The sequence below is a fragment of the Muntiacus reevesi genome, chromosome 1, assembly GCF_963930625.1.
Source record: "Muntiacus reevesi chromosome 1, mMunRee1.1, whole genome shotgun sequence".
NCBI classification, from domain to species: domain Eukaryota; kingdom Metazoa; phylum Chordata; class Mammalia; order Artiodactyla; family Cervidae; genus Muntiacus; species Muntiacus reevesi.
Genome location: NC_089249.1, coordinates 239,687,239 through 239,791,743, shown reverse-complemented (window position 1 = coordinate 239,791,743; position 104,505 = coordinate 239,687,239). Strand labels below are relative to the sequence as shown.

At 40.4% G+C, this 104,505-nt stretch overlaps 1 protein-coding gene and 2 long non-coding RNA genes across 3 annotated transcripts; 2 read left to right on the top strand and 1 right to left on the bottom strand.

Annotated features, from left to right (window-relative positions):
- The first annotated feature begins 10,548 nt into the window (after positions 1 to 10,548).
- LOC136156291 (uncharacterized) lies at positions 10,549 to 26,222 on the top strand. Its single transcript, XR_010660926.1, has 6 exons — positions 10,549 to 10,777; positions 12,270 to 12,335; positions 17,490 to 17,617; positions 18,848 to 19,121; positions 24,551 to 24,903; positions 26,122 to 26,222. It is a non-coding gene; the product is annotated as an uncharacterized lncRNA (long non-coding RNA).
- A 1,453-nt stretch (positions 26,223 to 27,675) lies between these two features.
- LOC136156292 (uncharacterized) lies at positions 27,676 to 44,051 on the top strand. The gene is made up of 4 exons (XR_010660927.1): positions 27,676 to 27,736; positions 33,684 to 33,945; positions 34,653 to 34,745; positions 41,249 to 44,051. It is a non-coding gene; the product is annotated as an uncharacterized lncRNA (long non-coding RNA).
- Positions 44,052 to 73,136: 29,085 nt separating this feature from the next.
- Positions 73,137 to 93,441, bottom strand: SMIM3 (small integral membrane protein 3). The gene is made up of 2 exons (XM_065918934.1): positions 93,189 to 93,441; positions 73,137 to 74,448 (listed from the first exon to the last, which is right to left on the bottom strand). The coding sequence occupies exon 2, from the start codon at positions 74,435 to 74,437 to the stop codon at positions 74,255 to 74,257; it is 183 nt and encodes a 60-aa protein (XP_065775006.1). The 5' UTR covers positions 74,438 to 74,448; positions 93,189 to 93,441; the 3' UTR covers positions 73,137 to 74,254.
- Positions 93,442 to 104,505: the final 11,064 nt, after the last annotated feature.

Here is a 104,505-nt window from a genome sequence, read left to right as displayed (position 1 = left end):
GAGCCTAATAAAATGAAGCACTTAGAAATTCGATGTTCTGCACCTAACTTAGAAAGATAAAAATGCTTATTTCCTTGTGATAAATCTAAATTCCCTTCTAACCTTCTGTGATACATTAGCTCCATGCTCTGAGGCACACTCTGTGGTGTCTGAGACCCTCATAAACACCTTGGGGGGGGTGTGTGTTTGTGAATTGTGTGGTGGGGTCGGGAGTGTCATGATTAATGATGAGTGAAATGTTCCCGTTCTTTCCCGCTAGCTGGGTTATTTTTTCCTTTTGCACTCATTGCCCAACCTTTCCCTACACTTGTCATTTTTCTGTAGATGCTGTGTGACAGCCCCATGAATCATCCCTCCATTGTATGGCTGTATGATCTGTTTGCCCTGCAGTGAATCATTAAGTCAAGCACTGTAGAATGGGGCTTCCTTCCATAAGATCTCCACTCAGCAGGGAGAATTCATTGAGTTCAAAGGTTTTTTCTGAGACCAGTAAATTCCATAGACTCAGTCCTTAATTTGTTCCTTGGTCTTACCATACCCATGTAATGATCCACCTCTGCATAACTACCAGATATCAGACACCTTCAAGCTCATCCAGTTCTGTGTACATAGGATGGGCTTAGTTTCTCTAGCATTCAAAAAACATTGTTTTCTGGAAAACAATCGCATTGTCAAACACTTTCAGAGTGGGGCTGTCTTCTGCAGAATGAATGAAGTTGACTCAGGACATGCATTGATGCTTATGTCTATCAGTCTGAATTCAGCTCATTTCCACTGGCTGGAGAGTGAGCTGAGTGCTACCTGAAAATATGGGGTGAGGTGGCGGGGGAGAGTGTTTCTTTTCCAAGCCTGCTAAAACTATGTTCTTCAATTCTCAGGTTTTCTGAGACCATAACTCTCTACTTTCCTCTGGTCTCCCACTCACTAAAAACAGCTAGGGGTTCTGTGTTTCTTGCTGCTCCAGAGCCTGTTGCATGGAGAGAGGAAAGGGTAACTCGTGGTCCATTGTACATTTTAAGATCAACTATAAGAAGTGAAGAGCAATGCTTATTCTCCCAGCCTGTGTGTGTATGTGCTTAATTGCTCAGTCATGTCTCTTTGTGATCCCCATGGACTGTAACCTGTCAGGCTCCTCTGTCCATGGAATTCTCCAGGCAAAAATACTGGAGTGGGTAGCCATTCCCTTCTCCAGGGCATCTTCCTGACCCAGAGATTGAACCCAGGTCTCCCACATTGAGGGCAGATTCTTTAACCTCTGAGCCACCAGGGAAGCTGTAACCTACATCAGGAATATAAAGAGTCCTGGGGGTACAGGTGGAAGATTTTTCCACCCAGGTATTTGTGGTCATGGAGAATTCCTCCTTACCATTCTCAATTTAGGACTCCCAAACTCCAGTTCCATTTTGGGAGCATGTGAAGTTTGTTGCTTATTATTCCTGGAGGTTCAGTAGGAAATGTTGGCCCTTTTTGATGCCTGTATAGCCCCACCCATTCCAACCATGGTAGTATACAGTTCAAAATAATGATGGAACAGGGGGAGAGCCAAGTCCAGCTCTTGGGCATGGAATTAATGGGTTTTCTCATTTTTCAAAGCTTCTGAATTTTTTTCTATAAAGGTAGTATTATAAAAAGTATTAAGCAGGGTATCTTCAGAGATAAATGGAGCAACTTGAGATGGTAGTGGGTACCATGCCACCATCACTGGCCCTCCCTAACTCTCATCAGCTTCAAGAAGTTAAGCCAGCTCTCAGTCAGAGAGAAAAACTGACTGCTTGCTTTTCTCTAAGCTCCAGTTCTTGGGATACTCTAAACTTCTCACAAATGCAGCAGAGACAAAGGACACCGTTCTTCATTTAGAATAAATATATTTGAGACTATGGAAAACTGAGCACAATGTCTTCAGTAGTGAGAGAACCAGCTAATTTCCTCTGTATAGAAACATTTGAGAGAAATTTTGCTGGCAACAAAAAGGGAATAGAGAAGGACTTTATGATTGACCAGAAGAAATATCACCCCCCCCTCCACCCCCAGAGACAGGTCCTGGGGCAGGTATGAGAATGGTCTGTTGGACCTGGCATCCTTGGTCCAGGCTCCCTGACAAAGTTCAAACACAGTAGCTCATTCTGGAAGCTCACAATTTTCATGAGTTTTATGATTCTGTGACCTGCCTATTGTTTAGAGCATTTAGCAATGTAAGAGTCTACTTGAAGGGGTCAGGCTGTGTTCCTCATCCTTTTCTTTTCCACAGTGATGTAGAGATCTTTGTAATCACAGGAAAATGTCTTTAAACTCAATCTGGGCCTTGAGTTACTCAGGCAGACTTTCTTTCCTTGATTAATTCTGTACCTAATCTCAGTTTTTCTTTAGGATCTAGCCAGTGGCTGACTTTTCTTCTGAGTTTCAATATCCCCTTTGCCCATAGATGCAGTTCTGATTTCTAGTGAATCTGAGCTCTGCACAGAAGTTGAGAGTGTCTTGGTTTTGTGCCATGAATTTGTCTTCTATTCAGTGGATAAAACCACTGGAACACATGTCTATTCCTGTTTTCTAAGTACTCTTTTGTCAGCCTTATGGTAGGTAGTAGGATGGCATGTTACTAGAAGTCCCTGCTACAAGACTGTCCTGTGTAGCGGCTGTCCTGTTTAAGGTCTCCAATTCTGCATCCCCTTTTTGCTTCTCTCTAGCTAAGGGTTTCCTATGGTACTTAGGATCTTCTCTCTCTTAAGTTGGTGATAGATTCTTGTCCTGTTTGCTCCCCTCCCCAGCCTAAGCCAATGAGCAAAACCTTAGGGGGATGACTATGTGGCCATCTGGCCCTCTTCACCCACAGGTAAACATGCAGGAGATGAAATTTTTCTTCTCCTTGATCTGCTTAAGGGGTTTCCTCCAAGGGGCTTGCATCTTCAGCTATATAGTCAGCCTTTGAAATATAGATGGCTGAAGAGGGAAAGGTCTCTTCAGAAGTATGGGGTCAGGTGAGGAGTTAGGGTAGAGAGACAAAAGGGGTCTAGTTGTGAAATAGGGTCCAGAATCTGAATGTTTTGAAGGGTAGGAAGGAAAAGGGAAGAGGTGATGTGAAAGAAGATCCATTTATATTGTTGGATTCAGCGTGAAATGGAACTCTGATGGAAGCTGGGCACCCAGTGTTGATGGTGAAAACAAGGAAACCAAGAAGGTAGTTCAGTCCAGTGGGAAGTTGGAGGCCAGAGAGAGTGATGATTCATGAGTCCCAGAGGAGACAGTCAGAACAGCACTTCTCCCAGATCCTTCTGCAACAGAGTATCTCCTTCTGCAGTTGCTCTCTTACACTCCTCAGGGCAGGATCTTGCTCTGATGGCTCTAAAAAGCCACATCAAAAGAGCTTGTGCAGGTGCCTGTAAGAGACAAGAGGTAAAAATAGCATCCAGGAGCAGAACGGGGACAGGCTAGCGAAACAGACCTGACAAATGGCATGTTTCTCCACATTTCCTGGTACCCTTATCTCAACCCAAGGTTTCCTTTCACTTTCCATTCTCCGTATGTCCCCTTTTTGTGCCATCCCAACTCCTATGGGGTCCTGGAATTTCCAGAAACAAGACAGGAAGAAGGATATATGGAAAAATAAGAGATTACTCTTTTCTAAAGAGAAAATTGGTGCCTTTAAGGGAAGCTCTCAAGTTAGGAAAATAGCCTATTGGTTGAAAGAAGAAGCAAGGGATCTTTTAGGAAGCTTTGTAGAATGTTCAACTGAGAAAAGACTATTTCAAAATTTGCCAAGAGCCCCAGGAATTAAGACATAATGTGAAAAGGTCAATGAGAAAATCATTAGGCAGACATAGGTGCCGTGCTGTGTCATTTACAAAGTGCTTCCATGCACATTGATCCCAACTGACAGTCACAACATTCCTGTGAGGGTGGCAAGCCAGATGCTCTCTCAAGGAATGAGGCTGAATATCATGAAAGTTAACAACTTGTACAAAGTCAGGTTCCCAAAATGTTGCCTCCAAAACAACCTATACTGCTTCTGCCATCTCACACCACCACCCCATGGGCACAACCCACTGCCCAGCTCCACTGAAATTCCTGTGGAGAAGAGAGAAGGCATTAGAAGTGTGCCAGTTTCTGATTTACTGTCAATGTGCTCTCCTCAGGGGGCTATCCTTTTTGAGGGCTGGCTTTAGGAACTGATGTCCCAACAGTTGTGGACCTGAGATCTCATGAAAGGAGCTAAAAGCATATCTCTTGGGGAGGCCTGGGTTGAGTAGCAAAACCTTAGCTTTTTAAGTTCCCACTTTCTCCTCTTGCCACTGAGTTGATGTGAAAGACAAGAGAAAAAATGAAAAAGGGGATCCATTTCTTATACTTCCAATTCTAAGCAAGCAGCAGACATTCATTAATGAGTACAGTGACATTCTATATTGATAAAATTGAATTCTGTACTATTTCCATGTTGGAAGGAGGAGAAAGAGATCTTATAGGAAGCTTTGTAGAATGTTCAGCTGAGAAAAGACTATTTCAAAATTTGCCCTGAGAGCCCTAGGAATTAAGACTTAATGTCAAAAGGTTAGTGAGAAAATCATAAGGCAGACATAGGTACATATTTGCATATTTGCATACATAAGGCAGACACAGGTGTGTATTTTCAACTGATTCTTCTATGTCAAACTCAAAGAATTACTTACTGCCTTTGGTCCTCAGTTGATATTTCAAATAGTAGTCTACTGTAAAGGGACACCAAAACTCACATTTTCTGGAATGTGTGTGCTCCATTCTGTAGGATTCTGCTTCATGAGTAGAATCTGTATTAGAGGCTTTTAGAGGCTCAACATTGCTCTCTTGAGTCAGCCCAAAAACAAGGGAGAGGCTTGGCCAGGTAACACTTATAATAGGAAGGCAGCTGCTGAATAAGCATTGAAGGCCTGTTCTCTTCAGGTGCTCTGAACTCTCTTTAGGAACCAATCCATGGCCCATGAATCACAGTTACCACATCTAAGTAGGTGGTCTGTGAACTTTGGATAGAAACCCTAGTCTCCACTATATCTCTTGTCCATCCAACCAGTCTTGTTAGTCAGATGATATATATTAATCTCTCCTGAGAATTCCCATTCCTGTTATCTCTCCATTCCAATAATTGATTTAGAATAGTGGGAATAGGAAAAGGAAAAATAAGAGTCAAGTCAGTCTCTATTGTGAACTGAGCCTAGAGTTCCCTTACCTGACAAATGTCTTTTTTTTTTTCCAAACATTGCTAATTATGTACACCACTGGATGCAGTATCAAGGCAGAAAGGAGACCCCAACTTTGTGCAAAAATAAAGGATGGAACCAGCACCAGGACTCAATAAATTCTGCAACCAGCCAAAGTTTCCTATCACCTAAAATGCACTTCTACCCAAGGAAGCTGAACACAGAAAATACCCACTCTGGTCTGGACTTCCAGACCTGCTTCACAGAGCTATGGAACAATCACAAAGAGTTCTGGAGTGTGAGAGAAGGGAAAATGAGGAAGGTGAACCCCATCCTCATCTTCCACTGCCCAGCCTAGCAGGTCTCATCATGAGCCCCTATATCATCCTGGTTTTTCCATTTACTGCTAACGAGGTTTCAGCATATTATATATGTTATATTGATTTATATAAATTTCATGTAAATAAATATATAATTGGTTGCTTTGGCCAGGAACACTTTTATGCCTTTCATATGTTCTTACTCATGTAATTCTCAATTATAATTCTATGATTTAAATACTATTATTGTCCCCTTGTTAAACAAAAGGAAACTAGGGAGCATATAATGTATGTTATTTGCCAAGGCTACACTGATAGCAAATAGCAGAGCCAGCATCCAAGCTCGGGACTTTGGCTCCGTCACATTCTTTACCAGCAGACTGTGTCGTGTAAAATATTGTGGCCGTATGGATCAACAGTCCAAATCAATACAATCGGATGACTACTTATCTCCATTTAGCACTTTGCATAGGAATTTCAAATGTACTCCTGATACCTTTCACTTGTGGCTCAGAGCAGTGTGCAAAGGCATGAGACTCTGAGAGGAGAGATTTGCCTAGGGTCACAAATGTTAAAGCACAGAGACAGATTTGAACCCACAACAAATTAGGGTGCATTGTTTTCTTCTGCATTTCTCAGAAGACCCAGAGGAAACTGAGGCCAGGAGAGGTTAAATGTGTAGCAGTGGCCTATCTCCAGCTGGTCCAGCTTGTTACTCTACATGTGGTTGTTGCTACACTTGTACAAAATCCTAGTTAGTCCTTTTCTCTGTATGGAATATTTGGTTGAAACCTGACCCTTCAGACTCCTTGGGGGGAGTCAGGATTCTTGACAGCACTCATGCAGGTGATAGTTGTTGTTTTCTTAGACCAGACAGGTGCTATGAGAAAATGAGAAGAGAATTAGGGAGATGAATAAGGCAGAGGGTGAGCAGGGCAGAGGCTGTCTGTGAATCAGGGGATCTGGTAGCAGTGACTTGTGAACACATTACCTGTCCTTAGAGCCCACAGTAACCTTTGGAGAAGAGTTAAGGGCTTAAGTGTTTCCATTGGCACAGCTGGGTTCAAGTCATAGCTCTGCAAGTCACTGGGTGTGTACCCTGAATAGATCATTCAACCTTTCGGGATCCAGCTTTCTTTATTTGTAAAATAGTGTTGATAGTGTGACTACTCCCAAAATGACAGTTTTATTAAATAAGGTCAACTGTTATTTACCTTATAAATGACATAAAAGTTACCATCAATACATTTAATTTCTCTTCCCTTATATCCTATCTTTCTTGATACTCCCCCCTTGATACTGATCTAGGGTAAGTATTAATGAGATATTACTTCTTTGCAAAAGAGAAATGAAAAATAGTGTTTTTTCCCTAAGACCAGTTTATTTGTGTATGACTCAAAAAAAAAAAAACTGTACTTATTTAATATATACAATTGGATGAGTTTGGAGATAATAGAAATGCTTTCTCTGAATGGCTTCTTAGTGTTGGGTTGTTTTGTCAATCTTGCATGACTGGCAATAAGAACTAATTTAGGAGTATTCAACAAGAGAAAAGAACATTGGATATATAGGCAGAATGACTGTGAAAGAGAATAAAAACATGTTATGTACTGATGAGCAAGTTTAGGAATGACAGAAAATTGTCGGTGGAAATAATGCAAACCAGAAGACAGTGGAGTAACTTCTTTACATTACTAAAAGAAAGAAAACTTTCCGTATGGAATTCTTGGCCCATTAGAAATATATTTTAAAAACAAAGGTTAAATGAAAATGTCTTCAAAACCACAAAAGCTGAAATAATTTATCACCAACAGACATGCACTGCAAGAGAGTTTAAAGAAAGCCCTGAAAGCAAAATAGAAAATGACAAATGTGAAGCAGTAGGGTAAAAGATAGTATTTGGAGGGTAGCCACAAGAATGGGAAACTGAAGGTGAATTGAGACAAAGATCATTGAAACTGAGCAGAAAGATAAGATTCAGATTCACTTTCAACAACACTGATATTAGTAATGCTAGTATTATTAATAGCAAATACTGCTGAATGCTGGCTCTGATGCCAGGCACTATGCAAAGAGATTAACATTATTTAAGTTCTTATAATGTCTATAAAAGTAATATCTGCGTTATTTCCATCAACAAGTTTTCTGTCATTCCTAAACTAGCCCAGTAGACCCATTTCACCCAAAGTAAGCTAATGTTAGAAAGAAGGATAGTGTTAACACTTCATATCTATCAAACAGACTTGTCATCAAATCCCAGTTCTTTATTTTCTATCTTTATGACTTTGGGTAAATTATGTCATGTCTCTGAATTTCAGTGTCTTCATTTGTAAAATCACCTGCAGTGTGGGAGACCTGGGTTCACTGCCTGGATTGGGAAGATCCCCTGGAGAAGGGAAAGACTACCCACTCCAGTATTCTGGCCTGGAGAATTCCATGGACTGCATAGTCCATGGGGTCTCAGAGTCAGGCACGACTGAGCTACTTTCACTATCACTATTTGTAAAATGTGGATAATATTAATTTTATAGACATTATGAAGACTTAAATAATAGATGTTAATCTCTTTGCATAGTGCCTGGCATCAGAGCCAGCATTCAGTAGTATTTGCTATTATTAATAATACTAGCATTACTAATATCAGTGTTGTTGAAAGTGAATCTGAATCCTTATCTTTCTGCTCAGTTTCAATGATCTTTGTCTCAATTCACCTTCAGCTTCCCACTCTTGTGGCTACCCTCCAAATACTATCTTTTACCCTACTGCTCCACATTTGTTATTTTATATTCTGACATTACATTTCTTGAGTACATCTTCCTAACTTTCCACATGTCACAGTAACCTACTTTTATCATACTTGCTCTTCAATTTGATTTCTAAGACATTATTTCTACCTTATCTAGCAGATGGCCTACTTTGTTTCTTCAAGAAAAAAATAGAGGTGTTCAGGAATGGAATTCATTCATGTTGCATCTTCTAACACACAAAATTGTCTGCAAACCAATCATTTTATTTTTCTCTCCAGTCTCAGAATTATCCAAGGGTAATCATTGCATCTCTTCCCAAGCTTTTTTAAAAAGTGGTCTAGAACTCCTTTCTACAGCTTTACTTTCTATTGACTAGTCATTTCAATACATCATATCACCATACCCTGTTTCATGGCAATTACATATCTCTCTTTTTGTGTCACATGTAAGAGTCTTATTTTCCAAATCTGATAGATACTAACCTTAAATTAATGCAACACTGAGAAAAGTCTTTCAGTGTGATTGTATATTCATTCCATTATCACTCTTTTCCATCCCATCACTCTTTGGTTTTCCTTTTTCCTCTCTGGTCATTTCCTCTCAGCTCCCCTATAATATTCTTCCTTCCTTCATCTGTCCCAGAAGGTTTATTTAGCATTTGCTAGGCTCTAACTTTCAGTCCTTTTCTGTCAAGGGGCAGCCTCAGGCCAAGATCAGAGAGTGGGCCAATGTGTTCACGCTTTCTGTCTCTCCCCAACTTCCCACATCCCTCCTGGTCTTGGAAAGTAGTAGCTCTCCTCTGTTCCTAGCCAGAGGATGCTTCTCCTCCAGGGATGTCTCTCTTGGATCAGCTGTGTCAGTCAGCTTCAACTAAGTTATGTTGCAGATAAACACCTCCCCCAAAATCTTAGTGACTTGCAACAAAGAGTTTATTTCTTATTCCGTTTACATACCTAGAGTGCATCAGCTCCGGGATTCAGGTTGATGGGTTATCTGGGATATTGCTAGACTTAGCGGGAAGGAAAAAAAAGAGAAAGTGGTAAATGATGATGATTCTTAAAGACCTTCTTCAAAGGAGCACATAATTCACATCCATTAGCTGAAATAAGTCATATGTTCAGGTCTTAAATGTATGGTACAAAAGTCTAATTATCCCTCAGTGAGGGACGTCATGTGGCAGACAGACTTGAAGACAGTCCCTATTTATACCAACACCTATATGGTCATCCTTTGTGCAATTCCCTTGAGTGTGGTCACAGGATCTGTGACTTGCCTCTAACATAGACTATGGCAAAAGTGACAGGGTGTCACTTATGTTATTATGTAACAAAGATGAAAATCTCATACTAGTAGATGTTCTTCCTTGTTAATTTTGATGAAGTACTCTGCTCATGTTGAGAGCTGCACTGAGGGGAGAGTGCCACGTGACAGGGAAACTGAGGGTCTACCTGATGGCCAACAAGGAAGAAAACGTGAAAAAATGAGTTCTGCCAATAACTTGAGTAAGCCTGGAAGTACATCCTTGTCTAGGTGAACATTCAATGAACTCTAGCCTTGACTGACAACTTCATTACAATATATGAGAAACACTGAAGCAAAGGACCCAGTTAAATTGTTCCTGGACTTCTGAGCTACGAAATCTATGAGATAGCAAACCTGTATATTTTTTTTCAAATCATGAGTTTGGGGTAATTTTTAATGTAATAGTAGTCATAATATAGCAGTGTTCAAAGGTTCTGATAAGATAGAAAATATTTTTGAAAAATAATTAAATTTGCCTGGTCTACTTATATGGCCACAAGTATTACCTCCTTTAACTTAGCATGCAAAATATCCTCACTCCCTCCCAAGAGGAGGCAACCAAAATTTGTCATTTTGACCTAAAGCTGAAGGGTCAGGATTTCATCATTGTTTCTATGTAAGTTTCAGATATACCTTCTCTTAATTCAGAGACCTGTGAACTAAAAATTACAACTTACCTGCCTCCAAAATCCAGCGTTCAGTGAAAGAACAGAGACAGAACAACCACAGTGAACATTCCCCATTTTGAAAGAGAAAGACTGGTTGGCTGTGGTTGTCTCTTACACTGATAGCCACTAATGAACAACTCCTAGAGTGTGCCTCTTTTAGTCCCCTCCTTTTAAATTTAAACTGGTCTTGTGACTTGTTTAAATAGCAGAAAACTACAGAAGTACATTTGGACTAACTACTGTCCTAAGCCTTAAAAAGTCCTGACAGCTTCCAACTGTATACTGCCAGGGTCCAGGGTCCAGCCACCATAAGGAAGATGTATGATTATCCTGAAACTACAATACTTTTAAGGAAACCTACGTGAGCCACCTGGAGAGGCCACATGGAGGAGACGCAAAATGCATCAAATGACAGCCTCACCCGAGATTCCAGCCAATAGCATAGACCAACTGCCACCATCAGGGACATTCCAAATCAGTTGAACCCCCAGTGAGCCATCTTGGATATTCCAGACCAGTTGAGCCTTACGATGACTGCAGTCACAGTTCACACCATACAGAGAAAAACTATTCAGGTGAGCCCAACTAACCCACAGAGTCAGGAGCAGCAATAAATGGTGGTTGCTGATTGCAGCCAGTGAGCAAGGCAGGTACAATGTCCCTGAGTACCTGGCCTACTGGTTGTTTCTGTATGTGTACAGGGGCCCTAAGATGGGAGGCCCCAAAGCAGCAGCAGAAGTGGCGGTGGGCACAGCCCCAAGAGAGTAAAAGGGGCACAGCTTTCAAATGGGACAGCACAGGGACCTGGGTGGTAGGCGGTTTGCTTCCAGACCTCATCTCTAAGAGTTTACAATGATTAACTCTTGATGCTGAGCACTGGGACAGGTACTGCAGATGCCCAGCCTGTAAACTTTGTCAGTAAATTGTTATAAAATAACATCATATACATGGACATTGCAATAAAACATATCAGAAAGTTATTAGTATTATTCTGATTTTGGAAATTGCTGAGTCATTACAAAGCAAGTGCCCATAGGCTTAAAGATAGAAATTAAATTAAAAATCACACAATTTAACAGAAAAAAGCACTATCTTTATATGAAACTTGGCATAAACCAATTATTCAGAAGGCACCTTGAAAATTAATTTTTCCTTGTAGTTCATTAAATTGCTATTGCATAACCTTTCAATTCAGACAAGAAACTCACTTGTATAAAGAGTTAAATCTTTCCAGAAAAAGTGTTATGTCAGACTTAACAACTTTACATGAACTATAGTTTATCCTTCAAAATAATTTATCAGAAATATGTTCCAGGGTTGTCACCACCAAAAAAATACTCATCACAGCTCCAGTAACAGTTCTAGTAGCAGAAAGATCCTTTTCAAAGTTAGATATTAGGTACAATCTTAGGTTTACTAAAACTACCTTATGTTGCTTTCAGTTATATCCATATGAAAGTAAAGTTGGTAAAGCTATGAATTGTGATGACCTAGTAAATTTGCAGGAAGGTAAGCCAAAAAATCAATGATCAATCAAGAAGTCACAAGAGTTTAGTATTTTATTCATTATTTTATTTAAATTATAATGCCTAAATAGTAGTTTTTACAACTTAAAAATTTACAACTTAATTTTACAACTTAAAAATATCACTATTACCTCTATTATATTTTCTAAGTAATAAACATTTTAAAGGTAAAATCTTTATATTTTAGTATTTTCAGTAATCTTTTCTTTGAGTTTTGAACAGGGTACCCATGTTACCATTTTGCAATGGAACCTAAGATTATGTAATATATGACACACACCTATTTACTCAATTATTTTTATTTTGTAATAAAATTTTTCATTTATAAAGCATATATATTTTGTTTTAGTATTCTTTCAGTAGATTTATATGTTGATGCATTTTATAAAGTTGCGTACCTTTAAGAAAATCCTAAAATTTGATAATTATGCCTAGAGCAGACTGCAGTTGTATATCAGCTCTTCTTGAAGAAACATAAACAGTAACTTGTACTATTTGAAGGAAAATAACAAGAATTCCTACTACCCTTTGTTTTTTTTAGTTTAATTGGAGGATCCTTTTTTACAATATTGTGTTGATGTCTGCCATACAACAGTGTGTATCAGCGGTAAGTATACATGCGCATCCTCCCTCTTGAACCTCCCGTCCAGCTCCCACCCCGTCCCAGGCCTCTGGGTTACCACCGAGCACCAGGGGGAGCTCCCTGTGTTACACAGCAATTTTCTACTATCTGTTTTACATACGGTAATGTATATGTTTCAGCGCTACTCTCTCAATTCGTCCTACCCTCTCTTTCCCCTGCTGTGTCCACAAGTCTGTTCTCTTAAGTGAGGTGAAAGTTGCTCAGTCATGTCCGACTCTTTATGACCCCATGGACTATCCAGTCCGTGGGATTCTCCAGGCCAGAATACTGGAGGCTTTCCCTTCTCCAGGGGATCTTCTCAACCCAGGGTTCGAACCCAGGTCTCCCGAATTGCAGGCGGATTCTTTACCTGCTGGGCCCAAAGGGAAACCCAGGAATACTGGGGTGGGTAGCCTATCCTTTCTCCAGCAGATCTTCCCCACCCAGGAATCAAGCCAGTGTCTCCTTCATTGCAGGTGGATTCTTTACCAACTGAGCTATCAGGGAAGCCCTCTGTTCTCTTTATCTACATCTCTATTCCTGTCTTGCAAATAGTTTCATCAGTACCATTTTTCTAGATTCCATATATATGTGTTAATAATATACAGTAGCTCTTTTTCTCTGACTTCCTTCACTCTGTATAACAGGTTCTAGGTGCATCCACGTCACTAGAACTGACCCGAATGTGTTCCTTTTATGGCTGAGTAATATTCCATTGTATACATGTACCACATCATCTTTATCTTCATCTATCGATGGACATCTGCATTGCTTCCATGTTCTGGCTATTTTAAATAGTGCTGCACTGTTTATAATAGCCAGGACATGGAAGCAACCTAGATGCCCATCAGCAGAAGAATGGATAAGGAAGCTGTGGTACATATACACCATGGAATATTACTCAGCCATTAAAAAGAATTCAGTTGAATCAGTTCTAATGAGATGGATGAAACTGGAGCCCATTATACAGAGTGAAGTAAGCCAGAAAGATAAAGACCAATACAGTATACTAACACATATATATGGAATTTAGAAAGATGGTAACAATAACCCTATATGCAAAACAGAAAAAGAGACACAGATGTACAGAACAGACTTTTGGACTCTGTGGGAGAAGTTGAGGGTGGGATGTTTCGAGAGAACAGCATCAAAACAAGTATACTATCAAGGGTGAAACAGACCACCAGCCCAGGTTGGATGCATGAGACAAGTGCTCGGGCCTGGTGCACTGGGAAGACCCAGAGGGATCGGGTAGAGAGGGAGGTGGGAGGGGGGATCGGGATGGGGAATACATGTAAATCCATGGCTGATTCATGTCAAAGTATGACAAAAACCACTACAATATTGTAAATTAATTAGCCTCCAACTAATAAAAATAAATGGAAAAATAAATAAATAAATAAAATTTAAAAGAAAAAAGAAAAAAAATAGTGCTGCAATGATCACTGGGTACATGTGTTTTTTTAAATTATTGTTTTCTCAGGGTATATGCCCAGTAGTGGGATTGCTGGATCATATGGTAGTTTTATTCTTGGTTTTGCAAGGAATCGCCATACTATTCTCCATAGTGGCTGTATTAATTTACATTCCGCCAACTCTGCAAGAGGGTTCCCTTTCTACATTTCCTCTCCAGTAGTTATTGTTGGGAGAAGGCAATGGCAACCCACTCCAGTACTCTTGCCTGGGAAATCCCATGGACAGAGGAGACTGTGGGATTGCGAAGAGTCAGACATGACTGAGCGACTTCACTTTGACTTTTCACTTTCATGCACTGGAGAAGGAAGTGGCAACCCACTCCACTATTCTTGCCTGGAGAATCCCACGGATGGGAGCCTGGTGGGCTGCTGTCTATGGGGTCCCACAGAGTCAGACCCGACTGATGTGACTTAGCAGCAGCAGCAGTTATTGTAACCTTGGTTTTGATCCTAGTACTCTAAGTCACTCTCTGATTGCTGTTCTTGGAGATGTCCCCCAAATTTAGAACAGTTCTGTCAATTCTGCTGAATTACTTGAATAAGAATTTCTTCATTCTGTGCTGGGGAAAAGGATTTAGGTAGCTGCGGCTATTAAGTGTATTGAATGTGAAAGTGTTACTCAGTGGTGTCTGACTCTTTGCGACTCCATGGACTGTAGCCCACTTGGCTCCTCTGTCCATGGAATTCTCCAGGCAAGAATACTGGGGTGGGTTGCCATGTCCTTCTTCAAGGGATCTTCCTGACCCAGGGGTTGAACCCAGGATTCCCACATTACAGGCAGATTCTTTACCATTTGAGCTTCTTGGGAAGCCCAGTAAGTATATTAAATGTTACTTAATATTACATATTCTGTAGGGGCAGAGAAGATGACCTAGGATTGCCTATAGCTGAAAAGGTGGTTGTTAGAGAAAAGGTTGGCCTGGGAGTTTAGAGATAATATTGTAAGAGTTAGTGAACATTAGTTGAGATTGTCAGAAATGAGATGGATTCTATGATAAATAGCAACTATGTAAAGACTAAATCACCCAGTAATTTTGATAGGTTAATTTATAACTTCTTATAACTTCTTTGCGTTCATGGTGTCTTCCCCCATTATTAGCCAGAAATCTGTGAATCAGACCTGCTGATGCTGGCCTCTGAATATAGTGGCTATTGTGATACTGGCAGCCATATCCCAGGGAGTGAGATCATGAGAGGATTCGTTTGACATTTCATTCAGTTGACAGAGTCTGTAGAAAAAAGTCTAGAATAAGTTCTTAAGTTGTCATGGCCATTATTAAGATACTGGACTGAATGCTTTGAGAAACAAACATCAAAGCTCTCAAAAATTATAATAAGCATGTGACTTGAGGTTAAAGACTGGCAAGAAAAATTAAATAACAGTGTAAGTGACCTACTTGACAACTCTTTCTTCTACATCTTAATTAATTTTTTAATATGTTTTGCTTTATTTTATTTTGAAAGTATTTATATGGGATAAACATTTTAAATGCATTTCTCTAAAATACTTATTAACTCACTGTAATTATATGTATTATATATAGATATATATGATTCATCCCAGTTGAATGATTTACTTTGTCCCAAATGTTCTTTCTTGTGCTGAATCCCCTTAGATTTTAAATTCAAAATCTGAATAGTGTTGCATGACATTTGACACATAAGTTCGATCTCTATGGAAAACTAAGCCAAGTATCATGGGCTCCATGATAAAATATCTAGTTCATAAGCAAGAACCAAATTAATCATAATATGGAGTAATTTTTGTTTTCTAGTTGTTGTGAAATTGAGATTATCATTTATGCAAATAGTTCTCAAAGTTTAGTGTTCATTATGGATACTAGGTTCACTCCAGTTCAGTTCAGTTGCTCAGTCGTGTCCTACTCTTTGTGACCCCATGAATCACAGCACTCCAATCCAACTGAATTTTTGGAGCTATATAAATATGAATTCAAAATCCACAAATGTTTTCTAAGCTCTAGCTAATGGAAAGAAAGCTTGAAATATGGTAAGATGGAGATGTTTTCTGGAAATAGCAAGTGATAAGTCTTTCTAGTTATGCTGAAGCCAACAAGTACCAAGATTTTGAACTCTGTTGTTCCCAGATTCATTTAGAACACCAAACAGACAGTATGTATTGCACATATACTCTGTAGATTTTGTTAAGTATCGAGTAAATAGGATTTCCTGAAACAAGCATGAGAGAAACAAAAGTTTCATAACTGCTTGATGTTTTTTGGCCCAATCTAACTGGAATGATGAAACTGCTATTCATTGAGTCTGGGATAATTGTTGGAGAAACAGGTTTTGGAGGGAAAATATAATGGTTTCATATATAATGTTCATCTTTTTATCTATGGGCTTCCCTGGTGGCTCAGAGAATACAGAATCTGCCTGCAGTACAGGAGACCCAGGTTCAGTCCTTGGGTTGGGAAGATCCCCTGGAGAAGGCAATGGCAACCCACTCCAGTATTATTGCCTGAAGAATTCCATGGACAGTGGAGGCTAGCAGACTACAGTCCATGGGGTTGCAAAGAGTCTGACACAACGAAGTGACTAACACTTGCACTTTCACACTTTTTTAATTGATACGTAAGAGCTTCTTAATGGTAAGTGAATATAGCTTTCACTTGATACAAGTTGTAATTTTTATTGTTTTATGGGTTATTTTTAACATAGGTAATTATAAATATTGTTAAATTTTAAATTTTTGATCATTATTGTATCTTTTATATTGATTGTATCTTTTATATCATGCTTTTATATTCCTTTCACAGATTTAAAAAATTTTTTCTCTTCATTTCCTTGAATATATTTTAATCTTACTTATATAAAACTTTTGTATATGTTTGAGCTTTTTGTGTTCTTTTGAGAAGATAGTATATATAGTCCAAGTCTGAAAATTTGGATATCAAGGGCCATTGGCACATCTGTGCATCTCTGCATGCTTCCTCTAATTTGTCCCCATTGTTCATAATTTTCTGCCTCATTGTGAAGAAGGAATTCATAGGGCCTGGACTCCATCTCAGGCCTGTCCATGCTGATCGTGCGCCTCTGAACTCTGTGCTTAGCGCCTGTGGGAATGACAATGGAAGGATAAGACCCCCCTCTGGGCAGGGGAATCTTGAAGAAGAGAAAACAGACACTAATCACCCCTGCCTCTGGACAGTATCTATGGAAATGTAATCACAGGCTTATCGGTTATTAACTGGTTGGAATGTAACCGAGGGCTTTTGATTATTGACTGTTTGAACACATAACACGTGAATGATGGGGTTATTGTAGTTGTATTTACCCTACCTTTGTTTATGTAAGTCTCAAGGGAATTGAGGTTGTGGGTTTGGACACGTACACATGGGGTAGGTGGTGGGTTTGGACATGTACACATGGGGTATAAAAGATTTTCACAAATGCTGGACGGTGTCCTTGACTAAGAGGTGACTCTGCCTTGGGCCCGCCGGTGTAATAAACTGCACTCCACTATCTGCATTGTCCTTCTGAGTGAGTCTGTTTCCCGGAAAGCGTGGCTACAACAATTGAAGTCTGTTGTAATGCATATATTGAAACATGCTTGAATTTCATCAGATGCAAACTGATTGTATCATTTCTATTTCCAATTTGCTCTAAATTAGATCATTCCATCTTTCACGTTTTCTGCCTCTAGCGTTTTTTCCTAACTGCTTTCCATGCCTTTTTGGTCCTCAATATGGATCAGAAACAGAGAGCTGGGAAATGTACAAAAAGAAGTTTGAAACTGTGAAGAATTATGAGTCCAGAGGATAGTTCATAAAGGTGAGTATCAAAACATTCTCATTGGAGCCCAACATCCTTTCATGCTTGCTCAGTAGCATGTTATTGTCTTTGACCAGGTGACCTAAAAGAAGCCAAGTTCCACAATGTGGAACTTGTACAATATGGTGTCTGTGGAGTGCCTCTGGGAGTGATCTGACATATACTGACTCATTCCTCTGCTACTCTCAGTACACAGTTCATTTTATGCAGATCCCTGCAAAATGAAAAGAATTAACAGCAGCTCTGTAACCCTCAATGTAAATTTCCAAGTACAAAGATAACCAAAGAAGTTCTCATCTGAGAATGTTTTGTATCCAAATTTTTGCATTGCTTATTGTGAAGAAGTTTGAAATTTACTGATTATAGAGCAAAACTTAAGAGAACAGAAGTCAGTCTTGTAGGTTCCTTCTCTGCGTGACTGATGGAACGCGTAAAAATAAGAAGCTCTAGACTTAAATGGCTCCCTAGAACTGACTAGTACAGCACATGTCCGTCACGCACAGTGAACACTCATCTCTAACTCTGAAACCAGAATACATCCTAGAACAAAAGTCTGTTTTTTGGAGGTGTATATGGTAGTTTGGACCCTTCCAGAGATAGATGTTATGCTTGCTGTTTGCTTGTATCCATAATTAATGATTAGTAAAATTTTCCATTAAGGTGCATAATTTCTCTGCTTTGACAATTTGACTTCTGTTGTAGTATAATATATAATGACTTTTGATTAGAACTGTATCATTCAACCAACTTTTAGGGTGCTTCTGAAGTTACTATAAATTCTTACTCAGCTTCTCATTATTATCTTCTTTCATATTTTCGTTCTCTCAATTCTTAAAAATTACTTGTTCTTGCCTTTTTCTTCTATATTTGATTACTTAGAATAATCATTTATTTTAAAGAAAATTTTTCACTGTTGCTCCCCTAATGACTCAGACAGTAAAGAATTCACCTGCAATGGGGAAGACCTGAGTTTGATCCCTGGATTGGGAAGATCCCCTGGAGGAGGGCATGGCAACCCACTCTAGCATTCTTGCCTGGGGAATCCCCATGAACAGAGGAGCCTGGCGGGCTACAGACCATGGGGTCACAAAAAGTCAGGCTTGACTGAGTGACTAAGCACTCTATAGGAGATGGGCTGTCCTTCCATTTAGTCCCTCAGAATACTGAAAATAGAATCAAATCACTTTCTGATTTCTTAATTGAGCTGCTTGTTCCTTTCTCATTTCACAGAAACAGGAAGTTCCTCACATGTTCTCATCAAGAACAGTGTTGCCAGAGTTGTCCATCTGGTTTGTAAAGATGCAGGATGGTCCCAGAACCTGAAGCAAGCTGGACCTCCAAAGACATAATTTAAAGCCACACTCTGAAAATAACAGAGCAAATGGGAAAGGCCTGTTCTCCGCTGAGTTTTCAGTCCTGGTAACTGAACTAAAAAAGACTGTGGCCTCTTCCAACCTCAACACCAGACTTAACCAGAAAAATGAAATAAATATTTCTTATTCAGGTTAGTTTGTCTAGAATTATACCTCATTGCCTGGAAAAATGTTCTAAGACTGAGTGCACACTGCTGAGTTTCTAATGGGAAGAGAAATGATATTGAGTTCCTGTACTGTATTTCTTAGACAACTTTCCCTAATCTATATTATTTCCTTCTTTCTGCTAGCTTTGGGTTTAGGTTGTTTTTCCAGATATTTAAGAGATAAAGTTAGGTTGTTGACTTAAAATCTTTCCTCTTGTTAAATGTAAGCATTTACAGCTATAAACGTTTCTGTGCCATTCACTCGTGTTGCCTTAACCCTGTGAGTTTGGCATGGGGGGATCACACTGCAACAGGCTTCTATGATCACCACACTCATAGGCCCCCTGGGGGGAGATTGGCAGTTCCTGGTGACATACTAGAAGTGCCCTCTATGACAAGGCCAGGCTTGGAGCCCTTTCTATAGCCATTTTAAACATTTTTTAGTATACTTCACAAATGCCTGCCATGGACGTGCTGGCTCCACTTCCTCCTGGGTACATGAAGGCTGCTCTAGCCAGACCTGAGATTAACTGTCCTATGTCTGCATCCTCAGTTGCTCTCGTGTTTATAGCACCTGTAGTGAGTGCGTGGTAAGTGTTGTCACTGCTAATGCTACCCCTGTTGTTGTTAGGCCCCATCAATTTCTGGATTGCAAGAAAGAATGTGCTTGCTTCTCTGGAGTAAAGGATAAATTCAGTAGGCCTGGGTTGTCTTAAAATCTGCATGTCCCAAAGAAAGGTTTGACCCTTGCCAGGCTCCCAGGAGTTAACCTCTAAGTTTTTGGAATATACTGACTGATAAAAGCTCATTTTTTACATAGGGCTTTGGTACACTTGACATCAGTTTGACATCTTAGTCCAGAGACGAAGTAATAAGGTCAGCCATGTCACTCCTTTTCTAAGTGACTGATCCCAAATAAAAACTCTGGACACCTGGCTCAGATGAACTTTGTGGATTGGTAATACTTTGTGCGTGTTGTCTGTCATTGTTGCTAGAATTAAATGTCTGTATCAGTTCACGGGGAGAGGACAAAATCTGCATTGATGGTTCTTCTAGATTCTTCCTTTTCCTTGGCTAATTTTTTTTCACTGCATTGTGTGGCATATGGGATCTTAGTTCCCGAAACAGTGATCAAAGCTATCTCCCCTGAGCTGGGAGTTGTTGTTATTGTCCAGTCTCTTAAGTCATGTTCAACTCTTTATGACCCCATGGACTGCAGCATGCCAGGTTTCCTGGTCCTTCACCATCTCCGAGAGTTTGCTCCAATTCATAAATTGGAAGCATAGAGTCTTAACCAGTGGACTGCTGGGTAAGTCCCCCTTATCTAATTTTTTTTTTCAATTATTTTTATTAGTTGGAGGCTAATTATTTCACAACATTGCAGTGGGTTTTGTCATACATTGACATGAATCAGCCATGGAGTTACAGTATTCCCCATCCCGATCTCCCCTCCCACCTCCCTCTCCACCCGATTCCTCTGGGGCCCTTATCTAATTTTAATCTGTATCTTTTTTCTCTTTTTAAAATTGAGATATAATTCATTGATAGTATTAGTTTCAGGTGTACAGCGTAGTGATTCAAAGTTTTTATAGCTTATATTTCATTTAAAGTTATTATAAACTATTGGGTATATTCCTGAAAGGTTGTTGCTGCAAGCCTGTGTTACGCCAGGATTCGTATCCTATCCCCTGAGGAGAGGATTTCGATCCAGGGTCAGAGACGAGGCCTAACTACTTGGAACTTTTTGTGTGGCAAAGTTTTATTAAACTATAACAGAGATAGGGAAAGCTTCTGACATAGACAGAAAGGGGACAGAAAGAATGCCCCTTTGCTAGTTTTTAGCAAGGTGTTTTATGTCTGTTAGAAAGCTATTAATCAGATAAGAAAGACACCTCAAGGCTGAGGGAGTTTTACCAGGCCCCTTTCCCACAGTATGCATTTTTGAGATAGGATGGCACGAGGTTTGTCATCCCCCGGCCATACAATTGACATGAATGCTGGTTTGTTGAGCCATTATCAGCCTAAGGTTTGAGAAAAGAAAAAAAGTTAGTCTTAGGCAGAACCATTTTGAAGAAAGGCAGATTCCAAAGCAAATACATAGTTTCATTACACAGCTTAAGAAAAAATTTCCATGAAAAAAAAAAAAAAAGCATTGGTTAGCTCAAGGAAGAACCAGGTGTCACAGAATTAAAAGCCTCTTTTAATTTTGTGTAGAGAAGTAAAAAAAAAAAAAAGAAAGCGTCTGCCACTTGCAGTTTTTATCCTGCCACTTGGGGACCTCTGGCCTTCCCACCTGTAACCCTCTTATTCCCTATGCTCTAGCATATATTCTTGTCACTTGTTATTTTGTACATAGTTTGTACCTCTGTATCTCCTATCTTTTTCCCTTTTGGTAACTACTACTTTTTTTTTCTATATCTGTGTATCTGTTTCTGTTTCGTTATAGTCATCTTTTTATTTTTTAGATTCCATATATAAATGATAAGATACAGTATTTGTCTTTCTCTGACTTATTTCACTAAGCGTAATACCTACCAGGTCCATTTCATTCTTTTTTTTTCCTCTTTTTGAGGTCAGATGGCATGTGAAATCTTAGTTCCCTGACCAGGGAGTAAACCTGTGCCCCCTGCATTAGAAGCACAAAGTCTTAACCACTGGACTGCCAGACAAATCCCCCCAAATTGCATTTTTATGCCTGAATAATATTCCATTTGTGTGTGGGGGTGTGTGTGTATACACACCACATCTTCTTTATCAGTTGAGGGACTGATCATCTGTTGTTGACTATGGTAATTCATACTGCTATGAACATTAGGATGCATGTATCTTTTTGAATTAGTGTTGTTTTCTTCAGATACGTACCATGGAATGGAATTGCTGGATCTTTATTGCAGTTCTGTTTTTAGTTTTTTGAGGGGCCTCCATCTTGTTTTTCACAATGGCTATACCAATTTACATTTCTACGAACAGTGTCCAAAGGTTTCTTTTTCTCCACATTCTCACCAACATTTATTATTTGTGGTATCTTTGATAATAACCATTCTGACAGATGTGAGGGGATACTTATTATTTGATCTGCATTTCTTTTACTAGTAATGTTGAGCATCTTTTCACATGTCTATTGGCCATCTGAAAGTCTCCTTTGGAAGAATGCCTATCAACTCCTCTGCCTATTTAAAAATAGAATTGTATGCTTTTTGTTGTGAGACAGTATGAGTTCTTTATATATTTTGGATATTAACCCCTTATAAGATATATGATTTGCAAATATTTTCTCCCATTTGGTAGACTGTCTTTTCATTCTGTCAGTGGTTTTCTTTGCTATGCGGATCCCATTGTTTATTTTTGCTTTTGTTTTCTTTACCTTAGGAGACAGATTTTTTAAAAACATTGCTACAATTTATGTCAAAGAGTGTTCTATGTTTTATTCTTGGAGTTTTATGGTTTTCAGTCTTACTACATTTAGTTCTTTAATCCATTTTGAGTTTATTTTTCTGTATGGTATGAGAAAATGTTCTAATTTCATCCTTTTACATGTAACTGTCTAAATTCCCCAGACTGCTTATTGAAGAGTGTGTCTTTTCCCCTTTTCTATTCTTGCCTCTTTTGTCATAGGTTAATTGACTGAAAATGTGTGGGTTTATTTCTAGCTCTCTACTCTATTCCATTGATCTTTGTGTCTGGTTTTGTGCCAATACCATACTGTTTTTGTAACAGAACAGGGAGAGCACAGCCCTTAGCAGGTAGCATTGCTATGCCTAATTACTCTGCACTCTGTTACTAGGCAACTAGGTCTCGCCCAGCCTTTGGTCGATGCCCCACACCCACAAGCAACCAACTGTCAACGAGCGACCGTTAGCTGTCCTGCTCAGCTGTTGGCCAGCACTGCAGTGGGCCCTGCCCACTGGTAACTGTCAATGATTCAGTCAAGGGGTGGTAGTATGGCGGTCATCAGGTGGAGAGTGAGGTAAGAGGCAGATTCAGGCCTTCTCCTGGAGGCCCTCCAGCTTACCTAGCCTTGGGCCAGGGAGTGAACTAGAGGCCCCGGGGAACACACTAGAGGCGACACGCTGCAGGTCTCCAGGACCTTTCCCTGAGGCCTGCCACTGGCTTTGGCCCAGGCCTTGAGGCAGCAGTGAGCCTCTCCCCTGTCCCTGACTCTGCAGCCTAATAGCAGTGGCTGTCTGCATGGGCTACAGCCTGTGAGCCCTGGTCTCCCTCTTTGGGCAGCCTGAGAAGACGAAGGGCCATTTGGGTTGGGTGCCTGGTTCCCTCAGGGATGACAGCTGGGCAGGATGTGGGAACCTGGCCCTGAACGAGCTGCCAACTGAGATCTGTCTCCTCTGAGCCAGGACTGGGACCTTGGAGGGTAAAAGTCACATCTTGGGACTTCGCCCTTTCTGTTCAGGAGAGAGAATAACAGTCATCTGGTAGAAATTTACAGGAACATCATTACCTACTACGACCAGACCTCAAGAACAAAGACTCTGACATGGAGAAGTCTGCAACAACCAACCACACCCGTCCCTCAGCTTTTGCTTTTAAAGGGACTTGCTGAAAGCTTTCAGTAACTTTGGGGTTCTTAGGGCATGAGCCACCCATTTCCTTGTATGAATCTGTAATAAACCCTTTTCTGTTCCAAACTCTAATCTTCAGTATTGATGGGCCTCACTGTGTGTCAGGCACATGGGCTTGCGAATTTGGTTAACATTTTGATTACTGTAGCTTTGTAGTGTAGTCTGAAGTCAGAAAGCAATTTCCTATCAGACACAAGCTCAGGCTCCTTCACAAAATTTACCTTAAAAATTTTCTTCAGAATTCAAACAATTTTAAGAACATTATCTCTAAAATATTCTTAATATTACTTATATTAATATATAGTATATGATAGTATAGTATATATTTAAGGTATATATATTATAGAATATATTTTATGTTATACTATATTGACATTGTAATATGTATTAAATTATCTAATACATTACTTTGATAAATATTCACCTTCCTTCTTTTAATGTGCAAAATATCCTCCCTAAGGTAGGTGATCAGAATTCCTATCATTTGGCTTAGTCTCAAAGTTCAGCATCACATGATAATTTCTGCATGAGTTTCAGATCTGGCTCTCTTAATCCAGAGACTAAACTCACACATAATGTCCAATGAAGAAAGAGGGACAGGATAACCACTGTGAACATTTCAGTTTGAAAATAGAAAGATTGGGAAACTGTGGCAATCTCTACATCAGTGACCAGGAATGAATGACTCTTGCCAGTCTCCTCATTTGGTCCCCTCCTCTTGAATCTGATCTGGCCCCATGGTTTGCTTTAATAGAATGTGACATAAGTGCTATTTATTATGTTACTCCTGTCCTGAGACTTAGAAGGACATGACTACTTCTAATTTTGTATTCTTAGGGTCCAGTCACCACAGAAAAAGTCTGATTATCCTGAGACTACCAGACTTTTACGAAAGCCCAAGTGAACTGAACCACTTGAAGATTTCATATAAAGGAGGATCAAAGTGCTCTGATTGACAGCCCCACAAAAAATCCCAGCCTTTAGGCAGCACTAACTGCCACCATCTGGGACATTCCAAATCAGTTGAGCCTCCACTGAGCTATCTTGGACATTCCAGACCAGTTGAGCCTCCAGATGACTGCAGCCACAGCTCATACCGCATAAGGAAGGAACTACCTGGCTGAACTCAGCTCATCCAGACTCTTGAGCCATGATGATATTTGTTGCTGTTTGAAGCCACTAATTTGAAGGTGATCTGTTACCTAGAAACAGATAATTGAAACAGAAGCTTGCAGAGATCCCTGCTCAGAGCAATTCTTCTCTGTGTAGATCCTGTGAAAGTTTCTAAACTGTGGGTGGGGATGTGTCTTATTTAAACCTGAGGTGCCTTAATCTCTGATAGCCACAAGGGAAAGACCTTTTCTGACTGATAGCCGCAAGGAGGGACCTTTTCTGAATACCTCTTTTCTAACAAGTATAGCTTCTGAAAACACAGGACACATTCTCTCACGCTAACTGTAGCATCACAAGGCTTAAAGAAAATCACCCTTTAAAGCTTTACAACCAAACATAGCATCCTTTGATAATATTCTCTTACTTTCTGTAAGCTTATATTATTACCTATCTGTATTCTTCTCCCTCTCCACATAAGATTGCTAAATCCTCTGTACAGCAGTCAGCAAACTGAATTCATAAGTCTAAGTAGAAAGCATGTTACTCTTTCTAACTCCCAGCAGGTGTCTCTAGATCTCAGCGCTCTACCACCTATGTATTCTTGTGCTCATGGCAGCCTTGACTGACCCAAACATCTCTCTGCACCTCAGTATCCTGCATGGCAGCTTCCATGAACACTTGCCCAGATTTTCTTCTCAGCTCAGGCAAGCCTATACCTGCACAGTTTCTTTTTAGCCTTTGAGAGATGTGGCATGCTGGATCCTAGAAAGACTCTTGGGTCTTAGTTCAAGACCTCTGGGAAGCAGATTGGAGATGAATATTTGAGTGCACCTTTATTAGGAAGAAAGTGGGGAAAGTGCAAGGTGAACTGTGAGGCAGTGATGAGAGAGACTTTGATCCCACAAGGAGCAATGGAGCTGGAATGGCCTTGCAGAGTGATTTCAGACTGAAGCAAGTGACTGGCACTTTGTGTGAGCTGTATTCCTTCAGCTCCTGACTACCAGTGGGCAGTTACACAACAGTTGTAATGAGATGTGTGTGGGAAACAGAAGATAAGTGATCTCCCATGTGCAGTGTCATAAAGAGTAGCCTGAACACTAGCTAGGATGATTTTGTCACAAACTCTATGGTTTAAACCTTCAGCTATTTTATGGCTTAAACATTTTCTCATTTGGCAATGAATCTTTTGGGCAACACTGAGGCAGAAAACCTGAAAAGTTTACAGTTAATAAAATAGTAGATGATTAAATTGTGTTTCTTTTAAAGAGAGTTGATCGTGTGTGTGTTCCTTACAGGAAGTATTTTCCACATCCCTTAAGAGCAGTGGTGATATTACTGACCCCATGAAAATTAGAAGACATGATTAGCTGAAGAAGCTTCAGTGTTTTTTTAAAAAGTAAGTTTCCTAAGAAGACTTAAGCCAAAGATGATAAATTTACATATAAGACAGCAGAAGGGGGCTTAAATGTCAGTTTGTGACACATATCCTTTTATTTAGTCACTGTTTTTCTAAAACAGTTTTGTTCATTTTTCCTTCAAGCTTTCTTGTGCACCATTCTAATGTTACTGTGTTGTTTCACTGGAAGAATTTTGCCAAGAGTTTGAATGAGGCCAGTTTTTATCAATGCCTTTAGCTGCATCAACCAGGAAATCAGTTAATTCTAATAACAATTTGTTTCTTTTATTCAGTTCACACAGTAAAAAAAAATATTTTGGAATCTCATTTTGTTGAATATGAGACAAGTTACATAATTGAAAGTATAAATTTAGCTCAAAAGTTTAACATTGACTGTGAAATTGCAGTTGATTCTAGAGCAGTGCAAAGGTTAGGGGTGCTGACCAACCTGCCCCTTGCTGTAGAAAATCCATGTATAATTTTTGATCCCTCAGAACTTAATTTGAAGTAGTCTACTGTTATGTAAATCTATACAATATATAACACATTGTATAATATATATTACATTCATGACATACCTAATTTTTTCAATATTTCTAGTCTGTGCAGTTCATATACAAGTTTCTTCAAATTGTTGCAGACCTCCGAAAATATTTTCCAATATTTTTATTGAAAAAAAATCTGTGTGTAAGTGGACCAGCACAGTTGAACCTGTGTTGTTCAAGGATCAACAATATTTTTGTTTTGTTGTATTTTTGGCTGTGCTACATGCCTTGTGGGATCCCAGTTCCCCAACTAGGGACTGAACTCAGGTCCTTACAGCAAGATCACAGTGTCCTAACCACTGGACTGTCAGGAAATTCCCCAACTGTATGTTTTATGATGGTAATAAAATAAAAATACTGGAGTCATAGTTAAAACTGTATTTTTACTAAATTAAGAAACACATGAGAAAATTTCAGTTATAATGCACACAAAATTCATTTTTCATTCTAACAAGCTGCTATACTCCACCAAAACAAGACTCCAATAGTACAAAGAAAGGTTTTAATGTTTTTACATTCATAGAGGAGTTAAATTGTGTATGGTATAGCTGATGTTGAATATATTTTAAAAAATTATTATTTCTTCATGGTTGTACACATTTTCAGTTGGTTCCTAAAGATGTTTGAACTTGAACTAATTTGGAAGTGAAAGTGTTTTGCAACATTTTTGCTGGATATAGAATTTTAGATAGAAATTTTTCCATTTTAACCCTATAAAATTGTCTCTCTGCAGACCTTCATTATTTGTGACAGTAAGTTTGCAGTGATTCTTACCTTTGTCCTTCTATGTGTGATTTATTTTTTTCCTTTGGATGCTTTAGAATTTTTTATCTCATGTATAGAATTTTATTATAGTTTTCAACTTGTTTTAAATATTTTCAACAATTATTTTTTCTTTTTCCTCTTCTAAGACTCCAGTTCCATGTCCTGCTTGATATATGTCACACGTCCTGAGATACTCATCATTTGGTAAATTTGTTTTAAAATCTTTTATTTTGTGTGATGCCTGCTATTACACCTATAATTTCACTGTTTTTTTGGTTTTTTTCCTCCTTAGAGTTACAGGTGCTTTTAGTTCCATTTAGTGACATAATTTCAGATATTATATTTTTCATATCTAGAAATTCCATTTCATTCTTCTTTGTATTGTCCATTTATCTCATTATGTTTATTTTTTAAATACTTGAACATACATGTAAATCCCTTGTCCACTCATTCTGTTTTTGCTTTTTCTTCTTTGTCTCCTGTGGTTACCAGTCACATATGCCTATTTCTTCCCATTTCTACGTATTTTAATTGTATGCTGGATGTGTGATTTTTACATTATTGAGTGACAGGTTTTGCTTTATTCCTTTAAAGAGTTTTGGACACAATTCCCTAAGAATGGCAGGGTTTCTATTGATCCCCACTTTTTGTGCAGGTGCCTGGAAATCACCAGGTAGAAAACTGGGGCGATTTTAGGGCTTGGTTTGCTTGTTTCCCTTCCTCACCAATCACAAGCCTGTATTACCTGTTGTCCATTATCTAAAATAGCTGTTTCAGAAATTTTATTCAGTTCACTCACTTAGGATGGGAGAACTTTTTGTGAGGCTGTTACCTTTTCATGGATGGAAGTAAAAGTATGTAAGATGACCTTCCTTTTCAAAATGTGTGTAATTTTGGATCCCTACTTTGTTATGCTTATTGGTAGGAAACTGATTTTCTCCATTTTCAGAAAGCATCATCCTTCAGAGAACAGGAAACACTTTGAAACTCTGGTGTCTACAATGAGTGGAGAGAGATTTTCTGATGGTAATCAGTACTGGGAGGTGAAGGTCCTAAGAAAGTCCACTAGACCTCTGTTTGGACTTGGGTCACGGGGAAGGAAGGGATGTATGTAGTTAGTTGACCACGGTTTCTTGTTCACTGAGCATCAAGAACAATCTGTTTGAAATTCTTTCTCAGCATTCCCTCCTTTCCTTCAGACAGTTGTGTCAGAATGGAGACAATCTGGTCTATAATGTGACAGAGTGAACCCATACTTACAGTTTTAACTTAGACCTTCCTCCCAGTCTCTTCCATATTTCTCCCTTAAGATCCTAGACAGTGGAATGGATCTTCTCTCACTGATCACTCTGCAGTTGCAACTGATTTCAGTTGCAATTTCTGCTGCAATTTTCAGTTTCATTTTCTGGACAACCAGTATGTCATGACCCAGGCTATGAGGCTTCCATGTGCTGATTCCTGGATCTTGTGGTCTCTTAGTGCTGCTTATACTTGGATAAAAATTCATTGAAACAAAACAAGACTGCATTTTCTACCATTCACCCTCAGAGGGGAATGATAACAGTGTAATTTTTCACAGTTATTTCAAAAGCCTATGGTATTTGGCACAGAAAAGATATTCAGTAAAGTTATATTCTGGAACAGTTTATGTAATCACAGATACAGATCCCTATCGTTCCTGGTAAGCCAAAGCTCACATAGTCATGACTTTAATCATCTATTTTGAAAATATTTAAAGTAATATAGAAGTATGGATTCCACAACTTTATTAAAATCAGCATCCCTCTTCGATTATTTGTATCACAAAACTTCTTGGAGACACCAATTTTTCACTCTTACACCAAGTTTTCATTGTTAAAGCAATTTTTTTTCTCTTATCCATGCTACCCTGCCATCTCATTCTCCCCGTCCATCTCTTTCCCCCTGTGCATCTCTGTCTAACTTCAGTCTGCCTACATGTTACATCCCAGCATGTTACATCCAACAACAACAACTTTGTGTCTGCCTGGTGCTTTACTTTGGCTCTGGGGGGCTGAGGAGGTCTTCTCAAGAGTATGCCCTGTCAGGCTTCTGTTCTTATATTCTCAGAGAATGTCGTTGGGGGCAGGGGAATTAGTAGAAAATGAACAATGTGGATATAGGTAGGTAACCTCTATGAGTAATTTGTAAAGTAGTTTGTAAATTAGGAACTTCAGTTTTGATTTCCAGTGGATGATGCTTCAAACTGCTAAAATAAAATCATTTTCTGTAGAAATCCAAACACTTTTCCCACTGAAGCACAGTCAACTATTAATATAAAATATTTTAATGAGGTTTCATCCTATAAGACAAAAATTTAGACCAGGTCCCAACTAATGAAGTATCTTGACCTTTCATTACATACTCTGTAAAGTATTATTATTACTTTATTGCCTTACTTGTTTCAAATACAGCATTATTTAAACAATATTGAAATTTGAGGAAACAGGGAAGGATAGCCACTCTTGAACACATTTTTTTGTTGTTTTTGCTTGTTTTTTTGGGGGGTTTGTTTGTTTTAAGTAATTTCTCAATTCCTTTCAGTCTACTTGTAATAGACTTCCTGTTACATTATTGTGTTAGTGACCTGCTGAATGAGATGACCAAAGTGGGAATGCAAACATACGTTTCATTAAACCTACAAAATGAAGTCACAAGTTTGTGCAATAATTCTTCAAAAAATATTTCCCTAAGGATTTCAAGGTAGATTGAAAACTTTTGTTCTGACACTTCGTGCTCTCTGTCAACTCAACGCCTAGTTACCTTTGTGATGCACGTTTCCCTCCCCAGTAGTGGTATGCCTTGACCTCCAATCATCTACACAAAACTGCTTCTGGGCAGTTGCTTGTTTTATATTCCTCCAGCTGAAATAGTTCACCTCTCTCACTTTGTTTCTAAAAAAAGAAATAATGTTTGCTTTATTCTTATTTTCATTCCCCTTTTTTCTACAAAGAATGTTCTTTGTTTGTATTTAAACGTATTTTTCACATTATGTATGAGTCATTGTTTGAGCCTCCATATCCACTTGAAGACCTGGTTTTAGTACTGAGTAGGAGGTGCAATGCTGGCTAAAATGTGCCCTTAGTGTGTGGACAAGCAACTCACGGGCTGAGAGGACCCAGACGGTCCCCACCACACTGTCTGCACTTACCTCTTCTCTGGTGTCTCTCAGAGACAACAAGCCAACAGCAGTGGAGTTGCTCCATTCCATCTCCAAAACTCTGAACATTTTTGAAATATTATTTAAATACTATCTATATTCAAGAAAACCCAGGCCCAGCAGAGGAGAAAGATATTGAGTCCGTTCACCTTTTTTCTATCTATACAAAATAAGGGATTACCACACATTTTGGGAGGTGTACGTGTGTGTGTGTGTGTGTGTGTGTGTGTGTGTGTGTGTGTGTGTGTGTGAGATGGAAGTTCTACCACTTATGGTGAAAATGACCCAATATTCTGAAGTAGCATCTAGGAATAGGCAGGGTAAGATCCACTCTGATAGTGGTATGGTTGGCCCTACCCAGCTCGTGATGGAAGCCACTTTGTCTCAATAACCCCAGAATCAGTTATTTTAATTTTAATGATGATGAAATCTTAGAATTCAAGGGACTTTTGTTTGTTGGTTTGGCTGGTTGGTTTGGCTTGGTTGCTTTTCCTATACAGGTTATCTAATTAGTTATAACTGTAGGCTAAGAGCTAGGATCAGAATCCCTATTCTTTGCCAAGAAGACACTAAACAAATCTGTTACCTTCCCTCTGTTTTATCAACTATAAATGAGGATGATGGTACTCACCTTTCTCATAGGCTTAGCAGAGAAATCTGTAAAAAGCAAAAAAATGGCTGGCAAAAGGGACTAAGATAAAAGTTTCAAACTGGCAGTCTGTTAGCCTACCTAGGGCTATATACATGCATATATTTTCCAGTGGGATCACACACCACGAACAGAGCAATCTCTTATTTCTGTACTCTCATTGTAAATGTATTTGCTACAATGACTTTCAGATATTGAAGACTGTGAAGGAGTGAGCCCTGCTGGAGAAAAGTGCTTACAGACAGAGGGAACTGAATTTTCAAAGTCCTTGAGTTGAGTTCATGTCTCACTTCCAAAGGGAAAACCTTGTAGTAATTCCACAGACTTCCAGTGAAAACATTTAAATTGTACTGTAACAGTCCAGGCAAGAGGACAGACAGTGTGCTGCAGTTATATTTCAGCTGTGCTTGAAGGAATAGCAACAGTGACTTGGCATTATTTGAAGGAAACATAACAGGAATAAGCCGTAACTAACCGACCTGCTTTCACTGCCAGTGCTCCAGACACACCAACCTCCTTATTGTTCATGACAATACATGCTCTATTCTTAAGACTTGGAACATGTTTGTCATATAGTAGATGTCTTAGTCCATTCAGGTTGCTTTAACAAAAATACCATAGACTGCTTAAAATCAAATTTATCCTCACAGTTCTAGAGGCTGGGAAGTCCAGGATCAAAACACTGGCCAATTCAGTGTCTCATGAGAGTCCTTTTCTTGAATCGTAGATGGTGGTCTTCTCACTGGGTCCTTATAGTGCAGAAAAGGTGAGGGAGCTCTCTGGGGTATTGTTTACAAGGGCACTCATTTCATTCATGAGGACTCCACTCTTATGACCTAGTCTCCTCACAACAGCCCCACCTCTAAATACTATCATTTTGGGTGCTAGTTTTCAACATAGGCATTTTGAAGGGATACAAACTTTTCATCTATAGTTGTGTGCGTCCAATAATAATTGGCTGAATGATTTGAATAAATAAAATCTCTCACATATGAGAGTGAGAACATGGAGATTTTGGTAGCTGAAGCTAAGTGTGCCTTAACATAAATTTTGTCAGAGCAGAGAACTTGACCTGGGAGTCCATACAGCTAAGAAGGCTGTACTTGGGAGAAAGGATGACCTGAGAGCTCAGCAGTAGTAATCTGAGAGTCTGAACATCTGTTGAGATTGAGATAATAGAGATGAAATCAATAAGAATTCAGCTGTGAAAGGACTGAATCACCCACTGATCATGGCAGGTTAATTGACCTATGTAATGACTTAAATTTATGTTCATGATACCGTCCCTCTTTGTCAACCAGAAAGCTCCATGAATCAGACCTGCTGTTGCTGACCTGAGAAGAGGCTGTTGTGACATTGACGGCCATATCATTAGGGAGTGGGGTTATAAGAGCATTACTTTGGCAACTGATTCATAGTACAAAGTCTATGGAGGAAAGTACAGATAAATTTTTAAGTTGCATTTGTCCCAAGAGTAAGACAAGTTTTTTTGGATCTTGAAAGTAGAATTCCAGAATATATGGTTTTTTCTTAAGCCAAGTATCATGACTCCATCAATAAAAATATCTTTTTTCCATAGATAAGAGCTAAATGAATCAAAATACAGAGTAATTTCTGCCTTTAATTTCTTATAAAAATTTTGGTTATCATCTAGAAATATGGTTCTCAAACTTAATTGCTTATTGTAATTATACTACGCGTCACTCCAGTCTGGCTGAATGTTTGGCGTTATGTAGGTATGGACTTGGAATCCACGAATGTTTTCTAAGCTTGAACTAATGCAAAAGGAGCTTGAAAATTTTTAATTTGGAGCAGTTTTCTGGAAGTAGCAAATGATATTCTTGAATCCAAAAATTTTCAAGAGTTCTGATTCCTGGTTTCTTGGGCTCAGGATTCTCTTAGACAATTTTGGTTGTTTTTGTATTTCTTTGCAAAGCTCCTTTTTCCCAGGGAATTTCTCAGTGAATCTGCTCTGACAGTTCAACATCTGTGGCAGTGTAATGACTTAATCAGAACTGTCCTCAACAAGCCTCTGAGATTACTATAAATCCTAACACTCAACTTTTTATTATTACCTTCTTTCCTTGACTACTTATTTGTTAATACCTCATTCCTTCAAGATTTCTTATTCTTTTTCAGCTACCTTTGATCTCTTAGGGTAGTCATTCATTCTGAGAAAATCATTTACAGAATCTTCTTCTTACCTAAGTTACACAAGAGATGGACAATCATTCTTTTTGGTTAGATGTCTAAAACCTAGGATCAAAACGATTTTTGGATGTTGCTTACTTAGTTGAGCTCCTTGTCCCTTTCACATTTTATAGGACTAGGAAATTCCCCACACTTCCCTCGTCAAGAACAGTAATGCCAGAGTAGTCCATCTGGTGTGTCCGGCTGCAGGCTGGTACCTAGAACCTGAGGCAAGCTGGAGAGATCCCTAAGAATTTAAAGCCACACTCTGAAGATACCAATGCAGAAGAAAACAGCATGTTCTCCAATGAGTCTTTAGTTCTGATTAACTGTGACCTTTTTGGTCCTCAACCCCAGACACAACCAGAAGAAGGAAATGACTATTTCTATTGGCAGGTTAGTTTCTATGTTATTACATCTCATTGCCTTAAGTGGTGTTTTATCAGCTGTGTTTCTTGTGTAATGTTGAATTTCTAATAGTACAGAAAATGATTGAGTCCCTGCACTATACTTTTTAGGCAACCTACTAATACCAAATTGAATTATTCTATTCAAAGGCGTACTTGGACTAGGGTTGTTAGCATATCTTTGCTACTAAGTGTGAGGTGTGATATTAAATTCAAAATATTTTTTCTTGAGGTTGGGTTTCTTAGCAGAGTCTGATTTTAAATAATGAATATAGTAATTATTAACAGCAAATTGTTGACTGGCAACACAGTGAAGTAGCAGCTTTCTGTTATCCTTATATAAGTTCCTCTTTTATTCATAATATTTATACAATGACACAGTAAATAATTAAATTATATTAAAATCATTAAAATGATTGTTTTGTCTGTAAGACACCAGGGAGGTGATTTAATTACTGGTTGATTTAAAAATGGTAGGGGCATGTGTGGCATGATCAGATTAGTACTAGGCCACCCCCTCTAGTGTAGACAGGGGCTACTGTAACGAAAGTGTTTTCCAAAACTAAAAGACAGAGAAATGGTAATATGCTTTAAGGTCAGCATAAACTAGATATCTGGCTCTTTTGAGAAATTGAGTATGTGCTGACAGACAGTGCTACTTATCCTAATTGATGTCTCTATTTTCCTTCTTGACAGAAATAATAATATGGATAATTTTGAGTATTATTTTAACTGTGGTCTGCATTTCCATGGTTGTTTTCTTCATTGCGGTACAAGGAAGATCTAAATGTAAGTGAGCTGGGGCAATGTGGTGACTGTCATTTGAGTTTGCCTATTGTTGGGGCCTGGTGAAGTAATGTGGTAACTTGGAAGAGTAAATGATTATAAGAGTTTTATATGTATTTAACAGAGACTGAAGGCTTGGAAAGCAGAAATATGAAGGGTCATTTCTTGGTAGCACTACTTTGGTTAGGAATCTTGGTTTTATTTTGGCTGAATTACTTATTATTCTCAATCTTCCTGTTGTGAAAAAGATGTTATTTGCCCAATACAATAGATTCCCATGTGGACTTTAAACTTCAGCCTCCCTTAGTCTGCCTTCAGTTAAGAGTAATGTAGGGGCCCTTCCCCTTAATTCTACCACCCTGAGTAGCCTGGTTCCCATGATGGAGCAGGTGAGACGCCCACCAGTGAAGTATGGGACACCTCTAGGTAACACTAGAGCAAAAGACAAACTGTCACAAGAAGTAAAGTAGAAAGAAACCCAAAGTGTAGATACAGCTCACTTTCAAATAAGGGGATAACTTAGAGATAATTTAAACTTTCTCAAATGTTCTCCTGAAGAAAACTTTCCCCAGTGTTAATTTAGGAGAATACCTAATTAAATAAAGTTAAAATTTCTTACTTTAAAAGTAATCAGAGATATGAAATACAATATGAATTATGAATCTCTGAAAGCGTTTAATTTCATGAATGAATATTTCAGAAAATACTAAGTTAAAAACATAAATGTCCATATTTTAAAAGTAAATATATAATGTGAAAAAATACTTCAGATGGAATGAATTAGTTTTCTTTTTATATCCATGGATGATACTTATTTTCCATGTATTTCTGATCCTCCCAGTTAGGCATTATAAAGAATGTATAGTACTCTGAAAAAAAGTTTAGAAAAGACAGTCTGATAGTTTTCTTCCCTAGCAATACTTTCTATGCATATCAATCAGACAAAAGGTGAGGATTGTAACAGGAGCCCCCAAATGGTAAGAATCCTAACAATTTCTTATTCCAGTAAAATTCCTGGAGCATATGAGACACTTGATTTATGTTATGTTGAATTACATGTTGAACCCAATCCCTTGTTTTCCACGTGGAGAAACTGAGGTCTAAAGACATTCACTGATGAACTTAGTCCTGTTAACAGGACTGAGATTGGGATTCTGAACACCCAGTTTCCATTCTTGCAGTCCTTTTCTCTGCCATGATATCTATCTTAAGCAAGGACAATTTTGAGTTGAAATACAATGTTGTTAATATTTGTGTTCAACGCCAGCTTCCAATTGGAACTGTTCTTCTTTCCATGATCTAAGTAAATCTATGCCCAAAATACTGCTGCATTTTCCTAATCTCAGTTCCTCCTAGATCTAATATACCTGCTATAGACCCATACATTTCGCAGTGCTCACTTTGTGCAGAGTGACAACTAGAAAATAGGTGAAGTCATCCTCAACAGTCACCCAGGAGGACATGACTTGGCATTGCCACTCATCACCCATTGAGGACTACATATATTTAATTTGTCCAGTTTGGCTAAATAGTTCATATTAAGCAAAATTTAACAGAACAGTGATGGGGTAAAGATCAGTGCAGTTTCCCTATTACACTTCTATAGGGAGAAAAAATGTTCTGCAATAAAATGACTCAAAAGTCTTTAATCTGGGATTGATCCTTTTACCCAAGGCATAGTTTCTGTTGCATCTTTCTGAAGTTTGGTTTCTGGGTAGTTTGGAGCAAACCTCTCTCTGGCATTGCCCAAATTCTTTCTCTTCAATTTTGGAGGACATGAACATTTTCCATGGTGTGGGCTTGCCTGGCCTCAAGGATGAATGTGCTTGGAGAGTACCTGTTGGATTAGAGCATTTATTCTTCCCTCCCTAAGACTCTTCTTTTATCTAACACATCTCCAAAATTGTCCAACCTTTGTTATTTTGGACTTAACACTTGGAACATTTCTTTATTCCCAATTTTTGTCTGCATTTTTCCATACAGCCTTCATATTTTATTCAAAAGCTTTGTTTTCATAGTCTAGCTCATAAAAACCATATTGAACAATTTTTAAAATATTTTCCCTCTCCCTCCCTCCCTCCCTTGCTTCCTTCCTTCCTCTCACCTTCTCTCATCCACAGCCAAGTTGGTATGAAAAAGCCCATTTTCCCTTTAACCACATATTCAATTGAATGCACATCACAGGTAGTTTATGATCTATTCATCTGTTTGCCATGAATAATATTACCATTTTGATATCTAGACTCACAATCTTATAACTTTTAAGACATAATCAAAATAAATTTCTCTATGGAACTTACTGAATTCCACTTCCAGGAATTCAGAGTATGCTTCACTTTGCTAATTGTAGTAGCAGAGAACTAGTAATTACTCGTATTTGTGTGCTGTTTTTTTCCTGTCTTTTCATTCTCTGTGTCTTCTGAATTTCCATGTTCTACTAGAAACATCTTCATCATAGTTAACCTTGTTCTGAAAATCTATAATTCCCATCTTTTTATTCTTCATCAATCTCTCTAATATGCTTATTTTTTAACTAGAGTTAAATTACAGACATTTCAGTACATTGAATTTCTACCACAATTTGGCGATCTGAAATAGTAAATTTTGGTAGAATATTTTTGTCATAGTCTTTGGCCTCTCTTTTTTTCACGTTGCATAGTTTTATTACAAATAGCAGTTTACATGTCTGACACTGGTGGAAATATAACTCAAACTTCTGGATACTTTCTGATCTGTCCATTCAAATCCTGTCTCTCAGTTGTTGAAAAATATGGATTCTTTTCCTTTCTCTTAAAATTATCTTTACTGTTTTTTGTGCTAGAAGTATATGAAAGTTAAAGTCTCCTGGGGATTAGAGTTGATATTGTCAGGTTTCCATCAGTGCAATAATAAATTCCACTTGAACGGACCATCATATAGTTGATTTATCAGAACAGTGGAGACCACTACTGTGGTCAAAACTTCATCCACATTGATTCCAGTTTGTAATACAGGTTCTTCTCTTTCTCTTTCCCTTACTGAGTTCTTTTACTGAGCTTCTCTTCCCCCTGTGTGATACTGTTTCCTGCCATCCATATCAAACCCTCTCCTTAGGTGAATCAACTCTCTTGGGGAGGTGGGTGAAAACATGGTTTGGTAGCTTTGGTGTTCTCCAGTCAGGCTCCAAGAAGCTTGGCTCTAGAGTAATAAATCATCCCAGTTTGCCTGGGACTAGCCTGGTTTCAGTAACGAAAGTCATGTATCTCAGGAAACCTTTACATGATATGAAAATTCCCAGTTTTCTATAATGGGTACAGAAGGTTGGAGGAAAACAAATAAAACCAATGCAACAGCCCCCCAAAACAGGTTTGAAAGCAATATTTTTAATACCAGATGAATATAGCATAGATTATCTACCTTTCTTAGTCACTGTCACTGTTTTTTTTTCCCCTGATTACTGATATTGGCAATCATGATTTGCAGTTCACAGTGATGAATCACCTATTGTTGCATTGGTCTGGGTGATACGACTTTTGTGCATGTAAATGCATTGTAATCATGAGCATTACCCATCCATCTTTCACTTTGTCAGTTAATTGTTGTGCATTGTGTTGAGATAGTGCTAAAGTTCTTTGAAAGAATATTGGCTGACATTTCTCAAATTTGATAGTGAAAACTCAGAACTCTAAGAAGCTCAGTGAACCAAAAGCATGAGAATCATGAAGAAAATGACACAAAATCACACTGTAATTAAATTTCTTAAATCTGATGATAAAAGGAAAATCTGAAGTCCAGAAACACAAAAAAGATGCATTATTCTTATCCTGTAATAAGAATTACAGCAGACTTGTCAGTGGAAAAAAATGCATGTCACAGGAGAGTAAGGGTAACTTCTTTTATGTATTAAAAAAATTTTTTTAAAATCTCAGTCTACAGTCTACCCACCAGAAATAAATTTCATACACAAAGGTAAAATACTTACTCATCCCTGCAAAAGGTTAAAGAATTAATTGCCAAAAGAGCTTCACTGCAAATGTCAAAGGAAAGCCTGTAATCTCAAGGAAATAGAGCATGTGGAAATCTGGATTTGTACAAGAAATTAAATTCATTGAAAATAAATCTAGAACAAATACAGGACTTTTTTCCTCTTAGAATTTAAATCTCTTCAGGAAATAATTGACTATTTAAAGCTAAAAAAATGACATTTGTAGTTTTATGATGTATATAGAAATGAGTGATAAGAATAGTACTTAGACAAGAATGAGGTAAATGGAAGTGTATTATTATATGGTCCTCAAAGTGCCATGAAGTTTAATATTGCTTGAAGGTGGTCTGTATTTAAAGATGTATACTGTAAATAGTTATCTAAGAATTCATCATAATGTAAAGCAAAATTATAAAACATAATTAAAAATAGTCTAATAGGAAAAAGAATGCAAAGAGATAAGCAAGTACAAAACAAATAGAAAGGTGTTGCACACAAGCATATCAATAGTAACATTACACATAAATGGTCCATCGTGAAGTGAAAGTGAAAGTCGCTCTGTCATATCCAACTCTTTGTGACCCCATGGACTATAAAAAGTCCATGGAATTCTCCAGGCCAGAATACTGGAGCCTTTCCCTTCTCAAGGGGATCTTCCCAACCCAGGGATTGAACCCAGGTGTCCTGCATTGCAGGCGGATTCTTTACCAGCTGAGCCACAGGGAAGCCAAAAGACCCAACTAAATGCCAGATTGTCAAATTAGATTTTAAAAAACAAGCAAGACACAACAGTATGTTGTCTATAAGAAACCCAATAAAAATACAAATGTTGCTGAAAAGTAAAGATAGAAAATAATACATAGCATGCAAACACTAATCCAGAGAAATGGAAAGTGGCTACATTAATAGCAATCAGATTTCAGAGTATAGAATATTTACAGGGATGGAGGACCATGTAGAAATGATAAAGGGCCAATTTTACAACAAGATAAGACAATTCTAATTCTTTATACACCAAATAACAAAGTTTCAAAATACATGAAGCAAAAAACCTATAGGTCTGTGAGAAGAAAGTGACACATCTACAGTATATACTCAGGAATGTCAGTATCTCAGTAATTGATAGAACAAGTAGAAAGAAAATAATTAAGGACACAGTAGATTTAAACATGACTCTCATCCAACTTCACCTAATTGACATCCCACAACACAATTGACATCCCTAATTGACATCCCTAATTGACACCTAATTGACATCCCACAACACAATAGCAGAGTACAAATATAACTTTTTCTCAAGTGCCTATAGACCATTTACAAAGTATCATTTTATATTATGTATCATAAAATTAAGAACGATTTCAGCAAAATATAAGGTACGTGCCTTATTCATATCCTTGTTAGCATGAAACTACTGTGGGAAAAAAAAAAAATCATTAGTGTGGGATCCTTAATGGAATCCTGGAAGAAAAAAGGACTTTTGTGGCAAAACTGATGAAAAACAAATGAAAGTTTTAGTTTAGTTAGTAATATTGTTACCAATGTTAATTTCCTTGTTACGATCACTGTACTGTAGTATTAAGATATTAACATTAGGGGAGGCTGGGTGAGGAGTGTATGGAAACTCTCCACTATTTTTGCAACTTTACTGTAGGTCAAAATAAGGTTTTTTAAAATGTAAGTCAGTTTTTGCCTATTAGCTTTTGTGAACTGCTGCCATAGTTAAGGTAATAAGAAAGACTTAGGTTACAAACCTAGGTTATCACTTATTACCTATGTAACTCTGAGTAAGTTGCTCAAGTCCTCTGAACCTTTGTTTTCTTAATTTGTAAAACAGATGTTGATACCTTAATTATAAAATTGTTACGAGAATTAGGTATGTAGGTTATGGGCCAAGTACAACGCCTGGCACATAGGAGGCGGCCGCAGACTGTGTTTCTTCCCACTGCACAGTTGAATTGATCTATGTGCTATGCCTCTATTCTTTTGGAGCCTATAGTTCAGACAGAAAAACATTCTGATCATCTCAGCTTTACTGTACATGATTTCCTATCCTAGGACACGTCTCAGTTTACCTTGTACTGTTTGTGATTCAGCATTAATGATTCTCATGAGCAGGCAAAGAGAGTAACAGAGAAGAAGAAGATGACTATACACTCTGCTACACAGTGAACTCCTTGAGAATAGGATTAGTGTTTCACTTCCCAGATTCACCACCCAGACCTGAGTATAGGGCCTTTCACAATTGTATTGAAGTCAGTGGAAAGTAAGAAAGGAAGAGAATCTGACCACACACCCAGTGAATGAGGCTGTGGCCGATGACTTTTTATTTTCGCTTGGCTTTCCATTGAAGGAGGATCTGTGTCCCCTACATCCTGGGCTGTTGCAGTCTTTTCCCTTCTTATTCACTCCTAGTGGTTCCATGCCAGGCAAAGGACCAGCAGAAGGATAATGTTAAGAGTTGATTTGTCTTCTTCCAGTAATAAGGTGATGGGAATGCCTTTTATCAGGAGTTGTGTCATTTTCCTTTCTTTTCCTCTAGACTTCAGCATCGATTGGGAGACCTTCTGGCTTCCATCCTGTTAAGCATTCAGCTATCAGTCTGCAAACGTGAGGTGAGGGATCCCGCCATTGGGACTTTAGCTGTTCTGATACAGGCTTGCTGGTGGCATCTTCTCCTGCAAGCACCACGCCCACGCTGCCTTCTGGGGAGAGACTGGCACCTCCTGCCGACATGCTGAATTGCCCTCTGAGGACAAGGAGATGCTCACGGGCCTTGCTACCTCATAGGTGGGTACCTGCTGGAAGCCCCTGCCCCGGCCATGCTGGCTCTGCTTCCTCCTGGATTCGTGAAGGCTGCCCCTGCCAGGGATGGTTGCTCTGCCCTGGGCGTGAAGACGTGGTGGATGCCGTGTCACAGTGCCTGCCATGGCTCCCGTTACTGCTGCCTCCCCTGCCCCCGCTGCCCTCCTTCTGTCGGGCATCGCAGGTTTCATGATGGCGAGAGTATGTGCTCCCATAGGAGTGCTAGGAGGACTCTTGGATTCCTCACTCCCCATTAAGCATAACCGGAAGAGATGACTTTAAATATCTCAGAGATGATGTGAAGTCAACCTGACGCCGACCTGACCTTGGTGTTCTTCTCCGTAGATATTCATGACCTGTGCTGAGGGCGAGAAACAAATAGAGAAGGAAATGAGTGAAAGGCCTCTCCCTCTCCCTTGAATAACTCGAGGACTTACAATTAGAAGAATTTTTGATGTCAAGTCCAATCTCAACACCCTGTCATATGGTAGTGATTCATGTTTTGCTTGAACAGTTCGAGTTAAAAAGAGCACAAGTGAATGTCCTCATACACCTTTATTTTTGTGCACTTTTTGTTCATACAGCTGCAGAATAGATTCCAAAGGCAGTTCATGTTTTCACATGAGCCTAACACTACCAACTGCTTTGTAGGAGCAAAGCACCATGGCTCCATTTTCCAGATTTTCTGCCGAATCTTAGGTAGACTCTTCTTGTCCTCTGCCTCAAAGGCAGCTAAATCCACTCTCTCCCAGCTGGGATGGCCTGAGCACTGCTAGAGCTCTTCTCTGATAGTCTCGGGAGGTTTTTCCAGTAAATGGAAAGATCTCCAGCACTTAAAGAGCAACACTGCTGCTGCTGCTGCTGCTAAGTTGCTTCAGTCGTGTCCGACTCTATGTGACCCCATAGACGGCAGCCCACCAGGCTACCCCATCCCTGGGATTCTCCAGGCAAGAACACTGAAGTGGGTTGCCATTTCCTTCTCCAATGCATGAAAGTGAAAAGTGAAAGTGAAGTCACTCAGTCCTGTCTGACTCTAACCCCATGGACTGCAGCCCACCAGGCTCCTCTGTCGTGGGATTTTCCAGGCAAGAGTACTGGAGTGGGGTGCCATTGCCTTCTCCGAAAGAGCAACACACCTGAAGGTAAAAAGACCAACTGGTGGCAACTTTCAGATGGAGATGTTGCCTGTGGATTGATTGCCTGTGGAGATCTGGGCCTGTGGATTGATATCTTAAGTTCAAACAGGGCTGTTAACCCTTGACCTAGCCTTGTTCTACTCGCTCTGTTCAAAGAGGGACCAAGTCCTGTGCATCCTACTTCACTTCTCACATCCACCCCTTTTTCTTGACAGGCGAAGCCCTAATTTGGACTAAGTACATTAAGTACATCACTGATCTCTCACTCAGTTGTGTCTTGACTGTTTTTGACCTCATGGCCTGTAGCCCACCAGGCTCCTCTTCCATAGGATGGCTCCCTGCCATCTGCTAAAAGAAGTACATGCAATCCCTCCCTCCCTCTGGCATGCAAGGCCCATTGAACATCCCCTGTCACCCTGTCTGGTGTTACTTTCCACAATCCCCCTTATATACTCAGTCGAAGGTCTCTTCCTCCACAGAGGCTCTGGGGCCATGTCATGTCTCTCCTTCCTTTGAATCCATGCCATATTTGGGAGTCCTGCCACAGAGACCCCCTAACAGCTTCAGTTCCACATTGGAGTGTATTCTTTGCATCGCTGTCTTTGTTCTGCCCTATGATTCTCAAAGCAAGGGCTCGAAATGCCTAGACTCACCTGGTCAGCTCTAAGGTCTTTGTAGGCTCGAGCCATTTGAACCATGTAATGCAGCAACACAGATTTATTGCTTAAGGCTATCTTTTGTGAAGACAGCTGAAAAGACACATTGTCTCTTGTCCCAGTTTCCTTACCAACGTCGTAAGGATCTGTTTCCCTAGCACCTACAGGCACAGTGTCTGGTGAACGCAGTGAGCCCGGACATAGTGCGCTTCTAGACCAAGGGGCCCTCTGGGCAGACATGGCCCCTCAGACAGTCTAGCTAGATCAGTGCCCTCTCCTCCGGGCTGAGGCAAGCCAGCACTGTGATGACTACGCAGCTTGGTGAAAGGAATGCAGCCTGGATTGTGTCCCTTTACCCTCAGCTCTGAGCCAGGTGAGCCAGGTGCCCTTGTGCAGCGAGCTACCTGCAGAACTGTGTGGGACAGCCTTGGTCGTCGCTCAGTCATATCTGACTCTCTGTGACCCCATGGACTGTACAGCCTGCCAGGCTCTTCTGTCCATGGGATTTTCCAGGCAAGGATACTGGAGTGCGTTGCCATTTCTTTCTCCAGGGGATCTTCCCGACCCAGGGATCGAACCCAGGTCTCCTGCATTGCAGTCAGATGCTTTACCTACTGACTCACACACCTCAGACTTGAATTCCGCCACCCTTCCCTACCCCCAGGCCTACTCAAGTTCACTTGCTCATCAATCTAGGCAGCTTAGCTTTACTTGTAGACCAGAGGTCAGCCAACCATGGGCTATATCCAACCCACTACCTGTTTTGGAAATAAAGTTTTACTGGAAAACAACTTTGTTTTACATGTTTTCTATGGCTGTTTCTGTGCCACCATGGCAGAGTTGAGTGACTGTAACAGAGACCATATGGCTTCACAAAGGCTAAAATATTATCTTGCCTTTTACAGAAAAAATTTGCCTACCATGTCCAAAACCTCTGTGTGTCTGGAACTTAGTTCACCAGAAGCACCTCCAAATCCCATGTATTTTATGTTATTACTGAGAGTCTACTTGTGGTTGGTCTCTGCTCTTCTGTCCAAACAACCTGAGCAAGGACATATGTTCCTTAGGGCTTCCGGGGCTCACCTACCTAGTATGAAATCCATCGTCACTCCTTACTAGCCTGTAGCCTTGGGAACCTCACTTTACTCAGGCATAAGCTGGAGATGGTAGAAGATGTGCAGCATATGAGTTAATACACTCAGTTCCAGCATAGATAGATCCAGTCGGATGTTAAGTAGATGGGAATGGGTGTCAGCACCTCCTTTGTAAGAAGTGCATGGAGAATTTGGCGTAGGGTACCGAATGTGTGTGGATCCTAACCACAGGCAAAGGAAGGTGGAACTTGCTGGTTCAGCTCTTCCTTGTCTGGGTCCAGTTCCATTACTGCCACATTTTGGACCCACCACCTTGGGGCTCCCTCGTGCTCTCCTGTACACATACCTCACACTAATCCCCTTTTAGCATCAAACCCCCAGAGGGCAGGACAGCCCACAGTAACTGAGGATGGAATGGGGTCGGTGATTGTGGACTGCTTAGCCTATTGTACCAGAGATGATTGAGCCCATGGATGCAGATTGGTCCCCACACAGGGTGTGGAACCATGGTGGGCAGTCTGTAGGGCCATCCTCTAGCCTGATACACCAATTCCCTGCAGCCTTTGCTGTATGCTGCAATGTGAGCAGCCGACAGCAATGCTGCAACTGTTTGGCACTCTCAGGAGCCTCCACCTCAGCCTAAGCCACTGTGGCTGGCTGCTTTTAATCCTCTCTTGTCCACTGTGAACTCTCACCATCTCACACCCATGTGTCCTTGGCCCCCAACAACCTCCCTCCCCCAAAACATAGTGCCACCCTGCAATAGACCCTGTGACCCTCCGGAGGGATATGGGAGCCTAAGTCTACTCTTCCAAGGTTCTGGAAGGAGGGAGATATTAATGGAACTCACAAGGTGTGCTGCATTCAACATTTGGATCCACCTCAAGCAGTAGGCTTATTGCCAGTCACAGGTCAGTGATAATGAAGTGAACACAGATCTGAGGGCCTCAGGAAGAATACCATGGGGCCATGGGTCAGGAGGCAAAAGTTGTGTAAGATTGCTAGAAATTACCACATAGACCGGAGGATGTGTTGAGGATGGAGTCAGCAGGCATCAAGCCACAGAAGGCATTTTAAGGCCAAAGGGTAACAGAGGAGTTTATAGCAAGGCTGTGACAAATGATATTTAGGTTTTAGGAAAATGGTTTCAGTAGCTTCTTGAAAAAATGGCTTTAAGGGGAATGTCTGTGGAATCTGACCAGTTATTAATATGAGGCTCCACAACAGTCTAGGCAAGATATAGTGACCTGATTTAGGACAGTAATTGTTGAGAGAAAAGAAGAGGTGCCAAATTCAAGAATCATAAAGGGATTAAATCAACAAGACATGGTGATGAATTAGATGGGGTGGTGAAAGCATGGATCTTGGGGCTTAGAGAAAAGTGGGGACCAAAGAAGACCTTTCTTCTCTGGTACAGGAGGAAAAGATGGTTTAGGCAGAAATGATTTGGAGAAGCCAGGAGAAGACATTTGCCTAATGCCCTCCATTTTTTCTAAACCCAAGAATTCTTTCTAATTTATTTTTAATTGGGGAATAATTTTGCAATACTGTGTTGGCTTCTTCCACACAGCAGTGTGAATCAGCCATGACCATACATATGTCCCCTCCCTGTTGAACTTCCCTCCCACCCCCGACCCCATCCCACCCCTCCAGGCTGTCAGAGTAGCACTGAGTTGAACTCCGTGTTAAATAGCAACTTCCTACTAGCTATCTCTTTTACATATGGTAATGTATATGTTTCAGTGCTTCTCTGTCAGTTTGTGCCACCCTCTCCTTCCCTCACTGTGTCCTAAGTTTGTTCTCTATGGTTGTATCTCTATTCTTGCCCTGCAGATAGGTTCATCAGTACCTTTTTCCTAGATTCCAAATATAAGCATTAATATACGACACTTGTTTTTCTCTTCTGACTCACTTCACGCTGTGGCTCTAGGTTTGTCCACCTCACTAGAACTGACCCAAATGCATTCATTTTATGACTGTATAATATTCTGTTGTGTATATGTACCACAACTTCTTTATCCAGTCATCTGTCGATGGACATCTGCATTGCTTCCATGTGCTAGCTGTTGTAAATATTGCTGCAGTAAACATTGGGGGGTACATGTTAGACCCAAGAATTCTTAACCTGAGGTCCATAAGGCCCTTGGCAGTCTATGAATGGAATTCAAGGAGTCCATAAAGTTGGCGGGGAATATTTACATTTTTCTCTTTTTGGTATGAATATAAATTATTGATTTAAAACACATAATGCTTAGTGTATTCTAGTTACTGTTCTGTATCCTTGAACGCATTCTTTAATCTTCATAACAAATATATGATGTTAGTAACTGCTGCTGTCTCTTTTTTACATTAGAGGGAAATGTGTTATTCATCTATTGCTACATAGCAAATTATTCAAAACATACCGACTTTGGACAACACACATTTATCATCTCACAGTTTTAGGGCTCAGGAATTTGGGCATGCCCTCAGTCTTTCACAGGGCTGCAGTCAAGGTGTTAGCCAGTTCCAAGGACTCATCTGAAGACTTGATTGGGAAGGGATCTGCTGCCAAGCTCACGTATGTTTTTGTTGGATCCAGTTCCTCAAGGGCTGCTGGGCTGTGGGCCTCTGTTCCTTGCTGGCTATTGGCTGGTTGGCAATCTCATTTACTTGTGGGCCTCTTCAGCGTGTCAACTTGCTCCATCAAACTAAGAAAAACAAGTTTGCCAGCAATATAAAAGCCATAATATTCTGGAACCTAGTGGAAGTATTATCTCCTCCTCATTGCTTCTGTTGGTTAGACACAAGTTACTCAAAAGGATGGGATTATGTTAAGACTGACTAGAAGAAGGCAGGGATCACTAGGGGCCACTATATTTTTATTTATTTTTATTTTAATTGGAGGCTAATTACTTTACAATATGTGATGGTTTTGCCATAAATTCACATGAATCAGCCATGGGTGTACATGTGTTCCCCATCCTGACCTTCCCTCCCACCTCTCTCCCCATTCCACCCCTCAGGGTCGTCCCAGTGCACCAGCCCTGAGCAGCCTGCCTCATACTTCGAACCTGACTGGTGATCTATTTCACATATGTTAATATACATGTTTCAATGCTATTCTCTCAAATCATCCCACCTTCACCTTCTCCCACAGAGTCCAACAGTCTGTTCTTTACATCTATGTCTCTTTTGCTGTCTCGCATACAGAGTTATCGTTACTATCTTTCTAAATTCCATATATATATATTAGTATACTGTATTGGTGTGTTTCTTTCTGACTTACTTTGCTGTGTATAATAGGCTCCAGTTTCATCCACCTCATTAGAATTGATTCAAATGTATTCTTTTTAATGGCTGAGTAATATTCCATTGTGTATATATATGTACCACAGCTTTCTTATCCGTTCATCTGCTGATGGACATCTAGGTTGTTTCCATGTCCTGGCTATTGTAAACAGTGCCACGATGAACATTGGGGTACACATGTCTCTTTCAATTCTGATTTCCTCAGTGTGTATGCCCAGCAATGGGATTGCTGGGTTGTATGGCAGTTATATTTCCAACTTTTAAAGGAATCTCCACACTGTTCTCCATAGTGGCTGTACTAGTTTGCCTCCCCTCCAACATTGTAAGAGGGTTCCTTTTTCTTCGTACCCTTTCCAGCATTTATTGTTTGTAGACCTTTTGATAGCAGCCATTCTGGGGGCCACTTTAGAACCTACCTCCTGCAGGAACAGAGACCTAGAGGGGACTGTTGCTTACCCAAGATTACACAGCTAAGGGGCAGTGTCAGGATTTCAAACTGAACAAGGCAACTCTAGAGTCTATGTTCCCGCTGAACAGTGCTCCTTCTTATGATGTAAATTGGATGTACCAGTGTATGTGTTGAATTTTCTGTGAGGTCACACCAGAAATTGTGGATAAATGTTTCCTGGGAGAAGAAGAGAGTGGATAGGATATTAACTCTTTATCAGGTAAGTAATCTGCAACTATTTCCTCCTAGTCATAGGTTGCCTTTTCATTTTGCTGATGGTTTCCTTTTCTGTGCAGAAACTTTTTAGTTTGATGTAGCTCCACTTGTTTATTTTTGCTTTTGTTGCATTTGCTTTGGCTGTCAAATCTAAAAAATCATCGCCAAGACCAGTGTCTATGTTCTCTCCTAAGAGTTTTGTGGTTTCAGGTTTTACATTTAAATCTTTCATCTATTTTGAGTTACTTTTTGTGCGTGGTGTAAGATAGTGGTCCAGCTTCATTCTTTTGTGTGGCTGTCCAGTTCTGCCAACAGTATTTACTGAAGAGACTGTCCTTTCCCCTTCTTTACCACTAGGGCTTCCCAAGTGGCTCTAGTGGTAAAGAACCTACCTGCCAATGTAGGAGATGTATGAGACGTGGGTTTGCTCTCTGGGTCAGGAAGATCCCCTGGAGAAGGGTATGGCAACCCACTCCAATATTCTTGCCTGGAGAATCCCATGGACAGAGGAGCCTGGTGGGCTATGGTCCACGGAGCCACAAAGAGTCAGACGTGACTGAAGCAACTTAACACGCACACATGTCCTTTCCCCACTGTGTATTCTTGCCTTTCTTGATGTAGATTAATTCACCTTACACGTGTGGTTTATTTTCTACCCTCTTTTCTGCTCCATTGATCTGTATCTGTTTTTATGCCAGTACTGTACTACTATGATTACTGTAGCTTTGTAATACAGGGATCATGATGGCACCAGCTTTGTTGTTCTTTCTCAAGATTTCTTTGGCTGTTATGGGTCTTTCATGGTTCCATACATGGGGAAATGAGACTCCTTGGTGAGGCAGGTAGTCAGTGAACAGCAGAGCCAGATCTGGATCTGTCACCCTCGTGCAAAGCTCTGGCTTTCCATTCAGGGCTCTGGGAGAAGCCGGACACAGACTGTGTGAAATAAGACCTGAACTTGCTGTGCCCTCACTTCCCAGACCTCCCTGGAGATCTCCTTAAAAGTTGTCTGGAATTTAGCAGCAGAGAGAGGGGCAGGGGAAATAGAGGAGTGAAGAAGGGACAGAGATGCGAGAGTGGTGCATGGAGAAAAAATGGAGCAGATGGGAAAACAGAGGAGACCCGACAGGGTGAAGTGGGAGGGTCGTGGGCAGTGTAAGAAACCATATCTCAGGTCTGAACAGCATTGCTCAAAGCCGCACACGTGACATCCAGTGGTCACACTGAACCCGCCTTCTTTAAAGCTGACTTCAATCTGAGCAACCCTAACTTCAGTCTGTCCAGCCAGGTGGGTTGTAGAGAGTTGTGTAAAGTTTCCATCAGTTTATCAGCAGTATCTTTGTCAAGCTTCTTTTTAAAAAATCACATTTGGTTAACACATGACAGTCATTGTGCCCTGTCTTCAACATTTAATATCATCCAACTCATCCATACCCACAGCCCTCCCAGTGAGGTTACCCGAGTCACGCCATAGGGACGCGTTCCAGTCTCAGCCTTAAATCAGGATAAGCCAGTGCTCTGGAGAAAACATATGAACTGCTAAGTCCTCTTCTTGTCCTGAGTTGGTCATCCTGGCACCTTGCAGGAGCGTTGTTTCCAGCTGTTAGGGTTATGAATTCTCCCACACTGGGACCGAGATGAGTCCATTCCCACTACAGAGAGAATGACATTAGCTGCCTCAACAACTGACTTGGTTGGGATTATAAGCAGAGACTCAAACACCATGGAAACTCAGAGTCACAGAACCAGCAAACTTAAGCTAGGCAACAGAGTTCATCTGATAGAATGCCTTGCCTTTACTTCAGGACGTAAGGACATTTTTTCCTGATCAAAGGTTTATTTTATCTTCATTATAATACTGCTTTAGTGAAAATGTGTGTATTGTCCAGAAAACAATAATATGCCATTATTCAATGGCTGCTGCCATTTAAGCTGAAACAATTATTATATATTCCTAGCGAACCGAACTTTTTACAATTCTAAAGTGTCTTTTCATAAGTCTAGTTATTCTTTATTCTACAAAGCCTACTCTGACTAATTTTAGCATAGTACCCAAGTTTTCCTTTTGTCAGACTTTATATGGGGCTTTCTTCCTGCAGCTGAAATAACTTTTTAGTTTACTTTGTATTTATGTTACTTCCCTGGTGGATCTACTTGCAATGCAGGAGACCTGGGTTTGATCCCTGGGTTGGGAAGACCCCCTGGAGAAGGGCATGGCAACCTACTCCAGTATTCTCACCTGGAGAATCCCCATGGACAAAGGTGCTGGTGGACTATAGTCCATGGGGTTGCAAAGAGTCAGACATGACTGAGTGACTAAGTGCATATTTATATTACATCTCACACGAGGAACATGTAGTTCAGTATTCTATTTAGTCTAATAGTCTTTACTTCTAATTAGTATAGTTTGTTTACACTCAATGGAATTAATGTTTATTTTGGTTTAGTTCCATCATTTCAGTATTTGTCCTATTTCACTTATCTATTATGTAGTTGCACTTAATTTTTTAGCATAAAGCCATAATACAGCATTGGAGGAGGAAATAGCAACCCACTCCAGTATCCTAGCCTGGAGAATCCCATGGACAGAGGAGCCTGGCGGGCTACAGTCCATGGGGTAGCAAAGAGTCGAACATGACTGAAGTTATTTAGCATGCATAATACAGCACTGTGGATAAAAGCACTGGCTCTGGATTCAGGCAGTTTGGAAGCATTTACTAGTGCCACTGCTAGGGAGGTGTGACCCTAACTATGTTTCTGAACCTCTAATCTTCATTTTCTTAACAGGAAAAGACTGCAGCAGGGGGTGGGACGGGGAGGGGGGAAGGGCTAATAGCAATTATCATAATTATCTGATGGGGTTGGGACAGTCATCTTTTTAAAATCACAGGTAGGGAATTCTCTGGCAGTCCAGTGGTTAGGCCTCTGCACTTTCACTGCTAAGGGTCTGGGTTCAATCCCTGGTTGGGGAACTAAGATCCCACAAAGCCGCACAGCCTGGCCAAAAAATAATTAATTAAATCACAGGTTAAAAAACACTTAATAGTAATATTTATTAAATATACTTTCTATTAATCTTGCCTATTATTTTATTAAACAGTAGACATAATTTCTAAAGCTAATACATTCCCATAGCTACTCTGACATAGAAAGTAGGAGGCTGCCACCTTCCATAACAATGTTTTCTGATCATTTAGGTTGACCTTTGTATTTCTTTTGCTTAAGGAAAAACTAGCTCTTAAACATTTTATCAAACGTTCATGCTTGACTTCTTGTCTTTTACGTCATCCCCTTGGATTCATGTGCTGTCCGTGCCCTGCCCCAAATCTCGTGGGTCCATCTGAGTTCAGTAGTAGCAGCAAGAGATATTTGCCCTGGCAGCTTTCCACATTGGGAGCCTGGAGCTCTCCTCTCCGCCTGGGCGCTATCTCAAGCACCATGGGAGCTTTCTCAGCTGCTGGAAGGAGCAGCTGGTTGTGCAAGGAATGACAATCAGTGGATAAAATCTCAGCATCCTTGTCCTTGTTAGTGTTATTCTGAGACATTTTTCTCACACTCGTTGGGAGAGTTCCAGTTTTCCACAATAATAACCTGCTCTTTAGCCTTATTTTCACCCGAGTCTCACTCTCCCAGTTTCTTCACTGGTGTTTCCTAGGATTATCTCGCGGATATATATTGCATCCAGTCCTTCTCAAATGCTCGTTCTGCAGCCATTGAGATGATCATATTTTTTCTCCTTCTGTGTCTTACCTTGTGGTGGTTTCCAACAATTTATTTTCAAATATTAATCAGCATTTCATTCTGAAAATAAACTTAATAGTTGTGACACACAGATCGATAGATAAGTTGATTCATTTTATTAACATAGACTAGACTGTTTCACTCAGTCATGTCCAACTCTTTGTGATCCCATGGACTGTATAGTCCATGGAATTGTCCAGGCCAAAATACTGGACTGGGTTATTATTTCCTTCTCCAGGGGATCTTCCCAACCCAGGGATCGAACCCAGGTCTCCCACATTGCACACAGATTCTTTACCAGCTGAACTGGCAGGGAAGCCCAAGAATACTGGAGTGGGTAGCCTATTTCTTCTCCAGTGGATCTTCCCGACCCAGGAAGCAAACCGGGCCTCCTGCATTGCAGGTGGATTCTTTACCCGCTGACCTACCAGGGAAGCCCTGGTATCCTATAATTTTCATTTCCTATAATGTCTTATCAAGTTGGGCATCAAAGTTAAATTGCCTTTACAAAATGTGGTGAAGAGTGGCCATGTTTTTCTATTCTCTAGAAAAGTTTGCCATAGATTTTTGCTTTCTTCCTTTATAAATGTTTAGAAGAATTTCTCTTGAAAATCATCTGAACTTATAGCTTTCTTCATGGGATGATTTTTAATGTTTTATTCAGTTGTTTTAATAGATAGACCTGTTCAGATTTTCTGTTTTTTTCATGAATTGGTTTTAGCAAGTCATGTTTTCTAGGAATTAATACATTTCATCTAAGTTGTCAAATTTATTGTCAAATTGATTCACAATATCTTCATATAAATTTTGTAATCCCTGTAGAATATTTTTCTCTCTTTTCTAGCCCTTATAAGGATTTATTAATTTTTTAAAAATTTTGTGTCAGAGCAGTGGTATTCTGCACATGAGAGGAGGCAAACTTAGTTATTGTTCCATAAATGCAGTTATTTTTTAATGACTCATTTACTTCTGAGTCAGGACAGAAAGGGTTTCCCTGGTGGCTAAAGAACCTGCCTGCCAATGCAGGAGATGTGGGTTTGATCCTTGGGTGGGGAAGATCCCCTGGAGAAGGAAATGACAACCCACTCCAGTACTCTTGCCTGGGAAATCCCATGGACAGAGGAGCCGGGTGGGCTACATTCCTTGGGATTGCAAAGAGTCAGACACGACTGAGCACAACAACTGCATTCCAATTTCCTTGTTCCTATGCAGTATTGTTCTTTAAAGACATGACTTAGCAACTAAACAACAACAGGGCAGAAAGGCATGACTGTATCACCAGCACTGTGATATGCCTAGTGCATATTTGATGGTTAATTTTTAAAAAACTGATTACATGTTGATGGGGTAGAGAAGAAAAACACTCCCACAGAATTTGAGCTATTTTCAAACATGTATTTTTACCAGCCCTGTGCCTGGCTTATAAAGATGTTGAATATTTTATAATAAAGTATTACTTTATTTTATAAAGAAACCTTCAAATCAATCAGTAAAGGTGAACAGGCTTAAAAAAACAGCAGAAAATAAAACCAAAAATATTTACAAAGTTTGTATCTGAATAGTCAATGTAAGTAGTGTTTAGAAACTACAAACTTACAGAAGAGGATGTTCTACCCATACACAATTGAATAAACTCAAATAGGCAAAGAAACAGCTTGAAGATTTTAGTAGAACTGGGTGCAGGGAAGAAGATTCCCTTGTAAAATGATGGCATGTTGGCACAGTATTTCTGAGAAGAACGATAGGAAAATGCATATCAAAAAAAGTGAAATGAATCAGAAACAGAAAGATAAATACCATATTCTAACACACACATACAGAATCTAGAAAAATGTTACTGAAGAATTTATTTACAGGGTAACACTGGAGAAACAGACATAGAGAATAGACTTATGGACATGGGGAGGGGGAGGAGAGGGTGAGATATATGGAAAGAGTAACATGGAAACTTACATTACCATATGTAAAATAGATAGCCAACGGGAATTTGCTGTATGGCTCAGGAAATTCAAACAGGTGCTCAGTATCAACTTAGAAGAGTGGGATGGGGAGGGAGATGGGAGGGAGTTTCAAAAGGGAGGGGATATATGTATACCTATGGCTGATTCATGTTGAGGTTTGACAGAAAACAACAAAATTCTGTAAAACAATTATCCTTCAATAAAGAAATAATTTAAGAAAAGTTTAAAAATTAGACAATACTCTTTGCTGCAGCATTTCCTTTCTAAGAAAATTGTTGCAGAGAAATTATTAGATAACTGTGTAGGGATATAGATGCAAAAATTTATTACTTATGGAAATAAAATGTAGAAACAAAACAGGCCCTTTTCAGGAGGGAATGTTACAGAGACAAGACACTGAAGGAAAAAGGTCAACAAGTTAAGGAAATTTTTGTATCTTAATTATTGATGGATATTAATGGATTTTCTTCCAATGACTCAAAAACAAAATAATAAAAAATAATAATTGTTACGATCACCAGGTGGCGGCATGGCTCTTTTTTTTAAAAAATGGAGCATTTTGCCATTGGTTCCAGGTTGTCCCTCCAGAAGTCCCAGCTTTCTTAGTCAACCAGGATCCATGCCTGACTTACAAAATTCCCTTTATAGCCTCCTGCACTATGGTAAACCCCAGCACGTTAGAACACCTACTGAAGCTCCCCACTGAGATGTTAAGGAACTCCATACGTTAAAGTTCTTCTTTAAATGAAAATATACCCCCAGTGACCCACGTCAGCTCTAACCACATAGAACATGACTGCTCTCCCCTCCAGAATTTGGAAATATTTAAAGATAGCTAGTACTGTTTTCCAACATTTAATCTTATTATCTTTTCTAGGTGGAAAGTCCCCAGTTTTCTGCTTTTCTCTTTATATTGCTTTAGTTTTCTTGTTGTATTCATTCTGCTGTCATTTCCACTTTTTCCAGGCAATCATGTAGCTAGCTAGTGCTTAGAGTATGGGTCTTTGGAATGTCGACACCAATGCTTTCTACTTGTCTGTGCTTGGGCACATTACTTAAGCACTCTGTCTTTCGGATTTTTCAACCATGAATTAGGAAAATAATAGAACCTATGACCTCAGAGGTTAGTGGTGAGGATTTAATAGGACAGTTGTGAAAAGTAGATAGCACAAGGCGTGGCACACGTGAAATGCTCAATTTGTGTTAGCTGGAACTGAACTTCTGTTTTCTAGAAATAATACTCAGCTCATAAGTCATCATGGAAATCTAATGAGAATGTCAGGAAACTGCCTAACATAGTATATGGTGCTCAAGGGCTTCCCAAGTGGCGCTTGTGGTAAAGAACCCATCAGTAGATGTAAGAGACTCGGGTTCGATTCCTGAGTGGGGAAGACTCCCTGGAGAAGGGCATGGCAACCCACTCCAGTATTCTTGTCTGAAGAATCCCATGGACAGAGGAGCTTGGGGGGCTATAGTCCATAGGGTTGCAAAGAGTCAAACACGACTGAAGTGACTTTACAAACCAAAAAAAAAACCAAAAAAAAGCACGACACAGGAAAGCCAGCATGTAAGGGATGCCTAAGGGCTCTGTGACTCACGACTAAGGAAAACATAAATGATGGCAAGAGTGATGGCTTGGTGTTTTATTTCTCTGTTTTATGAGACCTTGTTGTTGTTTTTTTTTTTAAGATAGTTTTATGTTTAAACCAAAGTAAAGAGGGATGTAGAGAAGTTTCTCATAGACTCCCCTACCCCTCTACATGCACAGCCTCTTCTGTTATTAACATTTCCCATCAGAGGGGCACATTTGTTGCAATTGAGGAAGTGACATTGAACATCATAATCACCCCAACGCCATAGTTTATATTACGTTTCACTCTTGGTGTTGTAGTTTCTGTCTAAGATAATGTTACTTCTCCCTAAAGAATGTCCTTAACATTTTTGTAGCATATTCTGCTGGTAATGAATTCTCTCAACTTTTATTTGTCTCATAGAGTCTTTAATTTATCTTGCAAGTAGTCCTGTTTCTAACTAAAAACCTGTGTGTGATTTTTTTCCAGGTCTGACCATAGGCAATTACAAAGTCTTTCTTGACTTGAAACAAATTGACAGATATTTCTCCAGCAAATGTGGGTTTATTTAGGATCAGCAGAGAATTGCAACAATGGGGAGCCACATGCAAGTCCCCACACAGAAGAAGAACATGTTTATAGAGGAGGAAAGGAAATTACGGGAGGGGGGCTGTGGTTAATAAAGAATTCACAGCTTTTCACTGCCTGAGTTCTTGCCAGTAAAGAAGATGAGTCTTCTTCCTATTGGGCTCTGCAGTGGTGCTGAGTGTGAGAGCTCCTCTTTCTGGTCTCCCAACTCTATTTAATTTAGGTTTCTGTTTATTAATTTTTTATAACTATCTAGCTGCCCTCCCCACACCAGCCTAGACTTGGCACACAGCTTGTGCATTGCAGTCTCTGAAAGGAATTGCAGTCAATGACACAGTCCACCCGGCCACCTGTGCTCTTTTGTACATTAGCGTTCCTGGTTCAAGTGTTTCTGGAGATCTCTTTATTGGGGTCTCTTGGCAGAAGCCTTCCTCAGACACTTCTGATGAAACCCCTTTGTTGGGAACAGAGGAGGGAACCCATGTTCTCCACACTGACTCAGTACCCAGTACCTTTCCAGTCTAGTCTTCCCTGCTCTCCCTGCCCCTGGCCTCCAGGTTCATAAAATTGTAGGAGCTTTCAGATCAGGGGCTCCCTCAGCAGTGAGACAAGCCCCACATCTGTGCTAATCCACTTAACCCTTAAGAGGAGTTACCATTCCATGAGGGAAAATGGAATGGAGGAATCAGTGCTTTCTCCTGTTTAGCCTCTTGCTTGTACTATGACAGTTAATAATTAAAAATTTGTCTGTTGTTTTTATTTTGCCTTGTTGTCATTGGCTGCTCGAACACCTGACTCCTGACACCTTGACTTTGAAAGGTGTTTTTATTATGACTGGAATTCTGGATGGACAGTTTTGAGATTCAGAACTTTAAAGATGTCATACCATTGACTCCCTGCTAGGACATGTATTTCTTATCCTTATTCCTCTGATTTAATGTCTTCATCTTCTCGATGTCTTCAAAATTTTCTTTTTATCATTGATGGTCAACAGTTCAAAAATAATGAGTTTAGATTTAAGGATGGAGTTATTTGGTTGGTTATTTGGGATTTTGCTGTTTATATTGCTCATCATTTATTCTATCTGAGGTTTTTCAAACATGAAACTTTGGTTTGATGTTTCATTGTTTTTGAAAAATTCTTAGTCATTATGTCTTTTTTTTTTTAATTTTATTTTATTAGTTGGAGGCCAATTACTTCACAACATTTCAGTGGATTTTGTCATACATTGATATGAATCAGCCATAGAGTTACACGTATTCCCCATCCCGATCCCCCCTCCCACCTCCCTCTCCACCCGACTCCTCTGGGTCCTCCCAGTGCACCAGGCCCGAGCACTTGTCTCATGCATCCCACCTGGGCTAGTGATCTGTTTCACCATAGATAATATACGTGCTGTTCTTTTGAAACATCCCACCCTCACCTTCTCCCACAAAGTTCAAAAGTCTGTTCTGTACATCTGTGTCTCTTTTTCTGTTTTGCATATAGGGTTATCATTACCATCTTTCTAAATTCCATATATATGTGTTAGTATACTGTAATGTTCTTTATCTTTCTGGCTTACTTCACTCTGTATAATGGGCTCCAGTTTCGTCCATCTCATTAGAACTGATTCAAATGCATTCTTTTTAATGGCTGAGTAATATTCCATGGTGTATATGTACCACAGCTTCCTTATCCATTCATCTGCTGATGGGCATCTAGGCTGCTTCCATGTCCTGGCTATTATAAACAGTGCTGCGATGAACATTGGGGTGCACGTGTCTCTTTCAGATCTGATTTCCTCAGTGTGTATGCCCAGAAGTGGTATTGCTGGGTCATATGGCAGTTCTATTTCCAGTTTTTTAAGAAATCACACTGTTTTCCATAGTGGCTGTACTAGTTTGCATTCCCACCAACAGTGTAAGAGGGTTCCCTTTTCTCCACACCCTCTCCAGCATTTATTGCTTGTAGACTTTTGGATAGCAGCCATCCTGACTGGCGTGTAATGGTACCTCATTGTGGTTTTGATTTGCATTTCTCTAATAATGAGTGGTGTTGAGCATCTTTTCATGTGTGGGAGGCACAGCCATCTTCTGCTCAGGAGCGTTGGCAGTGGGCTCCGCGGCGGCTACGGCCAGTCATTATGTCTTCAAATATTTCTTCTGCCTTGTTCACTACTTTCTTCTCCACGTGGGACTACAGTTATGTTTACTTTTGTTTGTCATAATGAAAAATCATCTAGTGACTGTTGGATTTATTGTGTTGATAATTTAATTGTTATATATACATTCATGTGTGAAAAGACACTCTAGTGTGCCTTTCTTATCCCATCTTCATCCGACTTTGTGATCAAGTAAAACTAGCTTCACTGCATAAACTTGGGATGTAGTTCCCTTTTTCTCACATTCAGAGATTTTGTAAGGGATTAGAATGAACTCTTTTTGGAATTGTTGGAGAATTGCCTATATAACTTTCTTTATGTGTGTTTCGTGTAGGAGAAGATAAAAACTTTTTTTTGTGATTTTATTCATTGTTATAGGAGTATAGGTTTTTTATTCTTGATATATTTTAGTAAGTTATATTTTCTCAGACATAGTCTTGAAATTATCAATACAAATTACTTTCTGGTATTCTCTTACCATATTTTAATCTAGACTGAATTGATAGTTATGTGTCTTTTTAAGTTCTCTTGTCCAAGGATGATCTTTTGATTTTCTTGATTCTTTCCATTTTACTTTTGTTTTCTAATCAATCATTTTTATTGGTTTCCTTTGTTTTCTTACTAAATCTGTTTTTAGTGCCTTCGCATAGTTTTATCAGGAATGATTTTATTGGATGTTTCTTAACTTCTTTAGTTGGACTCACTTTTATTCTGAGTCTCCATTTCTAAGATAATAACCCATGAGTATACAATAAAATATGCAAAACCAAAAAGTTTTTTTTACAAAACCAAAAAGATTTTGATACATGATTTCATAGTCATTAATTTATTGATATTTTAATTTATATGGTTTCTTCTTTGAACTCTGGGTTATTTAAACATGCTTCTTTAATTTTCAAATATATTAGGCATTAAACTCACCTTTTTTGTACTAACTTCCAATTGTGTTGTGGTCAATAAACTTGCCTATTCTTTGAAATTTGTGAAGATGAGTTTCTTGTTGTTCACTCAGTCATGTCCAACTCTTTGCAGCCCCACAGACTGTAGCACACCAGACTTTCCTGTCCTTCACCATCTCCCAGAGTTTGCTCAAACTCATGTCCATTGAGTCGACAATGCCATCCAACCATCTCATCCTCTTGTCACCCCCTTCTCCTCCTTCCCTCACTCTTTGCCAGCATCAGGGTCTTTTCCAGTGAGTCACCTCTTTGTATCAAGTGGCCAAAGTATTGGAGTTTCAACTTCAGCATCAGTCCTTCCAATGAATATTATGGGTTGACTTCCTTTAGGATTGATTGGTTTGATCTCCTTGCTGTCCAAGAACTCTCAAGAGTCTTCTCCAGCACCACAGTTCGAAAGCATCAATTCTTTGATTCTCAGCCTTTTTTATGGTCCAACTCTCACATCCATACATGACTGCTGGAAAAACCATAGTATTGACTATATGGACCTTTGTCAGCAAAGTGATGTCTCTGTTTTTAAATACACTGTCTATGTTTGTCATAGCTTTTCTTCCAAGGAGCGAGCATCTTTAAATTTCATGGCTGGAGTCATCATCTGCAGTGATTTTGGAGCCCAAGAAAATAAAGTCTGTTACTGTTTCCATTGTTTCCCCATCTATTTGCCATGAAGTGATGGGACCAGGTGCCATGATCTTAGTTTTTTGAATGCTGAGTTTTAAGTCAGTCTTTTCACTCTCTTTCATTTTCATCAAGAGGCACTCTAGTTCCTCTTTGCTTTCTGCCATTAGGGTGGTATCATCTGCACATCTGAGGTTATTGGTATTTCTCAATAGCTTATGACCTAGTTACTACAGAATCAATTTTTATAAATGTGCTTTATAGTCTTGGGAAGAATGTATATTCTTTAATTGCTCACTACAGACGTCTATATATCTACATTTGATCAAGATAAGATTACTTGTGTGGTTCTATTCTTCTTGAGTTGTCAATAATTGAAAGATATGTTTAGCCTGTTCTTACTGGGAGTATCTTAGTTTTGTTCTGATTCTATTATTTTGTGTGTTATCAACTTTAAAGCTATTTTATTAGGTACATATATGTTTGTAGGTGATGTATCCTCTAAAAGAATTAGTTTTTTTTTTTTTATTATGTATTTGCTCCCCTATGCCTAAAGATGTGCTTCATCTTAAAACATTCTGATAATATAAAGTAGTCATATCAGTTATCTGGCTTAGGTTAGTTTTCTACTGATACATATTTTTCCATCCTTTCAGTTTTAAGCTTTCTATGTTCATGTGTGTTTTATTTGGCTATTGTAGATATCATGAAGTTCAGGCTTTTAAAAATCTACTCTGACCATTCATCTTACTAAGTGTAAGTCTAATACACTGGACTTTAGTATATTTTTATATTTGATTTGTTTACCATTTAACCATTTTACTTTTTAATTGCTATCAGTACCATTGAAAATATCCCCCTCACCTTAAAAATATTTATTTATTTATTTTTAGCTGTGCTGGGTCTTCATTGCTAGTTGCAGGGAGTGGGGGCTACTCTTCATTGCAGTGCTCAGGATTCTCCTTGCAGTGATTCGGGGAATATGGGCTATAGGGCACATGGGCTCAGTAGTTGTGGCAGCATAAGCTTAGTTGCCCTGTGGCATGTGGGATCTTCCCAGACCAGGGATCGAACCCGTGTCCCTTGCATTGGCAGGCAGATTCTTAACCATTGGACCACCAGGGAAGTCTGTGAATATTCTTAAGTCAGCGAATTTTAAATAATGATTTGATATTCCTTTTTTCCCTTTCCATTCTGTAGATTGGTTTAGTTTTTTATATTAGATGTTACTACCACTATTATATAAAGAGCTTTCTGTTAGTTATTTGTACATATTCATCAATTTATTGTTTTCATGCATCTTACATCCTTCTAGGATCATTTTCCGTCTCTGTAAAGTACAATTTCTGTATTGCTCTATGGAATTAGAGAATTCCACATTTCTTAAAGTCCTTTTACGTTCCTAGTTATAATATTGTTAGTATTCTTTCTAAGTCCATCAATTACTTTAGTAGTACGAAAATCAATGGACATTTTCTTTATATGTTGCTTCATCTTTTGTTAGGTATTCGATGCTTATACTTCCTAAAAGATAATCCATCATCATTGGATTTTGTATGTCATCTCTCACTTGATTTTCATCTATCATTTTTGGTAACTCTTTAGTTTCATGTCATCCTTCTGACACTTCACATACTTCCCCCAAATCAGGTTTCATATAAGCTCTATCCTAGTCTCTCTTTTTCTTCATGGAACCAATACTTAAGTATACTATGTAGCCCCTAATGAAATTTTTTAAATGAAAAGCTTTAAATGACATGTTAATAAATCAGAAACTATATTCTTAGCCTAGATCTCTTTGATAAGGTCCAAACATACATCTTAAGAATGTACTGGACATCTCCTATCAGGTTAATGAAAGCCACCAGAGATTCAAATTTCCACAACTGAACTCATTTTCCACCAAACTCTACTTTTATTCCTCAACTCAGTGTACCATACCCATCTAACTGAATTAGATTCATACCCATCTAACTGAATAATCCAGAGTCTTGAGAACAATTTTACATTTTCTCTCAATTCCAGGGTAATAAGTCAATAGATTATCTTCAGTCATCACGGTACAGTGTCTTAACCTTTCCATTCCCCCTGCCATGGACCTCCTTCTGAGTTTATCATAGCATGTTCACCTCACTCACCAGCCTGCTGCCATGCTGGCCACTGAATGCATATGTGTTCTGCACTGCACCCCAGGTAATCTTCTCAAAACTCATGTTTTTCAATGGCTCCTACTACCCAATAGAGATGAAGCTTGGTTTGAATCTCTTGATAATTGACATATTACTTTAGTTACCAGCATTTTAAAATTATGTTTTACTTATCTTCTAGATTTGAGTGTCTCAAGACAAGGTGGGTGGGCTGGTAACACTGGGCTTACTTTCCTACATGGCAACGTTTGGCTGGACTGACGAGCAGCTGCCCAAATTTCACTGAGTTCGAGTGTCACTTAACAACTGGTCTCTGACTTAAAGGCTAAAACCAAAACTCTGAGACTTAGAACATAAAGTGCTTCGTAATACTGGTGCTTCATAACTTTCTATTATTGCTCACACCATTTCACATACTTTCTTTTATCTTCAGCCAAAAAGTCCCAATAATTTTTTGTACAAATATGCCATGGTGTTGGATCCATAGGTGCCTTCAAGCTTGTTTGTTCTGTCTAGAATGCCCTTCCCTCTTGCTTCCATCTAGTGAATTACTTCTCAATTTAAAAAGTTTAAGTCATTTTTTTCTAGACAGCTTTCCCACATGTGGCCCATTGCACACACAGACTTTTCTTCTGTTCCCCTGCAATATCTTGTATATATCTATTTTGTAAAACTTAAGGCATAGCCCTGCATCATCGTTGTTAATCTGCATGTCTGTCTACCTTCTTTAGATTCTCCCCGTGTGTAGGGAGGGAAAGAAGAGCACAAAGGTAGGTCTTTATTTGTCATTCTGTTTAAAGCACTGTTTGCTCAGTTCTTAATGCTTGGTTAGTGCTCAGCGTTATCAAATGAATGTGTTTTCATTTATTTGGGAATTCTAGGAGTTTAATAGTGAAGAATGGGAAAATATAAAGTGGAAAATAGCAAGAGAAAGGAGTAGAATCAAAGGAGAGGAAATGGGAGGAAGAGGGAGAAAACAAGGGAGCAAAGCAGGTGATAACAATCGTGGGCCCACCACCATGCATTCTGTTCACTCTGTAGAGTTTTAAGATCAAAGTAAATTCTGGACCTTCCTTCTTTCTCCTACTTTTGATCCAGCTGCTACTGTTTTAACCCCACAACCAAGATCGCTATCCTAGGGGGACTTCCTTTGCGTAAAGATGACCGACAAATGGATAGGCATTCTTTGCAGGACCCAGACAAAATAATAATACAACCAGAACTGTTTGCGTTTCTAGATAACAACAAGTAATATAATAGTAATCACAAACACTTATATGGAAACTACTGTTATTCTTCTAAATCTCTTTATGTATATGCCTCATTTGGTATTCACATATACCATTTAGAGGTTCATATTATTAATATCATCATTTTAATCTTACAGATGATGAAACTGAGGCACAGAGAGTTTCCCAGGGATCACAGCTAATAGCTGCAGTAGCCTGTGGATGAAAGCAAAGCCATCTGGTTCAAGGTCAATGTTTTCAACTACTAAATCACACTGAACATGAGTTGAAAAACCGTAACTTAGCAAATCCAAAAATTCAGGAGTTAAATGAAAAAAATGAGAATTAGAGGTATAATTAAAGAAAAACTGAAGTGTTGGAAGAAATGGAGATAATGACATATGGGGCATTTACAGACATACTGACAAAGTGTGTGTGGAACACAAAACTACAAGATGATCCCTCTCCCTTCACGCCCCTGTCCACCACTGTGTCCACCACCTCCTCCTTGACTACCTGCATTCAGAGGCTAATCTCTTGCCTCTAGCAGTTTTAATTAGTACACTCTTACTGCTCAGAACAAGATTGACACACGACTTCATCCCAACCTTTCTCTGAGCTAAACATTGTGCAGAGTCTTCTCAGCTTCTGTTTTCTGGGAGTCTAGTTGTAATTGAATTAACTCATGTTTTGAGAGCCCAGTCTGTGTCATCAATGACCGAGGACCCTTGTCCCCATCTTCCCATCAGTAGCTGGACGTTTACCATCTGATCATATCTGATGAATATACTACAATTAAGATCTCTTTGGGTTGTGTTATTATTCACAGTAATGAAACTTTAGTTCACAGAAATTCACAGATAAGTAACTTTATGTACTTGTAAGAAATGATAGGCCTGGCTGAAATAATTTCTTCAGCTCGTTAATGGTCATCATTTCTTCTTGGTTCAGGGACTGGTCAAGGATCTTTAGTATAAGTGTGCCCCCCCCCCAAAAAAAATTTCAGTATCCCAAAGCTCCACACATTAGAGGAATTTATGAAAAAGGCTACTCTCCGAGGTCATCATATAGGAGTCACTGAACTTATTCTGTCTCCATACAAGAACAGCAGTAACCCTCGGCTGGAAGCTGTTCTCAGGGTCCTGAAGGTGAAGGATTGCAAGTTGCAGAGCTGAGCTTCAAGACTTAGGGAGATAACTCCACAACCTGCCACTTTCCAGGCAGCCTCTCTAGACTTAAGTGGCTGGACACATCCAGCAACAAATACAAAGAGAAAAGCAATTCCTCCCACTTCCACAGGAGGAAGAATGAGGAGTGGTTTGAACTTCAGCGCAAAGAACAGAAAACCTCCAGCAGCTACCGCTGCCAAATACAGTATATTCGGGCCTAGACTTTCAATGTCAGGGACAGCCCTGAAGCACCTTCCAGTGCCGGGCCCAGGAGCTCGCAGATGTCCTCCTGATAAAGCACTAAGCTGCAATGAGAGAGCTCCGGGAAAAGACCAGGGCCAGCATGGAATGGTTGTATCTTCAGTTTGGAGTTTCAATTTGATACACAGAAGTCTAAGGACACTAAGAGTTATTAGGGTAGGGATAACATGTTTCATCTGGATCTTCTCCAAGCACAATGAAGAAAACCAGTCCATTCAAACAGAATGCCAGAGACATTCACTTACTGATAAACATTACAGGCCCGATATGGGTATTGCTTAAACAATTTCCATTCAGTGAAACTTCTCAACGGATACAAAAGGGAAAAAAAGCCACCAGCTGTAAGACTCCAGACTACAGTTGCTGGAAGCAGAGGGCTTTGTTCATCCTACACTCCATGAGGGGAACCAGGGAGGAGAGCAGGGCTAAGTGTAATCCCAACCAAAATACTAGCTGGGTTTTTTCATGTGTTGACTCCTAACTTTATATCAAAATGCAAAAAATGTAGAAAAGCCAAAACAATTTTGAAAAAGAAGTTGGGAAGATTTACACCACTTGGCTTCAAGGTATTAATATAATTTGAGATGGATCGTAGACCTCAGTGGAAAACCATAACCATAAACCCTCTAAAAGGAAATACAGCAGAATAGCTTCATAGCCGTGGGATAGAGAAGGATTTCTTGCACAGAACACAAGAAGCATGAACCATAAAAGGAAAATTATTCAGTTAGGTTTTATCAGAATTAGCTGCTGCTGCTGCTAAGTTGCATCAGTCGTGCCCAACTTTATGCGACCCCATAGATGGCAGCCCACCAGGCTCCTCTGTCCCTGGGATTCTCCAGGCAAGGATACTGGATTGGGTTGCCCTTTCCTTCTCCAATAGAGGTCCTCTAATCAAAGCACCATTCAAAAATTAAAACACAAGCCACAAGACAAGGCAGAGAGAAAATATTTGCAAAATCTGTATCAACAAAGAACTTGCATGAGAATACCTAGAAGTCCACAAAAAGCCCAATATTTAAAAATAACCAGAAGACTTGAACTATTGAACAGATACTTCAGAAAAGAACAGTAATTTGATAAACTTCTGAAAAAGTGCTCAGTGTTTGCAATCAATGGAGAAATGCAAATTAAAACCACAGGGATATTTCATTTCACAGAAATGATAAAATCAATGGCTAAAAAAGTGACTACACCAAACGCTGACAAGGATGTAACTCGGTTGGAACTCTCATACGTTGCTGGTCAGAGCATAAAATGTATGACCTCCTTGGAGATATGGCTGGCGGCTGGTTATATAATTAAATTTGCATCTTACCCTATGACCAAACAATTCCACTCAGGCATTTATCCAAGAGAAATTAAAGCATGTTCACAAAAAGCTTCAAACAAGAGTGTTAATAGTCCAGTTCGTAATAGCCCCAAATGGGAGCCAAACTAAATGTCCATAAACACTAAAATGACTAAACTATAGCATGTTTCTACAAAAGAAGCAGATTTTAAATTTTTTAGACAATTTGTGAGGAATTGACAGGAAAACTTAGGCTTTGCTTGTTGTTTAATTGATAAGTCACATCCGACCCTTTGTGACCCCATGGACTATATAGCCTGCCAGGCTCTTCTGTCCACGGGATCTCCCAGGCAAGAATATTGGAGTTGGTTGCTATTTCCTTTTCCAAGACTTTGTTTAATTAGTACTTAATTAGTGAAGAATCTAAACAGATTTGGGGCTTGGCTTAGTGAATTAAAGAGGTAAAAAGTTTGTTCACACAGGCTTCTTGGCCTGAATTCCTCATCTCTGGTGAAAAGGGTGTCCTTCTACCTCCAGAAACCGGGAGAGCACCTTTCACACGGGAGGTTTATTTCCTGCTTTCAGGGAGACAGAGAGGAGGGTCAAAGTGTCCCTTTTGTGCCAGCTGCTTCTTAAATAACTGTAATTCAAAGTAATATGCCATTGTGGCATATCTAGGGGCAGCCTGCCCTGGGCCCCAACAGTTTATACTGTCCCTGGAAACCTGACAAAGCTTAATTCACATTGATTACCTCCCTTCTTTTCTCTATTTCTCCCCTTGCCTTCTCCTTTCCCTTTTCAGTGTCTATCATGTTATACCTCCTTATCCAGTAATGTTCACTCTTTGGAATTTTTAGTCCATTCATGGAATTGTTGAAAAACTTTGTCATCCCATATCAGTTTACCAAGTGTATTAGTTTTCTAGGGCTGCCTTAACAAATTTCCACAGATTTAGTGGCTTAAAACAAGGGAAGATTATTCTCTTACAGTGTAGGGTGTCAGAGGTCTGAAGTTGAGGTGTCAGCAGGGACACACTCCCTCCAAAGGCTCTGGGGGACAGTGCATTGCCTGGCTCTTCTGTCCTTGGTGGCTCTGAGCGTTCCTTGTCTTGTGGCCACATCTTCCCAGTCTCTGCCTCCGTGGTCACATTGCTTCTTCCTCTTCTCTCTGTCTCTCCTCTATGTGGCTTTCATAAGGATGCTTGTCATTGGATTTAGAGTCCACTCAAATAATCCAGGATGATGATCTCTTTTATCTCAAAATCCTTAATGACATTATCAAAGAACTTTTCACCAAATAAGTTCACATTCATAGGTTCAGAGAATTAGGGAGTGGACATCCTATTTGGGGCGGGGGGAAGTGGACACCATTTAATCCATTACACTAAGAAAGAGAATTAGTCCCTTTTGAAAGCATCAGGCTTCTTGCAACAAAATGGAAAGATGTACTTTATTTAGCTTAACTTCCCAAAATTCCAAAATAATTCAGTACTAAGTATGGACATAGAAAAAATAATTAAGAGCAATCTACTGCCCTGATGTTCAGAGATTCCATAAATTATTCTTTGGCCATTTGCTGTTCAACTTCTAGATCACAAAATATCTTCATTTTTAGAGTAGATATCCACTCTTTGTTATACATGACCCAAGCAATCATTGTGTTCAACAACACAATATTCATACTGGATTTTTTTCTGACACAATTCTAAGTGTGTTTTCTAAGGTATAAATCTTAATTAAAAGTATAAAACCCCCCAGTAGTGGAAATTCTAAAGCCACTAATAACAATTTTAAATTCCTTAAAGTATATTCCTTATACTGTTGTGACATGACTGAGCACATATGCACATTTGATGTGATAAAGTTAATTCATATATGGGGACCCACAAATGGAGGGTGACCCCATGGTCCGGCCTACATCACCTATCGAAACCTCAGTCACTTACTGGAAATACCCACAAGGAATCCCGACATTCACCAACCACAACCCTCCAACTCAGCTGTAGCTAGCTTACCTTACCCTAATTTCTCAGGCTGTTTAGCTGCTGTGATATTATAATTTATAATATAATTTATAATAATTTTGGTCATTCAGATGACCAAAGTATATTTCTCATATACATTTGGTCTTCATCCACAGTTCTGACTCTCAGCTCCCCAAGCCCTTGGACTTTCCTGAGCAGTAAGAGCAATACTCATTTGTTATAATATTTGGTCTCTTGTTCTCAGTTCCCGAAAACCCTTCAGAGCTATAAAGGTGAAATAGATGTCTTGTTATTCATAATGAGCCCCTTTTCACCACATCTGGGTTATGTTCATCAGGTGATTTTTGGAAAGTAGCTAAGGATGGGGGCTGGGTGCCAGGGAAACAAAACCCAGGAATAGAGGGGTGGAACTTTCAGTCCCACCTCCGTTTCTGGTTATAGGAGAGAGGCTAGAGGTTGAATCACTCACCAGTGGTCAATGAGTTAATTGATCACACCTAATAATGAAACCTCTATAAAAACCCAAATGGAGGGGATTTGGAGAACTTCCTGGTTAGGGAAGCCAGAAATTTTTTATGTTCCCACATACCTGGCCCCAGACTCCATGAAGACAGAAACCCTTTTGTTTGGAAACTTGCCCTATACATCTCCTCATCAGGTTGTTGATTCAAGTCCTTTAATATCCTTCATAATAAGTGAGTAATGTAGGGAGTATATTTCCTGAGGTCTGTGAGCTGTTCTAGAAAATTAATCAAACACAAGGAGGTCAAGGAAGCCTCTCATTTATAGCCAGTCAGAAGGACAGGTAACAACCTGGGCTTGCAGTTGGCATCTGAAGTAGAGGGTGGTCTTATGGGACTGAGTTCTTTACCTGTAGAAGCTAATGCTATTCCCAGGTAGATAGTGCCAGAATTGAGTTGAATTATTGGACACCTAGGTGTCTGAGAATTGCTTATTGGTGCAAGGAAACCCCTCCCTTCCCTGCCCCCTTCCTCCCGCATGTGCACACGCATGCACACACACACACACACATACACAGACACACTTTGGGATTGGTTTTGGTGCAGAAGCTTAGTTGTTCCATGGCATATGGGATCTTAGTTCCATAACCAGGGATTGAACCCATGTCCCCTGCATTGCAAGGTGGATTCTTAACCACTGGACCACCAAGGAAATCCCCCTTTGTTTTTAGATAACATAAGCATTGAGTATTTACACAGGCCAGGCTCTCTATAAATATTTTAAGTACAGAGCCTGACATGATCCTTCCAGGGGCCCTGTAGAGATAAACATGATCTTCCCTTTTATTTACAAGGGCAGCGATGTTCCAAGACGGCTACTTTCAAGAAACATACTGGTGGAGCCAGAGAGGAATTCAGTCTGCTTGACTTGGAAGTTTTTGCATGTAAACAATTCACTCTATAATGGTATCTGTCCAAACTTAAATACATACAATAATTTCTACGATTTTGATAAATAATGCTAGAGACCTGCTGACACAGAAACTTTTTTCCTAGCATGTAAATCTTTATGGAAATTGAAGAGTCTTTCATATACCTGAATTACATTATTTGTGTGATTTAGACAATGTAAAAGTTGCTTCTTCAACTTTTGGGGTTAAGGGTTTCAAAGGAAAATTTATTATTACCATTATTATCTCACAATCCTTTTTCCACTCTCTCTCTTTAGCAAGAGTTATGTAAAGACCTGATTAAAGTTTAATCTTTTTTAAAGATTTTGAAGATTGTACTCTTAAAAGTTTAGAAGGCCTTCTCTAATTCTCCATTTCTGTGGAGAATTAAAACTTAGAAATTGAAAACTTGGTATTTTATTAATTGTGAATTAGTTATGAAATAATTTCTGAAAGGACGAGAGGTGTAATTTTTATACTAGTTCTAAGGCCATTGGTGTAATTAGTGCCAATCCTAAGGGGGTCGGTAGGGAAATTTTCTGCTAATCTCATGGTTTTAACTAGTGATTTTTAAAATCCCACCCATTAGGATCACAGGCCTTTGGTGTTTTTACATTATTGGCTACCTGACAGTTACCATTATTGAAAGACTCCTATGAGTCAGACACTGGCCAAATCCTTTACTTACATTATCTCATTTAGTCCTTCCTACACTCAGAAGGAGCTGTTGTGACCATCAGACAGGTGGAGAAACTGAGATTCATCATACAGATCACATTTATTGAGTATTTGCAGTATTTTGCCTTTCCACCTTGCATCTCTGACCTCACTTAATACTCATAACAATTCTGTGATGTAAGTGTAATTTTACATCTATTTTGCTGCTGCTGCTGCTGCTAAGTTGCTTCAGTCATTTCTGACTCTGTGTGACCCCATAGACGGCAGCCCACCAGGCTCCCCCATCCCTGGGATTTTCCAGGCAAGAACACTGGAGTGGGTTGCCATTTCCTTCTCCAATGCATGAAAGTGAAAAGTGAAAGTGAAGTCACTCACTCGTGTCCGACTCTTAGTGACCTCATGGTCTGCAGCCTACCAGGCTCCTCCATCCATGGAACACAGTTCTCTAATTTTAACCTGCTCTCTGATCACCCAGGGAGGTTGTTTTTACAGAGCAGACACTCAAGACCCTCTCCCAGGGACGCTCAGTGAGTGTCAAGCAGGGTCCTGAGGGCTGCGTGTGTAAGCAAATGTTCCTGGGTGACCCTGATGCAGGTGGCCTAGGGCCACACACGTGTGTGTGTGTGGTTAGTTGCTCAGTCATGTCCGACTCTTTGCGACCGCATGGACTGTAGCCCGCCAGGCTCCTCTGTCCGAGGGGCTTCTCCAGGCAACCATTCTGAAGAGGGTCGCCACGCCCTCCTCCCAGGGATCTTCCCAACGTGGGGTTTGAACCCAGGTCTCCCACAATGCAGGTGGATTCTTTTCCATCTTGAGTCACCCGGGAAGCCCAGGGCCACACAGAGAAACACCAAAGAGGCAGTGGCTGGCAGCTGTATGGTCAATAAGGGGATTCCTTCATTTCAGGGGAGGCTGGATTGGATGGTCCCTATGTTACATCCAGAGTCTCTGAAATCAGAAATGTAAAATAAACTCTTGAGCTGCTAGCAACATGATAGGATTGACTGGAAACTTCTGTGAGCTGACCGCTCCACATGGAAAAAAGAGCTGTATTGCCATCTGGTGGACTGCCTAAAAGTCTTCACGTTCAGATAACCTAAAACTGTTAGAGGGTTTTCTCATTTAATTCTGATACCATCCACTTTTTTTGTTGTTTATTTCAATTAGATTTTATTGGAGTATAGTTGTTTTACAATGTTGTGTTAGTTTCTACTGAACAGCAAAATGAATCAAATATACGTATATATATGCCCTGCTTTTCTAGATGTCCTTTCCATTTAGGTCACCACCGAGCATTGAGTAGAACTCCCTGTGCTATGCAGTAGGTTCTCATTAGTTATCTATTTTATATGTGACATCAGTAGTGTATATATGTCAATCTAATCTCCCAATTCATCCTATCCCTTCTTTCCCCTTGGTGTCCATATATTTGATCTCTATATCTGTGTCTCTATTTCTCCTTTGCAAATAAGATTATCTGTAACATTTTTCTAGATTCCACATATATGCATATATACGATATTTATTTTTCTCTTTCTGAATTACTTCACTCAGATACCCTCCAGTATAGAGACCAGGAATGTGACTCAGGAAGGCTGGGCAGCACACACAGCTTCGGCCCCACACCCAGCAGCTTCTCAGTCCGCTGCTTCTTACTGGATTCACATCAGCATCACGAATGCCTCCAGTGGTTAAGACTCTGCACAGTTTCTATCCCTGGTTGGGGAACTAAGATCCTACATGCTGCGTGGTCAAAAAAAAAAAAAAATCCATAAAAAAAAAGAGCACATGTGGGCATGTGGAAATGGCAACCCACTCCAGTATCCTTGCCTGGGAATTCCCATGGACAGAGGAGCCTGGTGGGCTACAGTCCATGGCGTCACAAAGAGTTGGACATGACTGAATAATTGAACACACCAGATAGCATGGGGCACGCACACCCACTGGCCACCTCTGTAGCTGAGGCTACAAAGTGCCAGCCTCAGGTGGGTGAACACAGCCTGATAGCCAACCTCCCTCCCTTATTTAGCTCCCCAGTGGCTCAGCGGGAAAAGAATCTGCCTGCAGTGCAGGAGACACAGGTTCAATCCCTGGGTCAGGAAGACCCCCTGGGGAAGGAAATGGCAACCCACTCAAGTATTCTTGCCTAGAAAATCTCACGGACAGAGGAGCCTGGCAGGCTACAGTCCACAGGGCCACAAAGAGCCGGACACAGCTTAGCAACTAAACCACCACCACCAGATCACACATGAATCTCCGGCTAAAGTTTAGTTAGGAAAATGGGAGTTTTTCACATTCAGTATAGCTTTTCACTTTCCAGCCTCTGCCACCCAGGAAGGCATGTTGGAATATAGGTACTGAGCAAACCAATCAGAATCTTATCATATATGTCTATTCCCCCTTGACCATTTTCTCCTAAACCTTCTTCTGTTACTTCTATACCACATTCTATTCCTGGAAGGAACTGTCTGTTCCCACTGTCTCCACTTCCTAACCTCCCATCTTTTCTTCACTTACAAAATCCTTCTCATAGTTCATATCACATGATCTTTCAGTCTCCTTGCTTTGCCTCCCCACTTCCCCTTCCACTCCTCTTAACCATCCTCCAAGTACTGCATTAGCACCTCACTCCTCCCAGTCTGTACTCTGCCTGGGTATTCCTGTCCCCCTGTGTAGCATATCTACCATACACAGATAATCCCCCCCAAACATAATCCCAGCCATAAAAGTTTTCCCAGGTTTCCAGTAGCATCCTGAAAGGGTCTACCTGCATATCACAAGCACCTCAAACTCAACATACTCAACCCAATACTAAACTCATCATCTTACTTCCAAAATCTGTTCCTCTCCCTGCATTCTTTGTGTAAACTGCACAACAGCTCACCCACTAGTTAGACTCCTGGAAGTCAATTTGATTTTCCTCTTTCCCTTTCTGTCCCAATGTTCAACCTGTCCCTAAGGCCATAAATTCTGTGGAATCCTCTTACTGAGTTTAATAGGTGCTGTTTAAATAGAAAGACTTCAGACATGCTCATTCTAGCACTTTATTGGAAATTAATTGTGTACATTAATGAAATCAGATCAAAGTAAAAGCATCATTTTCACACAATAATATCCTGATAACCTGTGCTATCTTCTTACATAATTTAACCAATCTCCAGATGCTCCTGGTTTTGGCCAAAAAGCTTGAGTAGTCCATAAATCTCTCTATACATATAAATATAAATCATAGCATTAAAAATAAACATTGTTGTTTGAGTTAGTTTCAAATTCCTGGAAACATCTCTTAAAATATAAGTCTATACCTTGGAATGGTTGTAGTGTTGGTGGGAGGGAACAAAGTAAATATGTGTTATGCAGGAGCTGGGGCAGAGGGGCTCACAGGGGATAGGGGCTGAGATTCTGAAAGCTGGCCAGGGAACTCAGCCACTCTGCATTTGCCAACACTGCTTGAGTGTCAAAGCTTTGGGACTCTAATGCAGAATGAAGTCCATCACCCCAGATCCCTTGTCATTGCCAAAAAATGGTCAAGCCCCCTCCAGATTTCACAGGGGTAGAGCTTCTGGTGTCCTGGGAAGATCCACCCATCTCCCTCCCCCTGCCACACTTAACTGCCTCCCAAATGAGAAAACTCGAGGGAGTGGCACCTCAAAGAAAATAACATTGAGCCACATGCTGTTGGTCCCTTGGAATGAGGACGGGTGCTTTTGTTTCATTTCACCTGAGGGTCACTGGCAAGGCTGCTCCGCCCCAGTGTCTCCCTCACCACCTTGAAGGCTCTCATCAGTAATAAGGGTCTGTGGTTCTTCAAAGCTTATCAACATCCAACAGTTAACACCTGTGAATCTGCTCACTAACAAGCTTTAACCTCCACCAGGTCATGGGTTCTCACAACCCCATGAGGTAGGACGGCAGGGAGTGTAATCCCTGTTTGGAACATATGGAACCTGGAACTCATGGAATTAGGTCCCTGGACTGAACTCATACCACTGGCCAGTGGCAAAATCAAAGCCAGAACTCAGGTCTCCTCACATATCGAGCTCCAGAGTCCACACTGCAAAGTCCCCCGGCTGCTTTTCTGGGAAAGGGGAAGATGCTGGAGGCCAGGACTCTGTCCTCATCCCTCACCCGCCCCTCCTGGGAGGTTCTCAGACGGCCCCATTCAGGACGGGATGGGATCGCATGCGATAGATGATGACCGCGGTGGCCGGGCACAGCAGCAAGGAGGTCATGATGACAATGGTGGCCAGGATGATGAGGACAATGACCCAGATGTCCAGGATGTGCTTGGGGAGCACAACTTCCATGGGGATCTGGCTGGTGGCTTCCATGCTGCTTCACTCTGCAACAAACAGGAAAGAGCAAATCACCGTTCTGTGCCTTCTCCCTGCCTCTCTAGTCAGATAGAAACCTGCTCTAGGAGTCAGAAGGTAGGTCACCTACCAGCTGCTGTGTACTTATTGATGTTGCCTGATTAATAATAGTAACAGTCTCATTTACCGTGGGCTTCCTATATGCCAGGCCCTAGGCTTAGCACTTTATGTGTATTAACTCACTCAGTCCTTACTTCAACCACCAACCCTCTGAGGTAGGGACTATTATCGTCGTGCTTTTTTTATTTCTTGGCCTTTATCTTCAGTTATTTCCACTTTAGAGATGAAGACACTAAAGCCTTAAAAGGTGTAGATGTAGTTAATTTGCCCAAGGAAGCAAAGCCAGATGGGTAGGACTCCAGAGCCTCCATGTTGAACTATTAAACTATCATACCACCAGTCTGTTCCTTCATCTGTAGGGTGGAAAAAAATTCATTGTTTTTGGTCCTGCACCCCTTCTCCTCTTCTCGTAACAGAACCTCCTCTTTTCTGGAGAACCTACCTTTTCTGTGTGGTTTAGCTAGGGCACGCACCTGAGCACAGGGAAAGACTGTGACCTAAGCTTGGCCATTACAAATCTCCAAAGCCTCTATTCAGGGATAGGCAAATAACTCGGGCGAGGTCAACCAAAGTCCTTCTGGGACTTTTATGCACAAACTATTGAGAAAGAGGATTCTTTCTGTTGGGACTGCTAAGAGGAAAGGATGTGAGTCTGGAAAGGATGGGCATGGGGCTATCTCGCCCATGTGAGAGCTTGTCCTAGATGTGGAAAGAGAAGTGGAGCCTTGACAGCCTCAGGTGAGCATCCCAACCCAGCCAATCTGACACCATCTGCAACCCTGGACATTCCAGGTATATACGCGAATAATACTCTGGTTTTGCTGAAGCCAGTGTCAGTTTTGTTTCTCTCACTGGCAGCTAAAGACGTAAATCAGTTGTCCCCAAACTTTTTGAACCACAGCATCCTTTGTGTCAGTAATTTTCTTACAGCACTCCGAGCCAAAAGAAATACCGAGCAGTTCCATTTATTATGTAGTTAGGTTCAATTTACTAAGCATTTATGTCCTAACAAATGCGTGGCTGTTTGAAAAAAGTAATACACACAAATTGAAAGAAAAAAGTCTGTATTTCATTCTTCGCCAGTTACTTCCTAACGACATGTGTGCAACTGTGAGGCACTGCACAACTTCTTGAGCTTTGGAGTCAGATGGGACGGGGCCATGCTCACTTCTCTTCCACGTTCATGTGTGCGCAGTGCTTGCTTTATCATAGCAACTGCCGAAGACTCAGCATCACAAAATGTAGCACCACCAAAAGGAATGCAGTATGATTAATGTCAAACTGTAAACTGTCTTGAGCTAGTAGTTGGCACAATGTCTGAGAGGTGTCAAATGTCAATATTCCTGTCAAAAATTTTAAAGATCCCACAGCCCCCAGACACACACTTTTCCAGTGAGTTCCCTTTGGCTCCCCAGGTAAGTATGCAACCTGGAAGCCACAGGTGTGATACATTCCCTGCCCAGAAGTCACAGGCTAGAACAATCTCCTATGGTTCCTTCTAGATCTAAAAGGTCTATAACTCTGTGATTCAAGGTCCTGGGCAAAATTCCCAATTTCAGTCCTATTTCCTGCTTCTACTTGCATCAATAACCTTTCCTTTTTAATGCTTTTTGGCCCCATGCCTACTGTGGTTGCGTTAAGTAAGTTTACTGATTACTCTACCCAAGGTACAGCCTTCAAGACATGCATACCAGGAAGTTTGTTTCTGCACCGTTTGCTATACAAACCAACACAACAGAAGTAGCCACATATAGTAGAGTATATCCATATAATGGACTACTGTGCAACAATTTTCATTCATTTATTTAACAAATACACAGTGCTTGCTACACACCATGCATTGTTCCAAGTCACTAAATGCCATAAACCATGCTAAGTGAAAACCACCTTAGGACACTTTAAAAAAATGTCGATTCAAGGTCCCATTACAGATGAATTGAATTAGACTCCAGAGGGGCCTTGTTCCCCATGTTTCCCAGGTGATCTGAATGTGCAGCTGGGTTTGGGAACCCCTGGACGAGATGATCTCTATGGCTTCTCCAACTCTTCCTAGCTCCATGTTGTCAAAACTGATTCCTCTGTACTCAGTCTGGACAGATGTGGGCAAGTTCTAGGATGGAGGAGAAGCCTCTGGCAAGGCTCTCCAGGCCACCGGATTATCAGGAAGGGGGATTATCAGGCCTGGGAGGAAGAGGCACAGGCGGGCCCTGCCTCAGCCTCAGAAACAAGGTCACTTTCTCCAAGGTCTAAGGTGCTGAAGTGTGAGTCACAGGAGAAGCACACAGTTGGAGAGAGAGGGGGTGGGGGAAATCATCCATTGTGGTCTCCTGATTACATCAATAGCTAGCTTGCTTTGGGCCAAAAGAACCCCACAAACGCCCTTTCCGGTAAACCCATTAACATCAAACAGTCTCTGGAACACCAAATGCCAGGAACACATAATCTCCCTGGCTGATTTTCATAAGGAAAACCTGTCATTTACAGGAACTTGAGCCTCAAGGCTGATCCACAACCAAAACCCACTGAAGCTAGCATCAGCCTTGTTTCCTAGGTGGCAAAACTGAGGTCCTGAAGTTTTCCCTCGACTTCAAGCCCACCCCCTTCAGAATAATCACTCAAAGACCCAAATCCGATCAGATCACTGACCCTAACTGAAACAAATCAGAACAAATAGATGAATAAAAGAAACTCTAGTCTGTAATCTGTATTCTAGACTATACCACTATTACTTTCTCACACATGAAATTGTTTAAAACCCAATCACAAAAACAGATAAAATTGGAGCTGCTCTAGATTGCTGGGGAGGGCCCAGAGAGAGTGGGTTGGGGGTCCTATCTCATCAGCAGAGCTGAATAAATATCCTTAGAGCAGACATTAAACACTGGACAGTAGGGTGCCCACCCCTTCATATATACAATTCAAACTAAAAGCAATACTAAACCGTAACACCAAAATGTACATGTTATGATGAAATTGTAGTCATTTTTTTCTTGTAACTGAAAAAATCCGAGAACGTAATTTTTCCCAGCTATTTTTCTGGTGTCCCCTCTTAGCCCAGCCTGCTCACTTGGCACAGCAGAACTGTTTAGCTGATTCTTGACCCCTTGGGCTTCTCAAAACACAGACTGAAAGCCGCAGGCTGTAATGTTCACCGAGGACCCTTCTGGAGCCACTATTCCGGGGCGCTAAGGCTGGACGTACACGTGGCCAAGCGTCAGAGGGCACTGGGAGCTCCAGCTCCGTCTCAATCCTCTTAGCCCTCCCATGTGTTCTCTGATGACCTGTTCCCTCCCACGTAACAGAGACTACAGTCACTTCCACCTCTCCCCACTGTGAAAGAAAAAAAATTTTTCCCCAAAATAGGAACTACACAAACCCTATGTTCAGCACTATTAATGGCATGCTAGAAAATTTTACTTGACAAAAAACAGGACTCAGCTAAGCTGCTGCTAGCTGACTTCTGTTTGACCTCTGGCATCTGGGTGATTGGCACCTTGTGAGGATGTAAAACTGTTTCTTGATACATCTAATGAGTAACTATAGATCAACAAGCTCATTGTTTGCTTTGCAGATATATTACTTGTGATTTCTGATTAATAGGTCATGTCAGAGGATATGACACAAACCATTCATGTCATAAATTTAATCTTATCATTGATTAAAAATACAATGTTTTTATGACCATAGGAGGCAAAACAGCAGTCAGGCCTAAATTCTTGTTAATTCAAACTGGCATACTTTATCTGCTATTTACCTCATTAATGAAAGATGAACTTTAACATATATTCTATATGTTTGTTTAAAAGACTATGTTAAAGTCACCCTGAACGGACAAAGAAGCTACTGCATTGTCAACCACGGGTGCCTTCCAGGCCCTACACCACCTGCCCTGTGACCTGGAGACACCCTGGCTCCACTTTAGACCACAAACTTAAGTGGCTTAGACAATTCAGTGGAAAAGTTAAGAAACTCAAAAGGACTGTTTTGTATCTACTAACAAGACTAAGTGTAAGAGTAAAAAAATGTAGTTCCTTCAAAGGAGGAAAACATTGTACCTTCTCCAAAGGTAGACTATTCATCCCATCCATCAAGTAGTCTGTTTGGTCCAAACTAGGAAGGAAAGTGCGGAGAAGGCAATGGCACCCCACTCCAGTACTCTTGGCTGGGAAGTCCCATGGACGGAGGAGCCTGGTAGGCTGCAGTCCATGGGATCGCTAAGAGTCGGACACGACTGAGCGACTTCATTTTCACTTTTCACTCTCATGCACTGGAGAAGGAAATGGCCACCCACTCCAGTGTTCTTGCCTGGAAAATCCCAGGGACAGGGGAGCCTCGTGGGCTGCCGTCTATGGGGTCACATAGAGTCAGACACTTAGCAGCAGCAGCAGCAGGAAGGAAAGTGCAGGTTCCCTGCTGCCTGATTCTGAAACATCAAGTTTTACTTCTGGGACTATTTTTCTTAAGCAACTGAAAATTTGTTTACAAGATAATAATAACCCTTCCAGTCAATTCTATCATCTAGCAAATCTTCTAGTGCCAACTATATGTATATATATATTTATACATATATATATATATAAATTTCATAAATTAAAAATTTCTACAAGTCAGAAGTATTAGAATAACTGAATCCAAAGTGTCTCATCTGTGCTATCTTCCTTTCAACTGTGAGACTCCCTTCCCCTACAAGTAACTTTCACCTCTCTGATAGAGCAATGTAGTTTTTGGTTGAGCACTGTCAGGACTTGTAACTCTGTCTAGGGCCCATGGGGCCCACCAGGCTCCTCTGTCCATGGGATTCTCCAGGCAAGAATACTGGAGTGGGTTGCCATTTCCTTCTCCAGGGGATCTTCCCAACCCAGGGATCGAACATGGCTCTCCTGCATTGCAGGCAGATTCTTTACTGTCTGAGCACCAGGGAAGCCCCAAGATCACAGTAATCACACACAAAAATAGTAGTTGGCATAAAAACAAACACACAGATCACCAGAACAGAATAGAGAGCCCAGAAATAATTCCACACATATACAGTTAATTAATTTACTACAAAGGGGGCAAGAATATACAATAAGGAAAGGATAGTCTCTTTTACAAGTGGCATTGGGAAAATTAGACAGCCACATGCAAAATAATCAAGACTAGTATCTTACACCATATATAAAAATTAGTTCAGAGTAGATTAAAGTCCTGAAACCATAAAACTAGAAGAAAGCACAGACAGTAAACTCCTTGACACTGGTCTTGGCAAGGATTCTTTGGATCTGACTCCAAAGGCAAGAGCAACAAAAGTAAAAATATATTAGTGGGACTACATTAAACTAAAAAGCTTCTGCACAGCAAAGGACACTATCAGCAAAATAAAAAGGCAGCCTATTAAATGGGAAAAGATATTTGCAAAGCATATATCTGACAAGGGGTCAATAATCAAAATGTAGAAAGAACTCATACAACTCAACAAAAAAATTGATTAAAAAATAGGCAGCATGGTAACCATAGTCGAGAATATTGTACTGCATATTTGAAAAGTGATGAGAGTAAATCTTAAAAGTTCTCATCACAAAAAATATTTTGTAACTTTGTATGACAACAGATGGTAACTAGAGTTATTGTGATTATTTTATGGCATATACACATTGTAAATCATTTATGTTGTACACCTGAAGTTGACATATTGTTATATGCCAATTATACCTCAATTATAAAAAAGAAAAAGAGACAGAATCTGTAAAGATCAGGATTTTCATTTCTGGTAATGTCAAGCTAGATAATTTTGACCTGTTTTCTTACTGAGAACAACTAGAAAAATTAGACCCCAAAAATATCTGCTCAAAGGCACTAAGAAATAGCAAAATAATGAAGAATTACCAGACTAAGATCTAGGAGAAGACAAATCCAGGGAGGTAACCCTGGTGTTTGAAGCAGCATCTCCCTTAGTGAAGGACATAGACTAACAGTGTTTCTGACAGACTCAGGAATATAAGACTGCCAAAACAGAGAGAATAAAACCTGTGCATTTTGGGTTTGGACTTCAAAGAGCACTCTTAGTGCAACAGTGAACAAGAAGTATACTAATCCCAAAGACTGCAACCCAGCTTTGAATCATCACAGTCCTTGAAATTGAATTAAGTTTGTTTTAGATTGCTAGTACCTCCAGGTGTCTGGCAAAAGCAAACTTATATCCACTGTAGAGGAGATAACAGCACAATTCAAACTTTTATTCAAATTTCTTATTCAAATATAATGTGCAATCATAACTAAAAATAAGTAGCAGTGAAAAAAGACAAAATGACTAGAATGGAAACATCAGAAACAACAGACAATAGAAAAAGACTTACAGGGGCTCCAGATATTGGAGTTGTCAGACACACATATTTTAAGTAACTTTGATTAATATGTTTGAGGAGAAAATAAAACAAGATTGAGAATTTTGAAAGAGAACTGGAAACTATAAGAAAGAACACAAAAGATTTTTTAAAAGAGCCAAATAGAAATTCTAGAACTGAAGAATACAATAATTGAAAATAAAAATTCAGTGAATGGGCTTAACAGCAGATGAAACATAGCTGAAAAAAGAATTAGTGAACTGGAGGACCAGAGGGAAAAAAATATAATGATGCAGGGAAATAAAAGGATGAAAAATAAACTGGGTGAGGGGTATAGAGGAAACAGTGACACAATACAACATCCAAGTAATTGGGATCTAGAAAGAGAGAAGACAGAATGGGGAAGAAAAAACATTACAGTAAGAAATAGAATTTTTCAAAGCTGATGAAAGATATGAATTCACAAACTCAAGAAGCCCTATAAAGTTCTAGTTAGATCAAGTGAAATCCATAGTTAGGCGCATCATAGTAAATCTGCTGAAAATCAAAGGCAAAGAGAAAAAAATATTATATTCAAGTGAAAACCAATTAGACTGATAGCTAACATCTCATCAGAAACAATGGAATCTAGAAAACAATGATTTCTTGAAAGTGAACAAAAATAACTGAGAATTAAGATGAAATAAAATTTCAGATAAAATATAAAATTTAAATATTCAATAATAATAAATAAGGAGAAAGAATCAAAGTGTTCTTATTTTCTGGGAAAGGGCAAAATAACCAATAACACTGAACTTTGTGAAATTAAGGATGTATATTGTAATCTCTAGGGTAGCCATTTAAAAGTAATAAATGGATACATAATTTCCAGAGAAAACAAGGGAAAGAGGGGAGGAAAATAGAATATGTGACACAAATAGAAAGTGCATAAAGAATAGTAGATTTAAACCAAAACTAACAAAAACTATCAGAGTATATAAAAATATAAATACTTTTTACAAGAGACACATGGGGGTTCAGAAATATTGAAAGTAATTGGAAACAAAAGAAATACCATCTGTCATGAATTCTGTAAGCTAGTAGAGCTGTTTTACCATTGAACAAAGTAGACATTTAAATAAAAAGTATAACTAGAGATACCAGAAGACTGAATGATGTTTAATTTTTATATACCTATTCTCAGAATTATAAGAAGAAATAGACAAATTTAAAATTATGGTGGGGGAGTTCAATACATCTCTCTCAAATATTGATGGAACAAAATAATTTTAAGAATCACCTAAGGACAAAGATGACTCCTTAACATTAATATTTTTTTTACAATATATGATTTCAAATAGAAAAACTAATTTAAAATAAGTTAAATTTAAATTATTTCCTCAATAGCTCAGATGATAAAGAATCTGTCTACAATGCAGGAGACCTGGGTTTGAATCCTGGGTCAGGAAGACCCCCTGGAGAAAGGAATGGCAACCAACTCCAATATTCTTGCCTGGAGAATCCTATAGACAGAGGAGCCTGACAGGTTACAGCCCACGGAGTTGCAAAGAGTTGGACATGACTGAGTGACTAACACAACAACAATATGTGACTATATATTCATGAACAGTATTGGAAGAAAATAACTTGGAGGGTAATTATATAAGAATAAAGGGAAACATAATATATTGTGTTCCAAAAGTAAGTTCCAAGCAGGGTAGTTTTAGTGTAGGAACAAGTAAGTTTTAGAACTGATTTCATATGCTAAGTCATTTGACCTGATTCAGGAAAGAATAAAGTGAAAGTGAAAGTGAAGTCGCTCAGTTGTGTCCGACTCTTTGCGACCCCCGTGGACTGTAGCCTACCAGGCTCCTTCCTCTATGGGATTTTCCAGGCAAGAATACTGGAGTGGGTTGCCATTTCCTTCTCCAGGAGATCTTCCCCACCCAGGGATCGAACCTGGGTCTCCCGCATCGTAGGGAGATGCTTTACCGTCTGAGCCACCAGGGAAGTCCCTCAGGAAAGAATATGCTCCAGTTATAACTGCAAACAGGCTATTTCTGTAACACAATGGCAGAAAGCCGAATTCTAAGCTGGCTCCCACAATCTGTTCCCTGAAGTTACCCTGTGATTAGGTTAGGTCACATAACAGGGGTGAGGGATTTTGCAGGTGTAATTAAGGTTCCAGAACCTCTGGCTTTAAAGTAACCAGAAAGATGACCTTGGGTAGGTCTGACTTAATAAGGTGGAAATCTAAAAGAAGGCTGAAACCTTCCCTAGGTCGACAATACTTTTCTGCTGGCCTTGAGGCGCAAGAAACAAATCTACCAACAACCTGAAAGAGCTTGTAGGCAGATTCTTTCCTATTGGGTCCCCCAGATGACAGGGCAGCCTGGCTGACATCTTGACTGCATCTCTGTAAGGACCCAGCTAGACTGTATTTGGACTCCTGACTCAAGGAAACTAAGATTATGTAGGTATGTGTTAAGCCACTAAAGTGTGGTAATTTGTCACGGCAGCAATAGAAAACTAACACAGCAATATTACTTCCTACTGGGTTTGCTCTGTGGAGATGGAACTTCTCCAAACCAATGATGTTCTAGAAATCTACACAGGAGTTAGAGACCATCTACTTTAGTCTACCTTCCATTTTACAGATGAAGGACATGACTCACCCAGGGTCACCAAAGCAATTTAATGGCAGGACTCAGGGGACATCTCAGGCCTCCAGATTTGCAGCACTCTTTTTCAACTCCATCACTATCCCATTTCAGATGGGAGTCAGGAGAAGACAGTGGGGCATCAGGTTGGAATAAGCAGTGATAGAGAATAAAATAATAAAAAGAAAGAGAGCCAGCCAGGCTTTGTTGTTTTTTATTGAAGTATAGTTGATTTACAATGTTGCGTTAATTCCTGCTGTATAGCAAAGTGATTCAAGTTATACATATATATTCTTTCCCATATTCTTTTCCATTATGGTTTATCATAGGATAGTGAATATAGTTCTCTGTGCTACACAGTAGGACCTTGGTGTTTATCCATTCTGCACACAATAGCTTACATCTGCTAACCCCAACCTCCCACTCCATCCCTCCCCCAACTTCCTTCCCCTTGGCAACCACAAGTCTGATCTCTGTGTTTGTGGTCTGTCTGTGTTTCACAGGTAGGTTCATTTGTGTCATACTTTAGATTTCACATATAAGTGATATCATATGGTATTTGTCTTTCTCTTTCTGAATTACTTCACTTAGTATGATAATCTCTAGTTGCATCTATGTTGCTGCAAATGGCATTATTTCATTCTTTTTTATGGCTGAGTAGTATTCCATTGTATATATGTACCATATCTTTGGGCTTCCCTTGTGGCTCAGCTGGTAAAGAATCTGCCTGCAATGAGGGAGACCTGGGTTCAATCCCTGGGTTGGGAAGATCCCCTGGAGAAGGGAAAGGCTACCCACTCCAGTATTCTGGCCTGGAGAATTCCATGGACTGTATAGTCCATGGGGGTCACAAAGAGTCAGACATGACCGAGCGACTTTCATACTTTACTCACCACATCTTATCCACTCATCTGTCAATGGAAATTTAGGTTGTTTCCATGTCTTAGCTATTGTGAATGGTACTGCTATGAACATAGGGGTGCATGTATCATTTTGGATTAAAGTTTTGTCCAGATATATGCCCAGGAGTGGGACTGCTAAATCATATTGTAATTCTATTTTTAGTTTTCTGAGAAACCTCCATACTGTTTTCCTCGGGCTTCTTGACTATACCTTTTTACTGTGTAAACACCTAGGGGAAACTTTAGGCTCAGAGTCCTAAGCAACTTCCTCAAAGGTGAGGCAGTGAGATAGTTTTCCAGGAACACACAGACACACCCCCAAAAAGCAAAGCAGGGTCCTGTCAGAATCACTCATGGATATAATTCCACCCTTTGTATTTCATCTCTTTGACTTAAGGTCCAAATACAAATCAACCCGGTGAAGAAGGTAAGGCTAAACCTTGTAACTTATTTATTCCTCACCATGGATAAGAACATCAGAGAAGAGAGGGAGACACCAGAATCCTACTTGTAATGAGAGATTTCACCAAACTGGAGGGGAAAGCCAGCATGCATATAAGTTGAAAACTGGGAGAGGAATGGACTTTGCCTGGATTCCAGTTTTTCACCAGCACTGATTTTACCCAACACAGTTCTCCTCACAGAATGCCTTCCCTCTCTCCTCAGTGGTATAGGTACTGAATAAACATATCTTAAATCAACAAATTCTCAAACTACTGTAATCTGGTAAGGTGATGGAAGCTCTCAGAAGTATAGAGAATACTTGGAAACAGCAGGGAAATATTTCTCAAACACTCAGACTACAGAGTAGTGTTAAAAGGCCAGACAGGAGGCCAGTTGGCTTGGATTTAAATGTAGCTGTTTTAAATCCAAGAGATTTACCACTTTCTAGTTGACCTGCCTTGAATAAGTTACTTAAACTTCCTAATGATTCCATTTACTCAGCTGAAAACAAAAATGGGAAAATAATAGTCTGCCTTATAGGGTTAAGGAGAATTCCATGAGATAATCGCATATAGTACTTAGTAGTGTTTTGACCAACAGTAAGCACTCTACAAATGTTCATCCTTTGATTAATAATCCCTGACCATAAGGACTCTCTGGCCTAAGCAAATATTCACCCACTTTGGCTAGAGTTTGGTAACATCCCTAACTTGGACTGTACTTCACTTTATCAACAAAAATGATAGATGCTTGAAAGTAAAAGTGTTAGTTGCTCAGTCATGTCTGACTCTTTGCAGTCCCATGGAATGTAGCCTGCTAGGTTCCTCTGTCCATGGAATTTTCCAGGCAAGATTACTGGAGTGGGCTGCCATTCCCTTCTCCAGGGGATCTTCCCAACCCAGGAATTGAACCCGAATCTCCTGCCTTGCAGGCAGATTATTTACCATCTGAGGAGCTGTGGTCGCTAGCTCAGTTTAACATTTATGACGCCCTTACGGGTGGCTCAGCTTACAGAAGATGTAAGAGTAGCCACTAGCACTGAGATGTAAATATCAGCTTACAGAAGCTGATAGATGCTTAATCCATATTAATGATGTTTTTTTAATCAACCAGCAGCAGCATTGGTTAATCTGACCTATTTTTCCAGTCCAAGTATGAAACTAGTAGAGTAGCAATTCAGTCTAATTCAATAAACATTCATGGCACTGTGATTAACACTGGGGAGTGGGTGTGGAGATAAATACGGTGATTTTCCTTAAGAAGCTCACACTCTTCTGGAGGAAAAGACATTAATTACAATCACAAATTGCAATAAAAGGCAGAGAAGTGGACTGAAGCTACAAACCATATGCCATCTCCAAACAGGAAAAAAAGCAGAAAGAGTACTTGATTTGAATTCTGTTTTTCACCCATAGAAGTGTGACTTTGGCCTAGTTATTTAAAATATCTAAACCTTGGTCTTATCTTCCAAATAAGGACATTAGAAGCATTGCACTGCAACATCCTATTGTGAGGATAATAGGAGATAATATGTGTGGAGTCCTGGAAAATAACAGACGCTCAAAAAAATATTAATTCTCATGCCTTTGTTTTTGTCTATGTAAAATAGAAGACTTCACCCAAAAGGGGGGTTTTGACATGGACTTTGAAGATATGCAGGAGTTCAAAAGAAAGAAACGAGGAGAAAGGCAGGATTAGTAGAAAACCATCATCAACAAAGCCCAGAGCTGATGAGTTACTTGGTATATCGGGAGCATATGTAGTGCTAGTGGCTTTGGCAGGAAACCTAACCTTTAAAAGTTCCAGTTTCATTTGTAAAAACAGGAGTAATATTAACTAATAATAGTAACTTCATGGGGACGCCACGGAAGTTGAGTGAGCTACTGCATACAAAGCACTTGCCTGGACAGTGCCTTGGTGCACAGTAGTGTGTGTGCGCTCAGTCGTGTCCGACTCTTTGCAACCCCACGTATTGTAGCCCGCCAGGCTCCTCTGTCCATGGGGTTCTCCAGGCAAGAATACTGGAGTGGGTTGCCATTTCCTTCTCCAGGGGATCTTCCCGACCCAGGGATCGAACCCAGGTCTCCCCCATTATAGGCAGATTGTTTACCGTCTGAGCCACCCGTAAGGGCGTCATAAATGTTAAACTGAGCTAGCGACCACAGCTCCTAAAGTCACACAAAGTTCAGTGGCCCCTACCACTTAGTTTAGGCGCCATGACTGCTCTGTATCTGATCAAGAAACTGCAGTGATAGTTTCATAAACAAACAGCCTTTGATGTCTTCCCATCTTTAACCTTCCACTGGAAATGCAAACTCTCCACACCTGAACTGCAGCTAACAGTTAACTTTTGAGAGACTGCCAATGGCTATCCAACCGGTTTTACCACCAAGGAGTTTTCCAAGGAAGAATGCAATAAAAGAAGTGACTTCCTGCTGCTTCAAGCTTAATTATGCCACAGTGGGAGAAAAGGCAGATAGAGGCAGGTGACTTCCTGAAGGTGTGGACTTAGTCCATAGCTCTGACTGAGCACCCAGTGCTGCCGTTTCCTTTCCACTAGACACGGAGGCCACAGAGGAGGCAGCTAGAACCAGCTCTGAGTCACTGATGCTGGAGGAATCTCCTGAAGCATCTTGCAGAATGTGAACAACAAGGTCATGGTTCACAGGACAGTAGACCAGGGGGGTTACCTGCATGGCCTAGTCCACAGCACCTCTTCCTGAGGCTCCACCCTCAGAAAGAGCTGGTGAGATTGTCAGAAAAGAATGAAGCGTTTAGGCCAGACAGAGAGGGCAGCTCAAGTACCAGGAAGGGATCCCACTGGCCACCCAGTAGCTGGGCTACCTAGTGACTTATATCCCGAGGGCTGGTCCCATTTCGAGACCTTTTTGTTTGCTGTTCGCTCTTCCTAGAATGCACTAGATCATCTTAGATCTTCCCTTCAACATGCAGTGTCTCAATGACCACGACCTCAACTTTTAAACGTTACATCTATGAAAAAGCCTTTCCAGACCCTATTAAATTACCACCTTCATCCACCAGCCATTCTCTGTCTCATACCTTGTTTTATTTTCTTCACACACTTTTCACAGCCTTAGATTAGCCTGTTTGCGTCTTTGTTTTTATTGGCCATCTTTGCTGACTCAAATGCAAATACAAAGAGAGAAGAAGCAAATACAAAGAAGAGAGAAGTCTCTTGTTCACTGCTGTTCCCTCAGCACCCATCACAAACCCTAGCACACAGTAAGTGTCCGATGAATATAAGACTGACAAAGAAATAAATATGGACAGGCTGTGGAACATTAGATTTGACTTAACTCCTGGAACTTAGGGAGGTCCAGAAAGGATGCTTACCCCTGTTCAATGACCTTAAAGTCAGAACGTTATCTTTTAAATGAAATGACACCCTCTGATTTGATCTCTGTACATTCCCAAAGAATTATGGGGCCTCTTTCTTTCCCAGTTTTCCCTGTATGTACTAGACGAACAAGCACTGGCCTTTCTGAATAATATCCTCTAGACTTCCCTCTTCCTGACTTGCTTGGGCTGGTGGTTCAAATTCAAGTTTCAATTCCTTGTGCTCAGGGGCTGGGCATTGATGTAGGTGTAGGGGCTGGGGAGTTGCTGCCCAGAATATGGAGTTTTCTCTCACTGTTCTCTATAGAAGACAGGGAGCCTGATAAAAGGGGAGGGGATTCCTCATGCCAAGTCCAGTGTGAAATGGCCATCCCAGACTCATATTTACTCTTGGAAACAAGTGTTATAGTTAGCCTCAAGCATTTACCAACTCTGCAAGGAGTCCATTTCACCAGGGACCTTTGTTCCAAAGAAAGAGGCCAGAGGAAGGAATGGGCAGGACACACAAGTATCAAAAATGTGAAACAAATCAAACCAGAGGACTTTCTCCAATGACCCCAGGTCTCTAGGGAGAACTCTGTTCTCATTTTACCCCAATTGGCTTCTATCGCCTTCAAAATTCTTAACAGTAAAAAGACTGTTCCCTGCCTGAGTTTCTATCTGCTCTTCTGTGGCTAGAAAAATGGAAAAACACCAAGATATTTCAAAGACATCAGAAATCATGCCAGAGCTATTCAAGACTGCACGTACCATCTGACCCAGCCAATCACAGAGTCTTAGAAATCAGCAGGGAGCCAGCAGAGGAGAAACCCAGGCCCAAATCCACAGTATCCTGTTCAAGCCTCCACCGTCCATCATTTCTATTTGCCACTGACTACGTGCCTGCTGCTGCTGGGCTGACAAAGGAGATGCTCCATGAGGTGGACTGTTGGGGGGCTGGGGGGAAGAGGGGTGTCATTGATAGAGCTGCAAGTACACCACAGTGGTGGAAATCTCCTGCCAAGATGTGTGATCCAGAACAAGTCACTCTCCTAAAGTGGGCCTCGCTGTATATGGTAGGCAGAAAGACGACCCTACAGAGATGTCGAAGTCCTGGTCCTCAAAACCTTGACTATGAACAAGGAAGCATGACTCTGAGGAAGGAGCCAAGAGAACAGGCAAAGGGACTTTACAGATGTGATTAAAGTTAAGGACTTTGAGATGGGTAGATTAGCCTGATTATCCAGGTGAACCCAATCTACTCACATGCATCCTTAAAAGTGAAAAGGAAGGCAGAAGAGTGGGAGAAATACAATAGGAAAAGGATCTGACTCACTGTTGCTTACTTTGAAGATGAAGAAAGGGGGCTATGAACCAAGGAATGCAGTGGCCTGAGAAGCAGGCAATGTCCCTCAGCTTGCAGCCAGCAAGAAAACAGTGACCTTGGTCTTACAACCACAGAACTGAATTCTACCAACAACTCAAATAAACAGGGGACCAAGTCCCCCTCAAAGCTCCAGAGAGAAACGCAAGCTGAAGATGCCTTGATTTACTCTAAGGAGACCCATATTAGACCTATGATTGCTAGAACTGTATTACAATATATTTGAAGCCATTAAATTTGTGGTGATTTGTTACAGCATTAGAAAATGAATTCAGGGTGCGATCCTGAGTATTTTCCTCTTTCAAACTGAGCTTCAGTTTCCTGTAGGTCAATAGGAGAGGATGGACTAGGTGACCTCTAAAAGGCCAGCTCTCAAAGACTGGCTCTGCTGCCCCTAGAGCCCTGCCCCAGTCAGGATGGTGTTGGGTTGAAAACCATTCAAGAAAACCTAGAAAAGAGTGAGGGAAAAAGATGAATCTTTAAACAGCCCCAAGATGTTCCCTAAGATGCCACCATGGCACTCAAAGAGAAAAGTCTCCTGTTTTGCCCTCTTGTTACTTCTCTGACCAAGAAGAAGGAAGCGGGAAGTCTGGGAGGGCTAGACAGATGCTTCACAGCTCCTCAGCAGAGGCCAGAGCACCAAGTTAAGAAGGATCTTCCCTCCCTATAGAGGTTTGTTGAAAAATCCTGAGTCTCAGTGTCAGCCTGAGGCAGGGAGTTAGGAGGAAAGATGTGTGTGCCAGACGTGTCATCTTAATTGTAACTGATCTGGGGAGCCCAGCTGTCTTCTCTGTCTTTTTGTCTCCCTCCTCCATGTTTTTTCCCTATCCTATCCTATGCAGTGGGTCATCAGCAATTCACATGCCCAATTAGCCCACCAGGATCCAAATCACCAAAATAACGAAGCTGTATGTGTACATAACTAAGCAGTTTGAAGTACACAATTTAGTCACTGGATCTGTTTTGCTGTTTTCTGATATGCCGAGAAGTTATAATTCTGACCTGTTACCCTTCCTGGTTCCCTAACTCTTAATCTTTACACCAGATGTACATCACTCTCACTTAAGGTTCACTGTCAGTGAGTGAGCTGAACTGATTCCAAGGGCCCTCATGATTCACTGGCACAGAGGCTGCCAAATTCTCAATTAACTCCCCCAGGTCACCCTGTAAGTAATTGACAGAGGCAAGATCTGAACCTAGATCACCTCAATTGCAATGAGGTTCAGAGCATAGGTCCTGAAGCCAAACTGCCTGGGTTCAAATTGCAGCTCTGCCACTTACTTCCTGTGTGATATGTGTAAGCTACTCTCTGGACCCCAGTTTCCTCATCTATAAAATGGATGCAATGATGATCCCTACCTCATAGGAGTATGGTAAAGACTAAATGAGTTAATAGATGTAAAATGCTTAGAATAATACCTGGCTAATAGCAAGCGCTCAGTAAATGTCAGGTGCCTCAGTGGTAAAGAAGCCGCTGCCAGTGCAGGAGATGCATGTTTGATCCCTGATCAGGAAGATCCTCTGAGAAGGAAATGGTAACCCACTCCAGTATTCTTGCCCAGGAAATCCTGTGGACAGAGGAGCCTGGCAGGCTACAGTCCATGGGGTCACAAAAGAGTCAGACACGACTTAGCAACTAAACAACAACAAATATGATTATTGTTACATTATTCAGCTTACCTGGCCAACCAGGCAGGGATCAGCAGGGTGTGGTAATACTAGTGTTTACTCTTATAAACCGTGAGTGGGAGGACATGTGCCTGTCTTTGATGCCACTGCCAAAAGCGACAGTGTAAGACAGTCAAGATAAAGATCCTCTGTCCGTGGAAATATTTTCTGGGTTTCTATTAAAACATAGAAGAAAAAACAGAAGAAGTGCTTTCATGGAGAAGCACTCTTCTTCAAAGAAGGGTCAGAATATGGCCGGGAAAGCATCTAAGGTTGTACTTACCTCTTATTGTCTCCTTAGTCTGACACCCCAGAGCCCAATATGTGACCCAGCCGTACTCAGCCCCCAGAGCGCCTGATCAATTTTCTGTCTCAAACACGTCACCACAGCCCAGTGACTCTCAGGCTGGGCCAGAAATGGGAAATCCCCAGACCATTTTTTGCGGCGGAGCCCACAGTGCTGACGCTCTGAGTGGTCAAGTGTTTGGAAGATTCGATGGGGCATGACCTATAACCCCCGTGGCATGATTCATAACCCCTAGACTGCTGGAAACTGGAGGTCTTGGCTAGAGCGGAGAAGCATTTCTCCTTGGCTTTTCCTGGGTGTTACTACAGAAGTACATGATGTCCTGAAGCCCAGCTGGGCTGTCTCAGATGTGCTCAGAGGATCGCTGAGTGGCCTGAATAACCCCAAAGCACATCCCATTTAACCACAGACACCCAACTTTTCCACCTCCACTTCCTTATTTTATGGGGATGGCGAAGGCAAGGTCCAGATACGGAAACCCCTCAAGGTATTCAGAGTGTTTCCTGACTCCCAGGGAAACAGTTCTTCCCACCCCAACCCCCAAGGCCACCCCTTCACAGTCCTGTGGGACTATGGACTCTACCCCCCACAGTGGGATCCCGGATCCTAGCAGATGATCAGGGAATCTTCCATAATCGACTGACTGAGGGGCTCTCACCACTGCAGCCTAGAGCTTTGAGGGAATCTGTAGATAAAGGGATGACACAGGAGCCCCCCAGGTGCCAACAAGACTAGAACAAGGGAGTCAGGAAGAAACGAGTGGAGCCGCATGAGTAAGAGCCCAGCCTGGCCACTCGATCCAAAAAGCAACCTTAATGGTTGTGTGAGGTTTTTACGATTTATATCTCTCTCTCACTCAGAAGGCAGTACTGGGCGTCCTGTGCCAGTTGCTGAGGATGAGAGACAGAGCCCATCCTCAAGGAATTCGTGGAGGGGGGTCAGCGACGCGGGTGAACTGGCAGTCGGAACATCCCCTAAGTAAAGAGGCAGGAGAGAGCGTGGGAGGAAGGCTTCTTTGTCTCCAAGATACTTTGAACTTTCCCTTTCCCATTTGACCGGAATGCAAAGGGTAATTTCTCCATTTCACAGAGAACTGCTAGTAACAGATCACGCTGGAACCCACCACCCCTGACTCCCAACTCCGGGCGCCTTCCACGCAGGGCTCTGAGAAAAGTAAGACAGAGAGCCTGCTGCTCTGGGGGATGCAAAGACCTAAACTGCCAGCGCAGCCCCACAGCGGGTGCTCAGGCCGCGGAGCTGAGCTCCGCCGCCGCGCCTGGAGATCAAAGAGATAGCAGAACCTGCTCGAGGAAGGGGCGCGCTTCCCCCTTCGCCCGGCCCCGCGACCACAGGCAGCGCTAGGGAAACGCGGAACAGACCGGCTTCCCGGACGGCTGGAGCCCACCCGTACGAGCTCCGGCCTCCCGGGAGCCCCAAGATCGAGCGCCGAAGGTCGCTGGAACTTAAGGGCGGACAAAAGGAGAAAAGAAAAAGCTAAAGTGGTGAAGAGGGAGAAATGAGGTGGCGGGGGGCGGGGTGCGGGGGGTGCGGCGGAGAAGAGATAAAAAGAAGGCAGTTGGGAGGGCACTTGGGTAGAGGCAGCACGGAGCCGGAGCCCACGAACGGCCCCCGATGACCCCACTCACCCGAGATCCGCGCAGCTGCTTTGAAAACCCGCGGCCACCGCCGCTGCTGGATCGTGCCAGGTCTGCGAAAAGTTCCTGGGGCAGAGGCAGCTGGAACGCTTCTCTAGACGTCCTGGGGACGGCGGGCTCCAGCAGCGGGATGCGACCCCTGGCCCTCGGACCTCGACAGTCAACGTGCGGGGTAGCTCGGCGCGGCGGCAGGCGGGAGCGCGCAGGAGTGGCCGGCGCGCGCAGCTCCGCGCCCGGCTCGCCGCGCTCCGGTGGCTGTGGAATGCACGGCCGCCAGGGACCGCCCCGGAACGCCAGGGCCCCGGCAGCGGCCCCTCCCCGCCCCCAGGAGGCGGCCCTGGAAACAAGAACCTGAGGCTTGGTTCCCGAGAGCGCAGCTTGTCACGCGCACGGCTTGTGACCTTAGCAGTCACTTCTGTTGAGGAGCTCCATTCCCTTGTGTTGTAAACCGAGAGAGAGTTGACCTCAAATGTGCCCTCCGTGATCCTTTTCAGCTGTATTCTTGTACGTGGGAAAGGTGGAGTTTGATTTGGGAGGAGGTTTGAATCAAGGAGCAGAACTCAAAGCTCTTCCTTTGCAATGTACAGAGCAAGGGATCCTTAACAAGAGGCTTCATCTTCCTGACAGCTGTAAAATGAGGGCAGGAACACCTGCCTCCCAGTCCTGTTGTAGGGACCGAGTTGGAGGGCCAGTATGAAGTTGGTTGGTTGTCTGCTGTAACATGCCTCGGCGGCTCCTGTTTATTTTGTGCTAACAGTCAAACGGTCCACTCTAAGGCCCATTAGATCCCAGTGTCTGAGAGGCCTCCCAGGCCCTACCAGTTCTCAGCCCCAGCTTCCAGGGGACAATGCCAACTCTGCAATCTCCTACACGCCTCTGTGATCCACCCAGTGAGGGAGACTCCCAGTCCCATCTTGGCACCTACAATATTTAAATTCAGTAGCCCAGCATTCTTGGCTTCCCTGGTGGTACTAGCGGTGAAGAATCCACCTGCCAACACAGGAGACATAAGAGATGCGAGTTCCATCCTGGGTCAGGAAGATGCCTTGGAGAAGAGCATGGCAACCCACTCCAGTGTTCTTGCCTGGAGGATCCCAGGGACAGAGGAGCCTGGTGGGCTGCCATCTATGGGGTCGCACAGGGTCGGACACGACTGAAGTGACTTAGCAGCAGCAGCAGTCTCTCTTTAGTAACGATTTGCCCTGACACCCAAAAACCAAGCCAGAAGAGGAAGCTTAAGTATCCTATGGGAGATGTCCTACATTAGGTCTGGTGTCTCAGCTGGGCTGATTTTGCTAAGATGGCTTTGGAAGGGAAGAATAATGGATGCTGTGTTTGGGTAGTAGGAGGGGGAAAGAGCTAATTTCAGCAACAAGCTTTTGTTACAACAAAAATCAGGAAACCACTCACATTTCACTTTCGTGATCCTCCATTACAAGTATTCCAAAGGGAAAACCATCAGGAGCTCAACTTATTAGGAGATCTTCCCCTCCTCCATAGTAGAGGGAATTTGAGTAAAAGAAACTGTAGTCTAATATCATTAGCTTCTACCAAAACAGTGTCTTAAAGGCTCCTCCGCTAGGATGCAAACCATTTCAGATACCTTCTCTGTGAATCACATCTGTGCAAGAATTTTCTTCTTCAATGTATTTTCTTTGGTATATTTTTCACTTGCACATGCACACATTTTGAGAAATAATGTGGTATATTGCATTAGAAATCAGGAAACCAAAATTCTAAGTGTGTCACTCAGTAGCTAAATAACCACTATTGGCTCAGTTGCCTTGCTTGTAAAATAGTAAAATAAGACCTATTCCTCTGGTCTAATGTAATTATTGAGTCAAGTGGGCTTTAGGAAGCATTGCTACGAACAAAGCTGGTGGAGGTGATGGAATTCCAATTGAGCTATTTCAAATCCTAAAAGATGATGCTGTGAAAGTACTGCACTCAATATGCCAGCAAATATGGAAAACTCAGCAGTGGCCACAGGACTGGAAAAGGTCAGTTTTCACTCCAGTCCCAAAGAAAGGATATAGAAAAGGCAGAGGAACCAGAGATCAAATTGCCATAGTATTAGCTACCACCTCCATCCCATCACATAGTTACCATTCCCTTTGTGTGCTGAGAACATTAGGTTCTACTCTCTTAGCATATAAATTACAACATCTGTTGGATCATAGAAAAAGCAAGAGAATTCTAGAAAAACATCTACTTCTGCTTCATTGCCTACACTAAAGCCTTTGACTGTGTGGATCACAACAAACTGTGGGAAATTCTTCAAGAGATGGGAATATCAGACTGGTTCCAATGGGGAAAGGGGTACGTCAAGGCTGTACACTGTCACCCTGCTTATCTACTCCCATGCAGAGTACATCATACAAAACGCTGGGCTGGAAGAAGCGCAAGCTGGAATCAAGATTGCCAGGAGAAATATCAATAACCTCAGATATGCAGATGATACCACCCTTATGGAAGAAAGTGAAGAGGAACTAAAGAGCCTCTTGATGAGAGTGAAAGAGGAAACTGAAAAAACTGGCTTAAAACCCAGCATTCAAAAAACTAAGATCATGGCATCTGATCCCATCACCTCATGGCAAATAGATTGGAAAACAGTGGAAAGAGTGACAGACTTTATTTTCTTGGGCTCCAAAATCACTGCAGATAGTGACTGCAGCCGTGAAATTAAAAGACACTTGCTCCTTGGAAAAAAAGCTATGACAAACCTAGACAGCATATTAAAAAGCGGGGACATTACTTTACCGACAAGGGTCCAAATAGTCAAAGCTATGGTTTTTCCAGTAGTCATGTATGGATGTGAGAGTTGGACTATAAAGAAAGCTGAGTGCCGAAGAATTCATGCTTTTGAGTGGTGTTGGAGAAGACTCTTGAGAGTCCCTTGGACAGCAAGAAGATCCAACCAGTCGATCCTAAAGGAGATCAGTCCTGAATATTCATTGGAAGAACTGATGCTGAAACTGAAACTCCGATACTTTGGCCACCTGATGCAAAGAACTGACTCATTGGAAAAGACCCTGATGCTGGGAAAGACTGAAGGCAGGAGGGGAAGGGGATGACAGAGGATGAGATGGTTGGATGGTATCACCAACTGGATGGACATGAGTTTGAGTAAGCTCTGGGAGTTGGTGATGGACAGAGGAGCCTGGTGTGCTGCAGTCCATGGGGTCACAAAGAATTGGACATGAATAAGTGACTGAACAATAGCAGCAAGTATATATCTTTAGTTTGCCACCTTAAGATATGTCAAAGGGATGTGTGTGGCCAGAGGAGGTTTTGTAACGTTTGTTTTGCTAGTAGTTAAATGTTTGTGTATTTCAAACTGTATTCAGTTACTTGCCTACAGTTATCTCCATGAGGAAATAGAAGGCAGTTACATTGGTTGTGTTGTAATTTATATGCTAAGAGAGTAGAACCTAATGGTCTCAGCACACAAAGGGAATGGTAGCTATGTGATGGGATGGAGGTTGTAGCTAATGCTATGGTGGGAATAATTTTACAGTTTTTAAATGTATCAAATCAACATGTTCTACATCTTAAACTATACATTGTTAAGTGCCAATTATATCTCAGTAGAGCTGGGAAAAAAGAGAAATGGGTATGACCTTTTTTTAAAAAAAAGATATAGTTGTATATCTGCTGTAAGATATATGCTGTAAATCAGCATAGTTGATTTACAATGTGTTAATTCAGGTGTGAAGTACAGTGACTTATATATTATATATAAATGTGTAATCTTTTCCAGATTCTTTTCCATTATAGGTTATTACAAGATACTGGATAATAAGTTCCCTGTGCTGCACAACAGGACCTTGATGTTCACCTGTTTTATATATAGTACTCTGTTAATCCCAAACCACTAGTTTATCTCCCCTACCTCATCCCCTTTGGTAACCCTCAGTTTGTTTTCTGTGTCTGTGAGTTTATTTCTGTTTTGTAATTAAGTTCATTTGTATCATTTTCTTAGATTCCACATAGAAGTGCTATCATATGACATTTGTCTTTCTCTATCTGACTTATTTCACTTAGTGTGATAATCTCTAGGTCCATCCATGTTGCTTCAAATGGAATTATTTCATTCTTTTTTATGACTGAATAATATTCTGTTGTAGGGGGCACATCTTTTTTTCTCCATTCATCTGTCAGTGGCCATTTAGGTTGCTTCCATGTCTTTGCTATTGTAAATACTGTAGCTATGAACATTGGGATACATGTATGTTTTCAAATTAGAGTTTTCATCTTTTCTGGACACATGCCTAGGAGTGAGGTTGCTGGAGCAAATGTTAGCTCTATTTTTAGTTTTTAAAGGAACCTATGTAGTGACTTCACCAATTTATATACCCTCCAACAGTACAGGAAGTTTCCCTTTTCTCCATACCTTCTCCAGCATTTATTACTTACAGACTTTCTGATGATGGCCATTCTGACCAATGAGAGGTAATACCTTGTGGTAGCTTTGATTTGTATTTCCCTAATGATTAGCAGTGTTGAGCATCTTTTCATGTACCTTTTGGCCATCTATGTGTCTTCTTTGGAGAAATGTTTATCTAGGTCTTCTGCAATTTTTGATTGGGTTGTTTGTTTTTTTGGATACTGAGTTGTATGAGCTCTTTGTATATTTTGGAAATTAAGCCTCTCTCAGTCACATCATTTGCAAATATTTTCTCCCATTCTGTAGGCTGTCTTTTCATTTTGTTTATAGTTTTCTTTACTGTACAAAAGTTGGATTAGGTCTCATCTGCTTATTTTTGCTTTTATTTCTTTTGTCTTGGGAGACTGACCTAAGAAAACATTGGTACAATTTATGTCAGAGAGTATTTTGTCTTTATTTTCTTCTAGGAGTTTTATGGTATCATGTCTTATATTTAAATCTTTAAACCATTTTGAGTTTATTTTTGTGTATAATGTGAGGGAATGCTCTTAACTTCATTGCTTTACATGTGACTGTCCAGCTTTTCTAACACCACTTGCTGAAGAGACTATCTTTTCTCCATTGTATATTGATGCTTCTTTTGTTGAAGATTAATTGACCATAGGCGTGTGGGTTTATTTCTGGGCTATCTATTCTGTTAGGATCCCATTTTATTCAATATGATGAAAACAAGAAAAATCTTTTTTGAGATACACAAAATAAGATACAAGCAAACATATGAACCTATCACTTTTCTAGAAGAAAAGAATCTAGTTGTTATAATGTCAGTTCTCTTCAAATAAATGTATAAATTTTAAAAAGTTTTAATTCATATGGGCCATTGAGACTATATTAAGAATTGAAGTAGCAAAGAAACATGAATGTGTATGTACGATTATGAGCATGGTTTTGTTTATCAACATAAAAGAGCAATTTGTCTTGAAGTAAAATAAATGACTGACTGTGTCAGAATGTGAAAGATTAGTAAGAGACAAAATTTGAATGAATACACTGTAGAAGTTTGAGGGAAAGAAAACTTTGTTTTCTATGGTTTATAATACCTGCAAATAATAAGTCTCAAAAGAAGCAATGAAATACATTAAAACTTTTGACAAAATTGGTTCTGCTTTAATGGGCTTGTTACTCATAAGACTTGTTAAAAAGCTCTTTGATGCCAAGAGTTATATTAATACAAGAGTAGAATTTGATTTTTTTCTCTATGTTAAAATGACAGACTTGTCTTGGACTATGCAGTTTGTGGGCTTCTCTTCTGACTCAGCTGGTAAAGAATCCACCTGCAATGTGGGAAACCTGAATTCTATCCCTGGATTGGGAAGATCCCCTGGAGAAGGAAATGGCAACCCACTCCAGTATTCTTGCCTGGAGAATCCCCGTGGACAGAAGAGCCTGGCAGGCTATAGTCCAGGGGGGTTGCAAGAGTTGGACACGACTTAGCAACTAAACCACCACCTCCACCACCATTCATTTTGTTCTCAACAAGAGATAGTAAAAGTTAATTTCAATTTCTTTGTAATCTGCCCAGATATCAAATACTATATATCTAACTAGAAGAAACTGTCTGTACTTTCTGTTGACTTTGTCATGCCCTTGATTATTTCAAAATGAAGCAAGAGCAGAAGTTCCTCATTTTTTAAACAGTTGAAATTCCTTATCATTATACCTACAGTTATGTTTATTTAGTACCAGTGTTCCCTGGTAGCTCAGCTGATAAAGAATCCACCTGCAATGCAGGAGACCCAGGTTTGATCCCTAGATCAGGAAGATCCCCTGGAGGACAGCATAGCAATCCACTACAGTATTCTTGCCTGGAGAATCCCAAGAACAGAGGAGCTTGGCAAGCTATAGTCTATGGGGTCGCAAGAGTCAGATATGACTGAGTGTAACCAAGCAAGCAAGCACTGTCACTCTGCTTAATAGGTAGTCAAGCTACAACCATTCATTGTCCCCAGGCATCTGTGCTTCTGTTTTAAGCTATTGATGGTTCTTTGAAAATTCTTTTCAATATTATATTCCCAAGATCTGTTTTGTAGCTTACAAAAATGTAAGTATTAATGTGTTTTTACATGTCAAACTGTCTTTGTTGTTTTCTATTTTAGATGACTAAAATACCAAAGGCTTGACCTCTTACCTTATAATCCATGGTTTGTCATTCACAGTCAGGAAGGATAAGAAAGTTACTTAGGTGTGTTTGATATGCTCTGTTTTCTTAATTGGTTTAATACTATTGTAGGATACACATTATCTTCTTTTTTTTTTTTTTTTTTAGGATACACATTATATATTAAGCCCACAAAATGGGACAAGCTGTCCCATCAAAAAAGGAAGTTCTGTCTTCCCTATGTCCATTTTTTGAAGTAGATTTATCAGCATCCCCATGTCCACAGTATATTCTTACTTTTGAGGAAACCCTGACAAAGTCTGCAATCCAGTAGGATTTGAGAATAAAATCAGTATTAGTTGTTTTCTCAAATAAATTAACAGAGCCATCAGTCTGATCAAGATCAAGAGGTTTTGGCTTTCCTTGCATGCTTACCTCAAGTCCTCTACTGCATGCTTAAGTCTTCAACCAAGGACAGTCCCAGTGTCTTGGTGGGAAAGACTGCACCAGGCACCACTTCTCCATACTAGCTGGCACTGCAGCCACAAGTAGATACCTATAGACTGAACCACAGCACTGAGGCAGGATTGCTAGGACTCTTGCTAGTCCACAAGTGAAAGCTTCATGGAAGTATGCTTCTGGTCCAAGATTTGTGAGTCAAGAATAAGTCATAGAAGCCTAATAAGTTGATGAGGGGAGCATAATTGTGGATTGTGGTCATTCGTTGTAGAATATTGTCGTTGGACTATTTTTAATGTTTCATATTTGTTGTGCCTGTGAGAATACCCTTTTTTCTCTTTTGTTTTTTTTGCTTTCTTCCTGATCTCTCTAACCCTCAATATGGCAAGCTATGCCTATACAAACTAAAAGGAAATATTTTAAAATGATACTTCATTCTCACTGACCCCTTGGAATTCAAAAGTGAATACTTTTAGTGAGTCCTTAGTAATTATTTGCAAAGAATAATGGCCAAAAATCAAAGAATCTGCCCTTAATCTCTATCAGGATGAAACTGAACAAATCTATTACACAAACAAAGTCATTCAAATAGTTTTACTTTTGAGAAAATATGATCATGTAACCATTAAGAACCAGGAGTTGTACTTCCTTGTGGAAGCAAGACCATGAATCCTCCCAGGAGACTGGTCTGATGAACCTATTTTATGGCTTACAGAGCCCAGCATTATGCTAGTAAGATAGTAAGAAGTTCACTTGCTAGCAGGTCAGGAAGTTTAGCAAATGTTGGGGGCCTTGAGAAAAGATGAAGTCACTTACTTTTAGGGACTGCAAGTAAAATCTGACAGAGGTTAATTTCTTAGCTTTGGGTTTCTCAGACTGGAATAGATAAGCAAAGAAGAGCAATTTTTAAATATCATTAATTATAGAAAATACTACTTGATACAAAGGAAAACAGTAAAGGAGGAATAAAAGAACAAAAATACATATGAGATATTTAAAAAATGAAATGGCAGGTGTACATCCAACTATAAAAAAAGATCCACTTTTATAATGGGTAAATCCATCAGGAAATTATAAACATATATGCACCTAGCAACAAGACCACAGATACACAAAAACATGACCAAGTAGGATTTATCCCAGAAATACGAGGTTGTTTAACATCCAAAAATCAATGTACTATGCCACATCAAGAGAGCAAAGCACAAAAATAACATGATCATCTCAATAAATACACATCTGATTCAACTTCTATCAAAAGCCCAAGTGTATTTTTCACAGAAATGGACAAGCTTGTAAATTAAATTCATATAAAAATGCAAGGGACCTTAAGTACCCAAAACAATCTTTAAAAATAAGAACAAAGCTGGAGTATTCCCATTTTTCAATTTCAAAACTTCCAAGGCTACAGTAATCAAAACAGTGCAGTAGTATTAGAATAATGATAGGTATATAAATCAATGAAATAAAAGTGAAGAGTCAGAAATAAACCCTCACATTTACAGTCAACTGATTATAAGGGTGCCAAAACAATTAAGTGGGGAAAGAACAGTCTCTTCAACATAAGTGCTGAGACAACAGGATATCCTCATGCCAAAGAGTAAAATTGGATCCCCACCTCACACCACATACAAAAATTAACTCAAAATGAATCAAAGGCATAAATTAAGAGTTAAAACTGTGGAACTCTAAAAGGAAAACAGAGTAATTCTTCATGACCTTACAATGGAATATTACTCAGCAATAAAAAAAAACTGAAGTACTGATGCAGACTTCAAGACAAACCTTGAAAATATCATGCTAAATGGAAGATGCCAGCCCCAAAGGACCACATATTATGTGATTCCATTCACATAAAACATCAAAAACAAGTGAGTCAATAGAGGTGGAAATATTAACGGTTTCCTAGGGCTCAGAGTAGTGAGGGTTTTGGAAGCAACATCTAAAGAAGGTGAGATTTCTTTCTGGGATAATGAAAATCTTCTAGAATTGATTGCTATGATAGTTGCACAACTTTGTGAACATATTAAAAGCCAATGAACTGCACACTTTAAGTGAATGAAGTGTGTGATATGTGAATTATATCTCAGTCAAGTTAAAATATGTTTGTAATGATAGTGGGTAATGAACATTCAATCCTAGCTTCTTGTGAAATCTAAAGCAGAAGTCAGTCCTCCAGCTATGGTAGTTTTGTTCAGCACCATGTGCTCTAGATTTGCTGACCACCGTATAACAAGGAGTCTTCTATGTAAATGAGTCAGGTCAAATATCCCCAACGTATGATGAAACCAGCCATTTTTGTGACCATAAACAATTTTTAAAGTTTGTAGTCATAGAGGTGAACTGATGAAGTTACCCAGAACTCAGGAATAAATCAAAAGGATGACCTGATGTCTTGTCACCATCATACAAGAGCATGGCCTAACAAGTTGCCTAAAGATCATCTGACTCTCTAGAAATACGTATGTTTATTTGATTTACTATTTACTGTTAATTAGGGTCCAGAAATTTTATAATTGTATAAAGTTAGATGCTAACTTGTAGAATGTTTGATAAGGTATAGTTTGATTGTTAGGTTAGTTGGTTGGTTGGTTGGTTTGTCCAGTAGAGATGCAAATTACTCCTGTCTGATAGAAAAGATAACCCCAAAAGTTGTGTTTTTTACTGCCCTATGGGGCATTAAACCAATTTTGCATCTAACAGCAATATTTTGTCAGCATTCTTTGTCATCTTATATTTCCTTTGTTTAAACATCTAAATAAAACTTTGATACATGCTCACTATATATATGAATACTTTTAGCATTTTCAAAATTATACTTGGACAAACTATTCAGAGAGGATACAGTATTAGGAATAGATCCTAGTTCTGGCACTTACTAACTGTGTGACTTGGGCAAAGCATTTACTGTCTGTGAGTCTCAATTTTCTCTTCTACAAACTGTGAATGCCAATACTTACCTCCAAGTGTTTTAATGAAGATGAAATAGAATAAACTCATGAATGTGAAAGAGCTTATGACTGGTAACACTGCTTATTGATATACATCTGTTGTTCAGTCGTGTCCAACTCGTGTCACACCCCTGGACTGCAGAACGTCAGGCTTGCCTGTCCTTCACTATTTCACAGAGTTTGCTCAAATTCATGCCTATTGAATTGGTGATGCTGTCTGACCATCTCATCCTGCTGCCCTCTCCTTTTGCCTTCAATCCTTTCCAGCATCAGGGTCTTTTCCAACGAGCTGGCTTTTCACGTCAGGTGGCCAAAGTATTGGTGTTTAAGCTTCAGCATCAGTCTTTCCAATGAATATTCAGGGTTGATTTCCTTTAGGATTGACTGGTTTGATCTCCTTGCAGCCCAAGGGATTCTCAAGAGTCTTCTCCAGCACCAGTTAGAAAGCATAAATTCTTTGGTGCTCAGCCTTCCTTATGGTCCAACTCTCACATCTGTACACGACTACTAGAAAAACCATAGCTTTGACTATTTGGATCTTTGTCATCAGACAAGTGATGTCTTTGCTTTTTAATATACCGTCTAGGTTTGTCATAGCTTTTCTTCTAAGGAGCAAGTGTCTTTTAAGTTCATGGCTGCAGTCACTGTCTGCAATGATTTTGGAACCCAAGAAAATAAAATCTGTCACTGCTTTCACTTTTTCTCCTTCTATTTTCCTTGGAGTGATGGGATTGGATGCCATGATCTTAGTTTTTTTGTTTTAAGCCAGCTTTTTCACTCCCCTCTTTGACCGTCATCAATAAGCTCTTTAATTCCTCTTTGCTTTCTTTGCTTTTAGAGTGGTATCATTTTCATATCTGAGGTTATTGATATTTCTGTCAGCAATCTTGATTCCAGCTGTGATTCATCCGGTTCAGCATTTTGCATAATGTACTCTGCGTAGAGGTTAAATAAACAGGGTGACAATACAGCTTTGTCACACTCCTTTCACTGTGTATACATAGTGGATATAAATTATACATTCATCTATAGGTTTTTCCTGAGCCCTAAAGTAGATGTTTTTATTGCCCTTTAGAACACTAACCCATTTTGCATCTAATTTTATCAGTCTCATTTCAGCATTCTTTGTCATCCTATTGGTTGCCTGATACTATTTACAGTTCTTCCCTTTCTGAATTTTCAATAAACTAGGACACTGAATATATAAAATTAACAATCATCTAATCCAATTCCCTCCTGTTATAGATGGGAAAACTAAACTGAGACTCAGGAGGGTGAGTGACTTCCCAAGGACACCAGCTGGCAATTGTCAAAGCTGGACATGACCCCAGGGCTATCCTGATTGCACTGTGT

What these genes read in the sequence shown, in the direction of transcription:
- SMIM3 (XM_065918934.1), bottom strand. Translation starts at nt 74,437, where the DNA reads ATGGAAGCCACCAGCCAGATCCCCATGGAAGTTGTGCTCCCCAAGCAC.